The sequence below is a fragment of the Muscardinus avellanarius genome, assembly GCF_963383645.1.
Source record: "Muscardinus avellanarius genome assembly, chromosome: 1".
Classification (NCBI taxonomy): Eukaryota; Metazoa; Chordata; class Mammalia; order Rodentia; family Gliridae; genus Muscardinus; species Muscardinus avellanarius.
Window position 1 is genome coordinate 165,269,243 of NC_137786.1, and position 118,692 is coordinate 165,387,934.

General features: G+C 39.7%; 2 protein-coding genes across 3 annotated transcripts; both read right to left on the bottom strand.

The window, feature by feature from the left end:
• Positions 1-339: 339 nt before the first annotated feature.
• On the bottom strand, positions 340-53,867 carry CCDC81 (coiled-coil domain containing 81; the record flags this gene model as incomplete). Its single annotated transcript, XM_080700939.1, has 15 exons — positions 340-481; positions 5,495-5,620; positions 12,347-12,567; positions 13,040-13,118; positions 14,280-14,452; positions 17,511-17,615; positions 18,694-18,840; positions 19,477-19,570; positions 29,741-29,864; positions 32,187-32,308; positions 35,072-35,151; positions 37,685-37,941; positions 43,348-43,504; positions 44,999-45,060; positions 53,789-53,867. The coding sequence occupies 15 exons, from the start codon at positions 53,865-53,867 to the stop codon at positions 340-342; spliced, it is 1,968 nt and encodes a 655-aa protein (XP_080557065.1).
• Positions 53,868-69,565: 15,698 nt separating this feature from the next.
• HIKESHI (heat shock protein nuclear import factor hikeshi) lies at positions 69,566-94,829 on the bottom strand (the record flags this gene model as incomplete). Of its 2 annotated transcripts, none has more annotated exons than XM_080716762.1 (5): positions 69,566-69,620; positions 70,945-71,003; positions 74,468-74,619; positions 91,799-92,036; positions 94,800-94,829. In XM_080716762.1, 5 exons carry the CDS (start codon positions 94,827-94,829, stop codon positions 69,566-69,568), a joined length of 534 nt encoding a protein of 177 aa, XP_080572888.1. The 2 variants fall into 2 exon arrangements, with proteins under 2 accessions (XP_080572888.1, XP_080572887.1); XM_080716761.1 differs by having other exon boundaries at positions 70,945-71,063.
• Positions 94,830-118,692: the final 23,863 nt, after the last annotated feature.

Here is a 118,692-nt window from a genome sequence, read left to right on the forward strand (position 1 = left end):
AAGTCACAAAGGGAGTGGCAGGGCTGGACCAGCAGTCCCCCAGCAGCCAAATGAAGCTGGGTCCATTCCCAGCCCCTGTGGCAATGGGTTCCAGTCCTCAGACCCATTCAGAGACTTTCACTGATGCCAGAGACACGTTCCCAGAATAGGCAACAGTGGGAGGAAAGCAGGAGGGGAGACCCTGCTGACATGAATTCAATAAGGGGTTAAAAAACAATGCCCTGGAAGCACCCCAGCAGTAAAATTGTCCTCTGAGGTACAAAGATGCAGTTTCAAAATCGCTCCGAAAATGCAGACGACAAAAACATGCCACAGGAAACGCGGGTGAAACAGTGAGATCTACACGAGCAGCCGGGAGCCGTGTATGAACTTGTTCAGGCCCCACAGGTTGCTCTCACCCCTGTTGGACATGCGCCTCTGGCACTGCTTGCAGCGAGGATACTTCTCACACTGGTCCAACAGGAACAGCTTGTCAGAAGCCCTGAGAAGAGGAGAGAAGAGTGAAATAGTAGTTGACAGGTGTCCTCCAAGTTACCGGAGGCTCACACCCGCTCCTGGCCTGCAGCTCACCCCAGATCCAGGCATCTCGCACTAGTAAACCACCACTCTCCCCTCCAGTACATCGGAAGTGGTGCCTTCGCCGCAAACAGTCCCCTCTGGCCCTCCTCTCCATCCACACCCACCCAAACCCACTAAGAACAAGGACGGCCAAGGTCACACAGCCAGCAAAGCACCACTCTGAAGACTCTGTGTCTGGGGTCCCAGAGACCAGAGATAACATTTGGAGGGAGGCTCAGATGTTAAACTGCTGGTTAAACACCTGCAGAGCTTTAAGAGTACACATGCAATAGGAGGCCAGAGTGTCCGGAGGGTGAAGGGCAGGAGAGAAAGTGGAGACAAGAAGAAAGAGGAGATGAAAGGAGCAGCAGGGGCTGCTTTTCCATGATTCTTCTTGCCTAGGCAAGCCAGTCTCTGCTGAGCTCCCTGCCCCATCATCATTTCTAAAAGGGTGGAATTCTATAAAGAGGAGTAAGAGGGCCTCCTTAAAGGAAAAGAGAAGAAATAGCCTTGGAAGTGGGTAGGGAAGAACCGCCTTGCTCACCTTGGTAATGGGACAGATGGCACGTGCTAACGGCGTACATGTGAAGTTTGCTTTTGCTTCCCACATCCACCCCTTCTTTCTATCAATTGCTACCTTGAGCTCTGCACACAACTAGGTCCTTGGGTAACAGGTCTACTCCACCATGTCCCTGAAGCAGATTTGTTAATCTACCACTAAATAACATGTTCCTGTAGCAGATTCATAACCTACCACTTATGTCCTGTGTTCCCTCTATCCTTTCCCATCCTGCTGACCAAGCATCTGAATAAAATCTCCTGGCATTAATCTCACTGCTTTTACCTACTTTCCCACAATTTGAGAAAGTGGCTTGAACTCTCCAATCTACCTTTTTTTTTTTTTTTTGGTGGTACTGGGGATGGAACTCTTCTACCTCTGGGCTACACTCCCAGACCTATTTTATATTTTTATTTTATATAGAAACAGGGTCTGTTAAGCCAGCAAGGCTGGCTTCGAACCTGCATGATCCTCCTGTCTCCGCCTCCCAAGCGCAGGGATTACATGCGTGCACCACCAAACCCGGCCCTCCAATCTCCTTTCCCTTCCTCTTCTCTAGGCCAAACAACCCCCTTCTCCTTTGGAACCTATTTTTACATCATCCCTCGTACTTCCACAGTCATAAAATATGAGTCCCACTCATTAGAAAGACAGGTAAGAAATCCTTTCAAGAAAATATAAAAGAAAAAGAGCTACACCATTATAACAAATGTTACCCATGATAAAAAAAAAATTCATTGATATTTGGCACCTGAAACTATTATTTTAGCATATTCAGGTTTGGTTTTAATAGTTTGATTGTATAGACCTGCCTGGTCTGTTTCATCAAATTTCCCATTATGTAAAATCCTACTTTATATTTGTAAATTACTGCAATTTCTTTCTAATGGTAATACTTTCTTATCTCTTTATTCAACCTCTAAAGCTCCTGTGTAAGCTCAGTCAGGCAAATATTTATTTTCCCATTTTACAAATAAGAAAAGTAAGGCAAAAATATTAGCTGCCGGGACTTCCGGGAAGATGGCGACCGAGAAAAGCGGGGCTTAAGAGCCCCGCTAACAACAAATATCCATTACCACAAAATCAGCACCTTTCAAAGCCAGAAAACAACATCACCAGAGAAACAAAAAAAAATCACCAGGCTCCAGAGAGAAAGCGGACTGAGAACAGAGCCACAGAGGAGATCCTCACGCCCAAGGACGCGGCAGACGCTGCAGCAGCACCATACTGCCGGCGGCACCGGCGAATTCACTGGACGGCCACAGCAAGCCGAGGGGAGCTGCTGCGGAACAGCCAGGCGGGATTTCTCGGCGCAGAGGACATCTAAAGCTCCCAGTGTCTGAGCTCAGCACACGCTGCAGGAATTCAGAGTGGAAATCAAAACCAAGAAAAAAAAAAACACCAGCCCAACAGCAGAGGGCGAAGCAGCGGCGCCATATTGCCACCGGCGGCAGCAGCACCGAATTCACTACAGCTACATCTGCGTACTCAAGAACAGTGAGTCAAATTGCGGGCCACAGCGGAGAAATCCCAGTACTGTACTCACTGGGACTTGACCCAGTGGGAAAGGGGTGGTGGCAGTGATATCACACCATAGGAGAACGTGCAACCTGGCACCCCACACAGTCTAAAGCAGCCTCTATCGACTCTCTGGGTCGGAGACTCTGTGATACAACCCAGTAAAGGAGTAGTGGGGTCTGAGATACTACTGACTCGAGATCCAGAACAACTTAAGTGAAGTCATAGTGACCCAAGGGAAGAACTCAGAGAAGGCACAAACTTCCGAAATCATGGGAAAGAGGAATAATACTGGAGCAATGAATGCTCACAACCCCACAACATCAGACCCCGATAAAACAGAAAATCAGAGATTTCTAGAAGATCAAATCAGGAAAATAACTGTAGAAATAATAGAGGTGCTTCGAAAAGAACTCAGAGAGAGCCAAAAAGAGATAAAGGATGCAATTAATGAAGTAAAGGCCTCAATTCAAAGCACAAACAACCGATTAGAACACATGGAGAACAGAATCTCGCTCTTAGAAGATGATCATTCCAAAAATGAACACATAGTTTCTAATCTAGGAAAAAATATCCGACAGCAGGAATCTGATATTCAAGAAATATGGGCCCATTTTAAGAGAGCTAACCTAAGAATAATTGGAATAGAGGAGGGAAAAGAAAGTGAAACTAAAGGGATCAACAATCTCTTCAAGGAAGTAATAGCAGAAAATTTTCCAGACATAGAGCAAGAGGTCGATATGCAGGTCCAGGAAACGTATAGAACTCCCTTTAGACAGGATCGGAGAAGAGGATCCCCACGCCACATAATTGTCAAAATGACCAATGTGGAAGCCAAGCAGAGAATCTTAAAGGCAACAAAAGCAAAGGGCCAAGTGACATTCAGAGGCAAACCAATTAGAATCACTCCAGACTTCCCAAACCAAGTTATGAGAGCCAGAAGGGCTTGGAGTAACATATTCCCAATTTTGAAAGAAAACAACTTCCAGCCAAAAATTTCCTACCCAGCAAAACTTTCTATCAAATTAGATGGAGAAATAAGAAGCTTCCATGACAAACAGAAACTGAAGGAATTTATGTCTTCAAAACCAGCACTAGAGAAAATACTCAAAGAGATTAACTACAAAGAAGAAATAGGTAACACACATCAGAACTAGAGAAACAAGATTTTCCATCCAACAGACAACTAAGATTGGTTATCTGTGGAGATTCATTATTTATGTTAGTCTGTTACCTATCTCTAAAGGGTATTGTTTGCCTTTATTGTTGTTAATTTTTAGGATTTCTAGTTGGAATATTAATATACCTTCAGATATAGCATTTTTGAAATATTTTATCCCATTCTATTAGTAACTGTTAACTCTGTTTACATTGTCTTTGGATATACAATATGTTTTTTATTTTTTAGGGAGTTTGTATACTCTTCTGTTGCCTGTGCCATTGAAATCATAACCAAGAAATCACTGCCAATTTCAGTATTGTGAGGTTTTATGACCCAGATTTTCTCCTAAAAGTTTATAGTCTTAAGGTTTATATTTAGATCTTTTATCTATTTTGAGTTAATATTTGTATATGGGATTAGGTAAGGGCCCAATTTTATTCTTTTCCATGTAATTATTATTTTTCAACAATATTTAGTTAAAAGATTATTATTTCCACCACCAAATGTTCGTGGAAACCTTGTCAAAAATAACTTGACAATATAGGGAAGAATTTAGCTCTAGGCTTTTATTTAACTCCAATGGTTTATATATCTGCCTTTAGAATAGTACTACACTGTTTCAATTATTGTAGCTTTATATGGTTTGAAATCAGAAAATATATATCTTCTAGCTTTGTTCTTTTTCAAGATCATTGTGGGTACCTAGAGTCCATATTCCATATTAGGATAGATTTTTTTTCTGAAAAATAAATATATAAATATATGATAGTTTCACCTAAAAAATAGAAAAAATAGATTCTCTGGTAAGAAAGAAAGCAAAAAGAAATATTGAAATGTTATCTTTAAGTCATCAAAAGCTTGGTATCAGACAAATGAAACTGTTATGTGAGATTATCATTTTTAATTTTGGATAAATTGCTATAATACTAGATGTCAACTACTAAGCCAAGCATAGGAGGGGGGGATAGGGAGAGAACAGGGTGGGGATTGGGTGGGGGCTGACTGGGCAATGTGTGCATGTATGTCTACAAAAGTATGTATCCCACTATGATGTATGAATACAGTGCACCAAAAATAAAAAAATAAATAAAAATAAAAATAAAAATGACATGGTAACAGTACTAATATCCTAAAAAAAAAAATATTAGCTGCCTCTCCAAAGTTAGGGTTAATTATCAAAGCCAGAACTAAAATGAAGATTCCCTAACTCCAGATTATAAATACACAGTTGGAGAGAGGAGGTTGGTTCCAGATGGGACATCTCATTTTTCCAATTGTCAGTCTTACCCACAGCCCCCTGACTCTGCTCCATTTCATAAGCCTTGGAAGACTTCAGATTATAAACTCACTCTCTCTACTTCCAAATAATTCTCTCCAAAAAGAATCCCTACCCATCACAAACAGAAAATAAAGCCACCCTGAGCAGAGGCAATGGTTAGGGAGAGGTTGGCAAACACTTGGCGTACAACATGGCAATCTCCAGTCCCTTGTCCATAACAGACATTGCTAATCAATCACAGCAGCATCCCCCCACTCAACACAGACTTTCTTTCTCCACCAAATTTTCTAGACAACCACTACTAGTCAAACAGGATTTGGCACTTGAATCCTGTCTGCCCTTCCAGGATTAGAGGAAAGTAAACAAGAAGCAAGGGAGTTTTCTTTACAAAAAACTTCTGGTTTCAATCAGGTACTACCGTTCAAAAGCCTTTTCCTCCAGATCCTTCTGCTTCTTCATAGCAGTGCTCCTTTCCCAGTCCTCCTGCAAGCATTTGTTGATCTTGTTCACCCGCTCCAGCTCAGCAGTTCTGTCTGCCAAGTGCCTGGAGAGAAAAAAAACAGGTTGACTCCATTCATAACTCAGAAGAAGATGCACCAACCATGAGGACCCCATTCCTCTTATGTTAAATTAAACAGAAAACCTTCTGGCTTTGCTATTCTTTGAAATATACCAACAGGCACGGACACTGTAAATGCGTAGTGAAACCTCTAGCTGCCAAGTAATTTATGAGTCAAGGACCTTTCATCTTCAATCACAGTTTAAATTAGCAGGGTTGAAATCTTTTTCCAATTAACAACTTCAGCCTTTAAAGCCATTAATTCCCTTTGAAGCTAATTTAACTCATCTGAAGAGTTGTCACAAATGGATTTCTTATACTGTATGTTTCTTCCCTTTTATTTCAGTTCCTCAGCTGTCAGTAATCAGCCTGCTGGTTGCTGCAGGCATTTTGCAAGACAAAGTATACAGGCATGCAAATAAAAGTCTAGAAATAGGTAAGAAATAGAAGTGATTATGCAAGAGAAAGGAAACCGAGAAAATATCTAACTCGGTGAAGAAGGCAGGCAGGGAGCAAGTCGTGTCTAGTGAAGGCCATGTCACCCACACCGAGACTGCAAAGTGGAAGCTCTCTTCAAGTACAGTGTCTCACTCCTCCTGGTGGTGTGTTCCAGCACTGGTCTCTACACTCACCATCACTCCTGTTCAAATTATATCACCATTAACCTCGTTCAATTTATTTATATCACCATCAGCCTGGTTCAAATTGTTTATATGTGTCTCTTTCTTGCCAAAATTATACCTTTACCATAAGTTCTCATCAATCTACAAAGAATGTCACTGAATATGACTGCTGATTCTAAAAGGCTTTCATGGTAATGTAGCAACAGCCACTGGGTGTCAGGATCCTCCAATAAAAATCACTACTGTACACTAGAAGTTCAGTTTTTCCTAAAATAGCAGAGCCACCTTTTTTTATCTAACAAGCACTGGCTCAACAGTTATTGTGAGGATATTATAAATTAAATATAAAATATATAAAAAGTACCAATGCCTTCCAGATAATGGGGATTGACTAAATGACTAAATATATCCACTGTTTTTCAGACACTCGTCATAGATTTTTTTTATTGTGGTTAAAAAAATGCAGACTTAATCAGTCTAAAGTTCACGGTTATTTGGTGTTGCATATATTCACATTGTCATGCAACTAATCTCCAAAACTCTTTTCCCCTTGCACAACTGAAACTCTATACCTGTTAAACAATTCTTCATTTCTTCCTCCTCCAGACCCTAGCAACTGCCATTCTACTTTGTTTCTGTTATTTTGACCTTTCTAGGTACTTTATATAACTGGAATAATATAATATTTGGGGTTCATGGCTGGCTTATTTTATTTAGCATAATATTCTCAAAATTCATCCATGTTGTACATGTGTCAGAATTTTCCCCTCCTGGCTATGTATCCAAAAGAATGGAAAATAGAAACTTAAGAGATACTTGCTAAACCATGATTGTAGAAGCCCTTATTCACAATAGCAGAGAAGTAGAAGCAACGCAAATGTCTAACTATAGATGAATAAGCAAACCATACACACACACATACATATGCATATATATACACTGTATATATGTATATATACATACATATATACATATATATACATACAGATGTATGTATATATATGTATATACATGTGTATATGTATACATATACATACATATATATGTATATGTGTATATACATATATATGTGTATGTGTGTGTGTGTGTGTATATATATATATATACACACACACTGTCCCATACAATACAAGGGATCAAGGGATCTCTGACCAGAGCTCTAACAAGAAAAAATCAAGACCACCATTTGTATTTATTCAGAGTCTTATGGTTTATACATGCTCTCACATTCATTTCATTCTTGTAGTAACAATAAGTAAGGGAAGTATGAACATCCTAGGTCTTCATATAAGGAAAAGAAGGCTCTGAGACTCTATGATATTGGGTCACATAATTTAGAAGTAACAAAGTTTAACCCTTCTGACTCAATACACACATATGTATATATACATACCTATACATACATACAATGAAATGTTTTCCAACCAAAAAGAGAATGAAATCCCATCATTTGTGGCAACATAAATGGAACTGGAGGATATCATGTTAAGTGAAATATATACCAAATTTATATAATAATTCTTTCTAAAGTCAATTGAAATGACTTTGGCACTTTACTTGCCAAATACCAGACTCTTGGCATTTATCCTAGTAAGTAGTTATCTGTCCATACAAACACACCTGAATATTCAGAAAAGCTTTTTTTTTGCCATAGTCAAAAACTGAAAATAACACAAGTGTCAATCAACAGATTAATAAACAAAATTTGGTATTTATATACAATGGAATACTACCCAACAATAAAAAGAATAAAGATATTGTTACACGGCCTGCTAGTTGAGATTTAATGTCCCATAGACACCACTAATGCAAACCCATGAAACCTTGCAAAGCACTGACCTCCAGCCTTTGTGGCTACTGGTGCCCATGACTCTGACTTTACTTCCTCTAGAGCCACATTCAGAGTTAATAAAATTTACAAAAACACAGCTCAATTTCAAAAAATAATTAATTAAAAGAAGCCAGACTCCCCCCCATAAAAAAAGGAACATATACTATATGGTTCCATTTATATAACACCCTAGGAAATCCAAACTATCCTATAATGACAGAAGGCATATAAGTGGTTCTTTGAAGAGGGGTCCTGGGAAAGAGTGAAGGGAAGAATTACAAATGGGCACAAGGAAACTTCTTAGGGTGATGGACATGTTGATTATCTTGGTTGAGGTGATGCTTTCACTGCCATATATCAAAACTTTTACCCCTTAAAAACATGTAGTTTACTATATGTCAAGTATATCTCAAAAAAGTTAATTTTGGGGGGGAGAGAAACAGTAGGAAAGTTATGCCTTTCCTTAGGCCTACACAAATCTTCTTAGGCTGCAACCATCTCTCTTCACCATGACAATGCCTTATGAGCCTTTTAGGATTACTGTAATCTTTTCATCTGTAAGCAGTATAACATTTGATTTGTAAACCACGGAAATCTGGTGAAAATAAAATTGCATACTCAGAGAAAAAATTAGAGTAAATTTTATTAACTCTGAATGTGGCTCTAGAGGAAGTGAAGTCAAAGTCATGGGCACCAGTAGCCACAAAGGCTGGAGGTCAGTGCTTTACAGGATTTCATGAGTTTGCATTAGTGGTGTCTATAAGGCATTAAATCTCAACCAGCAGGCCGCAGGCTCTGAACAAAACATCATTCCCTGGCCCTGCTGAGTTTGGGCCTGAAAAAACATGGTGGCTTGCTGCCAATTAGAGACTCCTGTTTGCCTAAGAACTATATCTTGCTAAAGAGGCTCTAGGGGACAAACTCAAAAGTCTGATAATATGAGACAGATTCATAGAGACAATTATATATCCCCAGCATAGGCCTTAATATAAAGGAATAACAAATAGACATAGAATTCTCACACAAAAAGAAAGAGGATGTCAAGACAACAAAAATACAAACCTGAGAACTCTGAAAACATGAGAATGAATATCAATAAGAAAACAAACTTCCACAATTCAATACAAAGAAGATCAGCAATACTGAGCTGCAGAAAATGCCAAAAGGACATTTAGAATTTCTATTTTCAATATGATCAAAGGCTTTGGAAATGAAATCAGAGAAAATGTACAGGAAATAAAAGAACATATCCCTAAAGAAATTGAAGCCCTAAGTAAGAACCAAAAAGAGGCTTTGAACAAGATGAAGGAGACAATAAATAAATTAAAGACCTTAATAGAAACCACCTCTGTGACACTAAATCACATAGAAAATAGAGTCTTACTATTGGAAATTAACACATTCAAAACTGACCACACAGTCAACAATAGAGAAGACAAAACAACAGCATGACCAGAACATCTAAAAAATATAGTATAATATGAAACAATCTAACATGGATTATAGGCATTGAGGAAGGTTTAGAAGCACAAAACAAGGGTATTATAAACCTCTTCAGAGAAATATTAGATAATTTTCCAAACTTAGTAAAAGAGTTGGACATCCATGTACAGGAGTCATTCAGACAACCAACATACAAAATCAAAGAACTTCTCTATGCCACATAATAATCAAAATGACTAACATAAAGGCCAAGGAAATAATCTTAAATGTATCAAAACAAGAGAACAGACAACATATGGGAGCAAAACCAATAATAATCACTCCAGGTTTCTCAACCCAAGTCATGCAAGCTAGGACGAACTGGTATAATGTACTCCAGATCCTGAAAAAAGAGCAACTTCCAACCAAAAATTCTATATCCAACAGAAATATCATTCAAAATTGATGAAGAGCAAGCCAGGTGTGGTAGTGCATGCTTGTAATCCCTGCACTTGGGAAGCTGAGACAGGAGGATCGCACAGGTTCAAAGCCAGCCTCAGCTACTGAGTGAGGCTCTCAGAAACTTAGTGAAACCATGTTTCCAAATAAAATATAAAATAGGTCTGGGAATATAGCCCAGAGGTAGAAAGCCTCTGGGTTCCACCCCCAGTACCACACACACACACACACAAAAAAAAAAATTGATGAAGAGCTGGGCACACAACTGTAATCCCTGTACTTGGGAGACTGAGACAGGAGGATCACAGATTCAAGGACAGCCTTAACAAGTACGGAGACTCTCATTAACCTAGCAAGAACCTGTTTTCAAGCAAGAAATAAAATTGGGTTGAGGTGTAGCTCAAAGGTAGAATGTCTCTGAGGTCAGTCCCTAATACCATAAAAAAAATTGATGGAGAAATAAAAACCTTCCAAGACAAGCATAAACTAAAAGAATTAATGACTACCAATCTGGCACTATAGAAAATATTTAAAGAATTAAAGTATATCTGGGCATAGTGGCACATGCTTGTAAGCCCATCATTTGGGAGGCAGAGACTCTAGGATCATGGTTCACAGACAGCCTCAGCTACTTAGTGAGGCCAATAAAACTCTGTTTTAAAAAATAAAAGGACTAAAAAATAGGATTGGCGGTGTCATTCAGAGGTATAAAGGCCCTGGATTCCATCTCCAGTGCCACAAAAAAAGAAAATTAAAATACAAAGAAAAAAAAGAAATACCAGAACCAGAGTAGTGTCAAAAATTAAAATAAGAACTAATAAATAGATGGCATTAAACTAAAACATTTCTGTGGCGCAAACAAAACCATTAATAGTCTAAAGAGAGCCTACAAAATGGTAGATGTTTGCCAGCTATTCCTCTGATAGAGGACCAATATTTAGAATATACAAAGTACTAGCCGGGTGTGGTGGCGCACACTTGTAATCCCCACGCTTGGGAGGCAGAGACAGGAGGATCGTGCAGGTTCAAAGCCAGCCACGTGCGCTGGCTTAGGAGACCCTGTTTCCAAATAAAAATGTAAAAATAGGTCTGGGAGTATAGCCCGGAAGTAGAAGGGCTTCCAGGAACCCCAGTACCACAAAAAAAAAAAAAAAACCTGTACCTATTAGCCAGGTGTGGTGGCGCACACTTGTAAATCCCAGCATTTGGGAGGCTGATACAGGAAGATTGTGGTTTGCAGACAGCCTCAGCTACTTGTTGAGGCCCTCCACAACTCACTGAGACCCTGTTTCAAAAAAATAAAGAATAAAAAATAGGCCTGGAGGTATAGCTTGAAGGTAGAATGCCCCTGGATTCCATTTCCAATACAGCAAAAAAATTTAAAAAAAAAAATAAGAAGAGTAGTTGCCTTTGGATAGAGCTATTTTGGAACTCTGAGTACCTCAATAATTTTGGCTAATCAAGGATCTAAGAATTAATGAACATCTTCAAAGAAGAAACTAAAGTTCTCTGTAGCAATCTGGTATGCAGTTAGAAGCAGGAGATATGGGCAGTGGAAATACTTGGGGGGAGATATGGAGATATTCAAAGACTGAAAGCCAATCAGGAACTCTAAAAATTCCTGAACTGGTTGGGTGACCAATTGGGCATTTTAAGAAACTGGATGTCTGATATTTAAACTTATATGTACTGAAGTGATATAAATTTATCCTGCCTACTTACCACTTTCCCCATAACCCTCACAATGAAAAGGAAGATTAGACGTTGCGACCTACACACACACACACACACACACACACTGAGTGTCATGCCTGGGTTTACTTGAGTATGACACTACATTTGTGGCTCACATTGTTCTTCTCCTGGGTAGTGCTGGTATAGACAACTCTTTTGAGGAAGAAAACAGACCAAATACTGTTTGTAAATGAAGGTGTCACCACCAATCATATTAACATGTACAGGGAGGGAGGAGAGGGAGAGGGTAGGTGCAGAGGAAAACACACCAAGAGATGATGGATGTATAGATGAATGCATCACTTTGAAATTCACTACAATATATAATAACAATGCACCAATAAAAATTTTTTTAAAAGAAGCTACACTAAAATGAGAAAGAAAAATATGGGGAGGGAAATGGAGGGAGACATGGGGTAAAGAGGGCTTTAAAAATTATTTAATAACCCTTTCTTCATAGGGTGGATTGTAAGCATAAAACTCACAACAATGTCTCTTACTCTTAACTCAATGTGTTAGCTATTATTTTGTATCTTCTTACCTTCAATTCTGAGAGAGAGGGAGATAGAGAAGAGGAGAAAGAGAAGGAGGAAGTAGAAAAGGAAAAGGAAAAGGAGGAGGAGGGATGGGAGACCTGCTTACTCCCTCTTTGTCTTCTGGAGCATCTGCAGATCCCGCTTCTGGTCCACCAGCTGGTTCAGGATGGCTTTCCTCTTGAGGTTAGCAGCTGCTTCCAGCTGGTGCTTCATGTAATTCTGGTCTCGCTTTCGCTTTTCCACCACCAGTTCACCCTCATTCTTACCAAAGATGGGCTCAGAGGAGTCTGGTTCAAACACAGGCAACTGGGGAAATCTGTTCCTTATCTGAAACAGGGACATACATAATGCAGATTATAATTCTACTAGGAGAAGAACATTATGCACAACTCTGTGATGTAGTAAAATATAATACCTTATGGAAAGGAACAAGGAGCCTGAAAACCACCAAATGCGCAACACTAAGAGTATTCATGTTATTATTATATTTATACATATTTACAGAATGCTACCGAAGCAGTGCACAATTTTAAAAATAATACTAATTGAGCCCGGTGTGGTGGCACACGCTTGTAATCCCAGCGCTTGGGAGGCTGAGACAGGAGGATCACACAGGTTCGAAGCCAGCCTCAGCTACTTAATGAGGCTCTCAGCAACTTAGTGAGACCCTGTTTCCAAATAAAAATTAAATGGGTCTGGGAATATAGGCCAGAAGTAGAAAGCCGCTGGGTTCCACCCCCAGTATCACCAAATAATAATAATAATAATAATAATAATAATAATAATAATAGCCATTTACCTGAGCATCCAATGCTCTCTTATAACACTGGGCTTCTTCCATCTTGTCTTTTAAATATTTGGCTCTTTGTGCAGCAAGTCTAGCATTTAAGAACAGGAGAGGGGGAGCAGTTTGTTACAGTCTTTAGCAGTACAGATATACATTATCAAAACATGTTCAGTGAGTAGTAACAGGAATTAAAACATGGCAAATAAAGATGTTTCCTTCTGGAAACTTCTATCTTAAAAAAAATAATTCAAATCCATAGGCTAGTGAACAACATGCTTAATAAAGGACAGACAGGTCAGGTATAAGTAGATGACCAACCACATTGTCCAAATATGACCAAAACAGCAGACACCCCTCCACCCTCCCTGCCAACTCTTTAAAAGAAATATATATTAGAAGGAAGAAAAAAAAACAATTCATTCTATAAACTGATTTAAGATCCTATTTTAAGATAATTTATCTCATTATAAATTATTATTTATTTTATATAACTTTCAGACAACTCAGATGATCTATAAAGGAAGTGTAATAATGGAACACACACATGTTATATAAATATACATCTTGAGTCATAGAAAATAGCTCATTTGAAGAGTCTCTCCTCATACTATAGTAGCCTCCACAATTGTTCTCCTGAGCATAGTACAGAAATATAGGTCTTCTTAAATATACATGAACTCCATGGACCTAGCCCTATCCCAAGACTCAACTCAATCAAGACCTGAAAATTTGGAATTGGGACTAACATTCTCCAAGTGAGCTGGAATAATGATAATGTCAATTAATAATGTGCATGTAAGCAGAGAGAAAGCTCCTCTACATGGCTTTTCAGTCCCTGGTTCCAGTGCATCCTGGATTCCCGATACATTTCTGCCCTCAGGTTCTATGGGAAACCTTACCTACTCATAACAAAACCTCAGCTTTGCCATGAGGCCACCTCAGAGCATTCTACCTGGGAATGGTATCTTCTCAAGACAAGTACCTTCCCCTGTCTACCAGTACTGGTGATCACAGAACAATACAAAATGATACTCTGTAATTATGATAATTATAGATTGACAACCATTATTATAATGATGGTGAGTTTTTTATTTTTCTGATGAAAAGTTATGTTTTGGTAGGCTGCTAACTGCATTAGTTTGAGTGGTTATAGTAGTGCTAAGAAAACTATCAAAACTGACTCAATCTCACATAAAAACTTCACACAAAAAAAACTGCCTCCATTGCTTAGCACATGTCTAGATAAACTCACTCCTCTGTGAGCTGCACTTGTTCCAGGCGGTCCATTAACTCTTTGTTTTGTCTGTGTTTTATTTCTTTTTCCCGTCTGCTAGCCATTTGCTTCAAAAGGCTTTGGGAATATTCCTCTTGCTTAAGGGCATTGATCTCAGAACTAAGTGGTCGTTTATCAAATAGGAAGGATTTCTAGAATAAAAAGAGATGCAATTCATTTATGCTGGAATCCCCCAGAATAAAGTTAATTATTCAGAAGATTAAAATCCATCAGAAAATCTTTTTTTTTTTTCTAGAAAATTTATTTTACACGGACTCAGTTTCTCTCACAGTCCTGATCTTACATCACTGGAGCAATTTGTGTGGAAAGTTAAAAGAATCATTACCAAAAGAATAATAGTTATGAAAGAATATCTAAGAGTGGGGGAGTACTTTGGCCAGAGACAACACTTCCCCTCAGGGCTCCACTTACTTTATTGGTAATTTTTTTTTTTTTTTTTTTTTTTTTTGTGGTACTGGGAATGGAACCCAGAGGCTTTCTACCTTTGGGCTACAGAAAATCTTTAACTTCTAACATTTGCCCAGACCTCCATACATTGACCAGTTAGTATCAAGATAACCCACAGGATAACACAAGCACGTTCAAGGATGAAATTGAACTAAGCCAAGCTAAGAGAGAAAACATTTCTGAGACACAGATAAAAAGGTTCTGTGGAGTAAGTCCTAGGCTGGTATTGGCAATATCTAGATGGAAAGAAGAAAGGATTCTGAGTGCCTGCCAAAACATCAGTAAGGACACAGAGAAGGTGGAGAGAGAACTGTGAGCCTGGCCATCCTAGATATTGGTGTTCTGACAATGACTGAAATTAAAAATCCTCACACTCCTCCAGCCTGCATTCTGGTGGAGGAGACAAAGAACAAGTAAACAGTACATCTGGTCATTTAAGGCACTGATAAGTGCTATGAAGCCCTTACCCTCTCAAATGACTGGGTGGGAATAGGATTAAATCAGTTGATTGTTAGGGAAGGCTTTCTGTACAAAGGACTAAATCACCTCTGCTGAAAATACCAGAGGGATGTGTGTCCCATGAAGGAGCAGCAGCACCCAGGCATGGTGGTGCATGCATGTAATCTCAGCACTTGGGAGACTGAGAAAGGAGGTTTACAGATTCACAACCAGCCTCAGCAACTTAGTGAGACTCTCAACAACCTAGTAAGACCCTGTTTCAAAATAAAAAAGGGCTGGTGATATATCTTTGAGGTAGAATGCTACTGGATTCAATGCCCAGTACCACCACCACCAAAAATAAAAAGAAACAGCAACAAATGTAAAGATGCTGGATGGGAACAAGTAGGTCATGTTTGATGAGCAGAAAGGGGGGCTCTGTGGCTGAGGTATAGTAAGCAAGAATTAGAAGTTGATGAGCTCAGAGAAGAAAGCAGGACAAGGTAGGGTTTTATGGAACAAAACAAGGAGTTTAGGCTTCATTCTAGTTCAGTAGGATGCCGTTACAGGGATTAAACTGCAGAATGGTATGTTTTGCTAAGAATTTTAACATCATTTGATGGCTGTATGGAGAAGAGATTGTAGCAGAGCAAAAGTCCAAGCAGCAAGCCTGGTGAGGGAAGTTTTTCAGAAGCTGAGCCTTATGTCTTGAACCAAAGTGGTAGCATTAAAAATGAAGAGTCTTCAACAGATACTGGACACCTTTGGGAGGTGAAGGCATCTGGGCTTGCAGATGGCTCTAGAGGGGGACAGAGAGAGAGGAACCAGAGATCACTCCTAGATCTGAGGCCAATGTCACCAGAGGCTGGCTGGTGATGCCACTGACCTACATGGGGAGACAGAGAAGAATAGGTTAAGGATGGAACCATAAGATCTGTTCTGGTCTTTTATAGATATCTATAGCTGTATCAAAGAGGACCACAAAGTAGGCAGCTTATATACAAGGAGAAAGAGAAACCATGCCTATGTGTCAAAATAGCCTCAGGCCCTCTCAGCCCACCCTGCTGCCCCTGCCTGGAATGTTCTTCCTCTGTCCACTTCTTTACTTAACTCTTACATGTCAGCAAGTCTTCCCAGGTCACAGGGCTGGACCAAGAGACTCTCTTCTTTGCTTACATACCGACCTTTTCAATGATGTATCATAGCAGTTAGTATATCCCCCTCTTGTCTCTGAGTATCTGTCATCCAGACGACAGTGAGACCTTTTCAGGAAAGGGAACTTGTATTGCTAGCTACCAGCATAGTGGCTGGCCCCAGGGAGTTCAATACATATTTTGTGATGAATAAAGAAAATACATTTTGCTGGGCCTGGTGGCACACGCTTGTAATCCCTGCGCTTGGGAGACTGAGACAGGAGGATCACACAGGTTCGAAGCCAGACTCAGCTACTTAGTGAGGCTCTCAGCAACTTAGTGAGACCCTGTTTCCAAATAAAAATATAAAATAGGTCTGGGAGTATAGCCTGGAGGTAGAAAGCCCTTGGGGTTCCACTCCCAGTAATATATATATATATATATATATATATATATATATATATATATATATATATATATATATATATATATATACAGAGAGAGAGAGAGAGAGAGAATAAAGAAAATATATTTATGTGCAAGAGTGTCAGACTACCTAGAGAGTGGTATAAAAAGAGAAAGATTAAAGCAGAAATAAAAGTATGCACAGAATGATGGAAAACATTAAATCCACCAGTGAAGCAGGTGTTTCCCCTCCATCTAGGCTGGACTTCTAAGCGTTAATGCACATACCAATTACCTGGGGGCCTTATTCCGATGGAAGTCTGGGTAGGACCCTAGGTTTTGCATTGCCGGTGAACTGGGTGATGCTGATGCTGCTGGTTCTCTTTCCATCATAGTGCTGAACTTTCAAAAGCTTCCCCCACCCCACCTGTCCCAGGTCCTTGTTGAGAATGATGACAACTAACAAGAGCAGCAGACTAACAGGGCTGCATTGTGCCTGTGGGTGATGTGGAGACAGACACTGGACAGCACCTGCCCTAAAAGCTCCAAACTACACAGTCCATTTCTCAATCTGCCACTTAAAAATGGCAGAGCAGGCTGAAGGGCTGGCTCAGTGGCAGAGCACTTGCCTGGCATGTGGTGAGGCCTTGAGTCTAATCCCCAGCAGTGCACTTAACAAAAAGGCATAACCTGCAAAACAGGGAGTGGACCCAAATACAGGTGGGACAGACATTAGCAAAAAATAAAAATGTAAAAGGAGTCTTACGTAATATTCAGGTTTCTCACTCTTGTGATGCCTGATAGCATCAGCAACTCCCAGATTATAAGCAGCATTTTTCTGATTCTGTTCTCTAGCAGCCAGACTTTTCATCTATTGCAAAACAATTTTTAAAATCTTAATCACATATTGAAATAGAGCCTTTACATTTTTTAAATTCTATGACATTAACATAACCCATCCAAGACAGAAACCTCTTTGGAGGCAATGATACATTTCTGACATCTTCATCAATGTATGAAAGTGGGTTAGAGGAGGTTTTAAATTTCTTATTCTTTAAGCTGGGCGTGGTGGCGCACGCTTGTAATCCCCGCGCTTGGGAGACAGAGACAGGAGGATGGTGCAGGTTCGAAGCCAGCCACACTGGCTTAAGAGACCTTGTTTGCACATAAAAAAGTAAAAAATAGGTCTGGGAGTGTATCCCAGAGGTAGAAGGGCTTCCAGGAACCCCAGTACCACCAAAAAAATAAAGTAAATTTCTTATTCTTTGACTTCAGGCACCATCACCACAAGGATCTGAAGAAGAAATGAAGCTGAGCATGGGGGTACATGCCTGTAATCTCAGTACTTGGGAGGCTGAGACAGGAGGATTATAGGTTCAAGGCTAGCATCAGCAACTTAGCAAGACTCTGTTTCAAATTTTTAAAAAATAAAGGTCTAGGGTTGTAGCTCAATGGTGAAACACACCTAAGTTCAAGCCTCAATACCAAAAAAAAGGATTGAAAGTTTTTATCACCATTGTAGGAGAGGACAGTAGAGTCAATTATAGGAGAGCACAGAAATCTGGACAGAGCAAATATAAAAATGCCATTCTGCCTTTGCTTTCCTGAGATAAGCCATGAGCATGACAGATAAAAACTTTGACCAGATTTATATTTTATCAAGATATAAAAGTAAATCAATATCAATCTAGCAATTCCACCTTTAAAATTCAGTCTTTCTAAAGGGAAAATAATCAGTGATACGTGCAAACATTTGATTACATGAATGTTCATTCCACTGTTGCTTATTATTATTGAGATCTTGGGTGTGATCTGTTTTAGTCTAGCCCTATATAAAATAGTCGATATGTAACAGTACAGGAATAGAACTGGACATTTTAAATGGAGCTTGATAATTTCGTGCCACTGTCCTATTTAAGAGAACAATTTCAAGATGTTAGTTAGATCACCTGTTGTTTGAAGAGTGCTTCATGGTCCTTCAGCAGTTGATACTGCTGTATGAGTCTCTCATCTTCTATCTCTTTCCTCTTCCTCTCTTCATTGTAGTAGTATGGCAAATTTCGTTGAGCTCGTTGCAGACACACATAGCACATTTCCTACAATCCCAAATTGCAGAACACATTACTTTTTGCATTTTACCCTTTGACATTCATATTCCCTTCACAAGCCCTCCTAAGGCTGGTTTGTCAAGAAACCCACTTTATAAAACAATGCATTTAGACCAGGCATGTTGGCACACGTTTGTAATCCCCGCGCTTGGGAGGCAGAGACAGGATGATTGCGCAGGCTTGAAGGCAGCCTCGCTGGCTTAAGAGACCCTGTTTCCAAATTAAAAAAAAAAAAAACAGTATAAAATAGGTCTGAGAGTATAGCCCGGAGGTAGAAGGGTTTCCAGGAACCTCTATACCACCAAAAAAAAAAAAAAAAAATGCATTTGTGACAATCAGCAAAGTAGGGTTTGTGGAGTAGACCCACAAATGATCAAAAAGACAAACTGAACACTCACTTGATCAGAAGTGTTTATAGCAACAGATATTAGGAAAGATTTCCAGATCCTATTTTTATTAACTGACAGATCTTGACTAGATTTATAACAGTCCAGGTCGGGGTCCTAAGCACTTGGGCTGTCCACATATATTATATAATTAAGAAAGAGAGAGATTCCTGTAACTGTCCTGGAAAAACAAAATTAGAGGAAGATTCTGGGTTTTGTTTATTTGAAGGTACTCTACCTGTCCTGCCTTATTATGATCCTGGCAAGTGGGAGCTAGAGATGTTCTGGGCTTCGGTTCACTGGCATTTGTCGGACCTTCTGGAGAGGGTATGCTATAAAGACAATGCAATAGTAATTAATGCTCAATACAGTCTGGACTCCAGAGCAATGTTAGTTTTAGAGGCATATATAAACAGAAGATAAAGTATCTCCATGGTTTTCTCCAGAACAGCTATATATACTATGGTTAAGAACCTACACTTGGTGTCAGATAAAGCTGACTGTGAATCCCAGCTTTGTTGCTTACAAGGTGACTGACACTGGGCAAGCTGTGTCATCTTGTAATATCTCAGTCACCAACTTGTGAAATGGGGATAAAATTTATTCATTACACAGAAAATGTATTGAGTGTTTACCAAATGCGCACCCTCTAGACACAGGAAAGAGAGTGAGAAACAAAAGTGTGTGAGCACACATGAAATTCCTGTCCTAGCCAGGAGTGGTGGTACATGCCTGAAATCCTAGCACTTGGGAGGCTGAGACAGGAAGATCGTAGGTACATGGCCAGCCTTAGCAACTTACTGAGGTCCTTCGGAACTTGGTAAGACCCTGTTTCAAAATTTAAAATATTAATAAAAAATGAAATAAGTAGGGCTGGGGTTTAGCTCAGAGGTAGAATGCCCCAAGTTCAATTCCCAGTCTTCTCTCTTCTCTCTTCTCTCTTCTCTCTTCTCTCTTCTCTCTTCTCTTCTCTTCTCTTCTCTTCTCTTCTCTTCTCTTCTCTCTCTCTCTCTCTCTCTCTCTCTCTCTCTCTCTCTCTCTCTCACACACACACACACACACACACACACATTCTTGTCCTGATGGAATTAACATTTTTATGGGAATAGACATCCAATAACAAGGTAAGTGAACTCTGTAGTATTCCTGAATGATAAATACCATGCAGTGCTAAAGAAATGTGCTATATCATGAACAGAATGCCTAGGGAGGGTCTCACCAAGAAGGTGACACTTGACTTGAAAAAAAGTGAGAGAGAAACAATGTATATATCAGAAACAAAAGACATTCAAACAAGCAAATGAGTGCCAAGTCCTTGAGGTGGGAGGTGTCTGTGCTCAGTGTGGTTAGAGGGGAGGGGAGGGAGTCATGGAAGAGGCTAGGAAAGGAGTCAGAGACCAGGTAAGCCCTTGCAGGCCATGGTAAGGACTCTGGCATTTGCTCTGAGTGAGAGAGGGAAGCTATTAGAGGGTTCTGGGGAGGAGATGGATGAAATCATCTAACTTACACTGATCTGCTTTTTGAATGGGAACAATGGCAGGTGTGGGAGAACCCTTAGGAGACTGTTCTCATAACTCAAGAGAAAGAGCGCATGGCTGGGACCAGGAGGCAGCAGCAGGGGCGCTGATAAGGAGTGGCTGCACCTGGGTATATGTTGAAGGTGGCGTGGACGGAATGCCAGGGCTTTTGCTTCCTCTCTATGCCACGGGCATGGAGCGCGTTTCCTTCCACTATCTCCTGGTCAGGAGTGGAAATCACAGTCTCACGCTCTCTTCACTTACACAGGCTCCAGAGCCTCATCAGAAAGCAGAATGTGAGCCCATGCCAGGTGTGGAGGTGGTTTCTACTGTCACCCAGGTGGCCCAGGGTAAGGGCTTTCAATACTAATGTAAATATTTGAACAGGGTTTGTAGCTATCCAACCTGAAGGTCAGGACAACCCATAACAAAGGCGCAAAGGGGGATTCTCAAAGCAATTGTGAAGCATTTAAGTATTCCAGAGCAACCCCGTGGAGCAAAGGAGGTGGTCTAGGAGCGTGGGGAGGGAGAAGGAAGGAGGGAAACATTTACATGGATATTTAGTACAGACTAGAGAATGCCAATCTCACTATGCAGAATGGGGCAGGGGAGTGGGGAGGGAGCCAGGGGAAAACTCAACAGCTGCTGTGTGCATGGACGTCACTATCACTATTTACTACATTATGATGTGAGACTGTAAGACTATAATGCACCAATAAACATAAAAGTTGAAAGAACGAAAGAAAGAAAGAAAGAAAGAAAGAAAGAAAGAAAGAAAGAAAGAGGGAGAGAGAGAGAAAAGAAAGAAAGGAAGAAAGAAAGGAAGAAAGAAAGAACGAACTCCAAAGCCAAAAGAGTACTCCTATCAATGGAACCCACAAAGGAAGTTATTCACACCCAAGGAAATGAAGATAATGAAGCAACAGATTAAAAAAAAATAAATTCTCCAAGACAATAGAAGAACTGGCAAGGGCAGGCAAATAAATATACGTTATGTGTAGTAATCAAATATATGCTATATAAGAAATAAAATCCATGATATACGTTTTGTGTGTGTGGTACTGGGGGTAGAACTCAAAGGCTTTCTACCTCCGGGCTATACCTACAGTCCTATTTCATTTTTTACATGGAAACAGGGTTTCACTGAGTTGCTAAGAGCCTCACTAAGTTGCCGAGGCTATCCTCAAACCTGTACTCTTCCTGTCTCAGCTTCCCAAGAACTGGGATTATAAGTGTACGCCACCATGACATTTTTAAAACTCAAAAAAGGGGCTAGGCATGTTAGCACACATCTATAATCCCAGTACTTAGAAAACTGAGACAGGAGGATTGAAGATTCAAGACCAGCCTCAGCAACCTAGCAAGACCCTGGTTTATTTTTGGTTTTGTTTTGTTTTGTTTTGTTTTTTGCAGTATTAGGGATGGAATCTAGGGGCATTCTACTTCTGAGCTACACCCACAGCCCTACTTTTTAGTCTTTCAATTTAAAACAGGATCTCACTGAGTTTGCAAAGGGCCTAAGTAATTGAGGCTGTCTACGAACCACAATCCTCCTGTGTCAGCCTCCCAAATGCCGGGACTGGAAGTATGTACCACCATGCCTGGCTGACCCTGTGTTTGTTTGTTTGTTTGTTTGTTTGTTTGTTTGTTTTAAACTGTTTTTAAAAGATCTAGAAGTGTAGCTCAGAGAAAGAATGCCTCTAAGCTCTGGATTCAAGTGTGTGTGTGTGTGTGTGTGTGTGTGTGTGTGTGTGTGTGTGTGTGTGTTTACTGGGGATCAAACCTCTGAGCTATACTAGCCTTTTCAATTTCTTTATTTTTAAACAGGGTCTTAGTTATTGAGAGTCTTATTAAGTTGCTGCAGCCAACCTTGAACCTTCCTGTCTCAGCCTCCAAACCACTAGGATCAGAGATATGAACCACCATTCCCAGCCTGTTCCTTGGTAGTGCTACATTATGTGTCTCTAAATTATTCTTAATTTATCTAACATGATGTCTTTTCAAAATTAAAAGGCAATCATGAACATCCTCAAATAATAGTATTTGAGCCAGGCGTGGTGGCACACGCTTGTGATCCCTGCACTTGGGAGGCCGAGACAACAGGATTGTGCAGGTTCAAAGCCAGTTGCGCTGACTTAAGAGACCCTGTTTCCAAATAAAAAGTATTAGAAAAAAAATAGATCTGGGAGTGTAGCCCAAAGGTAGAAGGGTTTCCAGAAACCCCAGTGCCACTAATAATAATAATAATAATAATAATAATTATTATTATTATTATTATTATTATTATTATTATTATAGTGTTTGAGTACTTGGGGGAAGTTGGTTAACTGGACAGAAAATAAAAAATAAAATAGGGCTAAGAATATAGTTTGGAAGTAAAATGCTTCTGGGTTCAATACAGTACAAATGAAAGAGAGAGAGAGGAGAGAGAAAGAAAGAGAAGGAAGGAAGGAAGGAAGGAAGGAAGGAAGGAAAGAAAGAAAGAAAGAAAGAAAGAAAGAAAGAAAGAAAGAAAGAAAGAAAGAAAGAGAAAGAGAAAGAAAGATATATCAAGAGAATAATACATCACGACCAAGTTGGTTTCATCCCAGAAAAACAAGGCTGGTTCAACATACGCAAATCAATACATGTTATTCACCACATAAATAGAACCAAGAACAAAAACCACATCATCATAGCAATAGATGCTGAAAAAGCATTCGACAAAATCCAACACCCATTTATGTTAAAAACACTGCAAAAAATTGGGATAGAAGGAAAGTACTTCAACATCATTAAGGCAATATACTACAAACCCAAAGCCAACATTATATTGAATGGGGAAAAACTGCAAGAATTTCCGCTACAGTCAGGAACAAGACAAGGATGCCCACTATCACCACTCCTTTTCAATATAGTCTTTGAGACTCTCGCTGCAGCAATCAGACAAGAGAAGGAAATCAAAGGAATTCACATAGGAAGAGAGGAATTAAAATTATCCTTATTTGCAGATGACATGATCCTTTATCTGAAAGACCCAAAGCACTCAACCAAAAGACTTCTGGAACTGATTGACAAATTCAGCAAAGTCGCAGGTTACAAAATCAACCTAAAGAAATCAGTGGCTTTTCTTTATGCCAATAATGAATCCACAATGAAAGAAACAAAAACAACAATTCCATTCACTATAACCTCAAAACCAATAAAATACCTAGGAATAAACCTAACCCAAGATGTAAAAGACCTCTACAACAAAAACTATAAAACATTAAAGAAAGAAATTGAAGAAGACCTTGGAAGATGGAAAGATCTCCCGTGCTCATGGATAGGCAGAATAAATATCATCAAAATGGCCATTCTGCCAAAACTGATCTATAGGTTCAATGCAATTCCCATTAAAATACCAGTGACATTCTTCAGAGACCTAGAAAAATCAATCATGAACTTCATATGGAGAAAGAAAAGACCTAGAATAGCCAAAGCAATTCTCAATAATAAGAAAGACGCAGGAGGCATTACAATCCCAGACTTCAAACTATACTATAGAGCAATAGTAGTAAAAACAGCATGGTACTGGCACAAAAACAGATATACTGACCAGTGGATTAGAATAGAAGATACAGAAACAAACCCACACATCTTTAGTCAATTAATCTTTGACAAAGGGGCCAAACACATACGCTGGAGAAAAGACAGCCTTTTCAACAAGTGGTGCTGGGAGAACTGGCTAACCATTTGTAAAAAGATGAATCTAAACCCCTATATCTCACCAAACACAGGAATCAACTCAAGATGGATCAAAGACTTAGAAATTAGACCTGAGACTATGAAGTTAGTTGAGGAGAACATAGGTTCAACACTACAACATATTGGCACAGGCAGTAACTTTCTCAACAAAACCTCCAAAGCTCAGGAAATTAAAGCAAGAATAAACAAGTGGGATAACATCAAACTAAAAAGTTTCTTCTCATCAAAGGAAACTATCAATAACCTAAAGAGGAAGCCTACAGAATGGGAAAGGATCTTTACCAGCCACCATTCTGATAGGGGGCTAATATCCAGAATATACAAAGAGCTCAAAAGGCTCTACACTAGCAAAACAAACAACCCAATCAAGAAATGGGCAAATGAACTAAATAGACACTTCACAAAAGAAGAGATACAAAGGGCTAATAGATACATGAAAAGATGTTCTTCATCACTGGCCATCAGGGAGATGCAAATCAAAACTACACTGAGATTCCATCTAACCCCAGTCAGAGTGGCAAGCATAAAGAAATCAAACAACAACAAATGCTGGCGAGGATGTGGGGAAAGAGGAACTCTTTTACACTGTTGGTGGGAGTGCAAACTAGTTCAGCCACTATGGAGATCTGTGTGGAGATTCCTGAGAAAGTTGGGAATAGATCCACCATATGATCCAGCTATACCACTCCTAGGTATCTTTCCAAAGGGGTTGAATTCAGAGAAATACAACAACATATGCATACCTATGTTCATAGCAGCACAATTTGTAATAGCCAAAATATGGAACCAACCCAGATCACCATCAACAGATGAATGGATAGCAAAACTGTGGGAAATACACACAATGGAATTCTATTCAGCCATAAAGAAGAACAAAATTATATCATTTGCAAGAAGATGGAAAGCCCTGGAGAGCATCATGTTAAGTGAGATCAGCCAAGCACAGAAGGAGAAGATACACATGTTTCCTCTAATATGCCCAAACTAGAAAACACAAAGGATACCAGTAGGACCCCAGATATTAGAGGGGAAATACTAGCTAAGTTTTAATGGAAAGATAGGAGAGGAGAAAGGCCGATCTTGATTAATGAGGGTCTACACCTGAACATGTGTAAAATTATGAATAAGACATGGTTAACCTGGACAACCATTGGTGGGGGGGGAGAGAAAACGGGGGCGGGGGGGGGGGAGAGGGCACCAAATATAGTGTAAATGTATACTACTTATGTTCAATAAAAAATTGTTAAAAAAATTAATTAATTAATTAAAAAAAAGATTAAAGAAAAACTAACAACTCTGACTAGCCATGTAAGGCCCATGCTGAGAGTCCTCAGCCAAGGCCAAATATGGGAAAAGTCAAACAGTGTATAGAAAACAAATAAACGAATCACAGTATTGGGTAAACTGCTATTTGGCATAAATCCATGAACACAGACCAAAGAAGTATCTCTGCAAAGCTATAAGAAATATCTGTGGAAAACATTTCAGAAATAGATCTGAATTGACCTGAAAACTTGACTACAACTGAACTTTGTCCTGTAGGGCTGACACAAAATGTTTTCCACTAGTACATGTTTGTTCACCAATTTGGCCCTGGATCATGGGTGAGGCTTCCTGCAGAGTGAACTGAGCAATGGTCATCATTGTGCGTGGCCAGTCGGATTCAGGCTGACCCATAGATGTGGGAAGCAAAGGCAATATAGTCTAGCAGCTTGGAACTGTGGAGCAGCCCTCGGACCAAGAGTCCAGAGTCCTGGACTGGAGCATCAACTAATTATAGACCATTTGGTCTAATTCCAATTTGACATTTAGTTATGACAATCTGCTTTTTTTTTTTTTTTTGCGGGTCTGAGGATGGAACCCAGAGGCATTTTACCTCTGAGCTATACCTCCTGCCCTATTTTTTATTCTTTATTTTGAAACCGGGTCTCACTGAGTTGTGGAGGGCCTCACTAAGTAGCTGAGGCTGTCCGCGAACCGCGATCCTCAGTCTCAGCCTCCCAAATGCTAGGATTACAAGCGTGCACCCGCACATCCAGCTGACAATCTGCTTTAATTCATGAACTCTTTTTTTATTTTTTCTTTTTTGAGGCACTGGGGATGGAACCTAGAGCATTCTACTCTAAAAACCCAGCCCCATTTTTTATTCTTTATTTTGACACAAGGTCTTACTGCGTTGCAAAGGGCCTCACTAAGTAGCTGAGGCTGTCCTCGAACCTCGTGATCCTCCCAAATGCTGGGATTGCAAGCATGTGCCACCATGCCCAGCTCATGAACGCTTATTTCATAGTTAAAGTCACCTTATGAATATTGAAAGTTAAGAGAGGGAGAGAACTTGGACTTAAGTTTTCTAAAATTTGTTAGATAACAAGTTTTGTGTGCTATGTTCTAGGCCCAAAAGGGGCTAAAAAAAAAAAAAAAATGAAGAAGCAGCCGGGTGTGGTGGCACATACTTGTAATCCCAGTACTTGGGAGACTGAGACAGGAGGATCATAGGTTCAAGACCAGTCTCTGCAATTTTCCAAGACCCTCAGCAACTTGTTAGGACCCTGTTTCAAAATAAAAACTAAAGGATGAGGGTGTGTGGCTTGGGAAAGAATGCCCCTGGGTTCATCCCCAGCACCCTCCCCCCAGAAAAAGAAGAAGAAGCATAAATCCTGTCTCAAGGTAATGTAGAGTCTAGGAAGGACCATAAGACAGGAATGTTATGTCTGTCAAATAAATTAAGAGTCATATAGTAAACATTCACTATGGGAACTATTCTAAGTGTCTCACATTTATTGTTTCATTTAAATATAACAAAAAATACTAAAAGATACTTCTATCAGGCCCATTTTAAACTTGCATAAAATTATAAAGCTATTGAGCTCTAGGGATCTGAGCTCAGTTGGTATGGCTGCAGGCAGGTCTTCTGTCCCTAACCACTCGACAATTCTGAGGACTATATAAAAGGTAGTGGTATGACTTAGATATGGTTTGTCCCCCCACAAGTTCATGTGCTGAAAGCTTAGTCCTGGTGTGACGGTAGTTTTAAGGAGGGGAGGTAGTGGGAGGTAACTAGGACATAGGGGTTTCACCCTCATAAAAGGATTAATGCTGTCTCTTGTGAGTGAATGAAGTCTGGGGACTAGATTAGTTTCCAGGAGGATGGGCACTTTTCTGAATCCCTATTCCGCGTGCGCCACTCTCCTCTTGTGCACACACACCATTGTGACACCATCTACCATGAGGCCCTCACTGTAACCAAAAAGATGCTGGACCCCTGATCTTGAATATCTAGAACTAAAAGCTAAATAAACCTCTAAATAAATCTCTTTCCTTTATAAAGTACCCAGTCTCACATATTTTGCCTTAACAACACGAAATGGCCTAAGACAAATACATGCAAAAAAATATCTTTGGAGATCAGCAGAGGGAGACATTCATTCCAATCCTTTCCCACTAAGCCTTAAAGGATGGAGAGGATTTAGACATACAGATGTTGGCAGTGAGAATGAAGAGAAGTGTTCCCAGGGAGAGAGCAGCATTAGTAAAACATAAGAGCAGAGAACGCACAGGACCCGAGGAAACAACCAAGGTCAATGTGATTGTATTAGAAGGCTTGGGAGCAAGTTATAGAAAGGGTTGGGAGAGCAGGCTGGAGCCAGACTTGAGAGGTTTACTCATAAAGATGGCCTTTTCCAACCTTCCCAATACATTGCCAGACTGATAAACTCACCACCAAAACTGCTCTCAGAGAGAAAATTTGACAATACAAGTAAACAGATGAGAAAGATTAAAGAAAAAAAAACTTTCGTAAGGACCAGCAAGTGCAAAGGGACTCAAATTTTAGTTCCAGTTTTCCTCTTGTCAGCTATAAATATCTTTCCAGATGTTCTAGGTCAGCTCTACATTTTCAACCTGCTAGATAAAGTACCTACATCACAATATTGGATGGCAGGCAGTCATAGTTTTGGCAATAATCCTTAATAATCATGAAAGGTTTTAAAGCTTCTTTAGAAATAACAGGGTTATGAGTTACTGCTATAAATATGCAATATGAAATTGGAGTGCAAAATAAATGTGTATTTATTTTAGAACTTACAGGACCGTTAAAATCTATATACTCTATGCCCACTTTTTTTTTTTTTGGTGGCACTGGTGTTGGAACCCAGAGGCATTCTACCTTCAAGCTACAACCCTAGCCCTATTTTTTATTCTTCATTTTGAAACAGGGTCTTACTGAGTTATAAAGGGCCTCACTAAGTAGCTGAGGCTGTCTGTGAACCTCAATCCTCCTGTCTCAGCCTCCCAAATGCTAGGATTATAAGCGTGTGCCCACTTATTTCACAGAGAGTGTGCATAAGTCTAAAATGGTTAAATAGGCTTGGTGGTGCATGCTTCTAATCCTAGTATTGGAAGGCTGAGACAGGAGGATCGCAGGTTTGCAACTAGTCTCAGCTACTTAATGAGGCCCTCCACAACACCTGAACATGTGTAAAATTATGAATAAGACATGTTTAACCTGGACAACCATTGGTGGGAGGGGGGAAGGGAAAACGGGGGCGGGGGGAAGAGGGCACCAAATATAGTTTAAATGTATACTATTTATGTTCAATAAAAAAATTGTTAAAAAAATAAAAAATAAAATAAATAAAATAAAAAATAAAATTTATTAAAAAAAAGAAAAAAAGAGAGCGAGGGAGGGAGGGAGAGTTAGGGTTCGTAGGTGCTCAATAAATATTTGAGTATAGCTGACTGATTTGCAGTCTCAAAAAATATCATAATCAAAGAGAGAAGGGTAAAATGAAAATCTTTTGATAGAACACCACAAGAAGAAATGACCACGATAAACTGTAATATATTCATTCCTTCAAAGATTGTGTAGAGATAACAGAGTGCCGGACCTGTTTGACGAACTCAATTTTCATATAATGTAAAGGCAAAAGTGTGTCACACCGTTATATCTAAGCACTCAAGAAAAACAGGGAAGCGGTCTCCCAGATCTACTGGAGAGCGGGATGTTCCCTCTGTGCTTTTTGTTTCTGCCTCTATTGCAGTATCTGTCTCACTGGACAGCATTTTATCATTCTCTATCTGTCTGGCTTTTTTGCTAGATTGTCAGCCTTCATCTCCTTATACCCATCGCTTTATAGCAGGAATGTTCTCATTAATCCTGGATAAATGAAAAGATGAACAACTATCAAAATTTCTTGCATCAAGAAATACCTCAAAATTATGTTTGGTAAAGCACAACAGAGGAAAGGGTGAATGTAGCACCTGTCAGGGACCACGTTCTTCCCACCGCTCCCACTTCGCTCGACCTTGCCCGGCATGTTGGCGCTTGAGACTTTGGCCACCGGGGCAGATTGCTTATCTCGCATTTTCTTGGGCGATGAGATTTCTGTAGAATGAAGACAAAATGAATGGAAGCAAGTTTTCTTTCAACTTTCAAACTACTCATTGGGTAGCATGTACTTACAGATAAGCTCTGATAGTTTTTCACCAAGGTAAATTTTCACATAAGATATACTCTCTTAGCCAAGTGCACTACTGTACCCCCAGTACTTGAGAGGCTGAGACAGGAAGATCACAGGCTTGAGGCCAGCCTCAGAAATTTAGTGAGACCCTGTTTCAAAATAAAAAAATAAATGGGTTGACATTGTAGCTTGCAGATAATATACACTGAGGTTCAAATTAGTAGCAAAAGGGGGAAAAGGGTCTATTCTCTTTAAATAATTATCCCTTGCCCTATGACTATTTATTTATATAATTAGTAGTGGGATGGAACCCAGGAGGCTTCTACATCCAAACTACATTCAAACTTGCTAAGTTGCTAATGCTAACCTTAAATCTTCGGTCCTCCTGTCTCAGCCTCCCAAGTATTGGGGTTACAGGTGTGCACCACCATGCCTAGCTTTTTGATGGCATTTTAAAAATGTTTCTATTGTATATGTGCAAAGAGAGGACTGTGCTGGGCATGTAGATGATACAAAGAGACAAGTCTTTGCTCTTAAATATATCTCAATAGGTACAGTTGTAAAAAAATAAAATAAAATAAAAAGCCAAGCATGGTGGTACATGCTTGTAATCCCAGTACTTGGGAGACTGAGACAGGAGATTTCAGGTTTACAGCCAGCCGCAGCAACTTTGTGAGGTTCTCTGCAACTTAGTGAGACCTTGTTTTAAAATAAAAGAATAAAATCGGCCTGGGGGTGTAGCTTGGAGGTAGAATGCCGCCTGGGTCCCATCTCCAGCATGACAAAAAGTGTAGTAATTTTTTAAAAAAAAGATATAAAGGAAATGAGAGCTCCCACACTGAGTGCTTTAAATACATTGTGCAAATAGCAATGAATGACAGTGATGGCAAACATCTAAATTACAAGCAAATGAAGCGTTTTATAAGGGTCTCACATGTGCAGACAAGAGAGACACCGCTTTAGAATCAGTGATAATAGAGTATTTCCTGGAGGAAGTGAGATGGGAAAAGGGTGTCACAGCTGAGGAGGATTGAGATCAACTTGAGAAAAGGAAGGACATTCCAGGCTGGAGAAAGGGAAAGAACAAAAGAATAAAAGTAGCCAGGTGTGGTGGTGCGCGCTTGCAATACTACTCCTACTCTGGAGGCTGGGACAGGAGGATCGCAGGTTCATGGCTAGCCTCAGCAACTTAGTTAAGGCCCTCTGCAACTTTGTTCAAATAAAAAATAAAATAGGGCTAGGGGTATAGCTCAGAGATTAAAATGTCCCTGGGCTCAATCCCCAACAAAAAAAAAAAAAAAAGGAAAGAGAGAGAGAGACAAAGATACATAGGTAGATAGATGATAGATAGATAGATAGATAGATAGATAGATAGACAGAAAGACAGACAGAGTTGCAGAAAGAATCTGTGTAGGGAACAGTGGCCAGAGAAATCAGGTCATGTAAATATTGGGCTAAATGTTTCTATGTGATTTTATAAGCCACACATTGAAAATTAATATCCACAAGCCAATGTTTACCCATTGATATGTTTTATTTAACCAATAAGCATTTTTGTTTTTAATACCTTTTTTGTTCAACATTTAACAATCAATAAATTCACATCAAAGTCAGGGTCTCTGCCTTTCCTGAAAACTCAGAAGATTTGATGACACTTGGGTCACATTTCCATAAAGCAACAATCTACTAGGGGAGGAGCAGTCCTAAAAACATGGTCAATCTACTAGAGGAGAAGTCCTAAAAACATGGTCAGGCAAGCCCTGGGGCTCCCTAGGGCCCTTGAATGTCTTCAGAGTTCTCAGATTTCTTCAAATGCTTTAATTAAAGCAACTTATTACACCATATTAAACTCATGCAGCAATAAGAAAATACCAGTGTCTTCTATAGACATCAAAGATGTAAAATTACCTCTATTTTCAGTTAAAAAAAATGCTACTTAAGCAAAAACGTTTCTCTGTCATCTTATGCATTTCTGTTACCTGCCTGAACCCTGTAACCATTTGATTTTTGATTCTCACAGAAATACAAAAAGATGACAGCCTAAGAGCCTGAAAGTCAGAGGATCTAAGACTCATAAAGAGCTTAAGGTAAGACACAGGATTCCAGGATAAGATGATGTTAGAGAAAAGAGTAGAGTGACTATTCATGAATCTAACTTTTCATTTTGGGCATACATTGCTAAGCAATAAGGCTAGGCACACAGGCAGTAAAGGGTAACAGGTTACACCCGGAAACCATCAGCCTACCTCTGATGCCTCTTTTTTTGTCTGGCTGGTCTTTTAGCTTGGACTTCCTTTGTCTCTTCTCTTCGCCTTCTTCTGCAATTGTCTCCATAGGTGATTTGTTCCCCATCTCTTTGTGCTCAATCCTAGGAACAAATCAGGATATGTGTCCAAGGCTCTGGAACTGAATTAGTAACTGTGTGAACTGTCAGTTCTGGGGGGGCGATACAGCCTGCTTAGAGCTTTTGAAATGCCCACTGCCCTCGCTGGGATGAGCGCTTGGACCTGCTGAATGCATCATGGATTCTCTTTGAGGCTCAGTCTGAGAGCCAAGCAAGACCTTGCCCCTCTCTCCTGTGGGCTCGAAAGCAGCTTGTATATAAAGAAATTGCTTTGAAGGCCTTAAGATGTTGGCAAACATGAGAAGGAGGGAGGGGGTAGAAAATGGAGTGGGAATTGGTAAGGGCTAAAGTGATGTGTGCATGTATGCCTCTAACATCTTGTATTCCATTAAGATGTATGACTACAATGCACAAATACAAAATAATAAATAATAAATAATTTTAAAATATTTTGGTTTGGGTTTCAGCTTGAATTATTCTGTCTTTTCTAGTTCTATAAGCAGATGCTATAGGGGTGAGGCAGTAGTTGTTAAATTGCTTTAAGGCAAGAAATCATAGCCTCGCAGGCAGAGTATGCCCTGAAATAACCATTTCTCTCCTTCTTTCTCCTCTCTGCTTCCCCATCCTTTCCCCAGGTAAAAGTAAAGAGCCTGAAAAGGTACACTGTGTAGAAAGGTGGTGTTCGCTTGATGTGTGTAGTTGTAGGTTTTGTTTGGTCTCAAACAATGTTAATTCCAGGGCTAGAATTAACATTGTGAGTGGAACCTCTAAGTAAATTCAGGGACCAAACTTCACATAAATCAACACCAACAATTGTTTTGAGTATGTGAATCCTCATGTTCATTTCTAGACACTCTAATTTATAGGAGCCCCCAATCTCTGTTGTTTGACCCACTGCAATTATTTCCCCATTAGAGTGCTTAAGCCAAACATGGCAGAGGGGACACTGAAATTTGTCTTCCAAAAAAATCAAAATAAAATTATTTTGAATCTATTGGTTTATTTTCATTGCAATATGAAAAATGGAAAGAAGAGCGGGACAATCAGGAGCTGTTTATTTCTAGCTTGGTCATTTGTTAGTTGTACAGTCATCTGTAAGATGAAGGGGATGGACTGCCTAGTTCCCCAGGGTTATTCTGTCTTTCGCTGTGATTTTTCTGAGGTATGTGTCACACAGCTCAACAGGAGCTCCTCAGATTGTTCAAACCAACAAACACAAGGGGTGTCACAGACTCAGAAAATATGAGAAAAGACTAGGCAAACTGGCTATTATTCTCCAAATTTCCTCCAACTGAAATTCACCGTGGAAATTGGCATGGTAATTCAAATTAAAAACATAATTAAGAGCACACAATGAGCCAGGCAAGGTGGTGCATACCTGTAATCCCAGTACTGTGAGGCTGAGACAGGAGGTTAGTGGGTTCAAGACCAGTCTCAGAAACATAGCAAGGCACTCCTTAACAAGATCCTGTTTCAAAATGAAAAGAGCTGGGGGTGTAGCTTGGAGGTAGAATGCCTCTGGGTTCAATCCCCACGACCAAAGAATAAAACAGAGCACACAAGGAATGAGGCGATAGCCACACTGGATATAAAACTCAAGCCTCCTGACTCCTATCCCTGAGTTCTTAATAATGCACCATGTTGCTTTGGCCTTTTGAAAAATTAAAATTAATTTTGAATACCTATAAAAATAGAAAAAAATCATAGCACATATCATGTATAGGTGTAGTAAAGATCAAATACAGTCATACTGAGAAAGTGCTTAACAGGAATTGGCATCTAGTAGGTGCTCTGTTATAGCTCTCATTATTACTATCATTATGATTATCAGCATCATTATTTTAAACATTATCAGCAGCAGCCTTCAGTATTACTAACATTACTCTTAGGGCAAATCTGTTCCCTGTTTTACCTTAGCTTTTTAACCCATGGAGTGGTAAGAACAAGCTCAGATGAGAGGTGGGCTAAACTGCAGGAAGAGAAAGAAGCCAGGGAGGAGGAAGAAAAAAAAAATAGAGGAAAGCCCAGAGGTAAGAAGAGCTTTGCTATTATGACAGGGACCGAGATTGGTAGGAGGTAGGATGAGCATGTCCAGGGAATCAAGAAAGTTTATAAAAAGAATATTCTAAGCCAGGCGTGGTGGTGCACGCTTGGAAGGCTGAGACAGGAGGCTCTCACAGATTCAAAGCCAGCCTCAGCTATTTAGTGTGGCTCTCAGTAATTTAGTGAGATACTGTTTCCAAACTAAATATAACAATAGGATTGGGAGTGTAGCCCAGAGGTAGAAAGCCCCTGGGTTCCAATCTCAGTACAAAAAAAAAAAAAAGATTTTAAAGGTTTATTGTTATGTAACTCAACTACAAAAGTGAATGCATGAAGCTCGTCTTTGCTCACGCATCAAGAGAGATACAGAGGCCGGGCGTGGTGGTGCACGCTTGTGATCCCCGCGCTTGGGAGGCAGAGACAGGAGGATCACGCAGGTTCAAAGCCAGCCGCACTGGCATAAGAGATCCTGTTTCCAAAAAATAAAAATAGGTCTGGAAGTGTAGCCCGGAGGTAAAAGGTTTTCCAGGAACCCCAGTACCACCAAGAGAGAGAGAGAGAGAGAGAGAGAGAGAGAGAGAGAGAGAGAGAGAGAGAGAGAGAGAGAGATACAGAGAGATACAGAGAGATACAGAGAGACAGGGAATGTACCAGAAAGGAGCATGGGCTGTAACAGCTTGAGAAACACTTCCCAATCAGATGAATAGAAAGAGCTGGTGCCTGGAAAATCCACAACGTGCTCACCGTGGAAATGCAAGCACGCTGCTAGGCCGCTTCCGAAAGCCCTCTCTACTCGACAACACTGAGTCCATAGTGCCAGGTCTCTGGAGGAGAGAGAAAGATGGTTATACCTGGGCTTTGATCCAAGACAGGCAAATCAGAACTACAGGCTATCTCCAGGCCAGCCTGCCACGACACTCCTTACTATTGTTTTAAGCCCAGAGCTTTAAAAAAATACAGTGAGAAATGATCTCGTTTATCAAAGTAGTCACCCTGAGTACTTGCACAGCAATGCCACTGATGTTACCTCTTCTCAAACCACCTCCTCTTTGAGAATCGCCTTGAGAGTTATCAGCTCCTTTTAGACATCTTTAGGAGAAGAGCAGACTTCCAGAAACTATCAGAGAAATGAGCAAGCTGTCTGATTCCACTCTTGACCCAAATGATTCTAAAACCAGGCAGTCAAGAAAAGGCTTTGGAGTCAAGTGGGCTCATGTTTAAACCCCACAGTGCTACCATAGGTACTGGGTTTGTAAGAATAATCATAGGGTCTAATTCACAGGATTTTTATGAAGTGCTCAGTGTAAATGAGCACATACCAAACACTCAACAGATAGCTATGGTTGTTATGACATTATATAATAGTCATGTCATTATCATATTATCAGTATAAAATATAAAAATTATTATTTTTAATAAATTTTGTAACCTACAAAAGACTTTTCAGAAAATTCCCCAAAAGCCTGGCGTGGTGGTGCCCGCTTGTAATCCCCGCGCTTAGGAGGCAGAGGCAGGAGGATCGCGCAGGTTCAAAGCCAGCCATGCTTAGCCGGGCGTGGTGGCGCACGCTTGTAATCCCAGCATTCGGGAGGCTGAGACCTGGAGGATCACGGTTCGCGGACAGCCTCAGCTACTTAGTGAGGCCTTCTGCAACTCAGTGAGACCTGGTTTCAAAATAAAGAATAAAAAAAAATAGGGCAGGGGGTGTAGCTCGGAGGTCAAATGCCCCTAGGTTCCATCACCAGACCCGAAAAAAAAAAAAAAAAGAAAAAAAAAAGAAAAAAAAGAAAAAAAACAAAGCCAGCCATGCTGGCTTAAGAGACACTGTTTCCAAATTTTAAAAAGTATAAAACAGGTCTGGGAGTGTAGCCCGGAGGTAAAAGGGTTTCCAGGAATCCAGTACCACCAAAAAAGAAAAAAGAAAAAAGAAACTTTCCCAAAAGAAATTTAATTAAATCAAACAGTGGCATCACAGAAATAAGCACAGTAAGTCCCCAGGAGAGCACTCAGGTTTAAGTTATAGGGTATTGGGGAATAAAACTACCACTCCTACCAATTTACAGTGCTTATAGAGCTAATGAGATAATAAGGAAAGATCCATGATTAAATACATTTAGACAGTCAAACTTGGCTGCCTTACAGCCAACTTTCTCAGCTTCTAAACCATGCTGATGAGCTCTGTGCCTCTCTGTAGAACAGTTCACAGTCTGATTTGGCCTCCAAGCCCTGTTTTCATAGAATATCTCCTCAGGACTAGTTCTTTGGGAAACTGTTCTTGAAAAGGCATGCTTTAGAGTTCACCAGGCCAAGTAAAATGCTTTTAAACACATGGTGAAGCTCCAAATTTGAGTAAAATCTCTCAGGGGCTAGAGATGAGCTACCTATTTTAGCCTTGCCTATGGATTTGCAAATCTTGTGTTTTCTCTCTCTCTCTCTCTGTGTGTGTGTGTGTGTGTGTGTGTGTGTGTGTGTGTGTGTGTGTTACTGAGGCTGGAACCCAGAAGCATTCTGCCTTTGAGCTACACCCACAACCCTGTTTTTATTCTTTATTTTGTAACAGGGTCTCACTGAGTTGCAAAGGGCCTCAGTAAGTAGCTGAGGCTGTCGGTGAACTGCAATCCTCCTGTATCAGCCCCCCAAATGATGGGTTTACAAGCATGTGCCACCACGCCCGGCAAATCTTGTGTTTTCATGGGGAAAAAAGGGATTTCCCCACATGTATTTCCACTATCCACATGCCAGGTTGGTATCCCTCTTAGCAATCCTATATGAAACCAGATTGTGAGAGAAAACACTAAGAGCCTCATTTTGTACAACCCTGTCTCCCAAAGTCCCATCCCAGAGCTCCATGAAGGGAGAAATCAGTAGAATTAGGCCATTTTCATAGACTTTTCATTTAAAAATCAAGACTTTGCTCTACAGAACGCTGTGGTAATTCAATTCAGCCATGTTAACTTTGTTAGTTCCCAGGAGTTGTATATAAGGCACATTAAGTATTCAGTAAATCCTGCTGATTGACTATTCACTGCCTCCTTAAACTCCATGTCCAACTTAGCACGATGGCCGTGCCAGCTACTTCATGGTTAAGAATGATGGTGGTGCCGATTATAAAAGGTTCAAAGTTACGAGCTTCTATTATTGTTTATATGCTTTGGTTGGTGTTGCTCAGCAGTTTAAAGTCTCTCTGCCCTTCTCATCCTATCTGCCAGAGTTAATCACTATGAACAGGTACTTGTATGCTCCGAAGGAAAGTTCCACTTAAAATATGTCAACCTGAGTTTTTCTTAATGATGCCCCACATAGATGGTTCAGAGCAGCTATGGGGAGAGGGGTCAGAAGAAGAAAAACATTCATTACATTGGCAAGGGCTTTCATCAAAGACCCACTTCCATCCATGGTACAAAGGAAGTCCTTAAAAAACTTCATCTTCACTTTGTTGTCTTTGATCATGAGAACTCCAATTCCATTGAATGTAAACTCCACAGTCTGCTTGGTAGAAATGGATCGTGATAAGAACAGCAATGTCTCCTTAACACATCCTTCTACTATATCCCTGTTAAATGGGCCTTCCAGGGATATTGTGACAAAATTAAGTGGCACAATTGGGATGTCACCTAGAGGAGAAAAAGAACAATTGAGATGGGGAAAGGAAGTAGAGATTATGCTAAAGACATAATAATATTACTACAGTAACACAGTAATATTGCTACAGACTGCTAACGAAATAGATTAGCACATAACAATAAGTAGAATTTTCCATAAAAGCATAATGTTTTAGCTCAAAAAAAGAATAATTCAAATTTCTTAAATATTTTGGTGGTACTGGGGGTGGAACCCAGAGGCTTTCTACCTCCGAGCTATACTCCCAGACCTATTTTATACTTTATTTGGAAATAGGGTCTCAGTTGTTGAGAGCCTCACTAAGTATCTGAGACTAGCTTCAAACCTTTGCAATCCTCGTGTTTCAGCCTCACAAGCACAGAGATTACAAGGGTGTACCACCACGCCTGGCTAGAATAATTCCTTTTTTTTTTTTTTTTTTTTAGTACTAGGGTTCCTGGAAACCCTTTTTTTATATTTTTTATTTGGAAACAGGGTCTCTTTTTTTTTTTTTTATAGGTCTGGGGATGGAACCCAGGGGCATTTGACCTCCTAGCTATACCCCCTGCCCTATTTTTTTTTATATTTTTTTGGTGGTACTGGGGTTCCTGGAAGCCCTTCTACCTCCGGACTACACTCCCAGACCTATTTTATATTTTTATTTAGAAACAGGGTCTCCTAAGCCAGCACGCGCGGCTGGCTTCGAACCTGCGCGATCCTCCTGTCTCTGCCTCCCAAGCGCGGGGATTACAAGCGTGCGCCACCACGCCCGGCTCCCCCTGCCCTATTTTTTATTCTTTGTTTTGAAACAGGGTCTCACTGAGTTGTAAAGGACCTCAATAAGTAGCTAAGGCTGTCGGGGAACTGCGATCCTCCGGTATCAGCCTCCCCAATGCTGGGATTACAAGCGTGCGCCACCACGCCCGTCAGGAGACAGAGTCTCTTAAGCCAGGGAGGCTGGCTTGGAACCTGCGCAATCCTCCTGTCTCCGCCTCCCAAGCGCGGGGATTACAAGTGTGCACCACCACACCTGGCAATAATTCAATTTTTTTTTTTTTTTTTTTTTTTTTTTGGTGGTACTGGAGTTCCTGGAAGCCCTTAAACCTCCGGGCTACACTCCCAGACCTATTTTTCCATTTTTTTTATTTGGAAACAGGGTCTCCTAAGCCCGCGCGCGGCTGGCTTCGAACCTGCGCGATCCTCCTGTCTCTGCCTCCCAAGCGCGGGGATTACAAGCGTGCGCCACCACGCCCGGCTCAATTTTTAAACAATACTCCAGACAATTTTTTTCCTCTAGGATACATAATAACTGTTTTTCTTCGCCAGAGAGTTTCTGAGGTTTTTCAGTCCCCTTATCTCTAGGGACATGCTGCAGCAATATTTTTGCATTTCATTCAGTTATTATCGCATTGTTAAATAATTATAAATATCTACAAATGTTGAATGTTTTGAAGATAGTCATCCTCACCAGAAGTTATCATATAAATAAAATTGGGCTTCATATAAGAGAGTTAGAATGGATGACATGCAGAAAGCTTTCCCTCTCTAACAAGCCTATAAATGACATTGTAATTAGATTATACATCTAATTAGATGGAATTAGATTATATGTCTCCTAAAAGAAGCACAGGATCTATTTGACTAAGAGATATATGAGCTGTGTGACACCCACAAGTCAAAAAAGGACTAACAGGAAAAAGAGTCAAGATGATAAAGCTAAAGAAAGATAATAGCAAAGCAGTACAGAGAGGGGATAAGACTATTCTAAACATTCATTCAGTAAGCATGAATTTTTAACTATTCAAATTCAAAGAATGGTGAATGATGAGGATCAACAGCTCTGTGATACATGTACTTCACTATATCCATGATTGTTTTGTGTCTCTCACACAATTTAACAAGAATTCCATTCTCCCTCTGTCCATCTCTCTTTTTTCATTATTGAAATTTTTTTAGAAAAGGCCATATTGCTCACCTCTAATATCTCCCTCCCATTCACTCATAACCTATAATGATTTGGACTTAAAAATATCCTCTTAGGCCTTATGGAAATAAAACAGCAATGCTGAAAACAGGATTTGGTTACTAATGAGGGACCTGTGGAGTGTGGCCTTGGGGATTATATAAGGTCTCCCCTCCTCTGCTTTCTGCAACTATACCCTGAGCTCCACAGACATGGACTGAAATAAACTGAACATTGAAATCTCCCAAACTGTGAGCAAACAAGTCTTCCTTCCTCTAAGTTGTATGGTCAGTTGTTTTGGATTACATCAGTGAGAATACTGAGACTGCCACTCTACAGTCTGTCTTTCAACCCATTAACCTCAGTGAATACCCTGTCTCTTATGATGAACAACCAATGACTTAGCAAATATCATCTCTCAATCTGTCACCTGTCAGCCATGCCCTCTCTCTTTTCTTGTATCCATGACACTGCTGTGGGTTCTTCAGTTCTTTCCTCCTTGGTTTCTTGGTGTCTCTCTTCTTCTATTTATAATACTGGGGAGTGCCAGTCATGGTGTCACATACTTAAAATCCTAGTATTGGGAGACTGAGACAGGAGGATCTCAGGTTCAAGGCTAGCCTCAGCTACTTAGTGAGGCCCTCTGCAACTTAGTGAAATCCTGTTTCAAAATAAAGAATAAGAAATAGGGCTGGGATTTCACTCAGAGGAAGAATGCCCCTGGGTTTAATCCCCAGATTACGAAATGATGATGATGGTGATGATGGTGGTGGTGGTGATGATGATGATGATGATAGGTTTGAAGTTTTTCTAACAGTATAATGTCCCCATCTGTCTCTTCTTACTTTTTATTCTTTCCTGGGTAAACTTATTCAATTCTTGACCTCTAGTCTCTACCTTTCTCTTAAGCTCTGGAATTATCTCTACCTAAGTATTGCTATACCAATCTCAAATTCAGCATGTCCAAAATCAAACTCTGTTTATCCACTATCACCAGCTTTCCCCATCATTCCCTATAACAGGTAATGGCATTCGCATCCATTTCTTCTCCAACCAAGAAACCATTCATCCTAAACACCTTCTTCTCTCCTTCTTACTCTCCACATCTCTCAAGTTAACCCACACTATCAGTTCTACATCTGAAATGTCTCAGGAATAGAACCCTTCATTTCCCTCCTGATTGTCTCTGCTATCATTCAAACTTTTACCTTATTTTATTAAAGTTGAAGCAGCTAAAAACTGTATGAATGCAGAAAACTCCCTACTCAAGAACCCACACCCTACAGGATAAATTCTAAAATCCTTATCATATAATTGACCTACCATTTTTTGTCTTCTTTCCATTTGCCCCTGCATGAAAGTACCCATTACTTCCTTAACAGTCTTCACTCTTTCCTATACTCTTGACTTATATGAATAAGTCAAGATATTCCTGAAATATATTCTGATGGCTTATCTGCTAACAATGTCCGTGTGTGTGTGTGTGTGTGTGTGTGTGTGTGTGTGTGTATGACATGCATACACAGACATGTGTTAGTTACTGAGGATCAAACAAACCCAGGGCATTCTACCTCTAAGCTACACAACTAGCTCTACTTATTTTTCTTTTGAAACAGGCTCCCACTAAATTGCCAAGGCTGGCCTCAAACCTGCAGTCTTCCTGCCTTCCAAGTACTGGGATGACAGGTATGTACTACTGCACCCAATTTGTATCATTTTTAGTGTATGTGCGGTACTGGGGATGGAACCCAGAGACATTCTACCTTCAAGCTATACCCCCAGCCTTATTTTTTATTGTCTATTTTGAAACAGGATCTCACTGAGTTGCAAAGGGCCTCACTAAATAGTTGAGGGTGGCCGCAAACCTGCGATCCTCCTGTCTCAGCCTCCCAAATGCTAGGACCACAAAGCATGCACCACCAGGCCCAGCTTCCAAGTTGACAATCTTCTTTTCCTTTGGTAGGTTTTTTTGTTTGTTTGTTTTTGGTGGTACTGAGGGTGGAACCCAGGGGCTTGCTACCTCTGGTCTATACTCCCAGACCTATTTTATATTTTATTTGGAAACAGGGTCTCACTAAGTTGCTGAGCTCCTCATTAAGTAGTTGCTGAGGCAATCAACAACTACTTCGAACCTGTGCAATCCTCCTGTCTCAGCCTCCCAAACGTGGGGATTACAAGCGTGTGCCACCATGCCCGGCTCCTTTGGTAGGTTTTTGGTGAAATATGATACATTTCTTCTATCAGAAATTCTAGATAAAAATGGCTTAAAAGTTCACTAATCCCACCATACTGAACATATTCTAAGCACAGTTTGTTGGTATCTGTTTTTCGAATATTTTATTTTTCTAGTAGAATTGCTCTGCAAATGAATTTTCAGTAAAGTCAACTTAAAGAAAGAGAGAGCTTTTTCACCTTTGCCATGTGGTAGACCATCTCTCTTTATCCAGGTCTGAGTCTAATGCAGGAGAGGACAATAGGAATGTTGAAAAGAACAGCCAGGAATCAAGAAGTAAGCCCCAAAGAGCTAATAAACCAAAGGAGGAAGCCTACACACAAAAGCTGGATGTAAGTGCACTGTGGAAGGGATTGTGTGTGTCATGTTAACCACCATAGCTCAAGCACCTGGGATAAGGCCTGACACACAGCTGGCCCTCAGTAAACATTTGTGAAGAGAGGAAATATGGAAAAACAAACAGACGGATGTACAGACATATAAGGAAAAAAGGAAAGAAGGAAGGAAAGGGAAGGGAAAGGAGGAAAGAAGGAAGAAAAATTGGCTGGATTTATGATGTGAGAAAGCTACATATGATATACATGAAGTATGGAATTATTAAACTAACTTTTTTCTATTTATTTATTTATTTATTTTGGTGGTACTGGGGTTCCCGGAAACCCTTCTACCTCCGGGCTACACTCCCAGACACCTATATTTTATATTTTTATTTGGAAACAGGGTCTCCTAAGCCAGCACGGCTAGCTTCAATCCTGCGTGATCCTCCTGTCTCTGCCTCCCAAGCGTGGGGATTACAAGCGTGCACCACCACGTCCGGCTTGAACTAACTTTTAATATATATAATATATATGCATACATATTTAGTTATCTTTTATAGCTAATACTAACTATAATTCTCCCAACCAGAGACTCTAATTAAATTTCACTTTATTTATAAACAATTTCTTAAGACCTGAAATAGAAATAAGTCTATACAACTCTGGTATGGATTTCATACAAATTTGCTTATATGACCTCAGGTCTTCTCACAGCTGCCTCTTAAGTTCCTGGGGCTTATAAAGGGCCCTGAAGAAAGACTATTGTTTTCATACCCTGATCCTTCCCTCTGCCAAAGGTACCAGTGAAACCAGAAACTAATAAACAATGCTGGCTAAGCTGTACCCTTCTATTTTTACCCCCAGGCCAGAAAACTTCTGAGAAAGTCATAATGTTAAAATGACTTACCTGGAGAATAGACCTTGTTTTGTGTGATCCCGTGTGTCTGTAGCAACTTCTCTGCCATAATGAACACGGGCCTCTGGATTAAAAGAAACTTGTTGTTTCCCACATCAAGCTTTTGCCTCGTGAAAGTGAAAGTTCCAAGTCCTGGAATATGAACCCCCTAAAGGGACAAGGAGAGAAAAAGGGCAATAAAAATAATTCACTGAAGGAGTTAGAGAAAAATGATCTGCCTGTTGTTATAGAAAACAGAAAGAGAATACAAGCTTAAGTCTTAACAACCCAATGATATCTACAACCTCTTATAACTGTGGTAGTTTATGGGTCTAAATGTTCAGATCAATGTAGTATAAAATGCAGTGTATTGAGCACGTTATGCTTTACAGGCATCAGCCCCCTCATCTCCATATCATGAAAAGGCTCTGAGGATCATAAAAATTTGCATGGATGCCATAGCTTTTTGAAATCTGTATCTGAGATTGCTATTATCCCAATTCATGTGACATTTTTTAAAATTCCCAAACAGCAATATCTTTGTATACTTAGAGATTAGTTTTTAGGTTACTGTTCTTCCTCTGGTTCTCATGACTGCTTCTGGGAATTCATTCATGTCATGTGACAGTTTAAATTTTAATCATTTGCCATTTAAGGGTCCATGAGAATCTCTTCTTCTCATTCTGTCTTTCAGATTTTATGTTTCTCAGGCATCCAAGGCATACACTATGATACAGTGATCTTGGTGATTTGGTACAAGCAAAATGCTTTATGGCTCTCAAACTGGGTTTCTATCTCTGGGCAGACATCAAACATCAAGGGTTATGAACCCAAATGCCTACACACTCCAAGAAAGAATGAAAGGAAGAGAAGTAGCCGGCCAAAGTAATGTGGTAGCCAGGCGTGTGTGTCTTATCTAAAGGGGAGCTATCATGGGCTCCAGCCATAGGTCACATGCAGAAATGGAAGACAGCTATTATTAGATCTGCTGTTTTTGTTGTTGTTGTTGCTGCTGCTGTTAAGAAAAGGGAGGGAGAAATCTAGCCAGGAATATAAACTCTTCTGATTTTAAGTGATAAGTAACTCAAATTCTCAAACCAAATTCAGTGCAAGTGGTCTAATGTAGGGCCTATGAGTAGAGTATAAAATTCCACAGCTTCCTTGTTCCCCCCATGATCCTTCCAAAACCTCTGTGCAGTTCCATGGCACCCAAACCCAAGACTTGATGGGAGGAGATAGTCTAGCCCTGGACAAACTCTTATTTTTAGCAAGTTTTATTCTTGATGGTCTTCATATATTTTAATTAAAATCTGTCCCCTACAAGAAGACAAAATAAGAAGCATTATATCCTTCCACAGCTGTGCCAGGAGCTATTGGATCACAAACAGAACTTATCTTCTAGTTTCTTTATACAAGCCCAAGCTGATAAGCAGTACACTCTGTATCACTAAAAGAGCAAAACTTACAAAATCACTACCTAGTGGAAAAAATTTATACTTGTTAAATCTACTATCTACAGGTCCTAAGTGTGAGTATCATAACATCACAGGAGTGAAAGTTAAGCAGGGTGGATCTAAAGCCAACTACGCTACTCACAGTAAAATTATACAAGACTATGTAAGAAAGATCCTTTGAACCCTATGTCAAAAAGTATAAATCCTACCTTGTGCTGGGCCAGCTGCTGTTTCACAAATTCTGAAACATTGTCCCAAATAGTAGAGACTTCTGAAATTCAAAGAAAACCAAAATAATTAACTTATGTGAGCACCCACCATTGCATCTTAGTGCTAACAAATAAAAATCTAAGTACAGTGCAGGGCCACATGCCTATAATCCCAGTCCATCCCTGAGAGGCTGAGATAGGAGGATTGCAGGTTCAAGGCCAGTCTGGGAAACTTAGCAAGACATTGTTTCAAAAAAAAATTTTTAAGGGGTTTGAGAGTATAGTTCAGATATAGAATGCCCTGGGCTCAATCCTCAGTACTACAAAGATAGATAATATATTTATGAAATGCAAAAACAAATGACTGTAATTCAGTCAGGCATAGTAGTACACACTTATAATCCCAGTACTTGGGAGGCTGAGATAGGAGGATCACAGGTTTGCGGCTATCTTTACCTACTTAGTAAGGCCCTCTGCAACTTAGTGAGACCCTGTTTCAAAATAAGGAATAAAAGAAATGGGGCTGGGGATGTAGCTCGGTGGTAGAAAGCCCCCTGGATTCAATCCCCAGTCCCACAAAAACAAAAACAACAAATGACTGTAATTCCTAAATGATATAGAATTAACAGAAAATAGAAAATAGTCATTTTCCAAATTTACTTGGTAAATAAATCTTATTAAGTTCCAAATATGTAGTTTTATAATAATTAACAATAATAATAATAAATTTTTGGAGAAAGTCCTTCTAGAATAAGGAAACTCAATCACACACTTTCCTTTACCCTCGAATGGTGTTAATTAACTATAATCTAGCTTTTTCTTAATGATTCATTCAATAATTATTTACTAAGGGGTCACTCTGTGCCATCTAATTAATAGATATGGTTTGGGGTTTGTTTTGTTTTGTTTTGTGGTACTGGGGATGGAACCCAGGGGCCTTCTACCTCCAGGCTACACTCCCAGACCTATATTTTATTTGGAAACAGGGTCTCTTAAACCAGCTGAGGTTGGCTTTGAACCTGCGTGATCCTCCTGTCTCAGCCTCCCAAGCGCGGGGATTACAAGCGTGCGCCACCACACCCAGCAAAATGGTTCTTTTTATACTGTTCACTAACACAAGAATAAAGCCAAGGACCATTAATTCAGGAAAAGCTGTCATTTGTACATTAACTGTCCCTACTTCTACTTTTGCCAGATCCTCAAATCTGCTTTTCATTCTCATTTTTCACCATTAGACTACCAGCTGTCACTTCTTTTGGTTGTAGTGCTCTGTGGGCTGCCTGCTCAGGCCTAATTTACTGCTTCTAGTCTGTTCCATTCCAGACACAACAAATATACTAATATTATGCCTAAAATAATTTTTATTTTTTAATTTATTCTTTTATTTTTATGTGGAACATATTGAAAATGGCATACATTCAGACAATGCTTGGTGCCCTCTCCCCCTCCCATTTCCCCTTCCTCCCCCCAACAATGAGTGTCCAGGTTGACCATGCTATATCATACTTTTACACATATTCAAATGTAGCTCCTTCATTAATCAACCTCAGCCTTCTTCCTCTCCTACCCTTCCTTTATAGCTTTGCTGAGGCTTCCCCTCCATTCTCTGGAGTCCCTCTGGTATCCCTAATACTCTCTAGCTTGAGCACATTAGAGAAAACATATGTCCCTTCTCTTTCTGTGCTTGGCTGATCACATTTAACATAATGTTCTCCAGGTCTTTCCATCTTCTTGCGAATGACATGATTTTGTTCTTTTTTTATTGCTGAGTTGAATTCCATTGTGTGTATTTCCCATAATTTTGCAATCCATTCATCTGTTGATGGAGACCTATGTTGTTTCCATATTTTGGCTATTACAGTTTGTGCTGCTATTAACACTGTATTGGTGCATTGTAATTCTACCTCACTGTGAGGGCGAAAGTGATACAAACATACATGCACTTGATGTGATTTCCTCCAGATCCTCCCTCATTCCCTCACTGTACATGCTAGTGTGATTGGGAATGATTCCTTCATATATGAACATAGCATTATTTGAACTGTTTCATTCAATTCTTTTATTCTCTCTCCCCTAGTCCCTTTCCACTCTTCTACTGGTCTTTCTCCCCAATTATCTAAAGTCTCTTTTGTTTCCTATTTTTTCTCAAGCTTCCACATATGACAGAAAACAATCCTTGACTTTCTGAGACTGGCTATTCTCAGCAAAATAGTCTCTAGTTCCATCCCCTAGGTTCCATCCCCAGTACCACAAAACAAAATAAAACAAAACCCTTTCCTGCAAATTACATACTTTGTTTCTTACTGGTTAAAATGCCATTATACGTATATATCATATATTCTTTATCCATTCAACCACTGATGGACACTTAGGTTGGCTTCATAACTTGGCTATTGTTAATTGTGTGCTATAAACATGAATATTCATGTATCACTTAGTGTTCTGCCTCTAATTCTTTTAGAAAGATACCCAGGAGAAGTAGAGCTGGGTCATATGGTACTTAATAACAGACCTTTAGATAAGGGCCCAAGGATCTTTACTTTGAAATAATGGATGCAATGACTATTTAATGAGAGTAAGGTCTTCTGTGTTTATTCCCCTGAGTTGTAGTTTTAAAAAATTTTATAAAAACAGATAGCCAGGCATGGTGTCACACGCTTGTAATCCCAGCACTTGGGAGGCTGAGACAGGAGGATCGCACAGGTTCGAAGCCAGCCTTAGCTACTTAGTGAGGCTCTCAGCAACTTAGTGAGACCCTGTTTCCAAATAAAATATAAAATCGGTCTGGGAGTGTAGCCCAGAGATAGAAAGCCCCTGGATTCTATCCCAGTACCACCAAAAAAAAAAAGTTACCAATAATTATAATGCTAATATGTGATATAAACTTACACTCTAGATATGACTAACATTTAGAAACATGGAAAATTATGTCTGCTGACATCTACATTCCAAATCTTATCATGTGTTTATTAAAGATAGTTTCCAATTAGGAACTCTTTTCAAAACAAACATGACAAGTTTTAATCTCAAAAGATCAAGAAAATGACATTCACCATGTTGCCGCCTTGGGACATAGATGAAGTTGGTGACCAAAGACCAATTCTTCCCCACTCTGGAAACCTCTGACTTATTGGTAACATCCTCTTCCTTACTGGTTTAGACCAATAACTAAAGGAGATTGAAGTCTTTTAATACTGATAAATCAGGGTTATAGATGCTTATTACTAATATGCCAGAAAGGAGGCCAGTTTGATGGATGAGAAGTAGCAGTTATTCTCATGAGCAACTGAGAACAAGTCTGACCATGGAAACTCACTTACCCACCAGTGAAACTAGTGCTGCATGTCACGGTGAGCAGAAGGCCCAGCGTTCTGCCCCTCCCTCTAAATCACGGATGTGCAATTCCTGTAATCAGGCATTTCCCACACTCTGCCCCATCCTCCTGCAGTCCCCATTCCTCACTGTCCCTGTAGCAGAAAAAAAAAATTCTACTTCTGGCTGCTAAGAACTAAGATCTTTCAAGCAGTTCCAGCTACACACTGGGCCAAAATTTTCATCATCACCAAAGATATCATTACTTCATTAATAAAAATCTCAGTATCCAGATTTACATGGAGAATGTTCAACATTATTAAGTCCAAACTGTTAAAGTTCATGATTAAAAGTCTTTTACCTAGACATGACATGCAGCTCAGATTTTAGGAAAACAATCTACAGCAGAAGAAAACTTAATTAAGGTCAGAAGAAACTGTATAGTTTGTAATCAAACCCTAATGAAAAACCTTAACTGAGCTTGATTGGAGAGTTGAGTTTTTATTCAGTTGTATAATACACTCACATTTATCATAATGTTTTACTTCATAAAATGTAATGAGCAAAGTTATACAAGAGCAGAGTTAATTATTTAAAGTGAAATTTGCTATTTCTTACTGTACAGAAAGAAAAACGTGTTTTACTCCCTGTAGGAAGCTTTAGGTCCCTGCAGTTCAGTTACAATAGATTTATAAATCTCATATATTGTGTTTTTTGTTTTTTTGGTATTTTTGGAACTGGAGGTTGAACCCAGAGGCTTTTCTACCTCCAGGCTATACTCCCAGACCTATTTTTTAATACTTTATTTGGAAACAGTGTCTCACTAAGTTGCTGAGAGCCTCCTCACTAAGTAGCTGAGTTTGGCTTCGAACCTCTGCGATCCTCCTGTCTCAGCCTCCCAAGCACGGGGATTACAAGCGTGTGCCACCACGCCCAGCTATATATTGTGATTTCTAATTGACTTGTTCTTACATTTCGAATTTTCAGAGAATATCGCTAAATCTCAAAACATAAAAATATCTAATCCTATATAAAAATCAAATTAAATAATATACTTGTTGTATTTTAAGGAAAGCTGGAAATTATTATTTTAATGAAACACTGAAGCATCAGAAATTATAAAGAACTATTAGAGAATCATAAAGAACTATTCTCTAGATATACCTTCTGCATCCAATTCAACCTTTATGCACTTCAGATTCTAAACATTTTATGAACTCAAAGTCATGTTTTTAAACACAATGCCAACTAGCAAGAATGTATTTTACGTCTGATAAAAAAGCACTAAGGGCCAGGAGTGGTGGTGCACACTTGTAATCCCAGTACTTAGGAGGCTGAGACGGGAGAATCGCGCAGGTTCGAAGCCAGCCTCAGATACTTAGTGAGGGTCTCAGTAACCTAGTGAGAACCTGTTTCCAAATAAAATATAAAATAGGTCTGGGAGTGTAGCCTGGAGGTAGAAAGGCCCTGGGTTCCATCCCCAGTACCACACACAAAAAAAGCATTAAGGGTCCATTATGAAAACTGTAAGATATATGAAATAAATACTTGAAGTAGATATTAATATAAAAATAAATTACCCCATTTATAAAACATCCTCTAAAATTAAGATATTGATATAAAAATAGAACATTAAATTAAAATTTTCTGCTTTGTGAAAGACAATGTCAAGAGATTGAGAACAAGCCACAGCCTGGGAAGAAATGCAAAAGATACAGCTGACAAATGACTGCTTTATAAAATATACAGAGTATTCTTAAAACCCAGCAATAGAAAAACAACCCAATTTTAAAATGGACCAAGCTGGGCATGGTGGTGCATGCTTGTAATCCCAGCATTTAAGATGCTGAGACCATAGGAGCCTGGTTCGTGGACAGCCTCAGCTACTTAGTGAGACCCTGTTTCAGAATAAAGAATAAAAAATAAGGCAGGGGATGTAACTCAAAGGTAGAATGTCCCTGGGTTCCATCCCCAGACCTGCGAAAAAAAATAAAAACAATAAAAATGTACCAAAATCCTTAACAGAAGAAACCTCACTGAAAAATATAAATAGATGGCGAGTATCTTGTGAAAAGATGTTCTGCATAAAGCAAATGCAAATTAAAATGTGGACTATCACTACACACACTTAATGAAATGGCCTAAATCTAGAATGCTACCATGCCAAGTGCTGGCAATAAAATATGGCCCAACAAAATTTCTCATTAATTGCTGTTAATGAGAATTAACAGCACATGGCACAGCCCTTTTTTCTAAAAAATAAAATTTAGTCTGGCGATTTTTATCATCTTACCAAACCTAGCAATCATATTCCTTGGTGTTTACCTAAATAAACTGAAAACTTACATCCACACAAAATCCTGCACACATATGTTTATAGTTACCTAACCTTAGTAGCAACCAAGATGTCCTTCAATGGGCAAATTGACAAATAAACTGTAGTGTATTTAGGTAATTGAATATTTTTAACACTAGGAAGAAATAAGCTATTAAGCCATGAAAAGATAGGAAGGAAACAAGTTCATATTACTAAATGAAAACAGCCAGTCTACAAAGGGTACATACTATATGATTTCAATTATATGACATTCTGGAAAGGACAAAACCATCAAGATAGTCAAAAGTCACCAGAGATTGGGGGTGAGGGTGGGGATGAGTAGACGGAACACACAGGATTTTGAGAGTGGTAGAAATTCTATGACACTATAATGGTGGATACAAGTCCTTTTACATTTATCCATACCCATAGGATGTACACCACCAAGAGTTAACCCTTATGGTGAACTGTATAGAGTTTGGGTGATTATGATGTGTCAGTGTAGGTCATCTGTTTTAACAATTGTACCACTCTGGTGGGGATGATAATTCAGGAAGTTATGCGTGTATGAAGGTAGAAGATATAGGAGAAATCTCTGTAACTTCCTCTTAATTTTGTTTCAAACTGAAAATTTCTTTTAAAAAATATGTTTTAAGCCAGGTGTGGTGGCGCACGCTTGTAATCCCCGCGCTTGGGAGGCAGAGACAGGAGGATCTCGCAGGTTCAAAGCCAGCCGCGCTAGTTTAAGAGACCCTGTTTCCAAATAAAAATATAAAATAGGTCTGGAAGTGTAGCCCAGAGGTAGAAGGGTTTCCAGGAACCCCAGTACCCCCCAAAATATATATATATATATTTTTTTTTAAAATTTATAGGGAGCTGGGCGTGGTGGCGCACAATTGTAATCCCAGCATTTGGGAGGCTGAGACAGGAGGACTGAGGTTTGAGGACAGCCTCAGCTACTTAGTGAGGCCCTTTGCAACTCAGTGAGACCCTGTTTCAAAATAAAAAATAGGGCTGGAGGTGTAACTCTAAGGTAGAATGCCTATGGGTTCCATCCCCAGTACAGGAAAAAAAAAAAAAAGTTATAGGGCTGAGAGTGTAGCTCAGTGGTAGAGGACTTGCCTAGCTCTAGGTTTGGTCCCCAGAACTAAAAAAAAAAAAAAAAAAAAAAAAAAAAGAAATTCTTCTAGTGCCTTGGATATGTATGTCACTGTCAACACAATTTACATTATGAGACTATAATGCACCAATAAAAGCGTATTTTTAAAAAGAAAATTCTTATACCATTTACTTCCTCTTTGTTAGCACTTAAATGTAAATTTACATTTATTTGTGTGGTTATCTGATTATCATGTATCTTCCCCACTAGACTGTAAATTTCAAGGTTTTTTTGTTTTATTTTGGGTTTTTTTTTTCTTTTTTCTTTTTTTTTTTTTTTTTTTTTGTGGTACTAGGGGTGGAATCCAGAGCCTTTCTATCTCCGGGCTACACTCCCAGACCTTTTTTATACTTTATTTGGAAACATGGTCTCACTAAGTTGCTGAGAGCCTCACTAAGTAGCTGAGGCTGGCTTCGAACCTGTGCAATCCTCCTGTCTCAGCCTCCCAAGCGCGGGGATTACAAGCGTGTGCCACCATGCCTGGCTTCAAGGTTTTTAGTTATTAGTTCCCCAGAGCTTAGCACATAATAGGATTTCAAAATTACTTAAAGAAATATATATTCCATAAATATGCCAAATATGTTTAAATCCCTAAAACTATTTGTGTGTGTGTGTGTGTGTGTGTGTGTGTGTGTGTGTGTGTGTGTGTGTGTGTGGTACTGGAGTTCCTGGAAGCCTTTCTACCGCCTACTGCCGGGCTACACTCCCAGACCTATTTTCTATATATTTTATTTGGAAACAGGGTCTCTTAAGCCAGCAAGCCTGGCTCCGAACCAGCATGATCCTCCTGTCTCCGCCTCCCAAGCGCAGGGATTACAAGCGTGCGCCACCACGCCCGGCTAAAACTATTGTTTTAATGTGTCTCTTCGGATTATTTTGTTAGGAAAAATCAAAAGTAATACAGGGAAAGAAAAGTGGCATTCATTACTATATGTTTTATCTCTGAAAATTGTTTGAGGTCAACACACGATAATAATCTTTATTATTATAGTTTCCGTTTCTGGAGCACTTTTCTTCCTGAAGGCTCTCCTGTTTTGTAGACAGATCTCAAGTCTACTTTGGGGTGACTCTTCTCAGAAACGATGCATCTCACTAATGCAGCTTGATGAGTTTTCTCTGAAAATCTGCCAGACTCTCTTGCCAGTACATACCCAGTATCATTTATCATTTGAAGATCGTCTCATTTCTTCTTCTTCTTCTTCTTCTTCTTCTTCTTCTTCTTCTTCTTCTTCTTCTTCTTCTTCTTCTTCTTCTTCTTCTTCTTCTTCTTCTCCTCCTTCTCCTTCTCCTCCTTCTCCTCCTCCTCCTCCTCCTCCTCCTCCTCCTCCTCCTCCTCCTCCTCCTCCTCCTCCTTCTTTTGCGTTACTGAGGACGGGACCCAGGGGCATTCCGCCTCCGTGCTATACCTCAGCCCTATTTTTTTATTCTTTATTTGGAAACAGTCTCACTGAGTTGCAAGGGACCTCACTAAGTAGCTGAGGCTGTCCTCGAACCTGCGATCCTCCTGTTTTAGCCTCCCGAGTGCTGGGATTACAAGCGTGAACCACCACATCCGACTGTCTCATTTTCTTAACCTAACTGCAAGATATCAAGGACAAGAGCAATCGTGCCTTTGGAGGAACTCTGAAAAGAAGCTATTTGTGGTTCCTGTAGCCTTTCTCTAATTAGCCACAAGGGTTTCTATCTGCCCTTGTAGGTGGGTTGGTTGGTCTTAGCTAGCATTTGTTGAGGACTTATTTTGTGCTAGCCCAGGAGCCAAGCACTGTATATGCATCATCTCGTTTTAATCAAAACCCTCAAGTGGCTCCTTTACCAATTAGGGCTGCTTATTAAAAGAAGAAAGGAGGAGGAGGAGGAGGAGGAGGAGGAGGAGGAGGAGGAGGAGGAGGAGGAGGAGGAGGAGGAGGAGGAGGAGGAGGAGGAGACGATTACCTCAAACGAACAGGGAGGGAATAGAAAAGAGGTGCTCCAAGTCGCCCCCGCCCCACCCCGGGCCGCTTACCGTCCTGGCTGAGCAAGGGCAGCGTGGGCAGCACCTGCCTGCTCATTTTCTGCACAGCGGGGACAATAGTGTCCAACATCTTCAGTCCCCGGGCAACTCTCGCCGGGTCCTTGATGGGTCTCTTCCGTATATGGAAGTTTGTACTACAGTGACTTTCGCACACCTTTCTCCTCAGAGCTAAGGATGTGCTTTAGAAATAAAGATTGCCAAGTTTTAGGGGAATTTTTTTTTTCTTAAGTAAACTCAAAGTAAGTAAACTCAAACTGTTTCTCGCCGTCCCTGCCACCTAATCTGGCTCTCGGAGGGCTCCCACCACAGACCGTAGGAGAGCTGTCCAGCACTGCTCGGAAGGTGCGAATCCGCTCTCCGAATAGCGACTGAGCGCTGGGAGGCTGGGCTAGCCTGGAGCCCGGGGTGGGGCCCTGCGGAGGGGAGGGCGGGGCTCGTTGCCAGGAAACAACAAAGGCTCCCAGGGTTGCTAGGGCCTCCACGTGGCGTCCTGAAAGGGGCCGGTGGTTCAGGAGCTCAGAGGATTAATTTTTAAATTGTTTTTTCCCCTTTTACCCCAGCAGCAAAGACTTGGTGGTTTCAGGTGGTCGTTTTTGTAACCACCTCGCACAAATCTGGGGATGACTTTTACCAGGTGAAACCAGGAGAGATGTGCATAGGAATCCCGGGATCTGTTCCAGAGTTTGCGTTTCACCTGGGATTTTTTTTTTTTTTTTTCGGTACTGGGGATGGAACCCAGGGGCACCGAGCTACACCCACCCCAGCCCTATTTTTGAGTCTTTTTATTTTTGAAACAGTGTCAAACTGGGCGTGGTGGCTCACGCTTGTAATCCCAGCATTCGGGAGGCTGAGATCTGAGGATCGCAGTTCGTGGACAGCCTCAGCTACTTAGTGAGGCCCTCTGCAACTTAGTAAGACCTGGTTTCAAAATAAAGAATAAAAAATAGGGGCAGGGGGTGTAGGTCGGAGGTTGAATGCTCCTGGGTTCCACCCCCAGACCCGCAAAAAAAAAAAAAAGAGGGGGGGGCACTCTAAGTAGCTGAGGCTGTCCACACCAAGATCTGCTGTCTCAGCCTTCCCAATCCTGGGATATTACAAGTGCGTGCCCCCACGCCTGGCCTGGGATCTGTTTCTTAGTTCTGGTTTTTCCTTGGTTCCCTTCTTAGGAAATAGCTGGGAAAATTGAGACAAAACAGGTTTTTTAAAGTTAGTGAATTTTTCCCTTCCCTATACTCGTTACAAATATCTTCCTGCAGGAATGTGTTCATGGTCTCCTCTCTGCTGATTATATCACAGAGTGAACATACGCATGTAGACCCCATCCAGGTGAAAAGATAGAATGCTATCAGTCCACATACTGGCAGATCATTAGCCCAACAAGTACAATCAACTAACCCCGGCATGGTGGCACTTGCCTGTAATCCCAGTACTTGGGAGGCTGAGACAGAGAATAGCAGTTGAGGCCAGCCCCAGAAATTTAGCAAGCACTAAATAAAATAAAAACAAGCCAGAGTGTTTCAAAATTAAGCCAGGGTGGTGGCCCATGCTTGTAATCTCAGTACTAGGGAGGCCAAGGCAGGAGGATCAGAGGTTGCAGACCAGCCTCAGCACCATAGCAAGACTCTCAGAACCTTAGTGAGACCCTGTTTCAAAACAAAACAAAAAAAAAAATAAATGAGGGCTGGCTGTGGTGATGCGTGCCTGTAATCCCAGTACTTGGGTGGCTGAGACAGGATGATTGCAGATTCAAGGCCAGCCCCAGCAACTCAGCAAGACACGTGCAGTGGTGTTGCCAAAGGTGCCACCCTGTCCTGGAGATGACTCATATTACTGAGGCTGGATGTGGGGACAGACAGACACAGGGTACCATTTGTCCTTACAGAATCTAGTTTGTCCTTAAGTTCTAGGATATTACCAGCTGCCATCTTTCTTTACTCTTTCCCATATAATGACCATCTTTCCTTCTTGACTAATAGTTCTGCTGACTGTCAAGACACAGAAGGCCACTTAACCTGCTCCCTCAGCGGTATAAGGACTGCACACAACAAATTCTGTATTCTCCATCACTCATGGGGTTCTGCTTCTCTGCCTGAATTCTTAACCAATACATGACTAGTGGTTAAAACTGAAGTATTTAAATTTATATTATTCTATTTTGGCTTTATTTAGACTTGAATCAATATAATTAACTGCTGTGCACAGCAACTGCATTTTAAAGAAATATTTAATAGTACATTCAAGTCACAAAAAATAGTGTATAAGGAGCCCAAGAAAAGGAGGTTAACAGCTGGTTTAGACTTTATTTGGAAGGTGTGAATAATTCCTAAAGGCCTTCAAGAAGAGGGTGACCTAATCATATTCTTTGGTATTACATTTTAAAAGTTTTAATTTTATTAAACATTATAAGGAATAATATGTCACAGCTGAGTGTGGTGGTACACACCTGTAGTCCCAGAACTTGGTAGGCTGAGATAGGAGGGTCACAGGTTAGAAGCCAATCTTGGTAACTTAGCAAGACCCTGTTTCAAAATAAAAAATGAAAAGGGCTGGTGATGTGGCCCAGGTATAGGATGCTCTTGGGTTTAATCTCCAGTACCAGAAGGGGAGCAGGAGGAGGAAGAGAAAGAGGAGGAGGAAGAAGAGGAGGAAAAGGAGGAGGAGGAAAGGAGGAAGAGGAGGAGGAGGAGGAGGGAGACAGCAGCAGCAATATATATCACAACTAATTAGAAAATGGTTTAAAGGAACTGAGGGAAAACTGGCAAGTAACTAAAAGGACAAGTGGTAACTGAGGGAATTCTGGTCACAGGATAATTAATGTGGTTGAGTGGCAGTTTTTAAAAAAATTTTTTGACAGATAAAACTGCAAAGATGCATTTGCTTTTCTTACAACACAATTTAAGGAAGGTAAATTATTTTATATGACAATTGAGATATCCTTGAGGCTACACTGTGAATCTCCCAAAGAAGAAATGTTGGGGTGTGTCCATACAGGGCCTAAAGAGATGCAGCCTCCCTCGGCCTGAGCGGCCTGCAGGCTAAGGCAAAGCTTTAGGTAAAGTTTAAGAAATTCCGCAGTAAAATGATTCAGCAGAAAAGGGGCTAAGATGGCGCCTGGAGGAAGCTACGAAGGTGTGGTTTCCCCATTCATTATGGGTGGGGAGACTGAGCAGTTTTTCCCTTTTTACCTTTAAAGGAGCTTCCGCACACATGAATGGCTCATGTACTGGCCTGGGATTGGCTGTGAACTACGTGCTAGTGATCTTTATCCCGATAGGCTAGGCTATTTCCCATTGGAAATTCCTCTCGTGGTTTTGTGCTATTTATATAATTGCTTGAAGAGGAATAAATGAGATCTTGCTTGATCGGCTCGTGTGTGTGTGTGTGTGTGTGTGTGTGTGTGTGTGTGTGTTCGAGTCGTCGGCACTCAGGCACTCAACCTTCCTGATCAGCCCCGCCACTGATGGGAGGCAGGACCCCGTCAAAGAAATATAGAAAAACTCACCAAGTTATCTTTTTTTTTTTTTTTTTTCAGTGCTGGGAGTGGAACCCAGGGGCATGCTACCTCTGAGCTACACCCCAGCCCTATTTTTTATTCTTTATTTTGAAACTGGGTCTCACTGAGTTGCAAAGGATCTCACTAAATAGCTGAGGCTGTCAATGAACCATGATCCTCCTGTCAGCCTCCAAAATGCTGGGATTACAAGCATGTGCCACCATGCCCGGCTCACCAAGTATCTTATTTCAAAATAGGCCATGTCAAGTAAGAGATATATCATACTGTGGCCACTCTGCCTGGATGCTCTACAGGACATAAGTCATACAGTAGACCTTTCCCATATTTAATATATGTGGCCTCAATGAGTAATAAATATTATGATACCCATGTTTATAACATTAAATGTTTATAACTAGAAGAGAGTTGATAGTTGAGCCATATTTGCCTGACCTACCTCTTAAAACATTTTGCAACCTTCTTACATTTTATACAAGCTAAAATGAGGAATTTAACATTTGAATACTTGAATTCAAGCCAGAAGTTAGTATACATAGGTTTATGTGACCAAAATAAAAATTTAACACTTGCTTTAAGAATAATGAGCCAGGCGTGGTGGCGCACGCTTGTAATCCCCACGCTTGGGAGGCGGAGACAGGAGGATTGCACAGATTCAAAGCCAGCCGCGCTGGCTTAAGAGACCCTGTTTCCAAATATAAAAAAGTATAAAATAGGTCTGGGAGTGTAGCCCGGAGGTAGAAGGGCTTCCAGGAACCCCAGTACCACAAAAAATGAAGAAGAAGAAGAAGAAGAAGAAGAAGAAGAAGAAGAAGAAGAGAGGAGGAGGAGGAGGAGGAGGAGGAGGAGGAGGAGGAGGAGGAGGAGGAGGAGGAGGAGGAGAGAGAGAAAACTAGTATTCCCCAACTTACCCATTTTTGTTTTGTGTATTTATCTTTTGGGGTGTTTAGACCATTTAGATTTTTTCACAACATATTTTTATGTGGCTGGGTTTAAATATAATATTTTGCTATTTCTATTCTATTTATTTTATCTAGTTTTTATTTTGTCCTTTTTCTGGTATTTTGGATGGAGGGTTTTTCTTAGCCCTATTTTCTTTGTTGGTTTATTTGCTTTAAGTCTTGGGACAGATGCCTCCTTGATTCAAGACCCTTCTGGACCTTTCCTTAAGTACCTCTTTATCTGGATGTACATTTCAATCCTTTATAATAACCTTTATAGTAAGTCAGTAATATAGAAAAAGAAGAAAAACTAAGCTCTTTATTATTTGCCAGGCTGTGCTCTGGGTAGTGGGATAAACAGTAAATGCCACAGCTAAGCACCTGCCTTTACAGAGCTCAGAGCTGTTACATTATCAAGTAACAGTGCTACCAAAAAAAAAAAAAAAAAGCCAAAGCAGGACAACTGAAAGCAGAGTGAAGTGGCTGCAGGACAACTGAAAGCAGAGTGAAGTGGCTGCTTTAGAGATGCCTATAAAGGTTGCTCTGAGAGTACATTTCAACAGAGGCTTGAATGATGTAAAAAAAAAAAAAAAAAAAAAGCCAAGGTATGCCCTAAGCCTTTATTTTTTCTATTCTAAAGCCATTGGGTAAGCTACTTAATTTGTCCAAGTTTCAGTTTTGATATCCATAAAATAGACATCATAACAATTCCAGGCATTATTAAGGACTAAGAAATAACTGGAAAGTGCTAACACATTTTATATGATGTACCATAAGGATTTAATACACAATAATTTCCAAAATTATGAGATAAGACACAGAATGGAAATTTACAAAGCTATAGAAAAGGACTTTTTACCCATGAGCTAGAGGCTTTTTCTTAATCTACTGTATGGATGTGTAAGTTTCCATAAACATCTGGGTTCAGAGTACTTAATGCAATCCTACTTGTTTTGCAATGAGTCTTTCCAATACATCTGAGCACAGAAAAGGGATGTGAAAATGGGGACGCTAGAGAACCAGGACTGGCTGAGGGAAGCAGTGAGTCCCTAGAGAGAGCCAGAGCAGCCATTCCAAATAGATGGCCCATGTTCCTGAGGTTGGCCATACCTGCAGAACTGCCATGGTCCCAGTAAGGAGTTGAACAACTAAATATGCACAGTTTGGATCTGTGTTCACTTTTCCTATCTTTTCAGTCCTGTTTCATCTACCTTGAGTACTCTCCTCTCCACCTCCAATCACTGCCTGCAAAGCACTGTGCTTTCTCCAGCCTCTCTGCCTCTAATATTTTAGAGGAATCCTAAAACTGAAATTCCTATCCCCGTCTCTATCCTGCCCTTGTGCCGAAGCCTGGACTGTTACTAGAAAAACTTCCTATCTATACAGCTAAATTAGGTGACCCTTTTCTGGGTTCACATTTCCTCAATATTTTCTTTCTTCTGTGTGTGTGTGTGTGTGTGTGTGTGTGTGTGTGTGTGTGTGTGTGTGTGTATGCCCAGGAGCATCCTACCTCTAATATACATACCTTTTTATTTTGAAACAGGGTTTCACTGTATTGCTGAAGCTGATCTTAAATATGAAATGATCCTCCTGTCCTCCTGTCTGTCTCCCAAATACTGGTATTACAGGTGTGCACCACCATGCCTGGGCTTTCTCAATACTATTATTATTTTGTGTGTGTATGTGGTACTGGGGATCTACCTTTGAGCTACACTCCAGTCCTATTTTTTATTCTTTATTTTGAAACAGCGTCTGAGTTGCGAAGAGCCTCACTAAATAGGAGCTAAGGCTGTCCTCAATCCTGTCTCAGCCTCCCAACTAAGTTGTGGAGGGCCTCACTAAGTAGCTGAGGCTGTCCACAAACCCAGATCCTCCTGTCTCAACTTCCCGAATGCTGAAATTACAAGTGTGTGCCACCACACCCGGCCCTCAATATTCTTGAATGATTTGTGTGTGTGTGGTACCACACCGGGCCTTTGAATTTTTTTTTTTTTTTTTTTGGTGGTACTGGGGGTGGAACCCAGAGGCTTCCTACCTCTGGGCTATACTCCCAGACCTATTTTATATTTTATTTGGAAACAGGGTCTCACTAAGTTGCTGAGAGCCTCACTAAGTAGCTTAGGCTGGCTTCGAACCTGCGCAATCCTCCTGTCTCAGCCTCCCAAGCGCGGGGATTACAAGCGTGTGCCACCCACCCGACTACCCAGCCTTTGAATATTTTAAGTGAGCTTTGTAAGCATACACATGGAGGCCCTACCTATCTGTAAAACACCATCTAGTGGTGAGAGGTGATGCTACTTCTAGTTCACCAAGATGCTCTCAGCTTTTAAAATGGTGTCAGAGAAAAAACAAAACAAAACATGATGACTTGTGTATAGATTTACCTATTACAGAAGAATCTTCATTTCTTTGTTACTGGGGACTAAACCTCTGGTCATTCTACCTATGAGCTACACTCACAGCCTTTTTTAATTTTTATTTTATTTTGAAACAGGGTCTCACTAACTAGAATTACAAGTATGCACCACCATGCCCAGCTCAAGAATTTTTCTTGAGAATGTTCCCTGCTCTTTCACCCACTCCCACTTTCTTTCACCCTTCTTCCCATTTCTTTTTATCCTTACTTCTGAGTCCCTTTCACAGCTGCCCTAAGAGTCCAGATTTGCTTTGGGAATTCACACATCCGTATTATGTATGATCTAGATGGGGCAGTAGCTCCTGGTGACCGTTCTCCACTCCCAGAGGTGAAGAGACCCTTGCTTGCCCATCCCCACCTTACTCAGCCACACCAGAGGTCAGGTGTGTGACCCAAGCTCAGCTATCAGAAGCTTGTTCTGGGATTCAGGCCTTTGAGCTGGTGACATATTGACAGCGGAGAAATCTGGGAGATACTCATGTAGGGATGGCATGAACTCCTCACTATCCCATTTTAAGAAATTTGCCAGAGTTCCTAATGTCCAGTCCTCCTCAGCCCCCTTGATCCCTGCCTATTTCACGTCTTATTTTCCCAGCTCCCATCACTCTCTGGGCTTTCCTATTGATATAACTCCCTTCTTCTTAAGTCAGCCCAAATCAACTTCTGTGGCTTTGTCTGCTTCCAACTTTATACAAGTGAATGTCAGACAAATGTAGTAGAACAAAAGGAAGCTGTCCCCCTCCTGTCTCATTATCAGAAAATAAGCCTGAGGATTACAGAGATACATTCAAATCTCAGCTTTAGTTAATCAGGTAGCTCAAGCAGAGCCCTGCACAGTTGATGTGAAGATACTTTGAAGCAAAAAACAGAAAAAGCCCAAATGTCAGTAGATTAGACCTTTCTGATGCAGATGAGACTGTGTAGTCCTGGAATGAAAATTAATCCTGATAATGGTATGTTGATGTGTTTAGTGCGGGGGGGGGGGGGCGGCTACAGCTAGGAAGCCCTTAACAGATGCCCCTGCTCTCTCTGCTTTTAGAGGAGCCGTCTCCTTGCAGAAACAAATGGGGACAAAGCAGCAAGGATGCACATCTGTTCCCAGTGGGCATCTCAGGCAAGAGAGTTCATGAGCTACACAAGGAACTAGAAGCTGGACATTATTCTGGGGCTGAGGTTGGCTTACCTGAAAGAGGCCCATGGAGAATCGCCCCTGAGGCTTCCCGCCATCTGAGCGCTGATGCAGTGAGGTCCTTCCTGCCCAGCCCCCATACAAGGTGAGGGGGAGGACAGACCAAAGGCCAAATGTCTGCTCATTTATGGACTCCATGCCCTGAAAGCCCTCACTGACTCCTTACTAGAGAGCAGCTGGAGGTTCTATGAAGGCCTGTGCTCAGAGGAAACACAAGCACATTTAGAGCAAAACTCTGTCCTTGGCTGCTGACCCGCCTTCCTCCATGCTGATCACTACTGATGTGCAGTGTCACTGAGATTAAGGCTGATTCCCTGAGCAATCCCTTTCTCAGAAACATGAGCCCCTGCCTTATTAGAATGTACCCAAGAGCGTCCACCTGTCCTCAGACTTAATCCAACTACTTTCGCTATTCAAGTCTTGAAGGCATCAAGTTTTGGATCAAACTGAACCAGTTCTTAGGCATTTGAAGTTCATGACAACAAAAGGTAAAAATAACAAAAATAAGCAGAATAAAACTGGTCATGGATTCTGGTTCTAAAAAAATAACTAGTTGTGCTTGACTGATGCTTAAGTTTGTTATTATTAAGGAGAATAAATGTCATCAGATAAGCAAGCTATTTGAAGTGACAAAAGCACAGTCATAAAATACAGTAATCTTGCAAAAATGTAAGTGCCTTTACATTTAAATACACACATAATTGTACTTCGCAATTCAAATGCTATAAAGAATTTTGAACTTTTGTCAATTTAATGTAAAAGCCAGTAAAAAAAAAAATCAAAGACCTTCCAAGTTCTCCAGGAAAAGCTTCAATTGAATTAGAATAATGCCCTTTTAAAGTAATTCAATGCCATCTGTGTATTTTATATCAATGATTTTTCAAATTTCACATGTCAGGCTTTATTAGATACAAATAAACCCCAAACTCAACATATTAAGAATTGAATTCCATATCCTCTCAAAAAAAGTTCCTATTTTTGTCTTTTTTATTAATGCTGTCTTCTGAATATCTTCTTTGCCTGGCAAAACATTTTTTCATTAGCACATAATTTCATAGCATAGTGGGTTTCACTGTGGCATATTCATACATGCACATAAACTGATCGAGTTCATTGCCCAGCACTTCCCTCCCCTGCTCTCTTCTCTTCCCCGGCCCCCTTTCTCTACCCTGCTGGTCTTCTTTCTATTTTCATGAGATTTCCTTTTTGCCTGGGAAAACTTTGACCATCCTCCCAAGGCAGGTTAAATATTTTCTTAGGTAAGATATTTTTGTAGTCTCTAGAAACAAAACTTTAAAAAAAAATACCTGCTATGGGGAGCTAACATATGCTAGGTCTTGGTTATTAAGAGTTTTCCTGTCGCTGGGCGTGGTGGCACACGCTTGTAATCTCCGCACTTGGGAGGCTGAGACAGGAGGATGGCGCAGGTTCAAAGCCAGCTTCAGCTGGCTTAAGAGACTGTTTCCAAATAAAAAATATAAAATAGGTCTGGGAGTGTAGCCCAGAGGTAGAATGTCCCCGGGTTTCATCCCCAGTACCAAAAAAAAAAAAAAAAAAAAAAAAAAAAAAAAAAAATTTCCTGTGATCCAGGGTCTAGGATTGCTGAGCTGCTTCACTACCCTTACTCCATTGTCCCACAACCCACTAGAAGCTTCTCAGGAGGGAATTGTATCCTACTCATTTCTTCATGCTTGTATCCATTTACCTTACCACAATGCCTGGCACATAAAACATAAGCAAATGTATGTCACTTACTGTACTTCCATTAATGAAATGTGACAGGTGACAGGCATCCTCTCATGTTGTGTAAGCATCTCAGACGAGCTTGAATTCTTATTATGGAGTCTGCTGATCTAGTTTGCAGAATTTCACAACCATCAACTTACATTTTAAGGGGTTACTTTCCTCCTAGTAGATGACTTATCAAGATCTCTTTTCCTGCTACTCACAAATATGTCTCCTTTATAATATTGGCAGGGTGGCTTTAAAATGCTTTTTTTTTTTTTTTTTTAACAGATCTAGGGATGGAACCCAGGGGCATTCAACCTCCAAGCTACACCCCCTGCTCTATTTTTTATTCTTTATTTTGAAACAGGGTCTCACTAAGTTGCAGAGGGCATAAGTAGCTACGGCTATCCGTGAACCACCATTCTCCGGTCTCAGCCTCCCGAATGCTGGGATTACAAGAGTGCGCCACCATGTCCAGCTTCTCTAACTTTTTAAAGGAATATTTTATGTGAGGTATTCTGTCTTTGGCCAGATTTGCTCTCTTCTCTTTCCTCACATTACGTGTACCCGTACAGAGGCCTGAGTTACGATCACTGACTTTCCATTTGTAAGGGCCATCATTCCTGCTGTTGGCACAGTCCAGTCTGGATTTAAAGAGCCAAAATTTTACCTTCCACACTGCATGCTGACAGCTATTTGAAGGATCTGGCATTGCTTCTCCCAGCGTGGCCTCCTCCCAGTATCTAAGTACAACGTAACCATGAACAGAGGCTTACCACTCTGTCCTCTGGCTGTATTTGTCAGATTAGCTTCCATCCCCAGTGACACACACACAGAATATTTTTATTTTTATGCTTAACAATGCTTCTAAGCCTATAATCCCAGTACTTGTGAGGCTGAGATAGGAGGATTGTAGGTTCAAGGTCAGCCTCCACAACTTAGCTGATACAGGATCCAGTTTAGCTAGATCCTGTATCAAATAAAAATATGGCTAGGGATGCATCTCAGAAATAGAAAGTCCATGGGTTTGATACCTGGTACACAAAGCAAAAACAGCAACAAAAATGCTTAAGATTGGTTATCTGTGGAGATTCATTACTTATGTTAGTCTTTTACCTATCTCTAAATGGTATCGTTTGCCTTTATTGTTGTTAATTTTTAGGATTTCTAGTTGGAATATTAATATACCTTCAGATATAGCATTTGGAAATACTTTATCCCATTCTATTAGTAACTGTTAACTCTGTTTACATTGTCTTTGGATATACAATATTTTTTTTTATTTTTTAGGGAGTTTGTATACTCTTCTGTTGCCTGTGCCATTGAAATCATATCCAAGAAATCACTGCCAATTTCAGTGTTGTGAGGTTTTATGACCCAGATTTTCTCCTAAAAGTTTATAGTCTTAAGATTTATATTTAGGTCTTTTATCTATTTTCAGTTAATATTTGTATATGGGATTAGGTAAGGGTCCAACTTTATTCTTTTCCATGTAATTATTATGTTTCAACAATATTTAAAATATTATTATTTCTACCACCAAATGTTCGTGGAAACCTTGTCAAAAATAACTTGACAATATAGGGAAGAATTTAGCTCTAGGCTTTTATTTAACTCCAATGGTTTATCTATCTGCCTTTAGAATAGTACTACATTGTTTCATTATTGTAGCTTTATATGGTTTGAAATCAGAACATATATATCTTCTAGCTTTGTTCTTTTTCAAGATCGTTTTGGGTATCTAGAGTCCATATCCCATATTAGGATAGAGTTTTTTTCTGAAAAATATATACATATATGATAGTTTCACCTAAAAAAAATAGAAAAAAAATATTCTCTGGTAAGAAAGAAAGTAAAAAGAAATATTGAAATGTTATCTTTAAGTCATCAAAAGCTTGGTATCAGACAAATGAAACTGTTATGTGAGATTATCATTTTTAATTTTGGATAAATTGCTATAATACTAGATGTCAACCACTAAGCCAAGCATGGGAGGGAGGGATGGGGAGAGAATGGGGTGGGGATCGGGTGGGGGCTGACTGGGCGATGTGTGCATGTATGTCTACAAAAGTTTGTATCCCAATATGATGTATGAATACAGTGCACCAATAAAAAAATAAAAATAAAAATAAAAAAAGAAAAGTGAAAAAAAGATACCTTTAAATAATTTATTGAAGAAAAAAGCAGAGAGGCATTAACTTTATTAGCAAATTTTAATGAGAAACAAATGACATATTCTATATTTTCACATATTCTATACTTTCTATTTGATGATACATGTACTCAAGATAAATACTTCCTTCTTAGCATAACAACTCATCCATTAACTGTTGTGCATGAACCTGGAACATATCTAATTTTTCACTGAGGAAGTTTTTCTGTCTATTCCAGAAGACTAAACTTGCTGATGATTGAAGATATTACATTTTAGTTGTTAGCTAGCTTCTCATTGCTAGGACAAAATATATAAGATAACTTAAGAGGAAGAAAAGCCTGTTTGGGCTAAGTTTAAGGTTTCAGTCCTTGATTCTGTTTCTTTGGGCCTTTTGAGGCACAGCACATATCCTGGTGGAATAAGTGGCAGAAGTCTCTTCCCTTCAGGGTGGCTGGGAAGCAAAGAGACAGAAGAAACCAGAGTCCCAGTATCCCAGTCATGGGCACACCTCTGTGAACCAACTTCCTGCTACCAGGTCCCACCTCCCAAAGGTTATACCTTCCCCATCAGCACCATGGCCTGTGACTAAGACTTTAGCATAGGGGTGTTTGGGAGACATAAAAGACCCAAATCATAACAATATCCATCTTGAAAATGCTGGTTCTGGATTTCAACATCCCAAATAGTTTCTAATTTATCATTGCTTTCTGGCTCTTCTTTTACTTGCACGATTTATACCCACAAATTAAATGATCAAAGAACTATTTATGATTGTCTATATTTTCCATCACTTTTGAATACAAACCTTTTAGCATTTGCCTACATTTTAAAAAAGCTATCAAGATTTAATTCACATACCATGTAATTTACCATTCAAAGTACACATTTTTTATATCAAGGGTTATTTAAGCATTATCACAATCTAATTCTAGAACATTTTCATCCCCCATAAAATCAGCCCCATACTCATTGGTAGTTAATCTTACCTCCCAACCCTCAACAACACTAAACTACTTTTTATCTCTGAATTTGCCTTTTTTTGGATATTCTAATAATCAGAATCATCGCGTGTGGTCTTCACAGTTGGCTTTTTTGGCTTGCTTTCAAGACTCATCCATGCAATAGCATGCTTAATACTTCACTTTTTATTTCTAATAAAATATTCTAGTGTGTGAATATACCACATTTTATCTACATACCAGTTGACAAACTTATGAGTTGTATCTACCTGTAGGATATTAACACTTATATACACACTTTTGTGTATGTTTTTATTTTTCTTGTGTATTATCTTAATCAGTTTGGGCTACTATAACAAAGTACATAGACTGGAGTACCAAAGATAAATGATACTTATATTCCCAATACGTTCCTGTAACCTGCCAGGAATTTCTTATCTCAACACTAGTCTTTCATCTGCATCCTACACAAAAGCCTACCTTGTGTATACAGAGTAACTGTTGAGGTTTTCAGATATTTAGAAACTTTCTTCTCTCCAGTATACCATATTTCTGCTTCAGAATAACCTGACTTCCAAAACAAGACATTTACAGGCTACTTACTTCAAAGAGCTCCAAAAGTGATAACTGACTCATACTGCACAAAATTCTATTTTAAAAGAATAATATAATTACAAAAGGTTTCCCCAAGTTTTACTCTTATCTGATCTAAAAGCTCAACCAACCGGTTTAAATTCACTATCCAGGATTGTTCTTGGCCAGCTAATACTTCCTGCTGTACCTCTAATAAAGATTACTGGACAGAGCCAAGCATAGTCGTGCTTACCTGTAATCCCAGTACACAGGAGGCTGAGAAAGTAAGATTGCCAAATTTTTATTTTTGAAATAAAAACTAAAAAGGGCTGAGGGTGTAGTTCAGTGGCAGAATGCCCCAGTACTACCAAAAAGAAAAAAGAAAAAAAAAATTACTGGACAGGTAAAATAGATTTTGACTGGGTTAAAAAAAAAAAAAAAAAAAAAAAAAAAAACTGGCTACCTAACTCTGTAGAAAAGATCCAGATGGACTTTGGGACATGTTCTTATAGCTTAGAGGTCATAGGTAACGTGTTGTAGTACAAGAATAATCATTTTGCTTCGGCTAATTGTACTGCAATTAGCTGATGCTTAAGTGCAGAGAATTAAATGCTGTTAAAGTGGCCAATGACAAGCCACATGATTCAACAATGATCATTAAGAAGACCTAAGGATAACCACTACCACTGAAAACTTGGTACACAATTATAACACAATAAATAGCAGTACATATCTAGATTAATTAAAAACCCAGGAGATAACAACCTAGCCTCCAGTTTGGGCTGAATGAAGACTAGAGAACCAAGAACTTGAAAAAAACATACAACTTGCAAACATGTAATTCTAACAAACTCTGACAATGCAAGAAATTACCCAAATTCAAACTCTTAATGCCAGCTCAACCACATCCATGTTTTCAAGTAAGACCACAAACCGATTTTAACTAATAACTCTGCACAGGTTCATGTACTCTAAAGACACGATACTAACAACTCCCTAGTTACCAAACTTATCATTACCTGCCAAGATGATCCAGAGCTAACTCTAGGCCCCACACTCCTGTGTGTTCCCTTCCTTTGGAGATACCAAGGTGTATCTGGTGTACATACTCCCTTGGTACAATAAGCTAATAAATCTAGCTTTGATAACAGGTTAGATCCTGGTGGTCTTTAGTCAATGAGCTTCACCACTGCGAGTCAAAGGGTTCCTTTTTAAATGAGACTTTTAGAAAAGCTCTACCTTCATATGCAAAGGTAATAAATCCTACATCCTATATACAACTGCTTAGTAACATTACCAGTAAATAAGTTAATCAGCATTTACCATGGAAATTTTGTTAAACAAAACTGGACCTGCATATATGAAATCTGATAGTCAACCTGTGTTAACTAAAAAAACTTAAGCCGGGCGTGGTGACGCACACTTATAATCCCAGCATTTGGGAGGCTGAGACAGGAGGATCACAGTTCACTGATAGTCTCAGCTACTTAGTGAGGCCCTCTGAAACTCAGTGAAATCCTGTTTCAAAATAAAGAAAAGAAAAAATAGGGCTGGGGCTGTGGCTTGGAGGTAGAATGCCCCTGGGTTTCATTCCCAGTACCGCAAAAAAAAAAAAAAAAAAAAAAAAAAACTAATCATAAGAATAATCCCTGAAAATAATTCCATATTTTAAAATGTTTATATTTCCAAAATTCCCCAATTTTCGAATAGTTGATTTAAAGTTAACTACTCAGCCAGGTGTGGTGGTGCACACTTGTAATCCCAGTATTGGGAGGCTGACATAGGAGGACTGCAGGTTCAAAGACAGCCTCAGCAAGTAGCAAGACTCTCATCAGCCTAGTGAGACCCTGTTTCAAAATAAAAATAAAATAGGGCTGGGGTGTAGCTCAGAGGTAGAATGCTCTTGGGTTCAATCCTCAATGCCACACACAAAAAAAGTTAACTACTCTAGCAAACCACTGTGAAAATAAGTGAAAGATTACACATGCAATAGCATTTAGCATACTACTATTGTGAATAAGCTTTATTTTTAAGTAAAAAATGAATTATAGTCAAAACATAATGTTTGCCTCTGAGTAGTATTTTAAGCTTAACAGGAAAAAAGTCATTAATAATAAACATATTTTCAATTTTCAAATGTTTCTAATTTTTATAAAGATTTTAATTAAGCTTCGTAATCACTAAGCAGTTTTTAAACTTAGGCTTTGTGAACCTTTTGACATCATGCTTTAAAGAAAATAATCTATCTTCAAAACATGACAAATTTCAAAATCCATTAAAAAGTATTTTATTCAAATTATGTTTTCCAAAAGAGAGGGTTCTGTGCTAGTCGTCTTTGAAAGTTTTCATACCTAGAAAAGAAAAACCACAATACTTGTAAAAAAACAAAACAAAACTGTAACTGGATCTTCATAACCTACATAATATTTACTCAAAACAATTTTACATGTCATTTCTAAAAAGCCAAAGAGTTAATCTAGAAATTTAATCATTCTTGTAAAGAAACAAGAAGCACTGCAATTCAAGTGTGAGAGCAGTCTTAACTTTTATCAAAGAGCACAAATCATATAAATTTGAGTGCCAGAAAGGGGGAGGAGGTTCCTCTGTCATTTCATAGACTAGCAGATAAGAGTGATCTGCTCAAAGTCATGTAGCTACATTGTGACAAAAACTCAAATCTAGTATATTCTAGTGCTCTCCAGGCTATACCAAGGTACCAGTTCTCACCACAATCATCCTAAACATCCTCCCACCACTGCAATATATAAAGTGAAGATAAATATTATAAATAAAAAGATGGGAAAGTTGGAGGTGGGCATAGTGGCACACACTTGTAATCCCAGCATTTGGGACGCTGAGACAGGAGGATCCGAGTTCGCAGCTAACCTCAGCTACTTAGTGAGGCCCTCTGCAATTCAGTGAAACCCCGTTTCTAAATAAAGAATAAAAAATAGGGCTGGGGGTGTAGCTTGGAAATAGAATGCCCCTGGGTTCCATCTCCAATACTGCAAAAAAGATGGGCAAGTTGGAAAAATAGATTTATTAGTCACTCATGTGTGGGATACAATATAAACTACCCTGATTCCTTATACATACTTATTCAAATCAAGACTTTCTTTTTTTGTGTGTGTGTGTGTGGTACTGGGGTTCCTGGAAACCCTTCTACTTCTGGGCTACGCTCCCAGACCTATTTTTTGTATATTTTTATTTGAAAACAGGTTCTCTTAAGCCAGCGCGGCTGGCTTCAAACCTGCACGATCCTCCTGTCTCTGCCTCCCAAGCGCGGGGATTACAAGCGTACACCACCACGCCTGGCTCAATCAAGACTTTCTAAACTTAAGGAGAAAATAAAGCTTTGATTGATATTTTAAGTCTCATATATGGTACTTCTAATTCAAAATATACAAAAATGTATAATGCTTAACAGTGGTCCCTAAACATAGGCAATTATATTTTCTTGTCTTTACAAATTCAGAATGGCTGCTACCTAACAGAAGATATAGGATATAGACTTCCTGATCTGAACTCTACAGTACATATATTGTTAGGCAAAACCTTAATGTATATTGATGTCCACAATAAAAAATATGTTTAAATGTCAAAGAAACACATTCACAAACAAAATATACATAATTACTACAAGGCTTACTATTAGAGATAGAAAATGCTTCATACCATTTCAGAACCACATTTGCTGGAATGAACATTTCAGATGGACTTGGTGTCATCTGGGCCTGAGAGACAGCAAATGATGAAGCGAAATTGTAGAAATTGTCCAACATCTTTTGTGTGAACTGAAAAGTTAGACATTAATAGATTAATGGATTATAACAAATACTCCACTTGGACCTCCTGAACTAACTTGGTTTCAGGGATTATAATTTCTAAAATATTCTAATGTTGAAAGCTAAGGATAAAGTGATATTGTGGCATATATTATTCATTTTAGGGGAAAAATTTTTTCCTTCAAAATTTTCTTTTTATCTCCATGTCTATATCTCCTTCCTCAAACAGCACTCTCCTCAAATTAACCTATTTTCTCATACAAAAAGGTAAACTATCACTAAGAAGTCTCTCTCCTGACAGAAAGATAAAAACTTAAATATTAATAAAGGTAGCCAGGCATGGTGACACACACCTGTAATCTCAGTACTAGGGAGGCTGAGACAGGAGTATGGCAGGTTCAAGAACAGCTCATCATGTAGTGAGATTCATGACCCTAATGAGACCCTGTTTCCAAAAAAGCAATAAAATGGTGTGGGGGTATAGCTCAGAGGAAGAATGCCTCTGGGTTCAATCCCCAGTACCACACACAAACATGCACAGAAAAAAAAATATTAGTAAAGGTTACTGTTTTTCATTATTGTAAAGATAAAAAAGGCAGCATTATTCTATTTCCCCCATTTCTTAACCTGTCTCTTAAAAACAGTAAAATCTACCAATGTCCTTTAAGACTTCTTAGTAGAAGCTAGAATTTTTTTTTTTTTTTTTTTTTTTTTTTTGCAGTACTTGGGATGGAACCTAGGGGCATTCTATACCTCCAAGCTACAACCCTACCCCTATTTTTTTTTTTAAATTCTTTATATTGGAACAGAGTCTCACTGAGTTGCAAAGGGCCTAAGTAGCATCTGAGGCTGTTGGCAAAAGGCAATTCTCATCTCCTCCCAAATGCTGGGATTACAAACTAGCACCACCACACCTGGCACTAAATTCATTCTCATTTCCCAAGAATCAAATGGATTTGAGCACAAAACTTACAAGTAAATGAACAAATGAAGATAATACTACTTTCTATTCATTCAAAAATAATCTTTACTGCACTACTTTCTCAGAAATATAAAACTAGCCATGATGGCTTCTGCTGTCTTCTCTACATAAGAACTGTTTTATTGGGGCTTTTTAATTTGTTTACTAATATAAAGGTAATATAATCTATTGTTAAGGTACATGTACATGTGCTACTCTGATAAAAATTTAATAAGAGTAACTAAGAGTAATTAAACAAGAAACATGTATAAATACAGAAAAAGTACTACACAGGTAATGAAATACGGATAGGAAGATCTACAAAGTTAGAAGAGAAGATATTTGGGAGATAAAGCAGGCAGCAGTGAACTACACCTTCATTTCTTTGTCTTAAAAATTAGCAGGGACTGGGGTTATGTTTCAAAGGTAGAACCCTGTATAGCATACACAAGGCTCAAGTTCAATTCCCAGCATCCCCCCCCAAAAAAAAAACAGTGATAAATATGACAAAATATAATAGTTTAATGTAGGTTGAAGACATATTGCCCATTATAATGAGAATTTATAAGGACAGATGTTACTTCATTTCATCTGCCTCTTTGTATCTATTTAGAAAACACTTGGCACAGAGTAGCCAGTACACAAAGTGTATTTATGGAACATATAAATTATTCTCTGTACTGTACATTTAAAATGTTTCATGATAAAATGTTTAATGACCATATATGTGTTTGTCTTGTTTTGTTTTTTGCCGGTCTGGGGATGGAACCCAGGGGCATTTGACCTCCAAGCCACACCCCTGCCCTATTTTTTATTCTTTATTTTGAAATGGTCTGAGTTGCGGAGGGCCTCACTATGTAACTGAGGCTATCCGCAAACGCGATCCTTCAGTCTCAGCCTCCCAAATGCTGGGATTACAAGCGTGCACCACCATGCCCAGCTCCATATATGTGTTTTTATCAGAGTTCAAAATATATAAATATATACAGTAAAAATTAGCTTTTTCTCCAGTGATAATTTTAGACTTTGAGGGGTCTTTTCCAGACATTTTTCTAAATATAATCTACAAAGGATATTAAAGTATTGTTTTACAGCTTGCTTTCTTAGTTCAGTAGTTTTTTTTTAATTATCAAAAAATGTTTTGAGACTATATTGTCAAGTGTGTGTGTGTGTGTGTGTGTGTGTGAGAGAGAGAGAGAGAGAGAGAGAGAGAGAGAGAGAGAGAGAGAGAGAGAGACAGAGACAGAGACAGACAGACGGACGGACGGACGGACGGACGGACGGACGGACAGACAGACAGACAGACAGACAAGGGATTGAACCCAGGGGCATTCTACCTCCAAGCTACACCACTAGCCCTATTTTTTTTTTTTTTTTTAAAGCAGGGTCTCATTAAGTTGCAAAGAGCCTAAGTAGCTGAGGCTGGCCACAAACCCCAATCTTCCTGGCTTAGCCTCCCAAATACTGGAATTACAAGCGTGTGCACACCCGGCTGACTGTCATTCTTAATTCAGTCTATTCTCAAGGGATCAGAAAAAACCTGCCTTTTAATTCATGACCGCAAGCTTCAAAAGTACGCCTTTGGTGCTGCACAGTATACCCATAAACTTCCTAGCCTATTTTTCTGTCTTCTTTCATTAAAGACTTATTTAGTAATTGCCCTTTTAATTTAAATTTCCAGCACTTCCTTTTTCTCAGTTTTAGCTGATGCTCTTCCTTATTTCATGGAGGAAAGAGAAGGGATTAGAAAAAAGTCTGGAAAAATTCTCATTATCACATCCACTAATCTCCTGTACTTGTGCCCAATATATCCGTTATCTTAGCTAAGGTGAATACCTCATATGCACTCCCCTTTTATACTCAAGGATACTACTTCACGGGCTGGGGGTGTGGGTCATTGGTAAATCACTTGCTTATCAGGCAGAAGGTGCTGAGTTCAATCTCCAGTCCCTCTAATAGTGTTATTCCCCTTTCAACAATTCTCCACCCTCTCCTACACCATCAAAATTTCCCCTCTCAACATTATGCTAAGTGAAATAAGCCAGGTGCAGAAAAGAAATACTGTATGATCTCACTTTTAAGTGGAACCTAAAGATAACAAACACATAGAAGCAGAGAGTGAAGTGGTGGTTGCCAAAGACTGAGGAAAGACTGAGGAATAGAGGAAGGAAAACAAAAGATGTTGGTCAAAGAGTACAAAGTTTGTACAACACAGAGACTGTACTTAGTAATAATGTATTTTATACTTAAATAGATCTTAAATGTTCTCACTGCAAAAAAAAAAAACCATGATGATGCAAGGTGATAGATACGTGAACTGCCTTGATTTCACTGTATAAAATGTACCTCAGCAGCACCTTTTATTTCATATACATATGTAATCTTAACTTGCCAACTATCACTTAATGAAGCAAAGAAAAACGAGAAAAGAGTGAAATGTGTATTGTATTACCTGAGTGAATGAGTCAACTGAGGATACAGCAGCATTGCCTACAGGAGTCTGCTGAGCCAACGTGTCTAATAATTCCACTGAAATTCCAATCTGAGCAACAGATGGAGTTCGGACAATATTCATGGCTCCAAAAGGATGTTGGCTTCCTTCCCCTGAAAGAAAATGACACGTACCACATGTTTCATATTTAACTTATATTCATCAAAGTCCTCTGAAAATAATGTAAAGAACTTCTGATCTATGTACACTAAAAGTTCTCATGTGCAACTTTGTCTCTTTTCAGATAAATACAAAAGGCTACTTATTTTTTAGAATACTAGCAAGAAATAAAAATTAAAAATTTTTCACCAAGAAAATGTTGCTTTTCCAAACTTGCCAAGGATTATTGCAGCTATAGATAGTAACAGAATGAGAGAAAAATGAATGAAAATTAATTAGATAAAAGACTTTCAATGCTAACCCCAAAGGGGTTACTTTTAAAAGATTCTGAGCCGGGCGTGGTGGCACACACTTGTAAACCCAGCATTTGGGAGCCTGAGACAGGGGGATCCGGCCAGCCTCAGCTACTTAGTAAGGCCCTTTGCAACTTAGTGAGACTGTTTCAAATTAAAGAATAAAAAATAGGGCTGGGGGTATAACTCAGAGGTAGAATACATCCATCCCCAATACCACACACACACAAAAAAATTCTGGTTATTCTACTCCATTACAGAAAGATCTTCAAATTGCCATTATCACCAGTAACCATGGTATACTTTACTAAATGCCACAGATCTCCCCACTCAATACTTGATATTACAACAATGAAGAAATTAGTTTACTCATGAAAAAATATGTGACATGGCTCCGTTTATACAAAACTACCATTAAGTACAACCCTGATGTACAACTAACCTCATCAAGTGATTTTGAATTACTGTCTTATCTCCTTACTTTCAACCTGATGAACATTTCTTTATAGAGCAGGTCTGCCAGAAACAACTCTTTGTCTGGGAATGTTTTCCTTTCTCCTCCATTTCTTAAAAAATAGTTTGGTTGAATATGGAGTTCTTGGTTGACAGCTTTTTTCTTTCAGAACTTTATAAGGATTCATATATGTGATATTACTTGTCTTGATGCTTTCAAGATTCTCTTCAACAGTTCATTTATAGTATGCCTGGTGTAAAGTATACTCTACCTGGAGTTAATATTGAGTTTTGTTCTGTTATTGATTAGCTAGTGATTGGACAGAAATTTCCTTAAACATGTGTAACCAAAAAATTCTCTTAGCCTTTGCAGATGGGCAGTGTGTTGGGATCTGCATTCAATGCTCAGCCAGGCAGTTTACAACTCTGCCCATGCTTTCATTTCCAGCTGTGGAGGGCCTGAAAGCCAGCCTGAGGTGCCTTCTTACGTTTTTAAGCTTTGGGCTTTATGTATGTACATAGGTCTTTTTAGCTTCTTATCTCCAGCCTTTTGTCTCAAGTTTTTGATCAGTTATGATTTGCTCTAAGCACTGTCTTTTGCCTCAGTGACTAATTTATGTGTATTTCTTGATAAACATCTCTTGGATAGTCACTTTAAGCATTGGGAGAGTTCCTTATTAGGTGAAATAAAGGCACAACTTTTTAACCAGTCTTTCAGGGAGTCACCAGACAGATCAAAACAAGTTAATTACAATTCTTTGTAAATAAAGACCACCCTGTTCCCTGGACCAGTAGTAAAAATGGAGACAGTTATTTAGGTTATCACTGAGCTGAGGGCCAGGGAGCAGAAAATGGCACAAGGCTCACTGTTCCTCTGGCAATTCAGTGATTTTTCTTGATTTCAATGTTCCCTTGGTTGCTACAATTTTTTTTTTTAGTTGCTAGAGTTCTGAAAAAAACTAATTCTGACAATTTTTTCTAGTTATCTTGTTGCTTTTATGGAGGGATAGATTTGAGTCCCTTACTCTATTTGTTTTAAACCTGGAATAATATTCAACATATTAAAATAAATATTATAAATAAATGATGTTTGTCTGCCTAACAGGCTTCAATAATCTCAACTATTGAAAGAGGTTCAATACAATCTTCTGTCACCTTCACTTTAACCATGTAGGAAGTGACCTGGAGGCTTGTCATCTCTGATCTGTATCATTTGTCACACACAAATAAAATTAACTAAGACCCACTGTAAGTGATAGACTAAGAAAACATTCTGACTTTTTCTTTGATTTGGAAGTTTTTTGGTGCTATGACAACTTAAGGAAAGAAAAAAACTCTCAAAGTTCAACAATCTTCAACCTACATTTTCAAAGATATCCATTATGTAATTAAATCATTTCTCTAATCATATTTTCAAATTGGCTTAAAATACTAGTTAATTCACTCCAAGTACCCATTACTTAAAAGTCATGAAATAAAATAATAGGAAGAAATGTTACAAAATATACAGATTACAAAACTAATATACAGTTAGCATTTATTCTGGATCTAACTTCTTAAGTCAGAGTAAAAAAGAAAACATGATCAATTACATTGAATATCAATGTCAAAATATTAAACACAGCAGAGCAAGCAAACATCTGGTATAATTTTTAAAACAAAATACACATTTTATCAAGTTCTCAACAACTTTCTAACAAAAAATGTAGCAGCTAACTTTTAAGGACTGTTTCTCCAAGTATCCTTCCTCCTTATTAACTCAAGATCCAAACACAGAGCCTATCTAAAAAGAGAAATCCTATAGGATGCCAGTTCTTTAATCTTAATATATAAGGAAAAGCAGTCTTTATCATCTGCTACCAGGTCTAATGCAACATTGTAGAAAGAATGATCAGAAAGGGGGCTGGGGCTGTAGCTCAGTAATACTGCCAAGGCCTGAGGGTTCATACCTCAGGAAACACCCCCCCAAAAGAATGTTACTAATAGATGTTGAAAAAACTTTATTAGCATTTTGATTAATATTTAAATAAAGCAAAGCTAGATATCCATTCCACATTTTCCTTAGGTTTTACAGGTGAAATGGGCCATGTTCCCTGAATACAAGTGCTCATCAACCATCAAGATGACATGGACAAAAGTTCTAGCTAGTGGTGACTTACTGTTCCTTTTTCTAGTTTATGCACTGTCAAAGTACAATAAGTGAAATGCTGAGATTTTAAAAAAAACTTTACTTACAAACATTATTTAGAATGGTTAACCCAGTTAACCATTTGTACACCCAGTTTTCATCTGTACACCTATTTCCTTTTGATCACTTTTATGCATACACACTTTTAGGTTTTGTCCATTTATAAAGCATATCCAGCCAAATTCAGAACACAAATATATAAGATGAGAGAATAAGAGCATATGTCCTTTTAAGATATGTCCAAGAGTTATTAGAAAATACTGTGTGATAATTCCTTCTATTTAAATGACTGTAGAATACCATATTTTCTTTTAGGCCTTAGAAATAGCATTCAAGGAAGACATGGTAACACACACCTCCCAATACTTGGTAGGCTGAAACAGAAGGACTGCAGGAGGATCAAGACCAGACTCATCAATGTAAGACTCTCAGCAACCTAGCAAGACCCTGTTTCAAAACAAAAAATAAAAGGACTGAAGGGTAGCTAAGAGGTAGAATGCCCCCTGAGTTCTATCCCAATTCTACAAATACAACATACATAAAAGAATAAACTGGGCTGGAGCTGGAGCTCAGAGAGGTAGAATGCCCCTGGGTTCAAGTCCCCATAGCACAAAGGAATGAAAATACAGTGTTTAATCAATTACTTAGTTGAGAAAATTCAGATGAGTCTAAATATTGCTTATAAAAGCAACTTCACCATCATTAATCTAGAAATCTCTTTGTATTTACTTTCTGATTTGTCTAATAATTGTAAAACATCTTCCTGTCAATTTTTCATTTCCCATTATGAACAAAATATGAAAAAGTATGAATTCTATATTGTTTAATAAAAGATAAAAGCAGTCCATAAAGACGATATTGCTATTCCTTTTATTTCTTGAAAGATAGCATAATCCTTTGAATATAATATGAAAATTATAAGTTAACATAATGACAAAGACCACCAGACCAAATCTGTCTCACAGCCAATTTTTATATCACCTGGAAGCTAAGAATGATTTAAAAATTTTTAAAGAGTGTTGAAGAATAACCATGACACAGAGACTATTTGTGGCTTACAGGCCAAAAATGTTTACTGTGTGACCTTTTATAATAATGTCTGCCAACCTCTGTTCATTCTTCCATTTTTTCTTTTTATTTCAGCCCATTTTCTTTTAGGATAGTGGAGAATAATTAATAAGTAATGATGAAATAATTTTCTAGTTGAAATGATAAAATGTTTCAAGACACAGGAAAAATAAGATCACTAATATTCACAAATGCATTTATAAAATGATCCAGTGGATACATAGGGTAACAGCAAGATAAAATGTGGAGGAAGGTTTATTTTAAAAATATATAAACAAATGTTCCTTCTGTTCTTTGGATGACTTCTACAATGGAATAAAAACTCATGAAATATCAATCCTTCTAATAGTTAAAGTGCTCAAAAGAGAAACTAAAAAACTAAAAGTTCATTGGTTAACACACTGCAAGTGCATTACAGCAAAGGGATGAGGATAATTACGGCAAAGAAAAATAATTTACCAAGCAGTAATATCTGAATGAGATGATATGCTACACAGCTATATAAAAATCTCTTAATTATGCCTGCTTAACAATATTTTTAGTACTAAATATGAAAATTTTAAAAACAAGTGTGTATTTCCTAAACCTCTTAGCTTCATTTTTATTGATAGCTTACCAGGCCTTAAGTTATATTTTTCACTACTGCATATCCTAAGCACTGATTCTCAAAACTTCATTGGCAATAAATATCTTAAACCAGATAAAAATGGTAACATATATGCCATTGTACTACATCTGAATTTGGATGACTGAAATGACTAATAGAAGTACCTAAAGGCCAGGTATGGTGGTACACACCATCAGTACTTGGAAGGCCAAGAGAGACAGGAGGAGCACAGGCTTCAGGCTAGGTCTGGGGTTGTAGCTCAGACGTAGAATGCCCTGAGTTTAATCCCATGTACCACACAGACAAAAACAAAGTATTGATAGTCCATCACTGGTGCTCTACAGAGCACAAAATGGTAATGATAAGAGCCTCTACTCTTAAGGAGCTCACACTCAAAGGGAGTAAAAACCATTTAAATACTAAACTGGTTTCATTATCTGGGTGATTTCTAGTATCTCTTCTATCATTGATATCCGATGATTTTATAAAAACATTAACAATCATTTTTAAGCACCAATTCTTCCCTAGACATACACATTTTAAATGCATTAATGCTCATATTAAAGCCATTTTACTGAATTCTCCTCCAAGGTTGAAGATCTTGGTCATGAATACACAACCACCCTTGGGTGTGGTGGAAAGTGCCTAAAGCATCAGTTACTTAGAAGGCTGAAGCAGGAGGGTCATTTGGGCCTAGGAGTTTTGGGACTAGCCCCAGCAACACAGCAAAACTCATCTCAAAAGAAAAAAAAAATAAACTTACCCAGCAATGAGTATCACTGAGGTTCAAAAACAGATCTACCAAGCTCCAATATCAAAGCTCTCCTTCCAGTTCAGTTTATTATTGTTTATATCAAATTCTATGTTATGAACTCTTAACTGATTTTAATTCATTACTTACTTCACAATGAAGCCACTCAAGAAAACAAGCCAAGAAATGTCAGAAGGAAGGGGTTTCCACCCTGGCTAACTACTTCCACTTGATGTGAATAGACTACTAGCAGCATCTTGTGTTGTCCTAGTCCTTTCTAATCCCCTTGGACAAGCTCTATCCTATTTTAAATGAAAACTAGAATTAGTTAAATGTTTCTCCCTAACAACTGATTTGGATGAGTGAAAGACCATAAATGCCATATGTAGAGAAAGCTAAAAAGCAGTGCATTAGAATATGGCAGTAACCAAAAAGAAAAAGAACAGAATTATAAAGAAATTCAAATTATGATTTATAAAAACTCTAATTTTAACACTTTAAGAATTCTTCCTTGGTTGCAGAGGGCCTCACTGAGGCTGGCTGTGAACCTGCGACCCTTCTGTCTCAGCCTCCCAACTACTGAGATTATAAGTGTGCACCACTATGCCCGGATTCAAAAGCCCTTTTTCATGGGTACTTTTAATGTCAGTATTATGGAAGACAAAGCTAAACAATGGTGCCATATCAAAGATTAATGTTACGATAATTAAAAACACTGTGTAGCCCAGTAGCCAGGAGTGGTGGTGCACGTGTAATCCCAGCATTTGGGAGGCTGAGATAAGAGGATCTTGGTTTGAGGGCAGCCTCAGCTACTTAGTGAAGCCCTTTGCAACTCAGTGAGACTCTATTTTAAAATACAGAATAAAAAAAAAAGGGGGGGAACTGGGGATATGGCTTGGAGGGAAAATGCCCCTGGGTTCTATCCCCAGTACCAAAAAAAAAAAAAAAAAACTGTATTAGCCAAAAAAAAAACCTGTATTAGCGGGATATGGTAGCACATGCCTGTAATTCCAGTGCTTGGGAGGCTTAAGATAGGATCACAGGTTCAGGAACAGCTCAGCAACTTAGCTAAACCTAGCAAGATCCTGTTTCAAAAAAAAAGGATTTTTTTTTTCCCCAGTACGGAGGATGAACCCAGGAGCATTCCACCTCCAAACTACACCCCAGCCCTATTTTTTATTCGTTATTTTGAAACAGGGTCTCACTAAGTTGCAGAGGGCCTCACTAAGGCTGCCTGTGAACCTGCAATCCTTCTGTCTCAGCTTCCCAACTACTGAGATTATAAGTGTGTGTCCCCATGCCCGGATTCAAAATAAATTAAAGAGCTGAAAATGTAGCTCAGAGACTGAATGCCTCTAGGTTCAACTCCTAGTACCACAAAAAATTAAAAAAAGAAAGAAAAGAAAAGAAATACATGACCCTGATTGAATCCTAGATTGAGAGTGCAGGAAAGGGGAATTAGTAAAAGAAATTATTGAGACAACTGCTGGCAAAAATTTAATGTAGACTATATATAAGAGTATTGTATTCACATTATATTTGCTGACTTTGAGCCGGGTGTGGTGCTGCAAGCTTGTAATCAGAGTACTTGAGGAGACTGCAACAGGAGGATCACAGGTTTGTGGCCAGCTTCAGCTACTCAGTGAGGCCCTCCCCAACTTAGTGCTATTTTGTTTCAAAATAAAGAATAAGAGCTAGGCATGGTAGAGTACTCTTGTAAACCCTGCATTTGGGAGGCTGAGACAGGAGGATCACAGTTTACAGACAGCTTCAGCTACTTACTGAGGTCCTGTGCAACCCTGTTTCAAAATAAAGAATAAAAAAAATAGGAGCCTGGCCTGGAGGTGCACACTTGTAATCCCAGCATTTGGGAGGCTGAGACTGGAGGATAGCGGTTTGAGGACAGTCTCAGCTACTTAGTAAGGCCCTCTACAACTCAGTGAGACCCGGTTTCAAAATAAATAAAAAATAGGAGAGTGGTGAGTTGGCCCAGGCCACCCTCCCGCCTCATGCCATTTTGGCATGGGGCTCTATTTTCTGTATTTCTATCTTTTTAATAAACTTCTTTAAATTTTCAAAAAAAAAAAAGAATAAAAAATAGGGCATGGGGTGTAGCTTGGAGGTCAAATGTCCCTGGGTTCCATCTCCAGACCCACAAAAAAAAAAAAAAAAAAAAAAAATAGGGCTGGGGGTGTAGCTTGGAGGTAGAATGCCCCTAGGTTCCATCCCCAGTACTGCATAAATAAATGAATAAATAAATGAATAAATAAATAAATAAATAAATATAGGGCTGGGGTGTAGCTCAGAGGTAGAATGCCCCTGGGCTTAATCCCCAGCATCACAAAAAAAATTAATAATAATTGCTGAATTTGACTATTGTACCATGTTTTATATGAAAAAACATTAATGATCTACGAAATATATACTGATGTACTTAGGAATAAAGGAGAATAATCTTTGCAATTTATCTGCAAAACCTTCAGAAGAAAACAATAAATAAAATAAGGCAAAAATCAACAAATGTAGAAAACGTGTAAGGAATTATTTGTAATATACTTTTAATTCTCTTTTAATTTTTTTCAAAATAAAGTTATGCTAAATCCCCAATACAAAAAAGTTATCAGAACTGTTATTTTTAAAATTTAATTACAAACAAACAGCACCTTTCAGATGGGGCCTGGCCAAAATGAAACAAGGTAAAGGGTATCTCTAATTGAAACATAAAGCATTAATTAGCCTTTTCTCCTAACAGGAGCATCCTACAAAACTTTACTCCAATACTTATTCATATAAACATATATCCCCTTTCTTAAACCTCGGATGATTTGGGAAACTATTTCTTATTCTTCTATTAAGTATAATAACATACTAAAGTGTTACAGACACAATAAAAAAATTTGTAAAGCTCTATGCAAGTGCTTTTATATCTGACCTAATGTCCTACCCCCACCTGCTCTTCCAATCTCGGACTCTTCTGTTTCCCATTCTCCATATAATTCTCCACTGTAGATGCCACAGGAATTCTCCCTGACTGAGGCATTGAGCCAATTCCTCCTTGTCTGTTGAAACACTTTACAAAGAGTTAACCTACAGAGAAAAGGAAGGTTTTAAGTTGAACTTTGTGTGCATGAGAGTATGTGCATGTGGCTTTAACTCTTCAAACAGCATATGAACTCTAAAAGTATTTATCTTTGCAAACAAATGCATATAAATATGCACTATACATAAATATTTTCAGTTATTTTTGGTATGAAAAATTGCTTTCTCCTTTCAAATTCAAAATCAAATTTAAACCATAATTTTAAAAATTTTGTACTCATGTTCTTGATATAACATGAACCAAACTTCATAAACATTATATTTTACTATTCATAGTTATTACAGGTCTTAACAGATGTATAAATTATTATAACCAGAAACCAGTATTCAGTTAAGTCTTTATCAGAATGCTGAAAGCAATGTTTTCATAAGATTCTTACAATCTGATAGGCTAGATACCACTTTCTGAACTCAAGAAAGATATCTGAAGAAAAAATTTCAAAAAAATCCTGTGACAGTACTAATATAAAACTAGAGAGAAAATATAAATTCACTAGAGTATAAATACTTAGGTATGTGTAGAAAAACTAGAGTATAAACACTTGGGTATATGTGAAAAATAAATTTCTAACTCTAATTAAGGATACTTTTATGTTAATGAGACAAACATCAGAAAAGCAGGCTATGGATAAGCAAAGGACTTTGTTGAAGAGATTAAAGATGTCAATTGAGAAAATACTCAGCACAATCTGCACATGATCACAAAATGCTTCTCTGTGAGGCTAGAAGGGGGCTGTAACCTTGAAACTACTCTTGGCTAGAAGCCCAGAAATAAGATGAAAGAATAAAAGCTTTTTCACAGCCCCCTTCAAATGTTAACAAGCAGAGCTTCCACAGGCCTGCTTAGAGAGATAAAGTATCTTCAGCAAGAGTCCAAGCTAATGTGTATTGACCCTTAGCTCAGGACAAGAACCCACGGTTTTTCTGTTTTGGGTTTTTTTGTGTGTGTTTTGAGGGAAATTGTGTCTGGAACCCTAACAGGGGTCCTCGGAGGACAGTTTCCCCAAAACCATATCATCTCACACCGCAACAGATAAGAAATATAAATTTTATCACAAGTCTCTCTACTTTGATATTTTATTTTTGGTACAGGGGATGGATTCAGGAGTATTTTACCTCTGAATTATACCACCAGCCTATTTTTATTATATTGTTCTGAAACATGGTCTTACTAGGCTGCCCAGTCACTTCCTTGGTTGCTGAGGCTGTCCTTGAACCTGTGATCTTCCAGTATTTTGAAGCCCAAGGATTACAAGGGTGTGCCATCACGCCCTTGGACTATTTGATTTTCTTTTGGAGGATGTAGGATTAACCCAGAAACCTTCTACTTCTGAGCTACATCCAGCCCTGTTTTGAAACAGGCTTGAAACAGGGTGGAATCTTCTACTTCCAAGATAAACCTCCAGCCCTATTTTGTATTGTTTACTTTGAAACAGGGTCTCACTGAGTTGCAAGGGGCCTCACTAAGTAGCTGTAGCTGATAGCTGAGGCTGTCCACAAACTGGGATCCTCTGGTCTCAGCCTCACAAATGCTGGGATTACAAGTGTGGGCCACCATGCCCTGCCCTGGCTCTGGGTTTGATATTTTAATAAACTCCCTAGGACCTTTCCATATGTAAATTAAGAATTCTAATACTTTAAACACTCAAAAAGAGATTTTCACAACTTATGTCAAAAAAAATTACCCAAAACATTTTAATAGCATTTTATCACTTGTTTATGCAATGTTGAGATGCAAGAAGTCTCTAAATATCTTGTACTTCCTTAATTTTCCCTAATAAAGCACTGTGCTTTAACAACAAAAAAAAAAAGTTTTGAAAATTTGTTTTAGTGGATAAAACTACCAGTAAAACTGTTATAACGAAAATTTGTATTTCTATAATGACTGATGATATTGAGCAGTTTTTTTATGTGCTTGTTTGCTGTCTATACATTTTCCATGATAGTTACCTATTCAAATTTTTTACCTTTTAAAATAAAATTAGGCTAATTTCCTTTTGAGTTTTGAGGGGTTTATACATGTATAAAGAACACATATACATATTCTTAATACAAATTTTTTTTTATCACATATGGGTTTTTTGTTTTTTGGGTTTTTTTGGTGGTACTGGGGGGTGGAACCCAGAGGCTTTCTACCTCCAGGCTATACTCCCAGCCCTATTTTATATTTAATTTGGAATCAGGGTCTCACTAAGTTGCTGAGAGACACACTTAGAAGCTGAGGCTGGCTTCGAACTTGTGTGATCCTCCTGTCTCAGCCTCCCAAGCACAGGGTTTACAAGCGTGAACTACCACGCTCGGCTATCACATATAATTTGGAGAAAAAAAAATACCCAGTCTTTGGATGGTCTGGGGAGGGAATATATTGACAAATTAACCTAGGAGCACTCTATTTCTGAGCTATACTCCTTTTTTATTTTTTGTTTTTGAAGCAGGATCTAAGTTGCTAAGGCTGCCTTAAACCTGTGATCCTCCTGTCTAAGCCTCCCAAGTACTGGGATTATAAGCATGTCCTACTATGCCCCAGAGACTATAAAGCTATCAGAGGGGGGCATAGGTTTAACACTCCAATCTACAGGCACAGGTAATAACTTCCTACAAGACCTCCAAAGCACAGGAAATTAAAACAAGAATTAACAAATGGGATGGCATCAAATTAAATTAAAAAGTTTCTGCTCATCAAAGGAAAGCATCAAAAATCTAAAAAGAAAGCCTACAGAATGGGAGATTTTTACCAGCTACCCCTCTGATAGAGGGCTAATATCCAGAATATACAAAGAGCTCAAAAGACTATACTAGCAGAACAAATATTCCAAATCAAGAAATGGGCAACTGAATTGAATAGATACTTTATAAGAAATAGCCAAGAGATACACAAAAACATGTTCAACATCATTAGCAATCAGGGAGATGCAAATCAAAACTACTGAGATTCCACCTAACCCCAATCAAAATGACAAGCATAAAGATGTCAAAAAACAATAAATGCTAGTGAGGATATGAAGAAATAGGATCTCTTCTACTCTGTTGGTGAGAGTGCAAACTAGTTCAGCTGCTATGGAGATCAGTGTGGAGATTCCTTAGAAAACTAGGAATGGATCCACCATATGATCTGGCTGTACTACTCCTGGGTATCTTTCCAAAGGGACTGAAGTCAGAGAACTACAGTAATACATGCATACCCATGTTCACAGCAGCACAATTCGCCAATAGCAAACTATGGAACCAACCTAGAAGTCCATTAACAGATGAATGCATTAAAAATAATGTGAAAGCCAGGCGTGGTGGTGCATGCATGCTTGTAATCCTGCTTGGGAAGCTGAGACAGAAGGATTGTGCAGGTTTGAAGTCAGCCTCAGGTGTTTTAAGAGACCCTGTTTCCAAATAAAATACAAAATAGGTCTGGGAGTATAGCCCGGGGGTAGAAGGCCCCTGGGTTCCATCCCCAGTACCACCAAAACACACACACACACACACACACACACACACACACACACACACATATATAAATGTTTTAAAAATCATGGGAAATATACACAATGGAATTCTACTCAGCAATAAAGAAGAACAAAATTATGTCATTCCTAAGAAGACGGAAGATCTGGAGAACATTATGTTAAATGAGATTAGCCAAGCACAGAAAGAGAAGGGACCTCTTTTCTCTAATACGCTCAAGCTAGAGAGTATTTGGGATACCAGAGGGACTCCAGATGATGGAGGAGATCCTCAGGGGAGCCGGGGAGGAAGGGTAGGAGAGGAAGAAGGCTGAGGTTCATTACTGGAAATGCTACCTGCACTATGTGTAAACATGTGAGTGTAACATTGTTAACCTGGACACTTGGTATTGGGAGAGAAGGAAAGGGAGAGCAAGGGGATAGGGGGCACCAAGTACTGTGTGAATGTGTTCCATTGTCAACATGATCTACATTATGATGTGAGACTATAATGCACCAATATAAAAAATATCATATGGAGAAAGCAAAATGAAAATCTTAACTTTTGCTTAAGACCTAATAAATGTGCCTTTTTATGGTAAAAAAAAAATAATAATCACCACTAAAATGGGCAAGGCACATTAGTGTGTGTCTATAATATTGTAGTTAGGAGCCTGGGACAGGAGGATCACAGGATCAAGGCCAACCTCACCAACTTAGGCAGACCCTATTTAAAAATAAATAAAATAGTGCTAGGGGTATAGCTCAGAGGTAGAACTCTCCCCTGCCACTCTCTGGTTCTATCCCTAGCACCACCAAAAGGAAAAAAGATAATAAACAGATAAAGTTGAGAGTCAAGTGTTGATGACAACATAAAGGAACTGAAACTTTCCACATAATGTTGGTTGAAATGTAAGCCAGAATATTTATGTTGGAAATAGTTTGGTAGTTTCTTAAAAAGTAAAATATCCAAGTACCATATGATCCAACATTCCACTTCTCAGTACTTATGCAAAAGAAATGAAGGCACATAACCATGCACATACACAAATGTTCTTCTCGGCTTTATTTTTATGAGCCAAAATCTAGAAATAACCCAATGTACACTAACAAGTGAATAAACTTTGGTTTACACCTATAATAAAATGTTACCTGGCAATAAAAAGCAATGAGCTATTGACACACAACAATGATGACTTTAAAAATAATTATGCTGAATCAAAGAAATCCAAAGGGAAAAAAGTACATTCTGTCTTCCTCTATACATAACTCTAAAAAATACAAAACATTTTATAGTGACAGGAAATGGGTCAGTAATTGCCTCTAAAGTTAGCAATGGAAATGTTCATTATATTGACTGTGGTGATAATTTTAAAGGTGTTAAGATATACCAAAAGTTATCAAATTATACTTTATTATAATTTGCTAATGTCAACCATACCTCAATAAAGCTATTAAAATCTGTTAAAAACAAAGTAAATTTTCTTTGTTCTTTGGAAGTTTTTTTAAAGAAAAAAAAACATGAAATATCAACATATGCTTAAGAAACAAACTGAAAAATTAAAATTGGGTCTGATGGATTCTGGTGGCATATCAATGCTTAGAATACATCAGATATAAATCAAATGCACACAGATACATCCATAATTTTGTAATTCTTTTAAAACTAACTTAATTACTTTTGGAAGATGCTAGAAAATATTATGTCACGTAGAATCAACTTATTTTTTTTGAACATTCATATGTAAAGGAAATGAACTAAACATTTATTCTGCTTTTCCTATAATGACCCTACTCCTAGAACTCTGGTAGATATAGAGTAGCATATCACAGTTCTTTATACAGCTAATAAATGAGATGACATTAGAATAACATCATTCTGAACCCTCAATGAATTAGTCAATTTATGCACTACATATAAATGGCTGCCAATTTCACAAAATATAAGAGAGCTATACATATATGTGCTTCCCAATGGAAGAACATGTGGCCAGCAATACTCATCAAAAAATTTTATTTATTAATTTACTTATTGTATTACTGGGGATTGAATCCAAGGGCATACCACCTCCAAGCTACATCTCCAGGCATATTTAAATTTTATTTTGAAACACGGTCTTCCTAGGTTGATGAGTATTCACTTCTTACTGAGGGCATCCTCAAACCTGCAGCATTCCAGTCTCTGCCTCCCAAGAACTGGGATTACAGGTATGTGCCACCAAGCCCAGGTCAAAAAACTTTAAAATTTAATTTAAATGAAATCCAACAAAACCTCTAAATTCAACTAATTCACTGGAAATAAAGATACATTAAAAGTTTGGCTTTCATAAGAGATATATGACACCTAGCAACCATTTGAGTAGTAGAAACCTTACATAGGTGTTAATTCAAAGTTTTTTTTTGTTTTGTTTTGGTGGTACTGGGGATTGAAGCCAGGGACATCCTACCTCTGAGCCCTATTTTTTATTCTTTATTTTGAAACTGTGTCACAAGTTGCAAAAGTCTTCATTAAGTAGCCCTGGCTGGCTGCAAATCTGGGAACCCCATCTCAGCTTCTCAAGTAGTGGGATTACAAGCATGCACCACCACACTAGACTAATTCAAAGTATTTAAAAACCTTATATAACCATAAAATTTCTGAGATCACTGAAATATGAATACTGATCATGAATATTCAATTTGAAATAAAATAAGTATTTGGTTTTAGGTATGATAATAGAATTACAGTTGTATTTTTTAAAAAGACTTTGTCTTTTAAAAACCATACTAAGCCCGGTGTGGTGGCGCACGCTTGTAATCCCTGTGTTTGGGAGGCTGAAGCAGAAGGATCGCACAGGTTCAAAGCCAGCCTCAGCTACTTAGTGAGGCTCTCAGCAACTTAGTGAGCCTGTTTCCAAATAAAATATAAAATAGGTTTGGGAGTACAAGCCCGGAGGTAGAAAGCTATATATATATATATATATATATATATATATATATATATATATATATATGTATATGTATATGTATATGTATATGTATATGTATATGTATATGTATATGTATATGTATATATATATCCCATACTAATATACTAATATGTTTACAGATTACACATTGTGATCTAGGAATCTGCTTCAAAATATGAAGAGACAAGCTGGGTGTGGTGGCGCACGCTTGTAATCCCAGCACTTGGGAGGCTGAGACAGAAGAATCCCACAAGTTCAAAGTCAGCCTCAGCTACTGAGTGAGGCTCTCCGCAACTTAGTGAGACCCTGTTTCCAAATAAAGTATAAAATAGGTCTGGGAGTATAGCCCAGAAGTAGCAAAGCCCCTGGATTCCACCCTCAGTACTACAAAAAAATACAATAAGAAAAAATGAAGAGAGACATAAACAGAATTCTAAATGAAATAGCATGAAATAGCATTATCTATGAGTTGGTCTTTTTTTTTTTTTTTTTTGGGTGATACTGGACATGGAACCCAGGGGCATTCTACCTCCAAGCTATACCACAGCCCTATATTTTTAGTCTTTTTATTTTTTGAAACAGGGTCTCACTGAGTTTGCAAACGGCCTATTTTTTATTCCTTATTTGGAAACAGGGTCTCACTAAGTTGCAAAGATCCTAAGTAACTGAGGCTGTCCAGGAACCATGATCCTCTGGTATCTGCCTCCTGAATTCTGGAATTATAAGCATGCGCCACCATGACCAGCTCTGAGTTGGTCATTTTTAAGCTGGGTGATGAGTAGAATATTCCACTGATATACTAAGAACTCATTCCATTTAATTTGTAACTATTTCCTATATATAAATATAAAAACTCCAATTACTCATTTTAGTGTATTGATACTATGTCTGTTCGGGACTTTGATTTATTCTTGAGTCAGTTTTGTTTAGCAAATTTTCAGCTGTTTATGTATGGTACAGAAACTTTTTATAATAGTATCAAATATGTCTGGTACCTAAGTATATTAAATTGCTGACCTATTAAGTTCCAAATGAGTCAGTTCACATACTTTTAATAATCCATGCCTATCCTTTCTATATACACTCTTGTCTTGTACCACTCTATGCACAGTATGCTTTCAATCTTTTGCCATATACCAATTACTACCCACACTTAGAATACACAATAGCTCTCTCTTAGGCCTAAAAAATTCCTAGTTCTCAAGAACTCCAATAAGACTTCCTCCAAGGAAATCTTTCCCCACCCTCTTGAGAATTAACTGTTCCCTTATCTATTCTCCCTCAGCACTTTTATCTTTTTTGGTGGGGAAAGGGGTTACAGGAGTTTGAACCTAGGAGAATTCTACCTCTGAACTATATCCCAGCCCCATTTTTAATTTTTCATTTTGAAGGACTGTCTCACTAAATTGCAGAGAGTGATTAGTACAACAGTAAGTTGCTAAGGCTGGCCACGAACCTGAGATCCTCCTGTCTCAGCATCCCAAGTCCTGGTATTACAGAAGTGAGCCACCACACTGGGCTTCCAAACACCCTCAATTACCTTTCACTCTGGTGAAAATCACAGAGTCAGTTTTATTGTCTATTGAACTGTCTTTCTCTAAAAGAATGAGTTATCTCAAACAAAATCACTATCTTTAAATTTCCATAGTAGACACTCAAATGTTTAAGTATATAAACATGTTATCTACATATTTCCTAAATATAGTTTTCCTTGGGCTCCACCAATTTTTACAAGAATACATACTTATGTTTTCTCCATAATGATTTAACAAAACCAGAAATTAAAGTGGAGTAAATGGGACCTAATCTAGTTTCATTTCTTATATTTCTTCACAAAATACCTCAAAATATCAAAGCAAGGATTACGTCCCTGCAATGTCAACAGAACCAAAATAAGAACAATTGGGAAAATCAAATCTGATAGTTCAAACACCTTAATGGGCGAAAAGAAGTACTCTTATTTCCCATACATGCCTACCTAGTTTATCTATTCATTTAAAAGACAGATATGCATCTTATAAATCATGAGAAGACACCTCTCATTACTACTTAAAAAAAAAAAAAACTCAGAAAAATCTGAAGAACTGAACAAGTGGTTCTCCAGGGGTAGAGGGCAGGGGTGAGTGAGGAGATATAAAAGCCTTTCACTTACTGTTTTTCAAATGTTTTTGTTGTATCATCTGCTTTTAAAGAAATGTTAAGTTTTTAGCAAGCAGAAAAACAAGTTTAAGAAGCTGCATTTCATGTTATGCTATTTTTTAAAAGTTTAATCATGAAACTATTTTTAACATTCTTACCAGATTTAAGACCTGAAATTTTTAACATTCTTACCAGATTTAAGACCTGAAATTTTGAAGATGGCGCTTGGTTTTCCATTTGTGACAAATCCTAGGAGTTGCCATACTGGCATTCCACTTGAATCAGGGTAGGAAAAGTAGACAGATCCTCCCATTCCCTCAGGAAATGGGATTGTTCCCAGCATAAAAACCACAACATGGTTGATATTTTCATAATCAGGCAAGTCAAAAACAAATTTATCTTCTGCCACTTGTTGTGCAGCTGTTTGAACCTAGAAAACAACAAATTCATCTTAGTTCAATAGTGTGTTTCTATACCTTACAATATTACTATAATTATGTCACCAACATGGTCAATTATGGTGATTATACCAAGTATACTGTTTGGTTTGTCTGACATTCTAATTATGAAACTTCAAATATGCCAGGAAGTGTTAACTTTTGATAGAAAATGCAAAAATATGCACTTGGCCTTAAAATGATCATTTAATGGTTGCAGTCTTTTCAAAATATAACTATTCCTTCAAAGTACCCTGAAAGGATTTTTACTTATATAAACAAATATCTAAAGCTTCAGAATGTAAAACTGAAAGGCTGTTTAAGTTACCACTATTGCCGGGTGTGGTGGCGCATGCTTGTAATTCCAGCTCTTGGGAGGCCAAGACAGAAGATCATACAGGTTCGAAGCCAGCCTCAGCTACTTAGTGAGGCTCTCAGCAACTTAGTGAGACCCTGTTTTCAAATAAATTATAAAAACTAAGCTGGGGAGGTAGCCTGGAAGTAGAAAGTCCCTGGGTTCCACCCCCAGTGCCACCAAAATAAATATAATAATAATAATAATAATAATAATAATAATAATAATAGTAATTATAGTAATAATAATACAAAAATTTAAAAATAACCACTATCAAGTTCTTACCTGAAGATACAGAACCTCAGGTAATTAAAATGTACCAGCAACACAAAAGTAATTAGTCCTCAATTATATGAAGATTCCACATTTGCAAATTTAGCTGCTCATTAAAATTTATTTGTAACCCCAAATCAATGCTTGCTGTGTCTTTGTAATCATTTCTGGACAATTTCATGGCAGAATAGCAAAAAATTGTAGTTATCCAACTCTCACTCCAAGCTGAGTTAGAACTAGGCTACACAGTACCTAATTTCAGTCCACATATTAAAAACAAGTGTCCTTTCCCCAGTCTATTTAGGAGGACTTTGTTTACGTTTTGCACTTTATGTTGATTTTTGCTTCTTTTTTTGTATGTGTGTGTGTGGTACTGGGGTTCCTGGAAGCACTTCTACCTCCGGGCTACACTCCCAGACACCTATTTTATACTTTTTTTTTTTTGGAAACAGAGTCTCTTACTGGCTTCGAACCTGCACAATCCTCCTGTCTCCGCCTCCCAAGCGCAGGTATTACAAGCATGCGCCATCACACCCGGCTGATTTTGCTTTTTAAAATGGCCAAGCTTTATAAATGCTGGGTAGTGTTTCTAACTGCAAAAAGTCTATGAAATATCTTAAAGAGAAAAATGCATGTGTTAGACCAAGTTCAGGCCTGAGTTATGCTGTTGAACCTTGAGTTGAATGCTAAGGAATCAACAATGCATATTAAATAAATGTCTTGAAAAAGAAATATACAAGCTGGGTGTGGTGGCACACACTTGTAAGCCCAGTACTTGGGAGGCTGAGACAGGAGAATCACAGGTTCTTAGCCAGATTCAGCTACTTGGTGAGGCCCTTTGGAACTTAGTGAGACCCTGTTTCAAAATAAAGAATAAAAATAGGTTTGGGGCTGTAGCTTGGAGGTAGAATGCCTCTGGGTCCAATCCCCAGAACAGGAAGGAAGGAAGGAAGGAAAAGGAAAGGAAGAAAAGAAAAGAAAGAAGCCCAGCATGAAGGCACATGCCTTCTATCCCAATACTTGAGAGGCTGAGACAGGAGATCAAAGATTCAAAGCCACCCTCAGCAATTTAGTGAGGCTCTCAACAAGTTAAGAGAGACCCAGTTTCCAAATAAAATAGGGCTGGAGGTATAGCTTGGTATAGTTGACGTGACAATGGATTTCATACAGCTGTTTTATTCTTTTTAAACACACATTTTTAATGTTCTTCTTTAATGACACTCATCTGATTCTCACACTCATTCCCAATTGAGCTTTTCACTATCCCTATCAAGAGTGGGCAGGGGCAATCCAAAATTACCTTGCCAGGAATACCAACTACCAACATACCACAGCAGCCTCCCGGTCATTCAAGAGATAAGACAAACTTTCTGAGCCTAGTCATCTTTGTCGTTTAAGAACCATGCACGAATTACAAATACACTATCAAAAGATACTTTAAGTAAAAGGAGTCAGGTCTGAACATGGATTTCTGGATAGTTTCGACGGAAACAAACAACATACATCTCCAGATTATTCCTAAACAGGTACTGATCTCCTTTGACCAATAAACATTTTGTTCGCATCCTTCTTTGGTCAGTCATCTCCGTATGACTCACAACTAAATATCAGGCGTTTCTATCAGCCAGCTTCCAATAACATTAAGCCTATTTTTTACTAGGGACCTTCCAAATAGATACTGCCCAAACACCTTACTCTTTTACAGTTTGCTGCAGACTAGATAATACCTCAGATTTGTGCGTTTAGGAGGGCATCTATACTGCCAACTAAGCCTAAATTGCTCAATTGCAAAATGGAAATAAAGACCATCTCACGAGTTACGAGGTTAACTCTGAGCGCCCCGAAGGCTAAAATAATTAGTAATGGACAAAAGGCGTGCAGTGCGCTCACCCCAGTACTTGCTACAAAATGCACCCTCGAAAAATGACAGCTAATATTGTGACTACGATTCAAGTAAAAATCTAAACAAGAGTTGGTCAAAAGAGAGCATCCCACCGCCCCCCCCCCCATCTTCCACACCCAGACACAAAGCCGCCCACGGCCCCGCGTCTCACCCCCGCGCACCAGCGCCCGGCTTTCGCCCTCAGTATCCTGACCCCTTCCTGCTCCCATCCCGCCCCATCCTCACCAGCCTCCCCGCCACCAAGCAGCCAAACATGGCGGTGGTGGCGGCGGCGGCGGCGGCGGTCGCTCCGCTCAGCGGGCGGGGATCTGAAGCCGGCGATTAGGGAGCCAGTGGCGAAGCCGAACACAAGAACCTTCCAGAATTGGTGGAAGGGAGACTACCCTTCCACTACATAGCGACGGGGCAGCGGCAGGAACGCCTTCTGCCCCCACGACCTCTGACCCTGCCTCCTAACAAGCACGCCGCTCAGGTCACAAGTACTTCCGGGGCGGACACACACTTTCTCCTACCAAGAAAGACGAACCAGAGCCGCGAGACTACAAGTTCCAGAGTGCCCTGCGCCCGCTTCCGGGAGCCGCGCTCCCGGAGGATTCTTTTGGTCTGAGTAGTGTTTTCTCAGAGTCTAGGTCGAAAATTTCCAAGTAGAGTGCTGGAAAGAGATGTTTCTGATGTTTGGGCTACGTTTTAGGGAGTGACTGTGCGGCTTCATAATAATTTCTTAACTAGATTTTTATAAAAGTGAATTATAATCTTGGATTCGTATAAGTACTATAGTCTCCACTTTATAAGTTGACAAAATTGAATTGACTGACCATCCCCAACTCTTTACCCAGGATTAAGTGTTGGGGGTCTGAATTCAGGTCCTGATCTGATTAAGGAGTTCTTTTTGCTATGCAGTATCTCAGAAGTCATCATTTTGAACAAGTTCTCTTGTACTTGTTTACAGTTTTACTGTAACTATTTCCAACTTTACTTTTCCTGATAATTTTATATAAAACTAGACAAATTGTAAAACTTAGTACTTCAGTTGCCCCATTTGCAAGATAAGAACAGTTGTTAGCTTTCTCCTAGGATTACCCTGAGCATCAAGTAAGTTATATACATATATATGAATACATATATATATATATATATGTATGATGTGTGTGTGTGTATCATCGCTTAAAATAGTGCCTTGCCCATGCTAAATTTGTGGGAGTTTCATTGTAAACTGTTATTTTTTATGCATTTAAAAACCCATAGGAAATACAAAACAGTAGCCAACTGTTTCAAATAAAATATAAAATAGGTCGGGGGTATATCCCAGAGGTAAAAGACCCCTGGGTTCCAGCCTCAATACTGTTGCAGGGGATAGGTTGGGGGGGGAAAGGTGTGTGGTGTGAAATAATCCCCCCACCACCAGACACACAGAGACAAACAGAAAAACCGTGGATTCTTGTCCTAAGCTAAGAATAAGTATTCATCGCTTGGACAGCTGCTGCAGATTTAAAGAAGTTTATTAAAAGATAGAAATATAGAGATAGTCACAGCCCTGTGCCGGAGGAGACACAGGGGGGCAATTCGAACGAAAATGCCAACAAATTCCAGTTTCCTGAATTTTTATATTGTCTAAGTCCAGCAGGTCCCTTTGATTTTTGGAGATCATGTTACACCTTATCGCCAGCCCCGGCTCTGCTTCTGTTATCTCTCCAGCCAAATTTATGGCCTACAGGGGGAGACATCTCTGTCTCCAAACACAGGCCCAGATTTATGGCCTGAGAGGGAGGCATCTCTGTCTCCAGACACAGGCTTTTACCTTTCGTCTTCTCCCCCAAAATTGTGACGGGCCCCGCCCATCAGCCAGTAAGTCCGAGAGCTAAGATGGCGCTGAGCGGAAATCTTCCCCAGAGCACTTAGGTGGTAAACAGCTTTCAGGAAGTGACGACAAGAGCATGAGATACACGGGAACACCGCATGCCATAGGGCAACAGCCAATGGACTGGCTGTTGCCATGAGTTGTGCACGTGAACAGTCTGCTGATTGGCTGTTGGGCTCTATATAAGGGGAAGATTTCTGGGGGGAAAGGGAGAGAAGAGAAGATTTACGGGAAGAAGATTTGCGGGAACTGTACAAGAACCTGGGGTAATAAAACTGCTTGAGGAAGATCGTGTAAGAGTCGTCACTGCGCGCGACAAGTGGTTGGCCCGTACGGGGACCTTCGCTTTGATCAGAACCTCGGCAGTCCAGGGCAGCCGGCTGGTAAGTACTCCTTGACTCCGAAAAGGGAGGAGGAGGCTCCGTTTACGGAGGGTTATTTTCCCCGATCAAAGGGGGCTCCATTAAGGAGGATATTTAGTAAATAAGGCTCGCGGATAAGCGAGGCTCGCGGAAAAGCGAGGAACAGCGCTGTATTTTCCCCGATCAAAGGGGGCTCCATTAAGGAGGATATTTTTTAGTGTAAGTAAGTTAGAGAATCGGGCTGGTCCTGATTCGACAAGATGGGAAATAGTCCATCTCACCCATTGCATAAAGCATTGAAAGCTTTGTTGAAAAGTAGAGGCCTAAAGCTTAGGGACAAGACAATACAAGATTTTCTCGAACAAATAGATAGGGTAGCGCCATGGTTTACAGTATCAGGGAATCTTTCTTTAGCAAGCTGGGATAAATTGGGAAGAGACGTAGAACGCGCCGAAGAACAAGGTATTGTCACAGGAGGGACTCGGCCGCTTTGTCGGCTGATTCGTGCCTGTTTGGAAGAAAGGCGCTTTAGAAAATTTGTGCAGGAGGGCCAGGCAGCTTTAGACGGTGTAAAAGAGGAACGTTCAACTTCCTCTAAAGTGGCCAGTGAGGAGGATTCAGAGTCAGAGGGGGAGGATGAATCTGAGGAGGAATTAGAGGCCATTTGTAAACAAGTGAAAGCTTTTGAACTGATTAAAGAGGAAATTTCGCCTCCTCCGTATAACCCTTCTGCGCCCAGAGCAGGAGAAGGTGTCTCTTTTAGTAGTCAGATGTGGAGAGATGCGGGAATTTTTTTAGCAAATCAAGCTTTCCCAGTTTTCCAGCTGCAGGAGGGGGGAAATCGTTATCATGAGCCTTTGGACTTTAAAATAGTTAAGCATCTCGCAGAGTCAGTTCGCACATATGGGTCGTCAGCTGCTTTCACTATAGCAATAATAGAGAGTTTACATCGCTATGCCATGACCCCAGGAGACTGGCAAAATTTGGTTAGGGCCACCTTAAATCCTGGCCAATATTTGGATTGGAAAGCTTATTATATAGAATATGCCACTGAACAAGCTGCACGTAATCGAGCAGCAGGAAATTCAGCCTGGGATATAGACATGCTGATGGGCCAAGGACGATTTGCTAATCAACAGCTTGGGTATCCACAACAGGTGTATGAACAAATCAACAGACTCGCTACCCAGGCCTGGAAGGCCCTCCCTAACAAAGGAGAGGTATCTGGTAACCTTACAAAGATTACTCAAGGATTGACTGAACCCTTTTCAGACTTCGTTGCCCGTCTAGTAGAGGCTGCGGGAAGAATTTTTGGGGATTCTGACGCGGCCATGCCGCTCATTAAACAATTGGTCTATGAGCAATGCACTAAAGAATGCAGACAGGCCATCACTCCTTACAAACATAAAGGCCTAGAGGTGTGGATGAAGGTGTGCAGGGAACTCGGAGGACCCTTAACCAATTCAGGACTTGCTGCAGCCATTATACAGGCCTCCGGACAACAAAGTAAGAATAGTACCAAAAATGGCAATTGTTTTTCCTGTGGAGCGACAGGACACTTAAAACGAGATTGTCCTAAGTGTAGGGCGTCCCAATCTTATCCTTCTCCTCCTGAGTATTGTCGTCGATGTAGAAAAGGAAGGCATCCTACTTTTGAGTGCCGTTCGGTTAAAGATATCGATGGCAACCCCTTGCCCTATACTGGAAAGCAATCATCAAATACTCAGACAAAAAACGGGAGGGCGGGCCCTCGTTCCCAGGGCCCACAAAAATATGGGAACCCTCAGGTGTATGGGGCCATGGAGACACAGCCACCTCAGTGGCCCAATTTACAGCCTCCGGAACAGTCCGGCGAGCCACTCCAGGTTCGGCAGGATTGGACCTCTGTGCCACCTCCAGGCTGGTATTAACGCCACAAATGGGGGTTCAAATTATTGAAACAGATTTTCAAGGTCCTCTGCCACCTAATTCTGTTGGCTTACTTTTTGGAAGGTCTTCCTCTACCATGAAAGGACTTGTAGTCCATCCGGGGGTTATAGATGAGGATTATACCGGTATTATCAAAGTGATGGTTTCAGCGCCCCGGGGTATCGTTGCCATTTCCCCTGGGGATAGAGTGGCACAGTTACTTTTGCTTCCCAGTCTACATGGTATGTTTCCTTCAGCAGAGGGACGACGCGGTATTGGTGGGTTCGGTTCTTCAGGAAATGAGTTAATATCTCTTGCCTTTGATATGGGAACTCGTCCCTTGATAACCTTGGACGTGGAAGGCAAGCAAATCCTAGGACTTTTAGATACTGGGGCAGATAAAAGTGTCATCGCCTGTAAAGATTGGTCATCTTCATGGCCCACTCAAAAGGCTACCGGAGAACTTAGAGGTTTGGGTTATGCTAAAACCCCTGACCTCAGTGCTAGGGCTTTACATTGGAAAGATCAGGAGGGACATAAGGGGCAGTTTGAACCCTATGTGCTGGAGCTGCCAGTTTCCCTCTGGGGAAGAGATTTATTAGTGGACATGGGATATTCCTTACAAAATACATCTTATTTCCCCCAAGCCCATAATATTCTCCTTCGCCAGGGCTACCACCCTTCCTACGGGCTGGGAAAACACCTCCAGGGACGTAAAAGCCCAATTCCTACTAAAGAAAAGAGTGGTCGCGAGGAACTGGGTTTTGTGCAGTAGCCACTGAGGAGGCAATTCCCATTACCTGGAAGACGGGAGATCCAGTATGGGTTCCTCAGTGGCCTCTCTCCCGTGAAAAGCTTGAAGTAACAAGGAAATTAGTACAAGAGCAATTACAGTTAGGCCATATCCGGCCATCCACCTCTCCTTGGAATACCCCGATTTTTGTGATAAAGAAAAAATCTGGAAAATGGAGGTTATTACACGACCTCCGAGCCATAAATAGCCAAATGCAGATTATGGGGCCAGTCCAACGAGGGCTTCCACTCCTCTCTGCTATTCCGAAGGAGTGGCCACTTATCAGCATAGATATAAAAGATTGTTTTTTCTCCATCCCTTTAAATCCTGCGGATACTCCTCGTTTTGCTTTTACTGTTCCCTCTATTAATCAAGAGGAAATTGACAGTAGATATGAATGGGTGGTCCTCCCACAAGGAATGGCCAATAGCCCTACCCTCTGTCAATTATATGTAAATAGTGCTCTTGAGCCCGTAAAAACCAAATTTCCAGAAATTCGGTGTATTCATTACATGGATGACATTTTGTTAACCACAAAAAATCCCTCCATACTTGAGGAGGCTTATTGTCACCTTGTAAAGATTTTGGAAACTCATCAATTATTCATCGCCTCAGAAAAGGTACAAAGAGGAGAAAATATACACTTTCTTGGCAACATTGTTCTCCCCCATGCAGTCCTGCCTCAAAAATTAATCATCCGCACTGATCAATTAAAAACCCTCAATGATTTCCAAAAACTGTTGGGAGACATTAATTGGGTTCGACCCTTTTTACAAATTCCTAACCATGCCTTGAAACCTTTATATAATCTGCTCGTAGGCAATCCTCAATTAGATTCTCCTCGCGTCCTTACCGATGAGGCCCGCCATGCGTTACAATTAGTAGAACAAGCACTTACGAAAGCGTCTCTCCGTCGAGTGACCCCTGGACAGCCATTATGGGCTTGTATCCTGGCCACTGAAAAACAGCCTACTAGTGTTCTTTGGCAACAAGGACCCCTTCTTTGGATTCACCCCAAAGTCTCCCCTCAAAAGGTAGTTGAATATTATCCCACCAGTGTAGCAAGCCTTGCCCTTAAAGCCATTCAGCAGTGCATCCAACATTTTGGCAGAACGCCCGATAAGTTGGTGGTACCGTACACTGCTCTGCAAGTACAAACGCTGGTAGCCACTATTGATGATTGGGCTATACTTATGTGCTCTTTCAGTGGTGAAATAGACAATCATCTTCCCAAAGATCCATTGTTACATTTTGTTCTGGAACATCCTCTCATTTTCCCATTGGTCACTAAAAACAAACCTGTAGCTAATGCAATTAACATTTTTACTGATGGATCCAAAACTGGTGTGGGGGCCTACCTAATAGAGGGAAGCGATCCTGTTATCATCCAATATTCACATACCTCTCCACAACTGGTTGAATTAAATATTGTTTTAGAAATTTTTAAGAGAGTTTCTTCTCCTTTCAATTTATTATCAGATTCACAATATGTGGTTAATCTGGTTAGATCGCTTGAATGCGCGGGTCAACTCTCTTTACATACTCCTATTCATTCTATGGCTAGCCAAATCCAGATTTATATACATTTAAGAAAGACACCATTCTTTATCCAGCACGTTAGGGCACATACTGGATTACCTGGCCCTATTACATATGGAAATGATCTAGTAGATAAACTCACCAAGATACATATGATTTTTTCTCTTACTCAAATGCAACAGGCACAGGCATTTCACCGTCAATATCATGTAAATTCTAAAACATTACAACAGCGATTTAAAATCCCTCGACATCAGGCTCGGGAAATTGTAAAAACCTGTAATGCCTGTGCCCCTTTTTTACACCCCCCACATGTGGGCATTTGCCCACGAGGCTTGCTCCCTCTACATCTCTGGCAAATGGATGTAACTCACATATCTGAATTTGGAAAATTGAAATATATCCATGTTTCCATAGATACTGTCTCTGGAATTATTCATGCATCTGCTCATGCCGGGGAAAAGGCACATGACGTCGTCAATCATTGCCTTGAGGCCTGGGCAGTATGGAATATGCCTAAAGAAATAAAAACTGATAATGGCCCGGCTTATACTTCCCAAAAATTCACATCCTTTTGTTCACAGATGGGAATAACTCTAAAGCATGGCCTTCCGTACAACCCTCAGGGACAGGGTATTGTGGAACGCGCCCATCGTACTCTTAAAGAATGCTTGATAAAACAAAAAGAGGGAATTGGAACCAATATGAAACCGAAGCAGCGCCTATCCTTAGCCCTTTTTACTTTGAATTTTTTGCAATTAGATGTCAATGGCAAGACTGCTGCCGATCGTCATTTTGCCCCCTCGGGTACGAGCCAGGGTTTCGTGCGTTGGAAGGATGCCCTCACAGGGCAATGGAGGGGACCTGACCCAGTGCTCACATGGGCCAGAGGCTCTGTTTGTGTGTTTCCACAGAACGGCGCCGATCCTGTCTGGGTTCCAGAGCGGCTGACTCGTCTGGTGAAACAAAAGGATGATGAGCCATCGACTGATTCTTTTGGGGACCATGATACTGTGGAATTCCAAGGATAGGAAGTGATCCACAATGGGGGCTTTTGACTGCTTTTTCTTTTCTATTGCCTTTGAGTCATTCTGCTCAAGTTCTTCCCCGCTTAATCCTTTTACCTTTTCCCCTTAAAATTGGCACAGGAGCAAATTCTACTTTTGCAGGTTATAATTTTACTTATTAGAGCCTGACCATGGCCTTTCATTCTAACCTATTTGATCTGTGGCTTCTTTGTGGGATAAATGGCAGTTGCACGGATTTAGCTCCCCTTGTCATGATTAATGATAATGCGTTTATTGCCGCTAATCTTTCTTGCGAGCTTTCTGCATATCCTACAGATAACCGGTCATCGAAATTTGACAATTTGACAAGACGGTTGCGGTTGGAGATCATCAAAACCAATACTACTCAAGTTGACCCGGTGATGGCCCGCACCTTGATGTCCTGGATCCAACAAGCAGCTCGTCATTTAAAAGAGTGGGCTGGACTGGGTGCTCTTGGTCTTTGTCTGGTCTTACTGTGTATCTTATGTCTCTACTGTCTTAGAAAACTAATCCGTCAGCGCGCTACAGATCAAGTGCTCATAGCTCAGGCATTTGCAGCCATGGAGTTGGGACAATCCCCTCAAATATGGCTTGCGGCGATGGGAAAGTCTTAATGACAGGATGCCAGCTAGGACTGCACTCGGGACCCCGGGAGGGTGCATCCCGAGGAGGGCATGCTCAACTGCATACGGGTTGCCACTGATTCTTGTCCCGTCCCTGGCAAAAGGTGGTGGGCCTAGAAGCCCCTTCCAAACATACAGGGGTTGAGTCCTCTGTCCTCTCCTGTCTGAAAAAACAAAAAAGGGGGAACTGTGACGGGCCCCGCCCATCAGCCAGTAAGTCCGAGAGCTAAGATGGCGCTGAGCGGAAATCTTCCCCAGAGCACTTAGGTGGTAAACAGCTTTCAGGAAGTGACGACAAGAGCATGAGATACACGGGAACACCGCATGCCATAGGGCAACAGCCAATGGACTGGCTGTTGCCATGAGTTGTGCACGTGAACAGTCTGCTGATTGGCTGTTGGGCTCTATATAAGGGGAAGATTTCTGGGGGGAAAGGGAGAGAAGAGAAGATTTACGGGAAGAAGATTTGCGGGAACTGTACAAGAACCTGGGGTAATAAAACTGCTTGAGGAAGATCGTGTAAGAGTCGTCACTGCGCGCGACACAAAATGTGTTAAATTGTTCTTAGGAATGCAAGGACATGTTAGCTTAACCCTGGCTTTCTTAGTAAAGAAGACATATTTTAAGATTGGACATCTTTCCCAGTATTGACACATTAATACTTTTTAAACTCTCTTCCCAATACCAGTACAAATACCACACACACACACACACACACACACACACACGCGCGCACACACGCGCGTGCACGAGCAGTGAGAGAGAAAGCCATATACAATATCTGGGAAGCAAAGTAAATTGAGCTCTGTAGCAACATAGACAACTAAAAGACAAAGGAACAATTTCTTTAAAATTCTGAATATAAATTACTCCTCACTTCTACCTAGAAGTCAATATCCAACCCCAATCCAATTTAATATAAGGATAGAAAAAATTTGTCAAAGCTGTGAAGTCTCAAAAATCCTATCTCCTGTTTCAGAATTTCCTAGAGAATATATACCTCTCAAACAATGAAAGAAACCAGTGAAGGGGAAGACATGAGTCAAGTAGGAAAGTGATAGAATTTCAAAGGTGATAACAAAAAGAAGTCCCAGGAGATAACTGCTATGCAGAGAGCAACTAATCCTAGAAATCTCCAAAGCCAATCCTAGAAGCCTCTAGAATAATGGATTATCTGCTGGTAAACTGCCATAATATAGATTTGACAAAAATTTGTTTAACAATTATAATAAAATTTGATAAATAAAAATGTATTTAATTTTTGCTCTTATAAAGTGCTGTCCGTAAGAATTTTGAAAAATTTATGAGTTTTTGTTTTGTTTTGTTTTGTTTTTGCGGGTCTGGGGATGGAACCCGGGGGCATTCAACCTCCAAGCTATACCCCCTGCCCTATTTTTTCTATTTTGAAACCAGGTCTCACTGAGTCGCAGAGGGCCTCACTAAGTAGCTGAGGCTGTCCGCAAACTGCGATCCTCTGGTCTCAGCCTCCCGAATGCTGGGATTACAAGGTGCGCCACCACGCGCGTCTTTATAATGAATTTTAAACAGAACTAATGGATGAACATTTGGCCCAAGCTAGATATTCAAATGAATACAGAACTGAAAAAGAAGCTATATAGGTTTTTATTTGTTTGTTGTAGTACTGGAGAATTGAACCCAGAGGCAGTCTATCTCTGAGGTACACACCCAGCCCTATTTTAGGGGTCTTACTAGGTTACTGAGAGTCTCCTGCCTCAGCCTCCTGACTACTGGGATTATAAGTGTGTGCCACCACACCCTGCTGACTGCTTTTTGTTAAAAGCTCTTTTTTACTGTTTTGACTTATTTTGTGGGTATGTGGTACTGGGTGGTGGAACTCAGGAGCTTTTCTATCTCTGGGCTACACTCCCAAACCTATGTTTATATTTTATTTGGAAACAGGGTCTCACTAAGTTGCTGAGAACCTCACTAAGTAGCTGAGGCTGGCTTTGAAACTGTGTGATCCTCCTGACTCAGCCTCCCAAGCACTAGGATTACAAGCGTGTGCCACCATGCCTGGCTCTATTGTTTTGACTTTTTAAACCATGTGCCTATATTATACAGTAATAAAATTAAAATATTTAAGTTTTCAAGTGAAGGAATTGTATTATATCTTTTCTAAAATTTTCTTCAAGTATATACTCCATGAGTCTGTTTCCTTAATACTGTTGTTTTAAATCATAACATCATAGTCTCTGAATTTTTTCTGCCTAGAATAAAGATGTCATGAAATCATCAATAATAAGCATACTAATATAAAAATTTCAGCTCACAGTAGACATATTGGTGATTTTGAATCTTTCCAAATGATAGGATCTCGGTATCTCTCCTCCCTCCCCCTTTCTCTCCCTCTCCCTCTCCCTCTCCCTCTCCCTCTCCCTCTCCCTCTCCCTCTCCTCCTCTCTCTCTCTTTCTCCTGTACTGGAGATTGAACTCAGGGACATTCTACGTCTAAGCTACACCTGTAGCCCCTTCTTAAGTTTTTTTGTTTTAAAACAGGTTCACTTGCCGGGCCAACCAGGGCATGGTTGGCCCACGCTTGCAATCCCCGCGCTTGGGAGGCGGAGACAGGAGGATGGCGCTGGTTCATAGTCAGCAGCGCTGGCTTAAGAGACCCTGTTTCCAAAAATAAAAAGAAAATAGGTCTGGGAGTGTAGCCCGGAGAAGGGCTTCCAGGAACCCCAGTACCACCAAAAATAAATAAATAAATAAATAAATAAATAAATAAATAAATAAAACAGGTTAACTAAGTTTTTGAAAGTCTTGCTAAGTTGCTGAGACAGATCTCAAACCTGCAATCCTCCTATCTTAACCTTCCAAGTACTAGGATTATCAGTGTGTGCCAGCACACCCACATGGTTGTTCTCTTAAAGACAGATTCAAATGACTTTCCTTGTTACTTTATCATTTTACCAGTAGTAGATGGCAAAAACGTCACACATTCTCTCACTTACTGTCCATTCTTGTGCAATGTGACTTAGCAGCTTCCCTCATCAAGAGTTAGTCAAGCCGGGTGTGGTGGCGCAGGCTTGTAATAACAACATTTGGGAGGCTGAGACAGGAGGATCATGCTTTGTGGACAGCCTCAGCTACTTAGTGAGGCCCTCTGCAACTCAGTGAGACCCTGTTTCAAAATAAAGAATAAAAAATAGGACTGGGGATGTAGCTCAGAGGTAGAATGCCCCTGGGTTCCATCCCCAGCACCACACACACACACACAAAAAAAAGAGTCTATTTCTTATCCTTTTTGTCCTTATTTGATTTGACTGGCAGAAGTGATACTGTACCAGTTCCAAGATTAGGCAGCCTACTAGAGAAATAATCCAGGGAGAGCACACTGGAAAAAGAAAGACTTCTGGTCCCATTTCCTCTGCTAACAACCAGTCAATCCCCAGGAGCTGACTTGCAGCTGATCACAGACACATGAGTGAGCCCAGCTAAGACCAAAAGAGCCGCCCAGCTGAGCTCAGCCCAAATAGAATCATGAGCTAAACATTTCTTCTGTTAGCTGAGCATGGTGGTACATGCCTGTAATTCCAGTTTTTAGGAGACTGAGGCAGGAGGATCATAGGTTCAAGGCAAACCTCAGAAATTTAGTGAGACCTTGTTTCAAAACAAAATAGAAGCCAGGTGTGGTGGCACATGCCTGTAATCCTAGCACTTGGGAGGCTGAGACTGGATGATCACAGATTTGAAGCCAGCCTCAGCAACTTAGTGAGGCTTGCATTAACTTAGCAAGACCTTGTTTCCAAATAAAAAATAAAATAGGGCTGGAAGTATAGCTCAGATATAGAACGCTCCTGGGCTTAACCAACACCAATAAATAAATAAATTAATTAATTAATTTTAAAAAGGCTAAGGGTATAGCTCAGAGGTAGAATGCTTCTATAGTCAATCCTCAGTAAAACAACAGAAACTCCAAACAAAATAGTTGTTGTTGGGCGTGGTGACGCATGCTTGTAATCCCAGCATTTGGGAGGCTGAGACTGGAGGCCTGTTTTGCAAACAGCCTCAACTACTTAGTGAGGCCCTTTGCAACTCAGTGAAACCCTGTTTCAAAAATAAAGAACAAAAATTAGGGCTGGGGTATAGCATTCAGAGGTAGAATGCCTCTGGGTTCCATCCCCAGTACCATAAAAAAAAAAGCAGTTGTTAAGTTTTGGTGTGTTTTACTCAACAAAAAAAAGCTATCTTCTATGTAGTTCCTTCACAATTTGTAGTTACTTTTTTATTAATTTTCCTTTGATATTCATTTTCCCTTTCTTCCTTGTTAAAAGAACCCCAGTTTTCTTCAGGCATCCACTCCTCCCCTATGTGACTCAGGAGCCCCAGGAAGACCTTATCTAATCAATAATTTTTTATTCTTTTCAGTGACTGATTTAGGATCACTCCCACAATGTGAGAGGAAGCTAGCTGAGAGCTTCTGTACAAAGCTTCTTAGTCTGAAAAAAAGTCATATAGAGGGGTCAGGGGTGTAGCTCAGCGGTAGAGCACTTGCCTGGCCTGTGTGAGGCCTGGGTTTGATTCCCATCACTGCTCCCCCCATTAAAGCCACACAGAGATGATCGCTCTCCCCGCATCCTGACAGGCCTGGAGATGACACGTGGAGTTGTAGCAACCATCTCGAAACCTCAGAGGGAACGTGCTGAGCAAAAAGCCAGCCATCAGTGAGGTGGGACAGTGAGATGAAAACAACTTGGGTCTTAATAATGCCTTTTGCCATTGATCCAATCAGCCCTGGAGCCCACACTGCCCCTATGGGTATGTGACATAATATTTCTTTATTGCTTAGGCTTATTTTAGTTGGCTTTGTTGCTGCTCACAGCTGAAGTTCTAATAAACACAACCCTCAAGAAGCAGGGAATGTATTGTATTGTTTATCACTATCTCTCCAGTGCCAGTGCAGCATCTACTTTCTAGTAAGCATTTAATAATTACTTATTGAATAAAGTAAAGTATATCCCATCTTTGGGCATGGTGTCACATGCCTGTGATCCCAGTAGTTGGGTGAGACAGGAAGATTGCATGTTCAAGGCTAACCTTAGCAAATCAGCAAAACCCTCAGCAACTTAAGAAGAACCTGTTTCAAATATAATTTTTTTTTAATTTTTTGCGGGTCTGGGGCTGGAACCCAGAGGCATTTGACCTCCAAGCTACACCCCCCTGCCCAATTTTTTATTCTTTATTTTGAAACAGGGTCTCACTGAGTTGCAGAGGGCCTCACTAAGTAGCTGAGGCTGTCTGCGAACCGCGATCCCCTGGTTTCAGCCTCCCAAATGCTGGGATTACAAGTGTGCGCCACCACGTCCAGCTCAAATATAAATTTTTTAAAAAGGATGTAGGGTATAGCTGAAGGTAGAATGTCTCTGGTTTCAATCCCCAGTGCAAAAGAAAAAAAAATTATATCCTATCAATAATCGTGTGTGTGTGTGTGTGTGTGTGTGTGTGTGTGTGTGTGTCTGTGTGTGTCTGTGTGTTTGTGTGTTTTACTGGGGATTGAACCTGGGGGTGTTTTGCCTCCATGCTGACACCCCAACCTGTTTGTTTTGAGACAGGGTCTCATCAAGTTGCTGAGATGCTTGCTAAGTTGCTGAGGCTGATATTGAACCTGCAATTCTCCTGTCTCAGCCTCCCAAATATTAGGATTACAGGCACTTGCCACCATGTTTGGTTAACAATCATTTTAAGTAAATCTGCAGTTGACTAAACAGCATAAAAATAGAACTACAGAGTATGAATACTTTTGCCTGTAAGTCCTTCAAGAACAGGACTCTATCTTTTCTCCCTTCTACCGGGTACGTAGTAAAGCTTCTGTATATGTGCTGTCTAAATGTCCCATGTCACAGAACTTCACCATCTCTCCAGCAGGGGGTGTCCATAACCAGGTGTTCTGGTCTCTAGGAACACTTTCCCCCTTCCTTTTACATCTCCTTTTTATATATTTCCCTGGAGTAGTCTTCCCATTGATCCCTATGCCAGTAGCACCACTAGATCTAGGAACTTATTAAAAGTGCAGATCTCTGGCCCCACTGCAGACTTACTGAATCAGAGACTCTGGGATGGGACACATCAACCTGTGATTCTAATAAGTGATTCTAAGGCATGCTAACATCTGAAAAGCACTGCTAAGGAAAATATAAGAGGCAAGGCTGTGTGGGTGCCGGGGCTAAGAATATTGGAATGAATAAGGCATGGATTCTCCTTTTTCCCAGATAGCTTTCCATGAGGGAGTAGGCCTCATAGTTTTCAACCGTGCTTTAACCTCTCTAGACTCCTTCATGCTGCCTGGAACTCATCAGCATTCCATTTAAGCAAAGACTTCTTGCTTATTTTTTATTTAACATCTTACTGAGTGTTTACTATGAGGCAAACAGTGTGTTAAACATTAGGAATTCAAAAAGTAAGGAAAGGTACCTGTTTGAAGAGCCTTAGCCTGGTACCGATCTTCAAGTACAGGAAACCACAAGGGCACATGCACTTCAGTGAACATGCTAAAATGAGCAGGAATAAAAATAAAAATTAATAATGACAATAATACCAAAATATCAGAAGAGAAGCAGTAACTCAAAAATTAAGAGCCCTTTCCAGAGAACACACTTTTTTTTCTATCTTTCTTTTTCTCTTTCTTTCTTTCTTTCTTTTTTTTTTTTACAGTACTGGGAATGGAACCCAGAAGCATTCTACCTCTGAGCTACACCTCCAACCCTATTCTTTTTTCCCCTGGTGCTGGGGATGGAACCCAGAGGTTTTCTACCTTCAGGCTACACTCCCAGACCTGTTTTCTATTTGGAAACAGGGTCTCATTAAGTTGCTGAGAGCCTAAGTAGGTGAGGCTGGCTTCGAACCTGTGCAATCCTCCTGTCTCAGCCTCCCAAGCACTGGGATTACAAGCGTGGGCCACCATGCCCAGCCTCCAGCCCTATTTTTTATTCTTTATTTTGAAACAGGGTCTCACTGAGTTTCAAAGGACCTCACTAAGTAGCTGAGACTGGCCGTGAACCATGATCCTCCTGTCTCAACCTCCCAAATGCTGGTAATTCCAAGCATGCACCACCACACCCAGCTAACACACATTTATTTAACAAATTAACTTAAGTCCTAACAACGTGCATGCAGAAAACAGTATGACTACATGGAAAGTCCATATTATTGAGATGAGGACAACTATGGTGGAACAAAAGGCTAGGACAATGAAATAAACCCCTGGGCACTATAAACTCATAACTTTGGAGCATGACATGTTGGTTCTCTACCCTCTCCAAAAATACCCATCATGAGACCCTGATAAAAATCACAGAAGCAGACTATTTGCACGTGATGAAATTGTTACTGTGGGGAAAGCCTATATAAACCCTCTAGCCTCACTTTTTTGTAGAAAACTTAAAAATCACTAATGTTGGAGCTCACACAGTTGGGTGATACATGATTAGTGTTGCACTGGCTTTGCTGTAGGTATCAGGTCTGACCTGTGGGTTATGCTGATAACAGTTGCCTAGGTTACCTTTCAGGAGTTGAAGGCCATTTTTGCTGAAAGCACTGACTCCTCACTGGGGCCTGCAAATGTCTGATGAGTGGCCAGAATGGGAGGAAAAGAATTGGCATCTTTGTCTTCATTTTATCTCTCTCCCCTGAGTTACCGTAACTTTTGGTCAGGTTCTACTCCACTCTGCATGAAGACATAATCATTGTCCATTGGAGCTGCTATTTTTCTTCTACCCACCCTTGTGCTTTTTCAGCAGCTATTAGCAACCCAAGTACCCAGAGTTCTCCACCCTATCATAAGGTACAAATTGAATCACAGGGCCAGGATCACAGTGCCAGCTCCAAGGGTAACTCAACAGTTCCCAGCATCAGTTCATAAGTTTACCATGACCACCTGGGAGTGTAAGTCTTTTACACACACACACACACACACACACACACACACACACACACACACGCCATCATTTGGAACCATAACTGGTCAGTGGAAAGTACTGAACTTTAGTCCCCTGCAAATAAATAAGCTTACATCTTCCTTTGTTCAAGGAACACCTGGTCCCTTGATCAGTGCTGTCTCCCTTGAACTGAGCCCCAATTAAAGTTTTGCCTGTGTGAGCCAAAACTTGGCTCAGTTTTGTTTCTACCATCACTGAATTAATGCTGGGATCACAACCGTGCACCCCCATGCCTGGCAGAATAATTTATTTCTAATAAAGTAATAGTTTCAAATGGAGCAACTGAGCTAGGCATGGTAGTGCATACTTATAATCCCAGTACTTCAGAGGCTGAGACAGGAGGATCACAGATTGAAGGGCAGCTTCAGCTACTTAATGAGGCCCTCTGCAACTTAATGAGACCCTGTTTCAAAAATAAGAAATAACCAGGCGTGGTGGTGCACGCTTGTAATCCCCGCACTTGGGAGGCAGAGACAGGAGGATCGCGCAGGTTGGAAGCTAGCCTCCCTCGCTTAAGAGACCCTGTTTCCAAATAAAAAAATTAAAAACTGGGTCTGGGAGCGTAGCCCGGAGATAGAAGGGTTTCCAGGAACCCCAGTACCACCAAAATAAATAAATAAATAAATAAATAAATAAATAAATAAATAAGAAATAAAAAATAGGGCTGGGGGTGTAGTTCAGAAGTAGAATGCCCTTTGGATAAATCTCCAGTAACACACACACACACACACACACACACACACACACACACACAAAATAACATCTGTGTATCAGAATTCTTCTGGAGGAGCTTTTTAAAAGATAATTCCTCGCCGGGCGTGGTGGTGCACGCTTTTAACCCCTGCGCTTGGGAGGCGGAGACAGGAGGATCGCGCAGGTTCAAAGCCAGCCGCGCTGGCGTAAGAGACCCTGTTTCAAAAATATAAAATAGGTCTGGGAGTGTAGCCCGGAGGTAGAAGGGCTTCCAGGAACCCCAGTACCACCAAAAAAAAAAAAAAAAAAAAGATAATTCCTATTGCCAGGTGTGGTGGCGCATACTTGAAATCCCTGCGCTTGGGAGGCTGAGACATGAGGATCACACAGATTTGAAGCCATCCTCAGCTACTCAGTGAGGCTCTCAGCAACTTAGTGAGACCCTGTTTCCAAATAAAATATAAAATAAGTCTGGGAGTAGTATAGCCCAGAGGTAGAAAGCCTCTGGGTTCTACCCCCAGTACCACACACACACACAATAACATCTGTGTATCAGAATTCTTCTGGAGGAGCTTTTTAAAAGATAATTCCTATTGCCAGGTGTGGTGGCGCATACTTGAAATCCCTGCGTTTGGGAGGCTGAGACAGGAGGATCACACAGATTTGAAGCCATCCTCAGCTACTTAGTGAGGCTCTCAGCAACTTAGTGAGACCCTGTTTCCAAATAAAGTATAAAATAGGTCTGGGAGTACAGCCCGGAGGTAGAAAGCCTCTGGGTTCTGCCCCAAGTACCACCAAAAAAAAGACAATTCCTATCTGTCAGTATGGACTTGGATATATTGTATTATCTTCACTAGATGACTCTGGTATGTTCACTCAACCACGTTTGAGAACTACTGCATGGCACAAGTATGTTCAGGGGCCTGAGTGATACAATGCTTTGCACATCTGGCCATGTATGTATGTATTCATTTATTTATTTGAGTGGCACTGTGACTTGAACCTAGGGGCATTCTACCTCTGACATATACCCCCAACCCTCTTTATTTTGAAACAATAATCCCAGTACTTCAGGGTCTTACCAAGTTTCTGAGGCTGGTCTTAACCCTGCAATCCTCCTGTCTCTGCCTTTCAAGTACTGAGATTACAGGTATGCACACTACACTGGGCTCACACCTGGCCAATTAAATGTGTGCTACTGTCCACTAGGAGATCATATGTTTAGGCAAAGGGAGTAAGTGTTTTCTGGAGGGCCATTCACATTTTGGAGGGTTTGACCCATCCCCCCAAAGTCACAAGCTATTTCAACCAGATTTACTTGGGGATTGAAGGAACATGAGCTATTATATAGATTGCTACTCAGTACTGGGATAATTAAATAATTAAGCCTTAACTTTACAACCAAACAGGAAAATAAGCCCCTTTTTTTTTGCAGTACTTGGGATTTAATCCAGAACATTCTACCTTGGAGGTATACCCCCAGCCCTATTTTTTATTCTTTATTTTGAAATAGGGTCTCACTAAGTAGCGAAGGGCCTAAGTAGCTGAGACTGTCCATAAACCATGATCCTCCTGTCTCAGCCTCCCAAATGCTGGGATTACAAGCATGTGCCATCACCCTCAGCTTCTAAGCCTTTCTTTATACTAGACTTGAATAGTTTGAAAAGTGATTTTACAGCCAGGCATGGTGGTGCATGCTGCTAATCCCTGTACTTGGGAGGCTGAGAAAGGAAGATTGCAGTTTCAGGGCCAGCTTGAACAATTTAGCAAGGCCCTTGGTAACTTAGTGAGGCCCTGTTTCAAAATAAAAAGGGCTGGGAGTAGAGTGTCCCTGAATTCAATCCCCAGTACCAACTTAATATTTTGCAATGAAGTAAAAAATCAAATAATAGCCAATACATAATACAGGGTGTCAGTTCAGTACCATATACTTCTTACAATGATTTCCTGACAACCCAGCATTTAATGGTTTTATAATCAAACACACCTTCCCTCACTCATACAGAAATGTAACAGAAATCACTGAACATTTTTTATTCCATATCAGCCTGTAACAAAAGCTAGAAAAGTGAAATGAGTTTGTGCATTTACCTGGTCTTGTTCTGCATTAGAAAATAACCACAAAATACCAAGAATCTGTGTAGAAATCTACCAGCCCACTTCCAAAATGATAGTTTCTACAAATCACAACAGGGGAAATCCAGAGGCAGTAACTGAAAGCAGGGGGAGTTCCAAGCTCCACAGTGTTGGAGCTTTGCTGTCTGGTTACAAAGCAGCTGTACAGCAGCATTTATTTCACGTATGCTTTGATTTCTCACAACACAGGTCCTGCTTCTGACTCCCTTGGTAGACACTATCTAGACTTTCCCTGGAAACCTGCATAAGGCCCTGGATTCAGTCCCAATTCCTGCAAAAAAAAAAAAAAAAAAAAAAAAAAAAGATATTGTTAAATTTTCTACAGTGTGAGAATGGTATCTTTATCTCTTAGAAATATAGACTAAATTTTTACAGATAAAATGACATATCTGGGATGTGGTTCAAAACCATCTGGAATAGATGTAGATAAAACAAGATTCGTTATGTAGATAATTGCTGAAGATTACCTGGATTCATTACTTTATGCTGGATTCATTACTTTCTTTACTTTCTATATATTCAAACTTTTAAGTATAGTTAATAAAAATAACAACACTGCCTTGTTTGATTTTTCAGCAACAATAAATAGCTAACTTAGTCGGGCGTGGTGGTGCATGCTTGTAATCCCCGCACTTGGGAGGTGGAGACAGGAGGATCGAGCAGGTTCTAAGCCAGCCTCGCTGGTTTAAGAGACCATTTCCAAGTAAAAAAATATTTAAAAAAATAGGTCTGGGAGTGTAGCCCGGAGATAAAAGGGCATCCAGGAACTTCAGTACCACCACCACTAATTAATAATAATAATAATTAATAATAATAATAAATAGCTAACTTATCAACACTGGTTTTATCATTCTAAAGGCCATCTGTGACACTATATAGAAACAGGCTGAACAACTATTGAATCAAAGAAGAAATTAAATGAAGAATTAAAAGATAATCATGAGTCAAACAAAAATGAAAAAAATGACATACCAAAATTTAAGATGGGACACAGAAAAAGTAGGCCTAAGAGGAAATGTCATAGTATTAAATGCCTACATCAAAACAGATCTCAACCTAATATTACACTTAAATAAACTAGGAAAGTTGAAAAAGTCAATGAAACTTAAGAGTTGATTTCTAGCCTGGCATAGTGGTGCACACTTGTAATCTCAGTACTTGGGAGGCTGAAAGAGGAGGATCACAGGTTCATGACTAGCCTCAGCAATTTGGACTCTGTTTCAAAGTAAAGACTAAAGAATAAAAAATAAGACTGGGGCTATAGCTCGGAGGTAGAATGCTCCTGGGTTCAATTCCCAGTACTGCAAAAAAAAAAAAAAAAAAAAAAAAAAAGTTTCTCTAAATAAAATTCACAAATAGTGAGCCGGGCGTGATGGCCCATGCTTGTAATCCCAGCATTTGGGAAGCTGAAATTGGAGGATCGCAGTTCACGGACAGCCTCAGCTACTTAGTGAGGCCCTTTGCAACTGAGACCCTGTTCCAAAAAAGAATAAGAGCTGGGCGTGGTGGCACATGCTTATAATCCCAGTGCTTGGGAGACAGGAGGATCACACAGGATCAAAGCCAGCCTCAGCTACTTATTGAGGCTCTCAGCAACTTAGTGAGACCCTGTTTCCAAATAGAATTTAAAATAGGTCTGGGAGTATAGCCCAGAGGTAAAAGAGCCCCTGGGTCCCACCCCCAATACCACAAAATAAAAAATAAAAAGTAGACCTGGGGGTAGAAAGCAACTGGGTTCCATCCCCAGTACTGCCAAAAAAAGTTAAAAAATAAAAAATTCATAAGTATTTAGCTAGACTACAGTAATATAATAAAAACTGTAGTAATAACTAGTTATTACTCAAGTAAATAAATCAGAATAAAAAACATTACAACTGAGAACACAGAAGTACAAAAGATCATGAGACTACTATGAACAATTATACAATGATAAATCAGATGACCTGAAAGAGATAACCTTAAAGACCAGGAATTAGTAAATGTTTTTAATCATACTAAAGTCTCCCATCAAAAAAGCCAGGACCAGACAACTGTACTGCTGAATCCTACCAAGCCCTTAAAGAACTAATGCCAATCCTTCTTAGACTCATAAAAATTGAAGAGTAGCCGGGTGTGGTGGCGCACGCTTGTAATCCCAGTGCTTGGGAGGCTGAGACAGGAGGATCCCGTAGGTTCAAAGCCAGCCTTAGCTACTTAGTGAAGCTCTCAGCAACTTAAGTGAGATCCTGTCTCCAAATAAAATTTAAATAGGGCTAGGAGTATAGCCCAGAGGTAGAAAGCCTCTAGGTTCCAACCCCAATACTACCAAAAAACAAAACAAAACAACAACAAAAAAAGAATTTCCAAATTTGTTTTACAAGGCATTACTTTGGTATCAAAGCCACACAAGTGTGTAAGAAAAGGTCAATAGCCCTAATAAAATGGGTCTGATGCTAACTCTAGGGTCACAACTGAATTCTTGGACCCCCAGTTGGTGTCAAGTTGCACAATTAGTTGGTGTGGAAAACACCCATTTATTTGGTGTTAGAAGTGTTCATAGAAGAAACTGATCATAACAGCATCATCTAAACAAAGGATTATCCAATAGACAAAATAAATAGCTTTTAAGCCTTAACCTTTGTAGTGCTGGGAGCTCATGCCTGTACATATTTCATCAACTTCCTTCAAGTAAATATTTTTCGTTACTTCAAATATTATGCTACTGGACCTCTTAACATTGTGATTGTACTATGCCCTCACAAATTATTTGCAATGCAACCCACCCTAAACTCAAAGAACATTTTCCTGGCATAGATAATCAGCAGCTCAAATTCTCTTGGATGGGTTCATGTTTTTCTAGAAATCTTATTCACAACTTTATAAAACCAATATGCTTTAAACATTAACTATATTGACTTCCATGAGGAAGTGAAATCTCTCTCAGTATTCCTGGGAAATGAGAGCAGAAGTAGAGCCTAAAAAATGTGACCAATAAACTGGGCATAATGGTGCACACCTATAATCCCAGTACTTGGAAGGCTGAGGCAGGAGAATGGCAGGTTCAAGATGGTGGCACATGATTATAATCCTATAGTACTTGGGAGGCTGAGACAGGAGGATCACAGGTTTACAGTCAGCCTCAGGTAGATCATAAGGCCCTCCCTCCACAATTTAGTGAGACCCCTTTCAAAGTAAGGAATAAAAAAATAAGGCTGGGAGTATAACTCAGAGGTAGAATGCCCCTAGGCTCCATTCTCAGCATCCAAAAAATAAAGGGACCAATAATTGGCCTATGAGTTCTCCCTTCTGGACCTTTTCTTGTCTATACTTTAAATCAATAATTTACCAGAATACCACTATAACCAATTTGGTTTTCTAAGTTTCCTTTTTGAGATGTATATGAACTGATACTTCATGCCTTTTGCTTAGAAATTCTTCAAAGAAACTTTCTTATATAAGAACGTTAATTCTACCTGGTAAAACACATGGGCCCTTCCAACCCGTGGTTAAGTCCAAGGAATATATGGGAAATTGCTTACCTTATTTTCCTTTTATTTTGACATTATATTTTATCAAGCCAAAATTTCATCACTACTCACCAAATATTCCCAACTACACAAAAACAAAAGCAACAAATTACCCAGAAAGAGGTGATACAGAAACAATTTGTCATTTTTCAGTCTTCCCTTGTTTTGTTTTTTGTTGGTAGTGGGGTTCCTGGAAGCCCTTCTACCTCCAGGCTACACTCCCAGACCTATTTTTATATTTTTATTTGGAGTCTTTTTTTTTTTTTTGGTGGTGGTACTGGGAGTGGAACCCAGAGGCTTTCTACCTCCAGGCTATACTCCCAGATCTTTTTTATATTTTATTTAGAAACAGGGTCTCACTAAGTTGCTTGAAAGCCTAAGTAGCTGAGGCTGGCTTCGAACCTGTGTGATCCTCCTGTCTCAGCCCACCAAGCGCAGGGATTATAAGCATGCGCCACCACACCCAGCTGAAACAGTCTCTTAAACCAGAGAGACTGGCTTAGAACCTGCGTAATCCTCCTGTCTCTGCCTCCACCATGCCCAGCCTTCAATCTTATTGCTCAACAAATTTAATCACGTTCCAGTATCTGAGATTCTATTTTTGTGGTGCTTTGGCTTTCACTAAACACAGCTGAGAATTCAAACATTTTTATTTTCTGCTCATGAGGGAAAGAAAATTGACAGAAGAAAAAAGCATTTCCAAATTATAAATCAAGTTGGAAAATGACACTAGACTCTAAAGATGGTGATAAAATGGACTGCATAAAGAAAATGTTAGCCTGAGTTTTCAGATAACCACATCTTAGACCGTTCTCAATCTCAAATATCAACTATTAGATATTTCTAAGGCCTGAAAGGAACAGATAGTACTATTACCCAATTAGTCATGCAATAGAAAAAATCTCACTATGTAATATTTTGCTTTTAAGAATAGGGCTCACGTGGTTCTGTTTATCATTTATGACATTTGTGCATCAACATTTACTTGATATAAAGGTTTCTGCAAGTGCCTATTAAAACTTAAAATAAACTGAAGTGTTATTGGGCCAAGATGATAAATGGTGATAAAGTTTCCTTGCTTCAGAAGACAGTTGAAAGGGGACCATGCTAAATACTGTATATGATATAAAAACAAATTTAGAGCCAGGCGTGGTAGCACATGCTTGTAATCCCAGCTTTTGGGAGGCTGAGACAGGAGGGTCTCAGTTCAAGGACACTAATCAGTGACAGCTTTAGCTACTTAGTGAGGCCAGTTGCAACTAAGTGAGACTAAAGTATAGATATGTTATCCAAGGTTACACAGTGGCAGAGCCACGTTTTTAAATTCAGTTTAGTTGTTAAGCCTATATATACTTTAGATTAAGTAGCCTTTTTTATGTGTGTGTGTGGGGGGGAGTTTGTTTGTTTTGGACTGGCAATAGAACCCAGAGGCATTCTACCTCCAAGTTATACCCTCATCCCAATTTTATTTATTTTGAAACAGGGTCTCACAAAGTGGCAGAAGGCCTCGCTAAGTTGCCACAGTTGGCTTTAAATCTGGGAATCCTCCAGTCTCAGCCTCCCAGTACTGGGATTACAAGCAAGCACCACCACACCCTGCTCTTTTTCTGTTTTTTTTTTTTTTTTTAATCATCCTGAACCCTTTCAAAGAACATTAAGACATATTTTACATGCTCAAAAAAAAAAATTACAAAAA